Raw genomic sequence first — 102,897 nt, forward strand, 5'->3', positions numbered from 1 at the left:
ACAAAGCTTAAATCAACCCACACATTGTGTACAAAGCTTAAATCAACCCACACATTGTGTACAAAGCTTATATCAACCCACACATTGTGTACAAAGCTTATATCAACCCACACATTGTGTACAAAGCTTAAATCAACCCACACATTGTGTACAAAGCTTAAATCAACCCACACATTGTGTACAAAGCTTATATCAGCCCACACATTGTGTACAAAGCTTAAATCAACCTACACATTGTGTACAAAGCTTATATCAACCCACACATTGTGTACAAAGCTTATATCAACCCACACATTGTGTACAAAGCTTAAATCAACCCACACATTGTGTACAAAGCTTAAATCAACCCACACATTGTGTACAAAGCTTATATCAACTCACACATTGTGTACAAAGCTTATATCAACCCACACATTGTGTACAAAGCTTAAATCAACCCACACATTGTGTACAAAGCTTAAATCAACCCACACATTGTGTACAAAGCTTAAATCAACCCACACAATGTGTACAAAGCTTATATCAACCCACACATTGTGTACAAAGCTTATATCAACCCACACATTGTGTACAAAGCTTATATCAACCCACACATTGTGTACAAAGCTTAAATCAACCCACACATTGTGTACAAAGCTTAAATCAACCCACACATTGTGTACAAAGCTTATATCAACCCACACATTGTGTACAAAGCTTATATCAACCCACACATTGTGTACAAAGCTTAAATCAACCCACACATTGTGTACAAAGCTTAAATCAACCCACACATTGTGTACAAAGCTTATATCAGCCCACACATTGTGTACAAAGCTTAAATCAACCTACACATTGTGTACAAAGCTTATATCAACCCACACATTGTGTACAAAGCTTATATCAACCCACACATTGTGTACAAAGCTTAAATCAACCCACACATTGTGTACAAAGCTTATATCAACTCACACATTGTGTACAAAGCTTATATCAACTCACACATTGTGTACAAAGCTTAAATCAACCCACACATTGTGTACAAAGCTTAAATCAACCCACACATTGTGTACAAAGCTTAAATCAACCCACACATTGTGTACAAAGCTTAAATCAACCCACACATTGTGTACAAAGCTTATATCAGCTCACACATTGTGTACAAAGCTTATATCAACTCACACATTGTGTACAAAGCTTATATCAGCTCACACATTGTGTACAAAGCTTAAATCAACCCACACATTGTGTACAAAGCTTAAATCAACCCACACATTGTGTACAAAGCTTAAATCAACCCACACATTGTGTACAAAGCTTAAATCAACCCACACATTGTGTACAAAGCTTATATCAGCTCACACATTGTGTACAAAGCTTAAACCAACCCACACATTGTGTACAAAGCTTAAATCAACCCACTCATTGTGTACAAAGCTTATATCAGCTCACACATTGTGTACAAAGCTTAAATCAACCCACACATTGTGTACAAAGCTTATATCAGCTCACACATTGTGTACAAAGCTTATATCAGCTCACACATTGTGTACAAAGCTTATATCAGCTCACACATTGTGTACAAAGCTTAAATCAACCTACACATTGTGTACAAAGCTTAAATCAACCCACACATTGTGTACAAAGCTTATATCAGCTCACACATTGTGTACAAAGCTTATATCAGCTCACACATTGTGTACAAAGCTTAAATCAACCCACACATTGTGTACAAAGCTTAAATCAACCTACACATTGTGTACAAAGCTTAAATCAACCCACACATTGTGTACAAAGCTTATATCAACCCACACATTGTGTACAAAGCTTATATCAGCTCACACATTGTGTACAAAGCTTAAATCAACCCACACATTGTGTACAAAGCTTATATCAGCTCACACATTGTGTACAAAGCTTATATCAGCTCACACATTGTGTACAAAGCTTAAATCAACCCACACATTGTGTACAAAGCTTAAATCAACCTACACATTGTGTACAAAGCTTAAATCAACCCACACATTGTGTACAAAGCTTATATCAACCCACACATTGTGTACAAAGCTTAAATCAACCCACACATTGTGTACAAAGCTTAAATCAACCCACACATTGTGTACAAAGCTTATATCAGCCCACACATTGTGTACAAAGCTTAAATCAACCCACACATTGTGTACAAAGCTTATATCAACCCACACATTGTGTACAAAGCTTATATCAACCCACACATTGTGTACAAAGCTTAAATCAACCCACACATTGTGTACAAAGCTTAAATCAACCCACACATTGTGTACAAAGCTTATATCAACTCACACATTGTGTACAAAGCTTATATCAACTCACACATTGTGTACAAAGCTTAAATCAACCCACACATTGTGTACAAAGCTTTTATCAACCCACACATTGTGTACAAAGCTTAAATCAACCCACACATTGTGTACAAAGCTTAAATCAACCCACACATTGTGTACAAAGCTTATATCAGCTCACACATTGTGTACAAAGCTTAAAGCAACTCACACATTGTGTACAAAGCTTATATCAGCTCACACATTGTGTACAAAGCTTATATCAACTCACACATTGTGTACAAAGCTTATATCAGCTCACACATTGTGTACAAAGCTTAAATCAACCCACACATTGTGTACAAAGCTTAAATCAACCCACACATTGTGTACAAAGCTTAAATCAACCCACACATTGTGTACAAAGCTTAAATCAACCCACACATTGTGTACAAAGCTTATATCAGCTCACACATTGTATACAAAGCTTAAACCAACCCACACATTGTGTACAAAGCTTATATCAGCTCACACATTGTGTACAAAGCTTAAATCAACCTACACATTGTGTACAAAGCTTATATCAGCTCACACATTGTGTACAAAGCTTATATCAGCTCACACATTGTGTACAAAGCTTATATCAGCTCACACATTGTGTACAAAGCTTAAATCAACCTACACATTGTGTACAAAGCTTAAATCAACCCACACATTGTGTACAAAGCTTATATCAGCTCACACATTGTGTACAAAGCTTATATCAGCTCACACATTGTGTACAAAGCTTAAATCAACCCACACATTGTGTACAAAGCTTAAATCAACCTACACATTGTGTACAAAGCTTAAATCAACCCACACATTGTGTACAAAGCTTATATCAACCCACACATTGTGTACAAAGCTTATATCAGCTCACACATTGTGTAAAAAGCTTAAATCAACCCACACATTGTGTACAAAGCTTATATCAGCTCACACATTGTGTACAAAGCTTATATCAGCTCACACATTGTGTACAAAGCTTAAAGCAACTCACACATTGTGTACAAAGCTTATATCAGCTCACACATTGTGTACAAAGCTTATATCAACTCACACATTGTGTACAAAGCTTATATCAGCTCACACATTGTGTACAAAGCTTAAATCAACCCACACATTGTGTACAAAGCTTAAATCAACCCACACATTGTGTACAAAGTTTAAATCAACCCACACATTGTGTACAAAGCTTAAATCAACCCACACATTGTGTACAAAGCTTATATCAGCTCACACATTGTATACAAAGCTTAAACCAACCCACACATTGTGTACAAAGCTTATATCAGCTCACACATTGTGTACAAAGCTTAAATCAACCTACACATTGTGTACAAAGCTTATATCAGCTCACACATTGTGTACAAAGCTTATATCAGCTCACACATTGTGTACAAAGCTTATATCAGCTCACACATTGTGTACAAAGCTTAAATCAACCTACACATTGTGTACAAAGCTTAAATCAACCCACACATTGTGTACAAAGCTTATATCAGCTCACACATTGTGTACAAAGCTTATATCAGCTCACACATTGTGTACAAAGCTTAAATCAACCCACACATTGTGTACAAAGCTTAAATCAACCTACACATTGTGTACAAAGCTTAAATCAACCCACACATTGTGTACAAAGCTTATATCAACCCACACATTGTGTACAAAGCTTATATCAGCTCACACATTGTGTAAAAAGCTTAAATCAACCCACACATTGTGTACAAAGCTTATATCAGCTCACACATTGTGTACAAAGCTTATATCAGCTCACACATTGTGTACAAAGCTTAAATCAACCCACACATTGTGTACAAAGCTTAAATCAACCTACACATTGTGTACAAAGCTTAAATCAACCCACACATTGTGTACAAAGCTTATATCAACCCACACATTGTGTACAAAGCTTATATCAGCTCACACATTGTGTACAAAGCTTATATCAGCTCACACATTGTGTACAAAGCTTATATCAGCTCACACATTGTGTACACGCTATTTCCCCTACTTTACATTCTTGGATCAAGTTGAAAATTTAAAAATTTTTTTTAAAAATGATTAAAAAAAAATGATTAAAAATGGATACATCAAAAAATGAACAAATAATTAATTAGAGATTATGTATTCATTTTCTTTTGATACAGACAAAAAGAAATACATTTTATAGTATTGAGATATATAGCTGTAAATGATCTGTTCTTTCCCTTATATAATCTATGTTGTTGTTGTTTTTTTTTAAAGTCTATTTCCCTTGTTTATCTTACAGTGGCTTACATTAATAACATGAAATATTTTCACTGCGTTAATTATATGTATTTATATTAATTTAAATAATTTTATATATTTCGTTACTTAAATATGTCTAGGTGTTTTTAACACCTTAAAACCTAGTTTCTAGGTATTATTCCAAAGCCTTAGCGGCCACGATTCCAGTTTCAGAGCTAGCTTGGCGCACCTGTTTTCTAGAAATCATCGCGGTGTTGTGCTTAGCCCTCCGGTGGGAGGATGAGAAGGCGCGGGGGAGGGCAAGGTGGGAGTTCAACCAAAACTGTCAGAGGAAGTCTATGTTGATGGAACGGATGCGGGGGGGGGGGGAAGAGGGGTTATACGAAAAAAAAAAGTGACTATTGAAGGTTATTTTGTCTACAATTATCTCATTATGTAAATGGAGAACTTTGGAATATTTGGTTCCAATGGATAGTGATATGTAAAAATATATGTAAATATACAACGTGTATCAATGTTGACATCAAGTTTACTGCTTGGCTTGTGAGGTATAAATACTTGATCTCAGCCTCATAACTTATACTACTTACAAGTTACAAATGTTGGACATAGAATCAGATGAAGTTAATTAGATTTGAAGTGTCATATGTGACTTTTTCATTCTTTTTTTTTTTTCTTCACTTTCTTCTTAAATGATGGTTTTGTTTTTATAGTATTTTCTTTTTGTGTTTGTTTTTTAGCGGCCCCCGAAAGGGGAAAAGACGCTATTAGTTTTGTGTGGCCTGTCTGTCCGTCCGTCCCTCCTCCTGTTTAGATCTCGTAAACTAGAAAAGATAGTGAAAATTCGACATCACAATATTTTAGACCATTAAAAGTTCTGATGCAACGGATACTTTTTTTTTCCTGAAAGCGAAAAATCTAATTTTTTAAATCACTTATGCAAGCATTTTTTTCATAAAAATACACCACTTTTACCACTATTCACTATTGATAGTAACCAACACATGAAGCTCTTTATTAGGGGAGCACACAGTGCACCATATTTCGTTTGTTTGTTCAGTGTTAAATATAAACATTGTTATGGATCTCTTCCAGACATAGCGGTTTGATCAATCAGACTTACAAGCCTACAGTTCAAAGAGCCTTCAGTTCAACATTTTTGACAGTAAAACGTGAACCTCAATGATCCTAGTCCAACTGGATCTGATGGTAGTTTCGTGCATCGGAAAATAAAACTCTAAGACTTAAGCACCTGACAAATCGGTAGTTTCATATTAGTGGGAGTTTTAAAGAAAGTAAAGTCAACTGCTTAACAATTTCAAAAGTCAGGAGGTAGTCGGTTGTTTAAGTGTCAGTGTGACATGACAAGACTTCAGTTCGGATACTGGACTGGATGATTCAGGTCTGATCATGTCTTATTACCTCATCGACTGACTCACTTCCGTTTCTAATCGTAAACATCTGGCTTGAAATCTGACACTTAAACCATTCATGTTGGTTGGCATTTTACAATTGGGTCAATTGGACGTGTTTAGTATTAAACACTTTGATCTAGACATGTTTGGTATTGAGAAGAAAAAGAATGGGCTATGTTGCGCCTATGAGTTTCGTTTCTTAGGTTTAAAACTAGAATTAGAAAATTGGGCCGGAAGTACATTTTTTTTTGTTATTTATCTTTTGCATTTTTCAGTTCTCATTTTAAATTAAAACTGACATTATTAGACTGTGAACATAGACATAAATAAATATAGACTGGAAGTAGGTAGTTATTTTTATTTGGGGGAAGTCAAATATGTTTTATGTACTATATCTATGTGAAAAAAAAATGGCGGCAATTGAGCTATAAATTCTAGGACTAACATTTCAGCCAATATATAATTATGATCTTTCGTTTTGAAAAGTACAAAACTGCCATATTCCCAATATTTTGCCTTTGTTTCATAATCATAGACATAGACAAATATATATAGGTTTGTGATGTGGATCTATGTTTGTTGACATGGCCTCTTTATTAATGTATGGCGGTCGTCTTATCGATTCAAATTGTTAGAATTAGTTTTTAGTCAAAAAAGTCAAAGAAAATGAGCATATCGTGCTCTATTGTTCGTAGTACGATAGGCCAAGGATAAATTCTAAAGGTTAAAAAAAATTGAATATTATACACATTAACTTTCAGTTTCGGTAAGTCAGAATAATTCAGTATCACTGTGACTGTGACTGTCACTAATTTAATATTGATAGATCTAAATCTAATAAATAAGACTAATATTTGTAATAACTAGGTCTAATAATTTTCATACTTTTTACTACTAACTATTAAACTAGTCAGTCTATCATCTATGCATGCAGACTATAGACTAGATCTAGTACAGATTATAGATCTAGTGACAATCTAGTCCTAGACTATTTTGATCAATTTAATTTACTCTAAAATTTGATACAGCACACAACACAAATTTAGGTTAAGGAAATAAATGAGATTTATTTAGCAATAAATACGAGAAGTCAAATTTATTTGGTAAACATCGAGAGTTAACGGAGAGGCCATAGTCCTGGAACACCACTGAGTCTTTGATGACATCAGCGCGGACCGCATCACGTGACCCAACGGACGGACATTCGGGGAAATAATTATACGGCATCAGACTGATTGTTGCCTGGGTGCCTACTGTTGGGGTGTTGGGGATGTCCTCGGTGTGGGGGATGTGGTGGAAGCCAGCTGTCACCCAAAACACAAGGTCCTGAAAATAGAACATATTTTGTTTTATTTAAATAATTAAAATGACAATTCTATTTTTTGTATCATCAAAATTCTCTGTGTGCATTCAGAATCTCCTACTTCGTACAGTGGCGTATTTAGAATTGAAAAGGCCCTACGCTTTTTGAGATTTGGGGGGCGATTTGGGGACCTTTCTTAAGTCCAGATATTATATGTCAGTGCTAAATACTTCCTGGGGGCTCTAAGATATAGCTCGTGCTACCTATAGATAAATCCGGCAAGATCTCATAGTTTGAAGCTGCCTCAAGAGGTATGTTCAGTAGGCCAATGTCTTTCTTAGCTTCTCTGTTTTCTACTGAGATTATCAAGCAAGCTGAAAGAGCGGTAGCCATGTCAGTCACGTGAGCCTCAGTCATGTAAAAAGAAAAACACCCTTTCAGGCCTTCGATCTATAGTGAAATTAATGTAAACCTCATCTGTTTCTATGGACTACTGTTTACTAGGGTGTAACCTGGTCAGCACAACGACCAAACGTCCTCTACTTTCTCCAACTAAAGTCAGGTAGCCATTAGAGATGGGTGGACTCAGGGGCTTCATAAAAGTTCAGACGATACAATTTTAAGTAGTGTTCTTATTTTTAAAGGAGCTTATTTAATGTAACGGACTAGTTTCAGTTTAGTTTCTGCATATAAATCACAACGAATCGTACTTACCTGGTCCACTAAACTTTCATCGTCTTGTAAAAAGCGATCAAAGTCCACGTGAGGACTCTGACCATCAAACATTGAGAAGATGGAGCTGCTGGACTCTTCTTCATCTTTACGATGTGTGGCGGCTATCTGGTACTTGCACCACTTTCTACTAGACAGCACTGGCGAATCATCTGGAAATAAGACTTTACTAAAGCCCTCTACAGACAATCTGAAAAGAAATATAGAAATACAGTCCAGAATGGGTTAATTAGAAGAAGACCACGCCAGTATATAAATAAATTAATAAATGCCGGATTATTATAATAATCTTTATTGTCCGTATGGAAATTTGTCTTACAATTACACAAAATTGGTTACATGGTGCAGTGAAGGTGTGAATGTTGTCTACGACAAAATGACGCAGGAAGAGAACACTCAGCAGACATGCTCGCTACTGATACCTTTACTCTTTACTTGAAAGATCACAGTTCTAGTGCTGAACTAAACGAGTTGTCGGATTTATTTCATGGTTTTATAGTCTCGAATGCAATGAGTTTGAATTGAATTACCTCTTACATCTAACATTAACATGTGGCAAGCATCAGACTCTCACTACACACTCTTGTATTAGAATACATTTTTTAAATAGGCAAAAAAAAAAAAGAAAGTTAAAGTCTTGAATTGGAAATGGCAATTAAATGCTGCTTAGTTTTATTTATGTATTTATCTTCTTTGAAGTTCACTTGAATATCTTTTTAAAATAAAATATCTTGTTTTGTATAGTTCTAAAAATTAGATACTTAGTTCATCCTACAAAAAAAAAAGAGATTTTAATGGGCGGCCACTTGCATTTGACGATTCGCTTACTTGCAATCCTTCTTTTTTAAAAAGTCAATTAAAATGCCCTTTGCCCTCACTATTACTTTGGTAATTAATAGGTCATCTTTAACGTGATTAACTCTTCAGTTCTAATGCTGACTCCACAGAGCCACTTGTTAGAACTGTATATACTAAGTCATTATTCTGACTCAACAGAGCCACTTGTTAGAACTGGATATACTAAGTCATTATTCTGACTCAACAGAGCCACTTGTTACAACTGGATATACTAAGTCATCATACTGACTCAACAGAGCCACTTGTTAGAACTGGATATACTAAGTCATTATGCTGACTCAACAGAGCCACTTTTTAGAACTGTACATACTAAGTCACTATTCTGACTCAACAGAGCCACTTGTTAGAACTGCATATACTAAGTCATTATTCTGACTCAACAGAGCCACTTGTTACAACTGGATATACTAAGTCATTATTCTGACTCAGCAGAGCCACTTGTTAGAACTGGATATACTAAGTCACTATTCTGACTCAACAGAGCCACTTGTTAGAACTGTACATACTAAGTCATTATGCTGACTCAACAGAGCCACTTGTTAGAACTGTACATACTAAGTCATTATGCTGACTCAACAGAGCCACTTGTTAGAACTGGATATACTAAGTCATTATGCTGACTCAACAGAGCCACTTGTTAGAACTGGATATACTAAGTCATTATGCTGACTCAACAGAGCCACTTGTTAGAACTGGATATACTAAGTCATTATGCTGTCTCAACAGAGCCACTTTTTAGAACTGTACATTCTAAGTCATTATGCTGACTCAACAGAGCAACTTGTTAGAACTGGATATACTAAGTCATTATGCTGACTCAACAGAGCCACTTGCTAGAACTGGATATACTAAGTCATTATGCTGACTCAACAGAGCCACTTGTTAGAACTGGATATACTAAGTCATTATGCAGACTCAACAGAGCCACTTGTTAGAACTGGATATACTAAGTCATTATGCAGACTCAACAGAGCCACTTGTTAGAACTGGATATACTAAGTCATTATGCTGACTCCACAGAGCCACTTGTTAGAACTGGATATACTAAGTCATTATGCTGACTCCACAGACCCACTTGTTAGAACTGGATATACTAAGTCATTATGCTGACTCCACAGACCCACTTGTTAGAACTGAATATACTAAGTCATTATGCTGACTCCACAGAGCCACTTGTTAGAACTGCATATACTAAGTCATTATGCTGACTCAACAGAGCCACTTGTTAGAACTGGATATACTAAGTCACTATTCTGACTCAAGATAGCCACTTGTTACAACTGGATATACTAAGTTATTATGCTGACTCAACAGAGCCACTTGTTACAACTGTATATACTAAGTCATTATGCTGACTCCACAGAGCCACTTGTTAGAACTGGATATACTAAGTCATTATGCAGACTCAACAGAGCCACTTGTTAGAACTGGATATACTAAGTCATTATGCTGACTCCACAGAGCCACTTGTTAGAACTGGATATACTAAGTCATTATGCTGACTCCACAGACCCACTTGTTAGAACTGGATATACTAAGTCATTATGCTGACTCAACAGAGCCACTTGTTAGAACTGGATATACTAAGTCATTATGCTTACTCCACAGACCCACTTGTTAGAACTGAATATACTAAGTCATTATGCTGACTCCACAGAGCCACTTGTTAGAACTGCATATACTAAGTCATTATGCTGACTCAACAGAGCCACTTGTTAGAACTGGATATACTAAGTCACTATTCTGACTCAAGATAGCCAGTAGTTACAACTGGATATACTAAGTCATTATGCAGACTCAACAGAGCCACTTGTTACAACTGGATATACTAAGTCATTATGCTGACTCCACAGACCCACTTGTTAGAACTGGATATACTAAGTCATTATGCTGACTCAACAGAGCCACTTGTTAGAACTGGATATACTAAGTCATTATGCTGACTCCACAGACCCACTTGTTAGAACTGAATATACTAAGTCATTATGCTGACTCCACAGAGCCACTTGTTAGAACTGCATATACTAAGTCATTATGCTGACTCAACAGAGCCACTTGTTAGAACTGGATATACTAAGTCACTATTCTGACTCAAGATAGCCACTAGTTACAACTGGATATACTAAGTCATTATGCAGACTCAACAGAGCCACTTGTTACAACTGGATATACTAAGTCATTATGCTGACTCCACAGACCCACTTGTTAGAACTGGATATACTAAGTCATTATGCTGACTCAACAGAGCCACTTGTTAGAACTGGATATACTAAGTCATTATGCTGACTCCACAGACCCACTTGTTAGAACTGAATATACTAAGTCATTATGCTGACTCCACAGAGCCACTTGTTAGAACTGCATATACTAAGTCATTATGCTGACTCAACAGAGCCACTTGTTAGAACTGGGTATACTAAGTCATTATGCTGACTCAACAGAGCCACTTGTTAGAACTGCATATACTAAGTCATTATGCTGACTCAACAGAGCCACTTGTTAGAACTGGATATACTAAGTCACTATTCTGACTCAAGATAGCCACTAGTTACAACTGGATATACTAAGTCATTATGCTGACTCAAGATAGCCACTAGTTACAACTGGATATACTAAGTCATTATGCTGACTCAACAGAGCCACTTGTTAGAACTGCATATACTAAGTCACTATTCTGACTCAAGATAGCCACTTGTTACAACTGCATGTACTAAGTCATTATGCTGATCAAGAGGTTCCCAATAATACGTTCATCTATATTCATATTGCCCTCAACTCACTCGCTGTTATATGACGGAATGTAAAAATGTACAAGTATCCTGTATTTCTCCAGTCCCTAAACTGACCTGTAGGCCCTGTGAGCCCCAAATTTGTTCCTCTCCTGGTTGTTGTAGACGATGTGATATTTGGGCGTCGAGAAGTTGTATCTGTACACAGCCTGCAACTCTGTTGCTTTTAACGTGTGACTGAACGACAGCTGCTGGAAAGTTTCTTGCCCCGATTTGTGCCAAGGCCACTTCCTCTCGTCCAAGGTCAGGTCAAGGGTCTCGTAGCGGTTAATTTGACCTTTGATGTCAAGGTCAATTTTAAAGTGAAACAAATGATGATGAATAGAACCAACAATGTTTTCTGCGACTCTGAAATAAATCAATGTAGTAGTAGAGAAGGACAACATTCTCTCTCTCTCTCTCTCTCTCACACACACACACAACACAGACACACACACACATACACACTCGCTCACTCACACAGGCGCACACTGTCTCTCGTTAGACACACACTCGCTCTCACACACACATTCGTTCTCACACACGCCCTTTTTTACACACACTCCCACACACGCTCTCTCACACAATCGCTCTCACACACACTCTCTCACACACGCTCTTTTTCACACACACTCTCACACACGCTCTCTTTTACACACTCTCACACACACTCGCTCTCACACACTCTTTCACACATTCTCTCTCACACACACACACTCTTTCTCACACACACTCTCTCTCACAAACTCTCTCTCACATTCTCTCGCACACACACTCTCTCTCTCACGCTGTCTTTTACACACACACTCTCTCACACACACAATCACATTCACACTCTCTGTCTCTCACACATACACTCTCACCCACACACACATACTCTTTAACACACCATCCTCGCTCACACACACACTTTTTCGCACACACACACTCTCTTTCACACACACACTCTTTCTCCCTCTCATACAAATACATTGCAATATATTTACACTATTGTAGATACTAAATTATGTAATTTATTTATTTTTTTTGGCTGCTGCAACGAAATTATATAAATGAAATTTCCTGATTATATTTATGGTTTACTTACCTAAAACCGAATTTGTCATCGCCATTTTGAAACGAGTGGGACATTAGGAAACCGGAAGCGTAAGTCTTGATCTCCACGGCGCCATTTTGGTGGAAAATGATGTCGAAGATATAATCGTAATTAAACTCCACAATAATCGTTCTGACCACCAGGACACGGTCTACCAGACCACCATAACTCCTGGAGACAATATGAAAGGAAACAAAGTTTATTTTCCTAATATAATATTAGCTAGTTTGAGAGACCATGGTAGAAAAAAAGAGTCTTTTGTTATTGTTTTTTTTTGTGTTGTTGTTTTTTTGTGTTGTTGTTTTTTTGTGTTGTTGTTTTTTTGTGTTGTTGTTTTTTTTGTGTTGTTGTTTTTTTGTGTTGTTGTTTTTTTGTGTTGTTGTTTTTTTGTGTTGTTGTTTTTTTTGTGTTGTTGTTTTTTTGTGTTGTTGTTTTTTTTGTGTTGTTGTTTTTTTGTGTTGTTTTTTTGTGTGGTTGTTTTTTTGTGTTGTTGTTTTTTGTGTTGTTGTTTTTTTGTGTTGTTGTTTTTTTGTGTTGTTGTTTTTTTGTGTTGTTGTTTTTTTGTGTTGTTGTTTTTTTGTGTGGTTGTTTTTTGTGTGGTTGTTTTTTTGTGTTGTTGTTTTTTGTGTTGTTGTTTTTTGTGTTGTTGTTTTTTGTGTTGTTGTTTTTTGCTTCACAGCAGTTAAGGACATATTGAGAGAGTGCGACCCAGACAAATCGTTATAGAGGGGCTGACGGCAGACGGCGCAGATCTGTGACGTGGAAACGAGTCTGTGTAAAAGTGTAAGGCATATTACAACTCTTGAATCAAAAGCAATGTTGTTGTTTTTTTTGTTTTATTTTTGCATGGCTGTTATACACTGAATGAGTAAACAATGTACACATGTTGAGCATGTTGTGAACACATTATTGAGACGAGTTACAAACACGTGTATTTTACTTAAATGAATATTTGTTTACGATTGAACAAGTTCCCGCCTTTGCTTTTTTTTTTTATCGTTTGATCTCTTAAAAAGTAACGAAACCTCTTTAGAAATGTCAACCTATAGGGCGAATGATGTAAAGGTCATCTATTTGTATGAGAGACTCGTATCAAGGGTGTGATGTGGCCAGTACAGTGACAACCGCCTTTACCCGGCAACTTCGACATTGAGGTCACGCTTTACCTGACTAATGTCATGTACCCAAACCCATACTACCACAGCGACAACCGCCTTTACCCGGCAACTTCGACATTGAGGTCACGCTTTACCTGACTGATGTCAGGTGCCCAAACCCATATGGCCACAGCGATCTGTCAACGTCCAGGCGCCGTCCCTCAGGGGTCGCTACATAAATGGCGTGTCCCGCACGGTTAGCCTGGTAGATCAAAGGAAAATGGCGGGGGTGCCGGTGGTGCGCCTGTGGTCTCGTCTCTAGTCTGCGAGTCCGGAGTGTCCGTGTCCACCGGAAGTGAACGCAAAACTAAACTTCGAGTTTAACCCCGAGTCTAACCCCCCGCCAGATGCCAGGTGTGCGCCATTCATTTAGTCCAGTAGAAGGGAGCTCTTGTTTGCTTTTGCTGGCCTTAGGGGTCCAAGTGCGATGCACAACTCTACATGACCATTTCAATTGGTACCCATGAGTTGGGTGAATTCAGGGGCGTCCAACAAAAAAAAAAAAGGAATTAAAACCAAGATTCAATCCCGAGACCACTTGATTCGAAATCTAAGTGCTTTACCACTCAATAATACACTTCATCCCCCGTTAGATTTTTGTTAACACAATATGGACTGCAAAGCTAGTGATTACCATAATAATATCTACGTCTGGTTTCATTATAGTTTTATGTATATTTGTATGAGATAAATGGACTTACACCTTTCCATGTTATCAAAGATTCAATTAATGTGCTTTATAAAATACAAGGCGAATTGAATGGACCTCATTCACCAATTGTAAATAAACACATTTAGCCATGTCATAATATTAATAAATCAATGAAAAATACGTATCACGTGACAATCTTTATGGATTACATAATATGTATAGAAGATATAGAGAATCACGTGGCTAAATGTTATTTGTTTACGATTGGTGAATGAGGTCCATCAACGCCTTCGACTGTCCCTTAGTTCAAGAAGCAGACGTATTATACGCATGAAATGCGCTGCATGAAAGCAATTAATATAAATGTTCAGTTCTGCCCGACATCAACTGATAGAAAAACAAAACATGACGTGTACTCACTTTCCGGATACGTCATCGTTTGAGTTGTGACGTCTTAAAGGCACCCCGGTGTTGTGTTCAAACACACAAAACGCGTGGGTGCGGGTGACGGCCTTGTTTTCAAGCTCATCAAAGACATAGAGTGGCTGAAATGTGGCGTGCTCTGGGCAATCTACTCCCGGCATCAGGCCATACGCCTGTGGAAACATTTTAAAACTATGAGTAGACAACAATTAGAAAATATGTAGGTGTAGATATCCTCTAAACAAAAGGCGCAATCATCGACCAATCTCTAAATGCAAACAAAGCGAGGCAGCAGATTGCCTTAACAAAATATGAGAGAGTCCGGTTCATTCTTTCACGTGTTCCAGCGCAACTTTTCTTTGGATCTTCCCTTCTTCTTGCTCAATGTGCCATGAAGGATGAGTTTTGACAGTGAGCCATGCCTTACAATCTGACCAAACTCAGTTCGGTCTCATCACAGTATTGATAGGTTCTTCCTTTTTGCAAGCTAATGTGTTGACTAGTAAAAAAAAACAAAACAATTTTATATTTCCCTGATATCTTGATACCTAACAGTTTACTGTAGCATTTGCTCTCAAATCTTTGAAATCTTCAATCAGCCTCAGCATCTGGTGCTCAACTATCACAACCATATAGGATTTCAGATTTTATATACTCAATGTTTTAGTTGCATCCTAAAAATAAAGTGGTAAGTTAAAATCAGCACCTCGAAGATCATGCGCAAAGGCTGGCTGTCAGGACATCTGTGCTGGTATCAGTAGTGGACACCATGGACCACCTTTCACTGGACATCTGTGCTGATATCAGTAGTGGACACCATGGACCACCTTTCACAGGACATCTGTGCTGGTATCAGTAGTGGACACCATGGACCACCTTTCACATGACATCTGTGCTGATATCAGTAGTGGACACCATGGACCACCTTTCACATGACATCTGTGCTGATATCAGTAGTAGACACCATGGACCACCTTTCACAGGACATCTGTGCTGATATCAGTAGTAGACACCATGGACCACCTTTCACAGGACATCTGTGCTGATATCAGTAGTGGACACCATGGACCACGTTTCACAGGACATCTGTGCTGATATCAGTAATGGACACCATGGACCACCTTTCACAGGACATCTGTGCTGATATCAGTAGTAGACACCATGGACCACCTTTCACAGGACATCTGTGCTGATATCAGTAGTGGACACCATGGACCACCTTTCACAGGACATCTGTGCTGATATCAGTAGTGGACACCATGGACCACCTTTCACAGGACATCTGTGCTGGTATCAGTAGTGGACACCATGGACCACCTTTCACAGGACATCTGTGCTGATATCAGTAGTGGACACCATGGACCACCTTTCACATGACATCTGTGCTGGTATCAGTAGTGGACACCATGGACCACCTTTCACAGGACATCTGTGCTGATATCAGTAGTAGACACCATGGACCACCTTTCACAGGACATCTGTGCTGATATCAGTAGTGGACACCATGGACCACCTTTCACAGGACATCTGTGCTGATATCAGTAGTGGACACCATGGACCACCTTTCACAGGACATCTGTGCTGATATCAGTAGTAGACACCATGGACCACCTTTCACAGGACATCTGTGCTGATATCAGTAGTGGACACCATGGACCACCTTTCACAGGACATCTGTGCTGATATCAGTAGTGGACACCATGGACCACCTTTCACAGGACATCTGTGCTGATATCAGTAGTAGACACCATGGACCACCTTTCACAGGACATCTGTGCTGATATCAGTAGTGGACACCATGGACCACCTTTCACAGGACATCTGTGCTGATATCAGTAGTGGACACCATGGACCACCTTTCACAGGACATCTGTGCTGGTATCAGTAGTGGACACCATGGACCACCTTTCACAGGACATCTGTGCTGATATCAGTAGTGGACACCATGGACCACCTTTCACATGACATCTGTGCTGGTATCAGTAGTGGACACCATGGACCACCTTTCACAGGACATCTGTGCTGGTATCAGTAGTGGACACCATGGACCACCTTTCACATGACATCTGTGCTGGTATCAGTAGTGGACACCATGGACCACCTTTCACATGACATCTGTGCTGGTATCAGTAGTGGACACCATGGACCACCTTTCACAGGACATCTGTGCTGGTATCAGTAGTGGACACCATGGACCACCTTTCACATGACATCTGTGCTGGTATCAGTAGTGGACACCATGGACCACCTTTCACAGGACATCTGTGCTGATATCAGTAGTGGACACCATGGACCACCTTTCACAGGACATCTGTGCTGATATCAGTAGTGGACACCATGGACCACCTTTCACAGGACATCTGTGCTGATATCAGTAGTGGACACCATGGACCACCTTTCACAGGACATCTGTGCTGATATCAGTAGTGGACACCATGGACCACCTTTCACAGGACATCTGTGCTGATATCAGTAGTGGACACCATGGACCACCTTTCACAGGACATCTGTGCTGATATCAGTAGTGGACACCATGGACCACCTTTCACAGGACATCTGTGCTGATATCAGTAGTGGACACCATGGACCACCTTTCACATGACATCTGTGCTGGTATCAGTAGTGGACACCATGGACCACCTTTCACATGACATCTGTGCTGATATCAGTAGTGGACACCATGGACCACCTTTCACAGGACATCTGTGCTGATATCAGTAGTGGACACCATGGACCACCTTTCACAGGACATCTGTGCTGGTATCAGTAGTGGACACCATGGACCACCTTTCACAGGACATCTGTGCTGATATCAGTAGTGGACACCATGGACCACCTTTCACAGGACATCTGTGCTGGTATCAGTAGTGGACACCATGGACCACCTTTCACAGGACATCTGTGCTGGTATCAGTAGTGGACACCATGGACCACCTTTCACAGGACATCTGTGCTGATATCAGTAGTGGACACCATGGACCACCTTTCACAGGACATGGTGATCTGGTAGAAGAATTGCTGGTCGTCCACTTCTAAGATGCACTGAACTATGTAAGCTTGAAATGAAGCACTTCCTGTCAGACACTAACAGTGGGGGGGGGGGAAGCACAGAATAGGGCCAATGGAGGTATGTGTAAAGGAGGGGTTCTGGATTCTAGATGGTGAACACACCTGGAGCAGGCAACAGACAGAAAGAGCCGCAGCTACTGATGTGGTTAAATAAATGCTTAACTTATGCATATGTGTCAAGGATTGATCTTTGTCACATGTACAGTATGTAATATGTTTCGTAATTCAAATTGGAAGAAACACCAAATATAATTAAAACCTTACTAAACAAAAAATAGTCCGAGTGTTAGTAAATGGCTTCTTAAGAAAATTGCAAATAGAGACTATGATCTGTTATTTTGTTAAATTCTTGAATTCAGAAGTTCATGATATAGGATTTATTTATGTAGATCTTTTAACTCACTTTGTTTCCAATACCGAAAGCACTATCAGAAAGATGAGTGTAGAATGTCGCAGGGTTATCTCCTCCGTAGATAACTCCAAGATCCTGAAGACTTATTTCATAAGCGATTCTCTCCCCTGACCACCTGACATCCCAAACTTGAGGTCCAGAAACAGTTGAGATTCTGTAGTTGAAGCTCCACTCCATGTACTCAATGTGTTCACCTTTCACCCTGGGAAAACAATAAATGAAAGATGAAAGAGGTTTTCACGGTACAGTACATCATACACAAGTTACATTATACAGGGTTAGGTTTGTAAACTCTATATATATATTGACTGTCACTAATTATTCAAGGTTGGGCAACGTGGACTAGCCTTCTTATTGCATTAATTCGGTCACAGCGACGCAGGTTAAGAGTTAGCTAAAGAAAGTGATTTTGGAAAAACTAGACTACCTCATAATGAGTGTCTGATCCCTCTGTTAGGAAATATAACTAGCATTAAAATCTACAGTTTAATCTAAGATTTAGTAAAATATTATAGCGCACAAATCTGAACTGGCACTCAATTCTAAAGTCACTACTATCATTCCAAGTCAACCTGTAACGTTTTCCATCGGGCTCATATTCTTTTGGTCCTGCCTGTGAAGTATTGGGAAATGTTTTCCCTCTGAGGTTGATGGTGGATGGCATTGAAGTCTCGCCTGGAGCAGGACTTGGAAAGTTCATCTTGACCTTCTTGATCTTGCCACGACGATAGCCTGAGATTAAAGACTCAATGGAATCAAAGTATCGACCTCCGTAGAACACCGAGTCACAGTTAAACGAATCACTTCCTGGAAATTAATATTTAAAAATCCATTGTTAACAGTATTAGATTAAACTCAGCATTTAGGTCAGACTCTTTATACGTGGAGAAGTAAACGGATGAAATATTAAGTCGTGTAAGAAGCAAATATAAAACAAATTTTTATAATTAGTCTAAAACTAGTTTTAAATTTTCTGGAGCTGCCAAAATCAAAATCTAAAATGAAAGCAAGATTACGGTAGTCCTTAAGAGTGTCTGCTAAGCAGCTTTGCGGCATTACCGCCTCTTGATGGTAAGTAGAATTTTCTTAGCAATTTTCAAGTTCACTCACCTTCGAGTGATATTCCGATCGGAAATATTGCAATTAGCACGGGAGTTTGGGTGGTTGTGTGATAAAGTATTGGCTTCCAAACCGACGGATCATGGGAATTGAATATAAAAAAAAAAAAAACTGGAATTATGAATTTCGGAATTTTTATGACGCCCTTGAGTCCACCCACTTCTAATGGGAACCTGACATTAGCTGAGGAAAATGAAAGCGGTTGTTAGTTGTGCTGGTCTAAGGATATCCTCGTTCACCTTCGGCCATAGAAACAAATGAGCTTTAAATAATCTGCCCTATAGATTGCAAGGTTTGAAAGGGGTATTTTCTCTTCAGATAACTTCTACAGTCATATAACGTTATGGGTTACCTGAGTCTTTGAAACATACTTACGTTACGTATTTAAAACTATTGCGTTATTCATTTAGCATTCACAAAGAATCATTCCGCGAACAGAAGAACTCAACTATCATCAGAAATACTTACTTCACTTTACATAATCTTTACACTTTTACCAAAGAGCCGTCGGCTTAGGCAAGGTGTATAGCATGAATATCTGCACTTTTTTAATATAATAATGTTGCTCTCTCTCTCTTTCTCTCTCTATCAATCCGTCATATTCTAAGTCTTACTCTCGCCATAGATTCTAAGTCTATGGTTATGTTTGCATTCAGGGTAGGAAGATTGATTGGCATTTCTACGATCTGGCTAAATTAGGTTATTTGATGAATGGCTGCACCATCCTCCTGACGTCATCACCGATGTTTCTTCCTTAGTTCTTCACTTGATAAATAGCCTTCCATATGAGTTGGGTTTTTTAAATTCCTTATACGCTATACTATTATTTATTTATTTCACAAACCTGGTTCTGTTTCCCTCATGAGGAAGATCATACTGAGAGGATTGACCGTTGGGAACTCAATCTTGTACGTCAGATACAAGAGAATCAACGTGCGCTCGGAGTAGGCAGAGCTGGTCTTCTGAGGCACAATGTTCAGACAGTTTGAGCCACAGTCTACCAGAGTGGCATTGAAACTTTCTTTCATTATGTTCAGTAGTTCTGGCGAATTGCCTAAAATTTCTACCAGACTATGGAAGGCATTCTTCAGGCCGTAGGTTGGGTGATATCTGAAAAGGAACATTCAGACATTTAGCAAAGTAATCTATTACTCATTCTTCTTTTGTTCCCCTGGCAATCAAATCATTAAATAAGAACAATCTGATATAAACTTTGTCACATGTAAATTATGAGTGAGTCTGGTGTGAATGTACACTTTTGTTTCTTATAGTTATAATGTTTTTTGTTTGGTGTAATGCACAAATTGTAAGACAAATTTCTTTACGGACAATAAAGATTATTATTATTATTATTAGCTGGTGGAACCTCACACTGGGTGGAACCTGGACACTCGGTGGAACTTGGACACTGGGTGGAACCTGGACACTGGGTGGAACCTGGACACTGAGTGGAACTTGGACACTGAGTGGAACTTGGACACTGGGTGGAACCTGGACACTGGGTGGAACCTGGACACTGGGTGGAACCTGGACACTGGAGTGGAACCTGGACACTGGAGTGGAACTTGGACACTGGGTGGAACTTGGACACTGGGTGGAACTTGGACACTGGGTGGAACCTGGACACTGGGTGGAACCTGGACACTGGGTGGAACTTGGACACTGGGTGGAACTTGGACACTGGGTGGAACCTGGACACTGGGGTGGAACGTGGAAATTAAATTCAAAAACGGCTCTAACTTATTTCCTAGAAATTTGACCGTTTTAATTTTTAAAAATATATAAACGCTAAAATAGTTTGAACAAAATATGGCTATGTATTTTAAATACGCACTCAGCTCAAACTTTTGTTTGTATTTAGTAGGGCATTGAATAAAGAAATGAAGTACTTAAACTGTTTGCTCACAGGCTTAGATAAAAATCAGCTGGACTGGAATAGAAGAATTAGATTTGTAAAAGCTCAATGGAAAGAACTCCCTTTGCAATAATGATAGGATGTGGGCTGAAGGGGCCCCACTACATATTCAACAAACACAGGTGGTATGCGGTTTAAATGTTAAATCAAGACTTAAGCCTCTCTCTCTCTTTGTCTCTCCCTCTTTCTCATTGCCTCTCTGTTAAACCAAATATCTATAAACCTGAATCTCTTATTTTCTCTGTATAAAAAAATTTCCCTTTTACTGTATTTTCTCTCTAACATAATCTCTCTATTTCTCTTACTTTCTCTCTAAAATATTCTCTCTATTTCCCTTAATTTCTCTCTAAAATATTCTCTCTATTTGTCTTATTGCTCTCTAACATATTTCTCCATTTCTCTTACTTTCTCTCAAAAATATTTTCTCCATTTCTCTTACTTTCTCTCTAACATGTTCTCTCCCTTTCTCTCTTTTTAATTTTTTTTCTATTACAGCTAAATTCCGTTCTCTCCCCCACCTCTCTCAACTCTCTCTCTCTCTCTCTCTCTCTCTTTCCATTACTCCATACACATTGACAGACAATATAAAAAAAAAACACACCAAAAAGATGATTGTGTATGAACCTATCCATCAACACAACTCACCTGTATGGGACTAGTGCATAATGTCTAGGGTTACGAAAATGGTAGGATGGGGTTGGTAAGGGCCCCACTACATATTCAACAACCACCGGTGGTGTGCGGTTTATATGTTTGATCAAGACTCTAGCTTCTCTCCGTGGCTTAGGACCCCTGCCCTCCATATAGTCCACGGCGCTGGTTTTATTAGGAACATGAAGTTCTATCCCGTAAACACTGCCCTCCACCTTTTTACTGGAACCCACAATCTGAAAGAAAGAAAGTTCAAGAACTTATGAGGACTGAAAGGGCTGGTTACAAACTGAAATCGGGCACAACAAAATCACGTCTCGTTGCTAGGGGGAAAAGGTCATTTATTTGAATTGTTCAATTATTTCCAATCAATATTAAACTGTTCTTATTACTTGTATTTTAAATGATGAATTTATTCAAAATGGTAAATTATATATTTACGAAACTAAATTAGTGTTTGAATTTAAAAAAAAACAACAACTGTAACTTAGAAAAAGATTGGCATACATTGTAGGGTCTATAAATCTATTCCACAGAATTCATTGTATAATACCATCTGAGTATACATTGTATAAATCTTTTTTATAGCACACATTGTACCAAAACATTGCATAAATACACTAGATTCCCAAAACATTTCACTATTTATGCTATATTTAAAAAATTAACACATACAAATTTGTGTATACGCCCTTTAATAATTCTTGTATTAAAAGTATGATCCCATTTTGAAAAAAAGTGTGTCAGGACTTACTTGCAGGTCAGCCTGTCCTGACAGATACTTATAGACAGCATCGATCTCTTCCAGTGTCAGGTCTGCAAAGACATTGTCGTAAATACTGGCAGTGCCATCCTCAGGAAACTCAGTCAAGCATGACGCCGTCTTCTCTGGCTCAAAATACTTGGTCACGACAGAGTTAAGGTTGCTGTCCTGGCTAGTCTTGGACATGATGGAGCTGATGATGCCGAGACAGTCGGCTGTCGAGTTGTCATCACACACTGTCGGTCGTGCCCCGGAAGTCGAGGTACTCCTGAACAACAAAATATTGACGATCAAGGAGAACACGAGTGACACTGTCAAGACAGGGATGGCGATTCTCTTCACAGAGCGACGATTCTAAAAGAGGCATCCAAATATTCATTTGTTTTATTTCCTTTTAGCTTATACAAAAACGGTATTTTATTTTTTAAGCTACAGATAAAATATAGATAGATAGATAGATAGATAGATAGATAGTAGATAGATAGATAGATAGATAGATAGATAGATAGATAGATAGATAGATAGATAGATAGATAGATAGATAGATAGATAGATAGATAGGCAGACAGACAGACAGACAGACCCAGACAGACAGACAGACAGATAAATAGATAGATAGATAGATGGATGGATGGATGGATAGATAGATAGATAGATAGATCAATTGATTGATTGATTGATAGATAGATATAGATATGGATATATATTGCTTGACTCTCACACCTATGATAATAATGATTTGAAGAATGTTGAACTATGATGTCTTCTTATCTTATCTTATATAATACAGACGTTACTTCAAAAAAGAAGATGATTACGTCCTACGAGGCATGCATTTAGTCATGCATATTAACCAAAGACTTAAATTCAGCCAAGTCACTGGTTTTCCTGGCTAGCTCAGGCAAACCATTCCATGCTCTAATAGCACTAGGGAAGAAGGAGTATTTGTACAAATTTGTCCTAGCATATGGGACGAGGAATGTGCCTTTATCTTTGTGTGTTTCAGAGTATTTTATTAAATTTTGTTTTTGTATTTGAAGATTATGGTTCAGTGTTTTATGTATAATTGCTACTTTACTTTGAGTCTTCTGTCCTGAAGGCTTTCTAAATTTAGTGATTTTACTAAAGGTGTTACTCTAGTCAAATGTGAATATTCGTTTGTTATGAATCTCACTGCTCTATTTTGTGTCTATTCCAGTTTCTTAATGTTTTCTTGAGTTGAGGGGTCCCAAACGGAGGATGCATATTCTATTATTTGCCTAACCAAGGTTAAATAACATTTTAGTTTTATGTTCTTATTTGATTTATAGAAATTTCTTTTAATAAACCTTAATGCTGACCACTAGTGTAGATTTTTGATATTTGGGATTGATAATTTATCCGAAGATTTCGCTTTTATTTAAATCGCTTATTCCTAAATATTTTATTGCTGTAAGAAATACTAGCTAGGGCACACGTTGACATTCACATTGTATTATTACCTACAAACACCAAGTTTACTTACAAGGCAGCAAGGCTCGTCTTTGAGTTTCCTGCCTAATTTTCTTGTATCGTAAAGTTTGGCCTCGTCAGCAGAATCTGAAGACTCGTCATCGCTTAGCAGACGTAGAATATGTTGCTCCTTTGTCACGGCAGAAACTTGCATTCCAGTGAAATGTCGGTAACTAGTGTACACAAATGAGAAAAGTTGACAACTTAGCAAACTTAAAAAATTAAAATATTTCCGCATTAATGGTCTATTGCATCAGTGGATTAAAGATTTTCTGATAGGGAGAGAACAAACTGTAATAATAAATGGCTCTAAATCAAAACCGATAACAGTAAACTCAGGTGTACCTCAAGGAACTGTCTTAGGTCCACTACTATTCTTAATTTACATAAATGATTTACCAAATTGCATTACCTCAGGAACAAAAGTCAAATTATTTGCAGACGATTGCATAATATATAGAACAATAAAAACAACACAAGACACAGATATTTTACAAAGAGAATTAGATGAATTACAGAAATGGGAATCAAATTGGAGCATGTCTTTCCACCCAGAAAAATGTCAGTTGTTAAGAGTAACAAAAAAACTAAAACAAATTAATTCCACTTATCTTATTCATGGCAAACCAATAACACAGACTACAAACGCAAAATACCTAGGTGTTATAATAAATGAAAAACTGTCATGGAATCCACATATTGATGAAACTATAAAAAAAATCAAACAAAGCATTAGGATTTATTAAAAGAAATCTCTATAAATCAAATAAGAACATAAAACTAAAATGTTATTTAACCTTGGTTAGGCCAATAATAGAATATGCATCCTCCGTTTGGGACCCCTCAACTCAAGATAATATTAAGAAACTGGAACAGACACACAATAGAGCAGTGAGATTCATAACAAACGAATATTCACACTTAACCAGAGTAACACCTTTAGTAAAATCACTAAGTTTAGAAAGCCTTCAGGACAGAAGACTCAAAGTAAAGTAGCAACTATACATAAAACACTGAACCATAATCTTCAAATACAAAAACAAAATTTAATAAAATACTCTGAAAGACACAAAGATAAAGGCACATTCCTCATCCCATATGCTAGGACAAATTTGTACAAATGCTCCTTCTTCCCTAGTGCTATTAGAGCATGGAATGGGTTGCCTGAGCCAGCCAGGAAAACCATAGACTTGGCAGAATTTAAGTCATTGGTTAATATGCATGACTAAATGCATGACGCATAGGACGTAATCATCTACTTTTTTGAAGTAACGTCTGTATTATATAAGTTAAGAAGATAAATGTTAGGTTTTAAAAACTTAACTCTTCATAACTATAAGAGCAAGACGTGAAAGGTGGAGGTCAATAAGGAGGGACAAGTAGAAACACAATTCAAGTGTCTCCACCTCCCAAAGATACAACAACAACTAATAAATCCCAGATAGAGATTCATACCGCGACTTACTTCAATCTTCTTTTTTTTTTTTTTTTGATAATCGGGAGCCTAGACTTCGAGAGATTAACTTTAATGATTTTTTAAATGTTTCTTTTATATTTTAGTTCAGGAGCAAAATGACATGGGGAAGTACCTGAGACTTACATGTATTCAAAAAGTCAAAAGTAACAATGGAGAGATGTTTCCCACGTAAGCTTTCAACTCTAGGAGAAAAAAATGCAAGGTTCATAGCAAAACGAAAAAAAAAAAAAACTCAAAAGGTCGCCCCCGCCCCTTTCTACTTTAGGCTTTTACTTCAGGTTAGGCTTAGGTGTACCTCGATCTAGAGTGTTTCTTATGGTGAAAAGAGTTTTGATCAAGATAATTACCCGCTATTCTTGATATGTACTCACAAAGAGTAATTAGACTTTGCCCTCATGTCAACAAGAGTAGTTGCCCAAACCAAATTGAAAATGTCCTGACATTGTTTGTTCTTCACCAGCAAATTAAAAAAAACATTTCTTGCAGACAAAACAAGGCCATAACATTTTATCCATTTTGCAGTGAAAATTCAATTATAACTAAAAAATTTATGTCTATTATTATTATGTCTCTAAAATTTATATTTAAAAATAAGTGTTTTATTGATTTATCATTTTGTTATTTAAAAAAAACAAAAAAAAGTACTACTTTATCAACTTTTTTTCTGACATTGTTGATTTGTTATTTTTCACCATGTAATTTCAGCACTGGAGCCTAGACAGTTGATACATTAGAAAGAAAAGGATATAAAGTGTATAATATGATTATGAAAATCGTCTAATTGTTTTGAGTTTATTATATTATCTTTATAAACTATACAAGTTGGAACTAAATGCTTTCTAACGATCCTAAAAAAAAAGGGGGAGGGGGATGAAATTGAACTATGAACTAGAATGGTTACAATTATTTACACCTCATTCCCCCTCCCAATCATAAAATTGTCTGTAATTCATTATGTCTGATAAAACACCATTTAATCATTTTTTTAATTAGTAAGATAATATTTACTCATGACAAATAACACAACCTTTTTAATTGGCCTTTAAGAAACTTATTTTCAGTTGACGTTAAGAGTATATACATAGATAGATCTTATATCTATACATTCAATATACAATGTACATTTGTCCACTAAACCTGCTAGCTCTGCAATAAGTCTCGAACAATGAATTCCGACAATGTCTCACTTCAGGTATTGAACGTAGTCCCTCTTGCGTGATAGTTGTCTACTTGACCTTATTGGGCAGAGGTTAGGGGTCGTGTTCATGCAGAGGAATTTACTTCTTTTTCTACTCGAACTATAGAACACAACTGAATCATTGAATCCCCGAATCACTGAATCATTGAATCCCCGAATCACTGAATCATTGAATCCCCGAATCACTGAATCAATAAGACAATTTTAAGATCAGTACAAAGAGATAAGATCTAGGTATAGATCTAATTGGTTTTGTAAGACGTACTTTTAATTGCAGTTTATTCCAGACCGATAATCTCTGTATATTTTAAATGAAGTGTCTCTTAGACGAATAGAGTCAAACATTATACTATTGTAGTGGTACAACTTAAAACTTAAGTCTTAAATTCTCCTGAGTTATGTGGAACCTGGGGCTCGGTTCCAGACTGATGTTTGTAGAGTACATCTGAAAGACCTGAATTTATTTTCTTGGGATTTGTAACAGTTGTTCATTCTTATAGACCAGACATGGATCATGGATAAATATATTGTAACCAATATGACGTGTCATGCTATAATCTTGTATCTGTATTCTATTTACACTGGAGCCTCAGCCAGGAGAAACAAAGACTAAGTAGATTTTAAATATCTAATTAACATGCACGACTAAATAGACACGCTAATACGTGTAGGACGAAATTTTCTTCTTCTTCTTTGAAGGGACGTCTGTAATTTAAAGATAAGATAAGATAAAAACTACTTGTATTTGCCCACCGGACATCGCTTCTCAGCCTCAAAGTGGCGCTCTGGTGGAAACGTGTCCTCAGAGGAGATAATTAGGTCAAGATGGAAGCCAACAGAGCCTCCGTTGGGTGCCTAAGAACCAAGCCCATTGCACTTGCTGGATGGAAGAAAGTTCCACTAAACATATCACTATCCACACGCCGTTCTTCAACGTTCGTTTTTGTTTATGGCGAACCCCTGCAAGGCTGATAAGATCTAGAGAAGGAATAAGGGAGTTTCCCCGGTGTGCTTGGCCTCCGGCATCGCATCTAACCCAAAGATCTTGGGACAAGAACCATGGGTAATAGAGATGTTAAAATTCACATCTGTTTGGATGTTTCCCAGACCAAAGTTTGTTCAGACAGGCAGATGGAGGTAAGCTTCCGTGGGCCTAGAGTTCCAAGAGTCTTAGACTCAACTTTTAGGTCGACTACGAAGTATTGTTCAAGTTGTGATCCTGTAATGTGTATCAAGGATTGGCCTGTTGAGTCACACGAGGAATAAATAGAAGTCGAATGAAACAGATAGAGAAGGTATTGCATTAAAACTAAGTTCTGGACTAAATATAGACCAACGTATCACGTAACTTACCTAAACAATATACTTTGAAACGGTATATCCCAGGTCGAGTCCAATGGTAGTCTATAAACACTTAATAATAAACAACCAAACCAGACTTAGAGTAATGCTAAATCTCCGACTTGAGTGTTTCGACACAGTATGTAAATACATGGCTCGGAACACACTTGTGGATCTTTGGGGCTAAGAAAAGATTTCTGTATTCTTACACACTTGTTCTGTTAGCGCGACACTTTCATTCTAAAGCAAATATTTCTCAGCACAGGCCACGGTAAGAAGGGGGGCCTATTCAATAGACCATAACAAACTCGTCGTTAGACACACCTACACATTTGAAGAGAGAAAGAAGGGGAGAAATAGAGAGAGAGAGAGAGAGTCAAACATAAAAGCGAAAGAGAGCTAGATAGACAAATATAGAGAGAAAGGGGGCTTTAGACAGAGTCAAATATAAGAGAAAAAAGGCTATAGACAGAGTCAAATATAGAAAAAGTGGGCTATAGAGAGAATGAAATATAAGATAAGAGAAAAAGAGGGCTATAGAGAAAATGAAATATAAGAGAAAAAGAGGGCTATAGAGAAAATGAAATATAAGATAAGAGAAAAAAGTTATAGAGAGAATCAAATATAAGATAAGAGAAAAAGAGGGCTATAGAGAGAATCAAATATAAGAGAAAAAGAGGGGTATATATAGAGTCAAATATAAGAGAAAAGATGGCTATAGACAGATTCAAACCTATGAGAAAAAGAGATCTAAACAAAAAGTCATTGGTTGTGGTGTAATTTTCCTTAACAAGTTACCTGCCCTGAACTCCAGGTAGGAAAATAAACTTTAACCATTGTTGACCTTTGACACCTGTTCATTAGTTCATCAAGACCACAGCAATTTCCTTTTTTTTTTTCAAAATTTTTTTTCTTTTTTTTGTTTGTTTGTTACAATGACTCTATTTATCTTGCAAATTCATCGGCAAATCCTGGAACCTGGTAACGGTTCTTGAAAACGGCTCTGACAATTTTTCTATAAATTTGACAGTTGATGAATATATTTAGGAAAAGAATTTCTATCTAATTGGCCGTACTCTAGCTTGACCATTATACTTTTCTTTAAATATTATCTTTTAAAAATTTAATTTGGACTTGAACAGACACGTCATCGGGTAATTCGGCGTTACAGATGCAATAAACAAACAGAAGTTCAGGGACGTTTGGCGCACTGTCTTCTAGGTCTAGATTATCCCACTGGCCGTTCATCAGAATTGTATAAACTCTGAGAGGGAAATAGGGGCGGGGTATAAAAATCTATCATTCATTAGTTATTTAGATCAAAATGATCACTAATGCAAAGGTTGGTCAGCTGTTGAAAGTAATTTTCAAAAAATATTTAACTTACTCCTAGAGCACTAAAACTTATTCTCTAGTTGAGCCATGATTTAATTAAAAGGTGGTGATTCAATTGGCAGTCTTAGTTTCTAAATGTGTCTAAATATTTTTATCATTTCATTCATCAGAACATTTTTTTTTGTATTGAATTCAAGTTTCACATAGACCCAAGAAAACGGAGCCTTTCTCCAGAAGTGTCACGTGTTGACCTGAATGGTTCAAATAATTTGCATTCATTAAAATCTTTGCTGAATCACGTTTTTTTTTAAATTCGTTTATTTATGTTAGGATCATTGATTCTCTATGCAATCCCAGAACAAAGTATTCTGTTTGTTTGTTGAACAATAACACTTCAGATAAAACAAAAATAAATCTACAAATAGATGAGGTAAACAATGTATTTTATTTCGAATGTTTCAGAAAATGTTCAAATTAGATGCAACAAGTTTTACATTTCATATCTCTTACAAAAGTTTGTAAAATTGTCAGAACTCAATAATTGTATTAATTCTTTCTTTCAGTGTTGTACAAATTAAAAATGAAATCAATGAACGACTCAGTTTGTCCAACTAGATTGGATGTGTAAGCTCAACCTATCTTCTGTTGTTGAGTTGTCTTGGTGGTGGTGGTGTTTTTCAATACCTTTTAACTATTAGCGTACACACTCTCTCTTGTTTGTTTGTTTGTCAAATGTTTTCCATGTTTCGGATGATGACGACGGGGGAGGGCAGCGGTCAGGGTAGGAACTCGAGTTCATCGACAAGTCCGAACGACAGTCCAGCGGGCATACCGTACCACCAGGCAGCCATCCTTGGGAGGCTCAATCAAAAGTTGGAAGCACAAGTGTGCAGCGTTTTGTAGAATGGTGCGAATCTTATCTTATCTATCTTATCTTATATAATACAGACGTTACTTGATTGTGTATTCGATAAGAAAGGAATTAAAAAAAGAACGGCCTACAGAGATGAGAAGACAACATTAACAGAAATCGATGGGCCTGTCATTGCAAGAGATTCTATTCAAGGTCAAGGAAATAGGAATGGAGAAAAACGGCCGACAGATCATGTGTGATGCCCCGACGGTTAAACAGACTAAAGGGCAGGTGAGTTTAAGTGGTGGGGAGAAGGCTTTGCACATCAAGTCCGATCCAATCAGATTCATTTCGATCCGAACAGATGCGATCCTATTGTGTGTGGATCCGGTTCGATCTGATTTCTAGCTAAAGCTTCATACATAGTAGTCTGGATAGTTAAAGTTGATAGTCCTTCGCTCTAATTAAATGAATATCTTGGGTTTTATTTCTGTACTGACCTTTGCTTTCTAATTTAATCCATGGATGGTTCATATTTAATATTATCTATTTGTGGACAACTTATATTTCATTTTCTGGATGAAAATATGGTATTTATCAATGGTTAAAAACATTCATTGCTTGATATCGCCATTAAACAGTTTTCCTTCAAAAGTTGAAATATGCATAAAAAAAATAAACATTTGCTTCCAATCATTGCCAGACAGCAGATATAGATTTATAATTTATTCAGGAACTCGTAGCCTATCACCGGAATAAAAATAAAATACAACTGTACCGGAGGCAATGAAGAGAGAGAACTCGTGAAGATAAGCAGACATAAACTAAGCACACACCTGGCTTTAGCAAACATCCCCGAATGTGACATATGGCCTACACCTGAGCCATTTTACCCCCTAATTCATCATCTGGTGAAAGAGGGACTATAATCTGTTGCGAAGCATGTTCAAAGAATTCGACCTGGTTCTGTACAGAGTGCAAACAACATTTGACGTTTGAAAAGCAGGTTTAGTTTTTTGAAGCCATACTTATTAAAAGATAATTAATATGATTAAGAAAATGAGCAGTGATTTTTTTTAATTATCGTATTCGAGTAATTTTTTTAAAGAATTTATCTCAAAAGTGTTTACTATAAAACTGTTCAAAATAAAATATAATCAGAGTTCCCTGATCTTCCGAATTTTTTCCTTTATCCATAAATCCACTTCACATTCACACGCCATATTTTAAAAAAGTAATTAATTTAATTTTCTGCCTGGACAACATGAAAGAAAGGACCGCCTCCTCTCTCTTAATAGTAGTCCTCTTGTCTCTTAATAGTTATCTAAGAACAGCTTCTGACCGAGTAGAGTAAAGGGATTTGGTTACGCGAACTGTTAAAGAACCCCCCCCCCCCCCCCCCACGACTAAAGTCAAGGCAAACACGAGTTGATGAGATTTTACAGACAATATGATGAGATGAGATTTTACAGACAAGATGATGAGATGAGATTTTACAGACAAGATGATGAGATGAGATTTTACAGACAATATGATGAGATGAGATTTTACAGACAAGATGATGAGATGAGACTTTACAGACAAGATGATGAGATGAGATTTTACAGACAAGATGATGAGATGAGACTTTACAGACAAGATGATGGGATGAGATTTTACAGACGAGATGATGAGATGAGACTTTACAGACAAGATGATGAGATGAGATTTTACAGACAATATGATGAGATGAGATTTTACAGACAAGATGATGAGATGAGACTTTACAGACAAGATGATGAGATGAGATTTTACAGACAAGATGATGAGATGAGACTTTACAGACAAGATGATGAGATGAGATTTTACAGACAAGATGATGAGATGAGACTTTACAGACAAGATGATGAGATGAGATTTTACAGACAATATGATGAGATGAGACTTTACAGACAAGATGATGAGATGAGACTTTACAGACAAGATGATGAGATGAGACTTTACAGACGAGATGATGAGATGAGACTTTACAGACGAGATGATGAGATGAGACTTTACAGACGAGATGATGAGATGAGACTTTACAGACGAGATGATGAGATGAGACTTTACAGACGAGATGATGAGATGAGACTGTACAGACGAGATGATGAGATGAGATTTTACAGACAATATGATGAGATGGACACTTAACTTGAAGTAATAAATAACTGGAGGAAAAGCTAAACACAAAATGACTGAAGAGAAAAACAAGACTGAAGAGTAATGAGGACTCATAAAAAAATATAGACTATCTAGATATTATATATTTAACTTTTGAGTGTTTTAACTATTTTAGACTTTAACTTTGGTAGTCTTTAACTTTGACAGTATTTGAGACTTTAACTTCAACAGTCTTTAACTTTGACAGTATTTGAGACTTTAACTTTGGTAGTCTTTAACTTTGACAGTATTTCATACTTTAACTTCAACAGCCTTTAACTTTGACAGTATTTGATACTTAAACTTCAACAGTTTTTAACTTTGACAGTATTTGAGACTTTAACTTCAAACATTCTTTAACTTTGACAGTATTTAACTTTAAGTCTGTAACCTTGAGAGTCTTTCACTTTCAAAGGTGACCTACTTTTATCCCACTGTGATACAAGTTTCCAACATGTATATCATGTGACGTACCCAAACCAAAAAAAAAAGTGTTAAGTGGAATCAAACCCTAGCCTCTTGGGAAAGCTGTACTTTTGGGTGACGCAGAGACTTCAAGATTAACAACTAACAATGCAAGGATATAGCAGGATGATGAAATGGATCCAGATGAAGGGAATACTCTACTACAGAGAGCAATGGCGAAGTACTGTTACGGCCCTATGCTCCATTGGAAGTCAAAAGGATTGAATCAAGCAAGTCAAGTCTGCGGCTTAATTATGCACTGTACTCAAAGGTTAATAGGGTCGGATGTCACAGCGTGGAGGGCCTAATATGACACGCAGTTTGGGAATCACTGCTTAATACTTACAGCTGGACATAATTAGCAGTAGATTGAACGGAGCAAAGAAGTAGGTTTTGTAACTTAGTTGACTAAGTGAACTGCTTGCTTTCTTAGTGACTACTGACTACTTGTTTTTTTTTCCCACCTTGTGATGCTACCACTATTATAGTTTATTATAAGGGAGGTAAGACAAATATTTACAAGGTTTATTTCGGAAGAATGAGTTGTCCTCCTTTACCAAAGCTTTAATTTTAGTGCAAAAAAACGCGACTTTAACAATCTGATATGGAGACAAGGGTAGGAGAGGTGAAAGAATTTGTCAAGAAAGATTTTTACCTTTTATTACATTGAAACTGTATAATAATGTGTATAATAATTGAATGAACAAATCTGACCACAGTTTGAGTCCAAGGAAATAGTGAAATATGTTCTTAAAGCCCTATACCTTCACAACCATCGGTTCAGGTTACAGGGGCGGATCATCTGAAGAATCCACCTCAAGCCAGGAGATGACACACTGAGTGTCACTCAATGGCTCGGTGAAAACTTAATTGAAACTGGCGATCAGTCGGAGAGCACTAAGACTAGCAACTATCACGCTATGTAAACCATCCAAGCGTGAGGAACATTGTCTTCCTGACCGATGCCAAACGCTGGGGGAAAAGCCTGATGCTTCCAATGTTTCAAAGACAACTCAAGACAACTCTTGTAAAGCTAAACAAAACAGCAAGAACATGGTTTCCTGTGGATCCCAGCACACATTGAAATAGAAGAAAATGAAAAAATAAACTAAGGGAGAATGAAAAACAAAAGAGTAACTTCTCTAATCCTAAAGAGAAGAGGAAAAGGGTTCGAAAGACGATTTTCTAAGGATCGCGTAAGACCAACGACAAAAAAAAAAAAGATCTTATATCTCAAAAGAGAACTTGAGATTGTACACAATTTTTTATTGAATCTTTAACAACACATTGCGGAACATGATTTTAAAAAATGTGTTCAAATTCAAACGGACGTTATGCGGAAGACGTGATCATTGTGTCATTGTGCTCTTGCAAAGCTTGCCCTGAGAATTGCTGATCTGGTGAGGCAGAAACAAGTTCAACCTTCTCTTAAGTTGGCCTATTATTCACAAACTGACGCAACAATTTTGTAGCAATGTGGGAAATTTTTACCTTATTTAAAAAAGACTATTAAATACTAACATTATGATTAAGATTTTATAACATTATCAAAATACGAAATACTTTTAAGGTTTGGGGTCGCCGCATAGTGGGCAATCATTAAAAAAAGGGGAAATGCAAAAAATAAAAAATTAAGATCCGCTTGAATAGAACAAACCAAAAATGGACAAGCTCTCATCCGAATTTCAAGAAAAAACTCTTACAAGCTGCTACAAGCGATGCCAAAACGCTCAGCGAATAGTGTTTACATCTGAGCCTATCACAACAGAATGAGACAACATATTATTTGTAAGCTGAAAATTGAGACTAGTGAAATTTGACCTTCTGACCTTTCCTCAGAGAATGCCGACCATGACTTTCAATGTTGCATACTCCATCGAGAGGCGCTAATAAGACACTGGCACAAAAAATCTCATAAAGAAACAGATGTACAGTGGTCCCTTGACTTTCGCGGGTCAGGCTTTCCACTAGTTTTCAAAATTATCAATGTAAAAAAAAAATACTCCGTCTTTTGTATTTTAACATCACGGGTTTTCCTGCAGCCGCCCGGTGTATATGTGCAGTATTTGGGGGAAAAACTGAATAAGTCATCGCCAAACTTTAAGGACACTGAATGGTCTAAATAGCCATTTAGCATAGCAACTGGTTGACTGTGTCAGACTATAGTAACAGTTGAATTACTGTACGTACCCATTTTTTTTAATACTGCGACATACAGGACTGTGAGGCACTTTGAAAAAATTATTGAACATTCAAGGACTTTTTAAAAAGAAACAGGCTGTAAAGGTAATTAAGGAAATTGGAAATAGTTATTTAGGGTTTAAAATGTTAGAGAAAGTGTGTGCTTATTCATGGAAATAAATAGGATGAATCGTTTTCCAAATAGGTCAGATTTAAAGTCTTTGGTAAACACTGAGAACTGAGAGAGATATTGTAGTCCTGGAACACTACTGAGTCTTTGATAGCATCAGCGCGGACCGCATCACGTGACCCAACGGACGGACATTCGGGGAAATAATTATACGGCATCAGACTGATTGTTGCCTGGGTGCCTACTGTTGGGGTGTTGGGGATGTCCTCGGTGTGGGGGATGTGGTGAACACCAACAGTCACCCAAAATACAAGGTCCTGAAAAGAAAAAAAAAATAAGACAAATGTAGTAAAAGAGAAATTATCAAAATGTATCGTTTTTATATTTAATAAAAGATTAATTTACTAATAATCAAATAATTATTCAAATATTATTATATATAATTATTGAGCACTATAATTAGCTGTTGTAGAAATATTGTTTTTAGCGATTTGGCTTTTTTTTTCTTATCTTTCAAACCCAAATCCCGGTGCAATGAATAAAGCTGGTCTTCTAGTCCCAAGATTTATATGGGGTGGCAGTACTTCACGTGCCTTCGCAGACCTAGATGTAACCTACTAATTTTGCCACAATCTGCGCAGACACAACCGTTGTCTGCTGGTGATCGATTAGATTTTCTTTTGGTCTCGAATGTGTATCCTGAAGCTACAGTGCTAAAAAAAAAAAGCTTTCTAGCCTCAAATCTAAAACTGTAGTGTTAAAATTTACATTTCTTGAACTTAGTGACACTCGAGCAAGCCAGAAGTTTGTAGTGGTTTAGTTTGAACGTAAATATTGTGCAATGTATTTAGTGACAGTAAAAGTGACGTAGCCAGACAGACTAATGACGTTGCAGGTAAGGAGCACATAAATAAGAGAATAGGTTTGGGTTTGGAAGCATGGAAAATGGACTGCTAGGGAATATCAACAGATTTAGAGACATAGAATGTTCATCCGATTAAGTAAATAAACATAGTTGAAGTGTTCACTAGTCTTATCACAAGTCTTATCACAAGTCTTATCACAAGTCTTATCACTAGTCTTATCACAAGTCTTATCACAAGTCTTATCACAAGTCTTATCACAAGTCTTATCACTAGTCTTATCACAAGTCTTTTCACTAGTCTTATCACAAGTCTTATCACTAGTCTTATCACAAGTTTTATCACTAGTCTTATCACAAGTCTTATCACTAGTCTTATCACAAGTCTTATCACTAGTCTTATCACAAGTCTTATCACTAGTCTTATCACAAGTCTTATCACTAGTCTTATCACAAGTCTTATCAAAAGTCTTATCACTAGTCTTATCACAAGTCTTTTCACTAGTCTTATCACAAGTCTTATCACTAGTCTTATCACAAGTCTTTTCACTAGTCTTATCACAAGTCTTATCACTAGTCTTATCACAAGTTTTATCACTAGTCTTATCACAAGTCTTATCACTAGTCTTATCACAAGTCTTATCACTAGTCTTATCACAAGTCTTATCACTAGTCTTATCACAAGTCTTATCACTAGTCTTATCACAAGTCTTATCATAAGTATTATCACAAGTCTTATCACTAGTCTTATCACAAGTCTTTTCACTAGTCTTATCACTAGTCTTATCACTAGTCTTATCACTAATATTATCACTAGTCTTATCACAAGTCTTATCACTAGTCTTATCATTAGTCTTATCACTAGTCTTATCACTAGTCTTATCACTAGTCTTATCACAAGTCTTATCACTAGTCTTATCACTAGTCTTATCACAAGTCTTATCACAAGTCTTATCACTAGTCTTATCACAAGTCTTTTCACTAGTCTTATCACTAGTCTTATCACTAGTCTTATCACTAATATTATCACTAGTCTTATCACAAGTCTTTTCACTAGTCTTATCACTAGTCTTATCACTAGTCTTATCACTAGTATTATCACTAGTCTTATCACAAGTCTTATCACAAGTCTTATCACAAGTCTTATCACAAGTCTTATCATAAGTCTTATCACAAGTCTTATCATAAGTCTTATCACAAGTCTTATCACAAGTCTTATCACAAGTCTTATCACAAGTCTTATCACAAGTCTTATCACAAGTCTTATCAAGTACCTTATTTGTCCCTTGAATGTGATGACCTCGTGCTTATGTTAATGTAATAATTGTCACGTGACCGAAGTCTGTAATCTTGTGAGTTAATAGTATAGAACAGACAACAAACACACTCAAGTCCGGACACTTTACAAATGAATTAGATCCTACCTAATGAGACATACAAAATCAGATCTACCTGGTCCACTAAACTTTCATTATCTTGTAAAAAGCGATCAAAGTCCACGTGAGGACTCTGACCATCAAACATTGAGAAGATGGAGCTGCTGGACTCTTCTTCATCTTTACGATGTGTGGCGGCTATCTGGTACTTGCACCATTTTCTGCTGGACAACATTGGCGAGTCATCTGGAAATAAGACTTTACTGAACCCGTCGACAGACATTCTGAAATAAAGATTAGTGAAATGAGAAGGTTTTAAATAGAGATTAGGAAGTTTTGCCGCTACTGAATTGAAAATGTTACAATTTGAAAGTCAAGAATTAAAAAATGGTTAAGTTATAGGCATTTAAATTGTAACGCTTTTCTCCTGGGGGGTCTATTGGCTATGTGAAGAAAGAGAGAAAACGAAAAAAGAATGAGGGTGAAAAAGAAAGGGAAAGCAAAAAGAGAGTTTAAAAAAGAGATTTAGAGAAAAAGAATAAAAAGGAGAATAAAAGGATGACAGAAGAGAGAGATAAAGAGAGACAGAAAAGAGAAAAAAGTTCGGTAGAGAGGAAAAAGAAATAAGCAATAGAAAAAAGATTACGTTTTTTATAGACAAAGATTATCTAAGGGAATGAACCGCTAATTACTGCCATTTATCTGAAAATGGTAGGGTTTAGCTCCTTTTTACTATATAAAACAAAATTCATTAATTAGCGCTGATTGCTCAGCTAATTGGTTAAGTTTTGGATTGATGTGGATATTGTCATCGACTATAAATAATTATGCAAAATGTCAAATTCATTCCGAGAATGGGAAGTGGGAAACCACGTGTCAAAACGTAATATGGAGATTTAATCCATAGATACATCCAAATATCTCATTAAGCAGCGGTTATTCCCCTTATTTCGATATTTAAAAAAATAATTAATCACCAATATTTAATTAACTAATTGGTTATTTTTTTTTTATCGTTCAGGTCTTGTCAGGTACAATGAATATGTATGCAGAGTTTCAATTTGATCCAAGAATGGTAAATAGGGGACAATACATGTTCAAACTTTTACCAGACAGACAGACAGACAGAGTGAGTTGATGTAAGCTTTGTAATAATAAAGAAAATCAACATCAAGCTCGAGTTTTTTTTTTAAAATGTCTTCACAATGTATTCTTGTGTCTATCTACATCTATATGTATCTAAATGAAGTACATATCTTAGTGTGTTACAGATCTAAATATATTACAGATCTAAGAGTATCAGAGATCTTAATATATTACGGAATCTAACTGTATACAAATCTAAGCGTATGACAGATCGAACTGTGTTACAGATCTATGAGCATTACAGATCTAAATACTATATTAATAATATAAAGATTTATCCAGTGACCAAACTGACCTGTATGACCTGTGAGCCCCAAATTTGTTCCTCTCCTGGTTGTTGTAGACGATGTGATATTTGGGCGTCGAGAAGTTGTATCTGTACACGGCCTGCAACTCTGATTCTTTTAACGTGTGACTGAACGACAGCTGCTGGAAAGTTTCTTGCCCCGATTTGTACCAAGGCCACTTCCTCTCGTCCAAGGTCAGGTCAAGGGTCTCGTAGCGGTTAGCCTGACCATTAATGTCAAGGTCAATCTTATAGTTAAACAAATGGTGGTGAATTGATCCAACTATATTGTTTGCGATTCTGAAAATAAGTCAAGATTCTCAAACAGACTGTCAAAAGCACCAAATATGAAAGTTTTGTATCCTTATCTTTTTGAGTGTTGTTATGTCATTTTATATGTTAGGAAAAAAGTATATATTCAATATTTTTATATTCTAGTTCTTGTTTCTATGCTCAATGTAACAAGCTATTACATGTTACGACGATTATAGCTTCCATCCTTATGATCACTATTTATAGATTGTTGGTTCCAAGAATTATATATTTAATAGATGGCTACCAGTTTATATAAATAAATATCAAAAGCTTTCAGTTTTTATTGTTAGTTTTCTTATGAAAATAACTCGGAACTTACAAGCTAAAGTTTGCTTGAAGTTTTATCTTATAAAATATAATACAGAGGTTACTTCAAACAAGAAAATAATTACATACGTTATATGTTTTGGGCATGTCTTTAGTAATGAAGATTATTAACCAAGCCTGTGTCCTAGCTCTGCAGGATGTCGGGGAATGGGAATGGCGGCAGGGTTCAAATCCAGAAACATCGTAAGTACAGTCCTGAATTTTTACCATACGCCCAGGCCACCAGGCAATAACATTTAGATTTAGACACGTATCAAACACTAGTTTTCTTTTTTCTGTTTAAACTGATGATCAACTCGTTAACTAATGGAACTATCAATCAGGAAATACGTAACAAAATAAATACCAAGTCTTAGAAGTTTATCTAGGCATACTCTTCTAAGTGTGAATAATTAATGAATAACTCCATCTCACAGGTGAAAAGGTTGCAGCTGTGAGACGAATAGTGCACTCTCTCCAAACTATATGTCTTACTTGAATCCGAATCTGTCATCGCCGTCATGGAAAGCATGTGACATGAGGTAACCAGTTGCATAAGTCTTCACTTCGATAGCGCCGTTTTGGTGGAAAATCATGTCAAAGATATAATCGTAATTGTATTCGACAATGATTGTTCGGACCACCAGGACACGGTCCACCAGACCACCATAATTCCTGTAGGCAGAAAAATGAATAGATTTTTTTTATATCAGGATTGAAAAACAAAAAGTAAAATAAAGATTGATAATTGGGTGCATCGAGCCTTTAATTAACTACTGACAGAAAAAAAATTGCAACTTAATAAACTAGGTGGCCTTATGTCCGAAAATTCAGTTAAGAATTGAACCTAGTTTTGGCATCTAGTCTAGATATAATAACTCTTTCAGACTTAGTGATCAATGAAGAAATATGATGCAAAGGTCATCTGTTTCTATGGTGGACGGTTAGAGAGAATGCCATATAACCAGCACATCGACCAACCACCTTTACCTTTCCACAACTAATGTCAGCTACCCATTAGAATGAACTAGTGAGCATGCTTCAAATACCAAAGCTTATTACCAACCTACCAGCCTGTACTCCAAAAATGTACTGTATGTTGATTTATTTCATAAAAGATATTCTGTTTTATTAAAAATTTACAAAATCTAATCTTATAGATTATTGAAGGTACTTCTAAATTATGGTTTAGTGTTTATGTATTATTGCTACTTTACTTTTTATTCCCTTCTGTCATGAAGTGTCTCAAAATTGGGAAATTTTACTAATGGTGTTACTCTTATCAAATAGGGATATTCGTTTTGTCTTAAATCTCACTGCTCTATCTATTTTGTGTCATGGTGGTGCCACTGACTAAACCTATATAAAAACCATAATCTTGCACATTTCTTAACCAAAACAAATCAGGCCTGCTCTAAGCCATAGTTGTATAAAGGACAGATAGATGGTCAGAGACCTAGATGTTTTGACCAAAAGATTATACAACTGATGAAATCGCGTTGTAGCCACAAATGATCTTGTTTCATCATGTAGTGAAAGGATCGGTTTATTCTAGTGTTACTGATGCTTTACATTCTGTGCACCTACTTGAAGTCCAGGTTGGAGTTGTGTCGTCTTAATGGAACACCGGAGTTGTGTTCAAACACACAGAAAGCGTTGGCGACAGTCACAGATTCGCCTTCATCAAAGAAAGTCACTGGAAGAAAAGTGGCGTGCTCTGGGCAGTCCACTCCAGGCATCAGACCGTAAGCCTGGGGAGCAATGACCAAATTTTTCTGATTACTTGTCAATCAACCTTTACTGTCCGATAAGAAGTATATGACTACAAATGTTATTGAACTAGATTCGGTTAGAATCGGGATGTTCTAGGATATGTTAACTAGTACGTGTGCTGGGATATTTTCCAGACCAAAGTTTGTTCAGACTCTAAAGACAAGCTTCCATTGGCCTAGAGTTTCAAGAGTCTTAGACTCAACTCTAAAGACAAGCTTCCATTGGCCTAGAGTTTCAAGAGTCTTAGACTCAACTCTAAAGACAAGCTTCCATTGGCCTAGAGTTTCAAGAGTCTTAGACTCAACTCTAAAGACAAGCTTCCATAGGCCCAGAGTTTCAAGAGTCTTAGACTCAACTCTAAAGACAAGCTTCCATAGGCCCAGAGTTCCAAGAGTCTTAGACTCAACTCTAAAGACAAGCTTCCATAGGCCCAGAGTTCCAAGAGTCTTAGACTCAACTCTAAAGACAAGCTTCCATAGGCCCAGAGTTCCAAGAGTCTTAGACTCAATTCTAAAGACAAGCTTCCATAGGCCCAGAGTTCCAAGAGTCTTAGACTCAACTCTAAAGACAAGCTTCCTTAGGCCCAGAGTTTCAAGAGTCTTAGACTTAACACTTAGACAATTAGGAAGAAGAAGAATATGATTCAGTAATTATTTCTTTTCTGATTACATATCGACTTTAACATTAGAGAGCATTCAATTAGCTATTTAAAAAACATAGATCTATTAACGAACAGCAATGAATTCTTTATTACTTTCATTTAGGTTTTTGGATAATTTAAACTGTTTTATAAACAATAGCATTTTCTGGTGTAAGCATTAGCAGTTATCTCGGCAGTATCCTAAACAACCATAGAGGAACAAGTGCAGATGTAAAGCTCGAGCAGCCTTCCGTCCGTTGAAGAACACCTGGCGATCTAGGGACATAAATCACCACGTCCAAGATCAGGCTCTTCGACAACATTGTTCAGCCAATACTACTTTATGGAGCAGAGACCATCAACAACAATAAAATTATCCAGGTATTCATCAATACCTGCCTCAGGGAGATTCTTATGATCCGCTGGCCAGAAAAGATCTCGAACTGTGGCAAATAAAAAGCAGCAGCCCATGGAAGTAGATATCCTTCAGAGATATGGATGAAGATGGATAGGTCACACCCTTGGCAAGCCAGCATACAACATATCAAGGCCAGGAAAGAGGAAAAGGGGACGGCCCAGAAATACATGGCGCAGCGATTTGGAAGCAAATGCCTAGCAGATGGGCAAGGCGTGGGAAAAGATGGAGAGAATCGCCCAGAACCGAGACGCCTGCAGAAAGCTTGTAGGTGTCCTTTGCCACAGACGGGACCACAGGCAGAGATGAGACCCTGTCAACTACCCATTCCCAATAAACAGCCCGTCAAAATAAACTACAATCCACACCATCAACGCCTGTTTTATTCCTTTCTTCTACAATATGGCATGCTTTGAGATATAAGTCTGTTTTATTAATAGATGGACTCTATAAAGTTTCAGGAACGATGTAGGGGCCTGAACAAAAATCCTGCCCAGGGCCTCCGCTTACTTAAATCCGGCTCTGATTGTGTGTAAAAAAAATCCGATCATAATCTAGGAGTAAGTATGTTGCAATGTGCTCGTCCATCAAGTTTTGAGTACTCACTCTGTTTCCTATGCCGAAAGCGCTGTCAGAAAGATGTGTGTAAAAGGTGGCAGGGTTGTCCCCTGCGTAGAACACTGCCAACTCCTGGAGACTTATTTCATAAGCGATTCTGTCCCCTGACCACCTAACATCCCAAACTTGAGGTCCAGAAACAGTCGAGATTCTGTAGTTGAAGCTCCACTCCATGTACTCAATGTGTTGACCTTTCACCCTGGAAGAATATAAAAATGGGGTGACCTTTTAACTTGGAAGAAAATAAAAACAATGTGTTATACTTTTCCCCCTGGGAGAAAAAAAAATGGGTTTACCCAAAAGAAAAAACAACAGGTTGATTTTTCCCCCTGGGAGAAAAAAAAATGGGTTTACCCAAAAGAAAAAACAATAGGTTGATTTTTCCCCCCTGGAATAATTTAAAACAAGGTTACGAAGACAGTTTGTGTGGAAACGCAAACTCAAAATCGGCCCCCGAAGCGGTCCGCTCAGGCAGGTTTCAATATTTTCAGAAAGAATATCAGAAACTATCAACAACTATTAAAAGATACGAAAAGACTTGAACTTGGAGAAAGTGTTAGCGATACAGTCGTATTCTTCTACTAACGACTTGATACCTCAAGATACTCAGATTTATGAATGCTATTATTAATGCATTGTCAATTTTCATATGTATTCAATGAACGGATGGTTATGAAGATGTAGTTGAAGCCTAATTGTTACTTTAAAAAAATACCGCATCACGAATGAGAGGATCAGAACTAGCAATTGGACCCACGATGACCTACTAATCACTGTCAACAAAAAAGTAAACTCCAAATCTATGGCCATATCACAAGCTTCTCAGGTCTCGCAAAGGTACCAGGTAGAAGAGGGAGACAGAGCAAGCTGTTGTTATTGAATAATTATCTCACTGATCCAATTATTTTGTTAAGGGCCTATCTATCATTTAAATTTTATGAAGTCTCAACAAATAAAACTTTACCCTATAGTTGCACACGGAAAAACACTAGAGTCCATGTGTATAATATGAAACACTGCTTATTAGCGGCCCCCGAAAGGAGAAAAGACGCTATTAGTTTTGTGTGAAATGTCTGTCCGTCTGTCCGTCTGTCCGTCCGTCCCGTTTAGATCTCGTAAACTAGAAAAGATATTGAAAATCGGACATGTCAATATTTTAGACCATTCAAAGTTCTGATGCAACGGCTACTTTTTTTTTTCTGTAAACTTCATTATTGTGAACTTTTTTTTATTGCGGAATTTTTTTTATTTTTTTTGAGGATTCGAATAAGAGATTGAGCCTTTTCAAAACAATTAGATCAATTAAAAGACACCAGTTAGGCCAGGGGAGGCGCGGTGGCTGAGCGGTAAAGCGCTTGGCTTCCGGGTTCGAATCCTGGTGAAGACTGGGATTTTCAACTTTGGAATCTTTGTGCGCCTCTTAGTCCACTCAGCTCTAATGGGCACCTGACATTAGTTGGGGAAGAGTAACGGCGGTTGGTCTTTGTGCTGGCTATATGACACCCACGTTAACCGTAGGCCACAAAAACAGATGAACTTTACATCATCAGCCCTATAGACCACAAGGTCTGAAAGGGGAACTAGTTAGGCCAGGTTCACATCTAACTTTACATTCACTTTCACCTATCCTTTGATCTGCGGGACCGTTGGGGCACTACACAAGATCTGTTAACCTTCTTTCTCCATTCTTATCTCTCATTTGTCTTTGATATAATTTCATTCGGATGTTCTTTCTGAAAATATTGAAGCCTGCCTGGATGGACCACTTCGTGGACTGTGTAAGTGTCTGTTTTTCCACACAAACTGTCTTTGTAACCTTGTTATTTGTTGTTTTAAATTGGATTCCACTTGAATGCATATGAAGTAGTTTTTTCTCTTTAAAAAAAAGTTATATAACGTAAAAAAAATATGTTGACAAAAAATCTAAAACCATTTGCATAAATGTGTTTCAAATATGGTAAATAGATATCTCCCTTACTAAATAGTCTCCCGTGTTTGTTACTATTAACTAACAGAACCGTAAGTTGCAATAGTGAGAGATTTCTTATTTTGTAATAAATGGGCACTAATTGCAAATTAGCAAAGGGACCTGTTGAACACCCCCCCCCCCCTTTTCCACTTCACCCTGGAATTAGGTCACTGTAACTTGCTTGAGTCTTCCTTGGCCTGTTGCTCGATATCTCCTTGATTTACTTTAGTAATGGAGCACAGCGACAAATTGAAAAACAGGTCAGTGTGTAAAATATTTTTAGGGTGGGTATTTTATTCCGGGAGGGGAAATGAACCTCCCCCCCCCCCCTGGCTACGCCAATGTGTTGAGTACCTGTAACGTTTTCCATCGGGTTCATATTCTTTTGGTCCTGCCTGGTCGTTATGTGGAAACGTTTTCCCTCTGAGGTGCATGGTGGATGGCATTGAAGTCTCGCCTGGAGCAAGACTTGGAAAGTTCATCTTGACCTTTTTGATATCCCCACGACGATAGGCTTTGATGAATAAATCGATGGAGGGAAAATGCTGACCTCCGTAGAACACAGATTCACATATAAATTCTTCATTACCTGTCAATGGATTTAAGACATTTCTGTTTTATTAAATGAGTTTCATTTTTGAAAGGGGTTAAAAAAATATGTCCAAGGGTTGACTAGGCATTGTGTGGACAGCACAAAACTTTATTTACTCTTCACGCTAATAATTTTTTTTTCGCATGAAAATAGTACTCTTAGCTAAAATCTCCATTGTGTCTTCATATCTTATCTTATATATTACAGACGTTACTTTAAAAAAGAAAATAACTACGTCCTACGCATTTCATGTGTACATATACCCAGTCTTAGACCTAGATCTAGGTACTGACTTCAATAGCCCACCTTTTGCTGATTTTTAGACACAAAAAAACAATTCATTTATATTTGAAGACGACGCTTTGTTTGGAGCAAAAGGAACATTTGTTTAACGATTTGTTCTTTTATAATATGATAATATATGGCCCATTGATTGATCAAAAGATCTTTTTTTAAAAAAAATGCAACTTTTTGTAATTTTCAATTTCCATTTGAATGTAAGTAGTTTGAGTATTAATTTTAGTGTGGAAACATTGAGACGAGAAAGTTGGCAAGTTATCTTCAACTATTGGCCGCACCATTCCTTTCGTGATTTCTGTACTACTTACATTCCATAATTTACATTTCTACCATTGAACTCGTTTTTGGTCTAGCTTACCATTTCAAAGCTTACCTTCTACCACAAACCAACACTTAAAACCTTTCCTCCACTTACCTTTCTATCGCCTACATTCCCAACATTCACCAGTCAACAGTTACCATCCTACCGCTTACCCTTCAAATTTAAACAAGCGTTCACTAAAATTAGAAAAACACAATTCGCCTGTTTGTTGAAATATGGAATGTATGGCTGAGAGGTCAAAACCACTTGGCTAAGGCTTGGCCATCTAACAAGGCGTTTCGGGTTTGAATCCCGATTCAGGCAGAGTTGTGTTAACTGAGCACGGAAACATTTTCCCAGGTACCCCCTCCCCCCACTGGTCTACAAAAGAAATTGGACCATAGCGCACTGACCATGCTATAAGGATGAAAGACGCTCTATATGAAAGGAATTTAAAAAAGAAATCGTATATAGAAGTTAAACAACAAAGTCATTGTAGTGTATATTTTAGTCAATGAGTTTCTAATCTCTCACCTACGTGCGTTTCATTCATGAGGAAGACCATGTCCAGGGTATTCACTGTAGGGAAGTCTGTCTTGTAGACTAGATAGATGAGAATTATGGTGTGTTCTGAGTAAGCGGAGTTAGTCCTTTGTAGCATCAAGTCCAGGCATTTCCTGCCACAGTTCTCTAAAGAAGCGCCGAAACTTTCATTGAAAATCATGTGAAGGTCATCATTTAAGCACGTTTTCAAACTATCGCGAGCTTTTCGGTAGCCAAATGTCGGATGAAATCTGGAAATCGGAAAATAATGGGAACAAATAGGAATAACATTAATTTCAATCTCACTCGCCTTTTCTCTCTTTCTCTATATATCATAACTAACAATAGTACGAACAATTGACATAAAAATGTTAAGAGAGATTTGAGAGATTTGAGAGATTTGAGAAATGTACTGAAGAAAAACAATGACTTATAATGGCGAGAGCACTGACCTAAATGAGATAGCCTCATAATGACGAGAGCACTGACCTATATGGGGATACTTCATAATAATAAGAGCACTGGACTATATGAGACTACCTCATAATTAAAGCATTGACATATAAAGGACTTACTCATAATTAGAACACTGACCTATAAGGGCTACCTTTTTAAAAACGAGAGCACTAACCTATATGGGACATGCTCGTGGTGACGAGGGTTGTAATAATGGTAGGTAGGTGTAGGTAGTGGGCCTACAACGTATTCTGCAACCACGGGTGGTATCCAATTGAGATGTGAGATGAACACTCTGGCCTCTCGGGCCGGCTTGGGTCCCCTGCTGTCTAGAAAATCAACAGCGCTCGTTTTATTAGGTATGTGAAGTTCTATTCCGTAGACACTGCCCTCGCTAGAATCAGTGGAGCCTTCGACCTGAAGAAAGATTTGTTATTATGATAGATTTATTTAGCAGTGTGTCTATATGTACAGGTAGACGTAGCCCAAGACCTAGATGGAGAGAAGCGGTGACCAAGAAAGCTATGGACAGTGAAAAAACATGGACCTCAGCTCTGGAAGAAAAGCGTGATATACGAAAAATGGCCGGCTCCTCTACCACCAAAGCGAAATCCACCTTAACCTGCGATTTAAGTGGACGGGAAGTGTCCCACCAATCTAGGGCTCTGGAGTGTCCTATTTAGCCGCCTTTACCTCCTATAATTTAAAAAAAAACCTGGAAGATAGTTGAGCATTAGATATACATTTTTCTGCCATCTAATTCTATGACAACGATTCTATTTCTTATTCCGAATTCTATCCCAAATTCGTACAAGTGCATATTCTTCTCTAGTATCATTACAGCATGGAACGGGTTGCCTGAATACGCCATGAAAACCAATGACGTAGCAGAGTTCAAGCCCTTAATTATCATGCACGACTAGATCAAACACATAAATACACGTGTATGACGAAACGATATTCTCTTTTCAAGGAACGTCTTTAATTTATAAGGTAAGAACTAGGAAGAAGCCCAAGGCATATTTGAGGGCAATTCAGTTTCTGGTGGGTAGAGACGCGAAGCAGTTGTCATAGTACAGCGTAAAGACTATCTACTCAAAATCTACTTTATCAAGTCAATGAAATCTTGGCGTAGATTGAGCGTCAGAGTTACCTTTACCTAACTTGAAGTATTGGTTGGTAGTTCAGATATATGTTCTCCTTCACCAGGTAGATATCTTCTGCCGAGTCAAGTCTATGGAATCTTTTTCACGGTATAATTAATAAAATTTCTTTATTTGCAAGTAAATGACGTTTTAAAACCTTCTTAAAGAGTTCACTTGAATAATTAGATACACGCTAAAAATACAACTTACATAAAGGTCAGACTGGCTTATCACATATTTATAAATAGCATTAATCTCATCAGACGACAGATCTTCAAAAACATTGTCATAAAGGCTTGAACTACTGTCCTCTGGGTAGTTTGTCTGACAGATAACAGTGAAGTTTTCCTGGCTGACCAAGGGTTTCGTCCTTGTCGTAGAAGCAGTACTGACCACCACAATGGTAACGATCAAGGATAGCACCAGAGCAACAGCCAGGACAATAATGGCCAAATTCTTGCCAGTCAGGTCAGTGATGGTCTTGAGAATCTGTCTATTCTGAGTACGAGAAACAGAGTTGTTTTAAAATGGAGATATAGCGTGATACACACATACACTTTAGAATGTGTGTGTGGGGGGGAGAGGTTGTTTCAATTAAAAAGAAACATGTGGCGGCCATTTTATGACTGGATACGTACACAAATATGTTACAGCTTTGTACAAAGCGTATATCAACTCGTTCTGACTGTCTGTCTGAATGTCGGTCAGGTAAAAAGTGTGCACACGTTATTTCTCCCACACCCATTCTCGAATCAAGTTGTAACTTCGCACAATTATTCATTGGCATAGAAGACTAACAAATTAGTTAATTAATTACTAGTAATAATTATATTTTTGGATACCAACAAGGGAAACTAATCCTTCAGTATTCTCAGACATGTGTTAGGTTTAGTCCCCTTAAACAATTGCTGATGATATTTCTCCCTCGCGCATTCTCAATCACGTTGATACTGCATTTCATTATTGTACATAACAAAACACGAATCAGTATAAAGTACCCAATAAGTCAATTAATTTTTTTAATTAATTATTTTGTTTGATATCAAATAGTGGAAATAACTTGTACATTATTGATACTTAGCTTTAAGGGCGGAGTTGCTCCCCTTTCGATAATCTTTGTTAATTTTTTAAAAGGGATGTTTATATTTTGCTTGTTATTTATTATCAAATGATTCAAATAAATATGCACGATGGAACTATGAAAGTAAATATGTTGAAATTAATGATATAGATAGTGCGTGTTGCTATGTTTTAAATAATGATAGATCTAAATGTAAATATGATTCAAATGAAGAAACAGGTGAATATGTTTTTGAAAAACTCTAAACTCCAATAATAAAGTGTGTCTCGTGTAGATACAAATCTAGAGCTACATGGATTGTGAGATCATTAAGAGAGGAAGGAAAAGGTAGAGCTCACACACTCGAGATGAACAAACTCCGTTTTAACATCACACTGGACTCGCTGGAACGCGCTGGAAAAGCATTGACAACCGAAGAGAGGCCCATAAGCTTGTACTACAGATACTCACACACAAGGAGTAGCCCTCGACAATAAAATCAGACACGCTGCCTGGTCACGGCCAAATTCTTATACACATTTGAATCTTGGACGCTGACTGCAGATCTCGAGAATAGAATCCTAGCAATGGAACTAAGACGCTACAGATAGATCTTAGGTGTCACAGAATCACGAATGGCAAGATGAGATACAGGATTAATACAGCAATAGGACCCCACGGTGACCTTCTAGCCACTGTCAAAAACGTAAACTCAAACTCTATGGCCACATTACAAGGGACACAAGAGACCTTCTTTCAGGGAACAGCACCAGTAAGAAGAAAAAGAGAAAGACAGAGAAAGCCATAGGAAGGCAACATCAATGAATGGACAGGCCTGTCAGTGAATGAAATTCTATCCAAGGCAAAGGACAGAGAGGAATGGAGAAAGACGGTTGACAGATCTTGTATGGTGCTCCAACGGTCTAACAGACTAAGGGATAGGTGAAGGGGAATATCTATATGATATTTTATAATTTGTGACTGACTTTATAAACTTCTTAATTCAGCTTACCCAAGATCTGAAGACATGTTCTCTTTGACCATCATCGTATTCTAGATTATACTCTCCCATGCGCTGAAAAGGTTGGGTATCAGACATGATGGCTTGGGCTGCAAGGTGTTCACCTTAACGAAATAAATAGCAATGTTTACTTTTCAAAACGAGGTTAATAATAAACATTCCATGTAATAATAAACATTCCATGTGATAATAAACATTCCATGTGATAATAAATATTCCATGTGATAATAAACATTTCATATTTCATGGGATAATAAACATTGCGAGCTTCGTTTTGTTCGAATGTAACATTATCTATAGCCTTCTAAATAAAAAATCTAAATACTGAATATTGTAACAATTGGATACAATTATAAATTTTTACAATTAGAAAGACAAAAAATAGTGTGTCTTCTATAGGTATAATGTGGTGTGCTTTTTTAGTGAAAAATTGTATTATTATTATTATTATTATCATTATCTGTCCGTCTAATTGCGTCATATGGTAGCCAAAGGCTTTTTTTTTTCATGACCTGAAAGGTGCTCGATGTAACAGAGGTGCTCTTGAAAACGTCATTAAGACCTGCTTAGGGGCCAGCTTGCTTCAAATGACATAGAAGAGAGTACCTGCCTTCCTAGCGAGAAGATCACCGCGGATAATTTAGGACCTACAGGAATTCTACTGTCGAGGACAGACTTTGACGGCAGAAGGAGAACCTAAACTGACCACGTCAAAATATGGAGATCAATGCTAGGTCTGCGTAGCCACACGAAATACAGCACACTTCCTTAACCTTTGGACACGAAGACACGCCTTATTTATTAGGGTATTAGGGTAGCTATAATGGTTCGCATAACTAAATCCATCCACTGTTGCTGGTCAGCAGCTCTCAATTGCAGAATTCACTTCTTTTACGTTGTCCAGACTTTTCTTTGGAAGACTATTTCATCAAGCTTCCTCTCCTGTACTTTCAAGGATGACTTTTGATATTGAGTCATATCTTACAATATAATCAAATCAGCTCAGCTTTCGTCTCTTGACGAGTTCCGTCATTTCACCGGCCAGGGTGTTAACATTCATTTGTCTTCTTTTCCTGGATTCTGATATTCAGATGTTTCTGTAGCATTTATTCTCAAACGATGGAATTCTTTAGCAACAGCGTTCAGTACTCTATATTACAATTCCGGCACTATACACTGTTGTTTTACTGTTTTGATTTTACTTGCAAACTGATGTTACTCTTCCAGTCTCCACAATTTACTCCTAATGTAATGAATATTGATTGTAGAAAACTTGGTCGACCTTCTTTATTTTTTGTATTGTGTTACTTTTCTGACATAATATTTAGACTAATGTCTATTAGATAATAGTTTGAAAGGGCAACCTATTTTCCTTAGGAGTTTGAAAAGGTCACTTCTACTATCAGATCAACTAAAACGATGTAAAGGGGTCTGTCTCACTCTGAATTTCTCCTGCAGTAGTCGTAGAGAGGATATCAAGTCTATAGTGGACCTACCACGCCTGAATCCATGAGGAAACGAAATGTACTGTCAAATTCAATGGAGCCCAATCAGCACCTTTTGAGGTTTGCAGTGGTGCTCACACCTACTCTGTTTGGCATATTATTCTCCTGTCTACTGCATTATGCGTACAACGACATAAACGAAGATGTATTTCTCCATACAAGATCCTCTGGAAAACTATTTAATGTATCAAGGCTGCGAGCAAAAACCAAGGTTAGGAAGATACTTATCAGGGAACTCCTGTATGCTGATTATGTCCTGGTTGACAAACTATCTGCTGCTTGCCAGAAGTTCGGCTTAAATATTAGTCAAAGCAAGACAAAGATACTAGTTCAGAACACAAATACTGCACCTCAAGTAAACATTAATGGCCAATCACTAGAAATTGTTGATCACTTTTGCTATCTAGGCTCCAACATATCCAACAATGCTGTACTGGATAAAGACATAAACAACAGGATAGCCATAGCAATGGGAACCATGTCACGGTTGCAGAAAAGATTGTGGGAAACATATTGCTGACTAACAGTACTAAAGCCTTAGTCTACTGGACCTGTGTGATGCGCACTTTGCTATGCGGAAGTGAAATATGGTCAACCTACTCATGGCAGGAAAAAAAGCTGAAAGTCTTCCACCTCCGATGCCTAAGGCGGATCTTTGAAATAAGGTGGCAAGATAAAATAACCAAATGAGGAAGTGCTACGAAGAACAGGATGCCAGGACATCCGCTCTGTTATCAGAAGAAGGCTTGGCCACGTTCATAGAATCCCAGTAGGTCGACTTCCACAAGACATTCTGTATGGCCATCTAATAAAAGACAGGAGAGCCGCTGGTCGCCCACTTTTACGGTCTACGAATATATGCAAACGTGACATGAAGCTCTTCGAAATCGACGCTAGCAGCTGATAAAAGGTAGCACTGTATAGATCTACATGGAGAGAAAGAGCATAAAGGAAGGGTCACAGATTGCAGATGTCATACACAACAGAAGCAGAAAGAATGGTGAAAATGCAATGGCGCCTGGTGATTACATGTGCCCAACCTGCGACCTGTATCAAGGATTGGCCTCTTGAGTCACACAAGAAGTTGCAAAGGGAAAAAACATTGTCTCTCGAGACGTAAAATGCCACAGATGTGGATAAGTACTTTCCACCACATCTAGAGGCGAATCATTTGGAAGTTAATTTCTTGTGTTTCTTTTTTTTTTAATGTTGACCTTCTTTTAAATTCCTATATGTGGCAAGGAATTACTTTCAATTGGGAGATTTTCTTAAGAGATTGTAAGTTTTTCGTTGTTTCTTGACGACTTTGTTATTGCTACTTCATTTCAGGGGAGGTAATTCGAGGAAAATGTTGAAACTGTCAAAAAAACTCAGTCTATTGCTACTTCCCTTGGTAACGCAATGGTCTTTTTTTATGATTATGTTATAGTATTTATACCAAGTCGGTGCTAATGTAGAGTATACTTAATCCTTGTTTATTTCTTGCTGTTATAATGTAAAACAACAAGAAGAAATAGAAGAAGACATTGTATTAAAAATAATAACAATTATAAAAATATGTTAATTATCCATGAAGATATTCGTTTTAAAACAGTGCATTACTCATAAATAAAGTGTACAATGATGTAAACTTCATTTACATGTGAACAAAAGTCTCGCCTATATAAATAAATAGAAACATTTTTATTACAGGTGTAACTGTCGAATGTCTCACCTCGATATGTTAGTCTCCTAAATACGTTTTATAGACACACACAAAAGAAGCCATAAACATTTGAAATAAATCACAGAATCCCGTAATAAAGATTCCTAAAATAAAGATTCCTAAAATAAAGATTCAAAAAATAAAGATTCAAAAAATAAAGATTCTTAAAATAAAGAATCCTAAAATAGTCTTTTGACTAGAACTGAACGTAATAAGTTTGGAAAAAAAAAAAACTTTGCTTCTATAGGTTCCATTATAACACCAACTCATTTCTTCACGTCATTCTGTCTTCTTTTTCTACCTCAATGTACTTTATTTCTCACAGAGCACAAGCGGAATCTTAATATCCAATGTGTAAACAAAGAGTAAATAACTCTGTATCGAAATCTCTACGAAATACGATGTCAATAATTCTATCATATGTGATTACATTTTTAGCACAATAAAATATTCTATGCACCTACCTATTTACCTTTGCTGTGTGAATAAAATAGTAATAAAGAAAATACCATATATAGGTCTGTGCAGGACATATTCTCCTCAAATAATTTCCCTTGGAATAAGAGCTCTTCCTCGTTGATAAATGTAGGGATAGGAAAAAGGGAGGGAGGGAGGGAGGGAGGGGGGGGCAACATAGTTCTACTAGGAAGTAGGTATACTTTATTCACTTATGTATGTCAAGTGCTTTTAAATGAATTGTCTATTGCCATGGGCGTAGCCGGTGCGTTCAACCTTCCTTGAAATATATTTTTTAAAATACCCTCTCCCCGCCTCGGGAGTATTTGAAATACTTCACTGTATTCCTACCAGTGGCTGGGCGGCATTAATAAAGCATATCCACGAGAATTCAAGAAACGGACTAAAAAAACTAAAGCAAACTACAATGACCAAAGTCCTGGGGAAGGGTGAAGAGGGACTTTGATGTTCATTTCACCAAATAAAACACTTCACACATCGATCTATTTTTCTACAAGTCTCTGGACTCCATTAATAAAGTGCTGTGAAAACCCCAGATTAGACCTTTGGCATGCACCTCAATAAACGTATTTTTAAAAGTTCAGACTACAAAAAAAAAATGCTTGGCGCCCTATTATGTGTCAGTGCTTGCACCTACCCCGTAGGTGGCTAGGAGAGGTGTCTACTATATCTACACTACCTCCAAAAAATAATGTACGAAATGTCTTACCTCTGAAAAAGTAAATTGAACGGGCAGGATATTATAACCATTCATTACGTACAATTTAAAGTACACACGTATAAAATATGACGGTCAAAATCCAGGCTACGTCCATAATTTATTGTATTATAGTTATAAGATTGTATACAATTGAAACGTTTGAAATGTTTCTATGCCATGCACCATAGAAATAGCTCAACTTGAATAGGTGTTTCTTTCTTTTTTACTTAACTAGTTAAATGGGGGGAGGGCTTCTTTGTGACATTAATTGTCAAATATTTTTATTTTTTTTAATTGATACTAACATTTGTACAGCCGTTGGTGTAGTGTACGCAATAAATACTGATCTTATTGGTACTCACAGTCCATCAAAGATTTGCTGACTCAGTCAAATACTTAAGGCTGTCAAGACGGTCAAGATTATTGTCATCATAAAAAGCTTAAGAGTATTACAAAAGATTAAAGACTTAAATCCAGATTCTGACAAGCCACGTACCTATTGAATGTTGAAATTATTAAACAGAGCTATAAATAACATTAATTATTATTCAATTCCACACCTCCATTTCAAAGGCCAACTTTGTCATGTGACATAACAGAAAGACAGACGTCCAAACAAACTTGATGGCATATTTCTGTTGATTGTGTGTCAGTTTCGAGTAGTATGATAATGTAAAAAATATTTCGTTTATAATAATGAAATTGTTTTTATGTTTATGTGATTGTTTTTTTTATGTGTGTTTATGTGTTTTAATTTTGTTTTTAGGTTTATTTGATTGTTTATATATTGGTTGACCGTAAAGTTTGTCTAAAAGTAGTTTTAATAAACCATTCAAATGTCAGAGATACATTCAAAATAACGTGAATCGATGCGAGGTTCGATCTTTACCTTTTCCAGATATGGCTGCAGCATAGTATTTGGCATTTGTTTTAGCATTTGTTTTGGCTATTAGATCTTTCGATGCAGGAGACTTGTATGTATTTCTAAACCAGGAGATATATTTTGAATGTACATGTGAGAAAAAAGATTCTTTTCTTATTGTAAATGACAAAATTTAGGGCCTTAAAATAGCTTATGCTTTATGCTATTTGTTATAGTTTTATAGCCCCCTCCCCCTTTTTTTTTTCAAAACTTGCATTTCAAAAAATGGAAATAAAATCAAAATGATAGTGGTCAATCCCTAGAGAATTCAATTCTACTCTCAGTCAAGTAAATATATATTTGGCTGTTACTGTCCCTACCTCAATTATGCTTACTTTGATACATAGAAAATGACAATTTGTCTCGTTATGGCTGCCAGACTGCAGCACAATCTGAATGTATTCACAAGAGATAGAATCAAAGTAGCTATTATTGTATGTGTCCAATGTTTTAATCATCACTTTTACATCAACAATTGTCATTACGCACTGGAAAAGGAGTGCGCAATGGAAAACCAAGTTTGCACACAAAAGGCTTTTTTTTTTTTTAATTTAGTTGCTTCCCCTTAAGTTTTAATTTCATGCCCTATTCGCACTGGAAGTCATATTTCTATTATTTTGGTTACTTCCCTTGGCATTGAACACCGATGCCCTGTTTGCACTGGAAGTCAAATTTCTTTTATTGTAGTTACTTCCCTTGACATTGAAGACTAATGCCCCATCTGCTCTGAGCGTGATACAATGTGTTTATTTCATATGCTTATCTATATGTAGTAAATGTGGTATTTTGTAATCCAGTACTCCTATGGAGAAATTGGTTTTCAAATTTGCTGCTGTGGATGTTGTCCTCGTGAAATGTTCCAATGACATCTGGAGATTCAACGCCATAAAGCAACTAAGTATTACTGACAGGCATTTACACTAAAATCAAAACGAAATGTACGTACTTCTGAGTCATTAAATCTCTTTGAATGTCACTTGTAAGTAGTTATTACATCTCAATCTGTCTGTCTGAATGTCTGTCTGAATGTCTGTTTGTTTCAAATTTTGAGCAAGCTATTTCTCCTACTCCCTATTCTTGGACAGAGTTGAAACTTTGCACAATTCTTCATTATTTCTAAAAGAAAATGAATCAATGCAAAAAAGTACCCACTTTGTTTATAAAATATTTTTTTATATCAAAAAAGAGAAATGACTCTTACATTATTGAGATATATAGCTTTAAATGTGGAGTTTTTTCCCATTAGATATTTTGCCAATTGATAATTGTCAAACTAGAGTTTTCACTGTATAGCCAATTGGCGAGTAATTTTGTTCCCTTAAGTATATTCAAAAACTGTCAATTTTCTAGGGAAATCGTTAGACTGTCTTCAAATTAACCGTCCACCTAGTTTTGGACCGCTACCCATAAGAGAATGCAAGCTGATATGTGAATTCTTCAAAATAAATCATTGGAATAATTTTTTTTTTTTAAAGTTTGTCTTTAACTCTCCATTGACGACATATCGTATTTCCTGAGCCGTGTCTTCTGCTAAACTGCAAAGAACTGTGGTCTAGAAAAGAATTTCCTCAAAAAGTATCGCAGGAATCCGGGGTCTTAACTAGTTCACTTCTTTCTTGGGAAACTATTTCGTGTAGACATGTCGATTGTTTTTAGTTCACTGGGGTAATGTTTCATTTGTAAAGTTATCACACGAACACAGACACAAGTGCATTTCGTTTGAACTGGTTCAATATATTGATGATATAACATGATTAAAACAAGCTATAGCTTCTTCTTTAACATGGGGTTCTCTGAATGTAGCAAACTATAACAGTTGCTCTCAATTTGGTAGAAAAGAAGGAACACATTTAGTCTCTGACTATGGAAAGCTATAACAGTTGCTCTCAATTTGGTAGAAAAGAAGGAACACATTTAGTCTCTGACTATGGAAAACTATAACAGTTGTTCTCAATTTGGTAGAAAAGAAGGAACACATTTAGTCTCTGACTATGGAAAGCTATATATTAGTTTGTTATCTTTATTTAACCACATGTGGCTACCAATCCAAGAGGCATAGGTAGAGTAACATTGATGAATATAGAACCATCAGGCAATCCTTTTTCATAAGTTCGGCATGAATTCGCCATAAACTGTACATTACTTCGACCTAATTGGACATGTCTTCGCCGCAAATACCACTTGTCTTTGTCCTTCATTCCACTTGTCTTTGTCCTTCATTCCACTTGTCTTTGTCCTTCATTCCACTTGACGTCTTTGTTCTGCTATTTGTTCTGCTATTTAAACGTTCAAGCGGTTCAACTATAATATAAAGCAGAAAGTAAGGCGTATGTATGCATGTATGTATGTATGTATGTATGTATGTATGTATGTATACATGTATCTAAGTATGCAGTCCGCAGGTCATATATATATATATATATATATATATATGTATAGTTCGTCCGTTGTGGTTCAATGATGACCACTTTGTCATCCAGGGGGCTGAGGGCTTTGCACTGGGGTTTTATGCCTCCTCATGTGGCTGGTGAGACCTATGTCAGCCGCGGGTCATATCTGTCTAATGTCAATATAAACGCACTTCATGATCAGACATCATTGTGTCTCAGTTCTACATCTTCCTCTCTTCTAGTGTGTTGTCTGACAAATTTTTTGAGTGAAACTCTACACTATGATTTTCTGTGTCCATCACCGAGATAGCCTAAGTGACTTCTGATCAATCATCATTACGATGAGTACCATGTGTCTTGTTCGTAAGATTGTTTTTCTTAAGTAAATAGGACATAGCTGTTGCTTCTTCCTGTGATGCTGACTTGCTAGCCTAGTTCTGTGCAGTGATGCTGACTTGCTAGTCTAGTTCTGCACAGTGATGCTGACTTGCTAGTCTAGTTCTGTGCAGTGATGCTGACTTGCTAGCCTAGTTCTGTGCAGTGATGCTGACTTGCTAGTCTAGTTCTGTGCAGTGATGCTGACTTGCTAGCCTAGTTCTGCACAGTGATGCTGACTTACTAGTATAGTTCTGTGCAGTGATGCTGACTTGTTAGTCTAGTTCTGTGCAGTGATGCTGACTTGCTAGCCTAGTTCTGTGCAGTGATGCTGACTTACTAGTCTAGTTCTGTGCAGTGATGCTGACTTGCTAGTCTAGTTCTGTGCAGTGATGCTGACTTGCTAGTCTAGTTCTGTGCAGTGATGCTGACTTGCTAGTCTAGTTCTGTGCAGTGATGCTGACTTACTAGTCTAGTTCTGTGCAGTGATGCTGACTTGCTAGCCTAGTTCTGTGCAGTGATGCTGTGTGACAAGTCAAAAACTCGCTGTCAGAGTCACTCTAAATTATCACAGCATTAATTATTATTTTTCATTATTTATTTATTTTATTTAATTATTTCCCCATCCTACCTCCAATTTCTTCACCCGCACCACCTTTTCCGCTCCAGGCTAGACTTAGTTGACCACATTGGAGATAGTTAAGGCGCGTCCTTTCATTTATCTTCCCTGGACCGGGGCAAAGGTACACGCAAACTCTTTGATCTTATCGGCAGGATGTCTGACAGCCGCAGTGGACACCACCTTGTGTGGAATGCAAGTAACTCCTCCCCCCCCCCCCCCACATTTCTCCTATGTCTCTCTTTGATCTAGGAGACCACGAGGACAAACACGCCCATTGACCCCCCAATGTGAGAATCCCATCTCTTGTCGGACTTCACCCACGTGTAAGATAATTCTAAGCCTAGGACATTTCCTGTTTCCGCTCACATTTTCCAGGCCTTTGTATATAAGGTAAATTAAATCAAGTCAGACCCTCTCTTTCTCATTCGAGCTGAGCTATCGAGTCTGGACTACATCATTTATTCTTACTCCTAGAGGAATACCTGGTGGTAAGCCGAACTTAATCACAAGTTCCATCTTAATTACTCTGTGTATATTTCCATTGGATTTTATCATGTGTAGTTTATTATTTCATTTATATTTAATTAGTGCATTGTGTATTTCTCACTGTCGTAAGTAGAAAACATGAACATGGCTAATGTATATTTTATGTATTGCATTAATCTATTAATGCTACGTTGCTCAATTGATCATTGATGCAACCATGTATATATTTGTACACCTTATTTTATTTCCTTTATCTCGGTTGACAGCCTTGATAATTTTACTATCGCACTAATATTGCGCTTAGAAAGGAGATATGAGTTATCTCCCCTGTATTGAATTATCTCCCCTGTGGCTAACGAGAGTTGCGCCGCTTGAACGGACACCCTCTCCATTCAAGCGCGCACCATTGTTCTCGATCGACGGTCATATGTAAACATACCGTCAGGGTCGCTGACCACCGCCCAATTCACCCCCCCCCCTTTTCTTTCTCTATCCACCTGTGTTGTTTATTTGAGATTATTATTTCCCCTTCTATGTACATTCTTATATTATTATTTCCCCTTTTATGTACATTTCTATATTGCTACTATCTGCCATCTATTCTCCAAATCCCATTTGTCATCATCTCCCCATTGTGCTCTAAAGCAATTTTACCAATCTGACGAATGCACCTCAGGCGAGGGCATCGATAAGATGCATAAGAGACATGTCCCAACTTGTCTTTATTTATCCGCAGCCTCCCTCGGGTGTCTGCTTATTTATTGGATCAACTATTTGTTTGATATCAAGAATCACCTACTATCTTTGTGCTTAGTGCTATTCAGCACTGCACTAGCTCACTGACCTGCCTATTTAGTTGCCATCGAGAATCACCTATTGCCTATTTACCTGCCTATTTGTTTGATATCAAGAATCACCTACTATCTTTGTGCTTAGTGCTATTCAGCACTGGACTAGCTCACTGACCTGCCCCTATTTATGTGCTTAGTGCTATTCAGCACTGCACTTGCATACTGAGATCTACTCAACTCTACTACTCGGCGCTATCGGCATTGCCCGCCTATTCGACAGCCCACCTGTCAAGCTATTAGGCGCAACGTCCCTATAGATTCAGATCTGTGTGAGACGTCATAGCTACGCCAACCCTCTGCAACTCACTGGACATATCCTGTCAACTACGCTGCCCACGGCAGATACGCTCTGCCCGCAGTAACCTTGTGCCCACGGTAGCCGGCCACCCGCCCTACTGTGCCCACTACCGATATTAGATTTGGGGATTGAAACTCCACAAGAACTATATCACCGGCGTCCCTCTATCCGCTAGAGCGCCACCTCCAGCTGCAGAACCTCAAGCTAGGACACAGCCAGCTGCGACATCAACAGGGAAAAACAGCTAAGTCAGAGGACAAAGTGACATACTCTCTTATTAGGTGCAAGAGTGATGATTAAATCCATTATTATCTAGAGATAGATGCAAACCCTCCCCCTTTTTATTCTCATATGTATATTTATGTAAATAAATATTCTTTTATTTTAACTTTTGTATCTATCTTTCATTGCTTTGTCTCGTTGCGTGTCTGCTCCCGATTCATATGCTGATAGGTTGGTGTGTGATAGCTTTAAAAATAATCATCCCCTAGACATTAAACGCGCCAAACACACATCACACTTCCCAACTTGTCACATGCTGACTTACTAGTCTAGTTCTGTGCAGTGATGCTGACTTGCTAGTCTAGTTCTGTGCAGTGATGCTGACTTACTAGTATAGTTCTGTGCAGTGATGCTGACTTGCTAGTCTAGTTCTGTGCAGTGATGCTGACTTGCTAGTCTAGTTCTGTGCAGTGATGCTGACTTGCTAGTCTAGTTCTGTGCAGTGATGCTGACTTGCTAGTCTAGTTCTGCGCACTGATGCTGACTTGCTAGTCTAGTTCTGTGCAGTGATGCTGACTTGCTAGTCTAGTTCTGTGCAGTGATGCTGACTTGCTAGTCTAGTTCTGTGCAGTGATGCTGACTTGCTAGTCTAGTTCTGTGCAGTGATGCTGACTTGCTAGTCTAGTTCTGCGCAGTGATGCTGACTTGCTAGTCTAGTTCTGTGCAGTGATGCTGACTTGCTAGTCTAGTTCTGTGCAGTGATGCTGACTTGCTAGTCTAGTTCTGTGCAGTGATGCTGACTTGCTAGTCTAGTTCTGTGCAGTGATGCTGACTTGCTAGTCTAGTTCTGCACAGTGATGCGGACTTGCTAGCCTAGTTCTGTGCAGTGATGCTGACTTGCTAGTCTAGTTCTGTGCAGTGATGCTGACTTGCTAGTCTAGTTCTGTGCAGTGATGCTGACTTGCTAGTCTAGTTCTGTGCAGTGATGCTGACTTGCTAGTCTAGTTCTGTGCAGTGATGCTGACTTGCTAGTCTAGTTCTGCACAGTGATGCGGACTTGCTAGCCTAGTTCTGTGCAGTGATGCTGACTTGCTAGTCTAGTTCTGTGCAGTGATGCTGACTTGCTAGTCTAGTTCTGTGCAGTGATGCTGACTTGCTAGTCTAGTTCTGTGCAGTGATGCTGACTTGCTAGTCTAGTTCTGTGCAGTGATGCTGACTTGCTAGTCTAGTTCTGTGCAGGGATGCTGACTTGCTAGTCTAGTTCTGTGCAGTGAAGTTGAAAAAAGGAAAAACCTTTAGTCAACAGAAAGGGGAGATTTAGATTAAATACTAAATTAGTTTTTACACTTATATAAACTAATTTGTAATTAATAAAATACACTAGTTTGTTTATTAATTTTCATTTTAATTATTGGTTTGTAAAAATTAAATAGTTATAAAACAATGAAGTTTCTCAACACTAATACATTGAGCCAACTCATTATCATGAATTCCATAAGAGCTCAGAATGTCAAATTTAGGGATCCGAAGTATGCTATTGAATTCACCAATATTGTATGTTACAGTGGTTTAACGAAAGGTCAATAGGTTAAGAGTGTGAACTCGTATGGTTTTATTTATCTTAATATAAAGTTAAGTAAATTAAGGATGGCTGCCTGGTCGTGCGCGCTGGACTGTCGTTCAGATTTATCGGTGGTCCAGGGTTCAAACCCTGCCCGCTCCCATCCCCCGTCGTCCTGCGGGAGGTTTAGGCTAGGAAATTATTATCTTCAACTCTGAAGGAACATCCGAAACATGTAAAACATTCTACAAACATTTACAAAAGAAACAAATAATTAATTATCTGAGGAAGAAATATGGAACACGAATGCACCTATTCCCATGAAAGACGCGCTTACCAATGTTTGTAAATATACATTGTTAATCTATTGTTAAATTCTTAATGTATGCGTTTGTATTCAAATTTATTTATCTATATTGAAATATAAACAAGAAGCCCCTACAAATACTTTCAGAGATAAAATGTATTTTATAATTAAATGTAATTGTATCAATTAGTCCGGATCAGTCGAGTAATTGATTTTGTAATAGATTTAGATAATAGTAATAAATCTGTGCGATTACAAATATTTTTATCAATTGTTGTTTTTTTAACTCACTTTCAGGCTTCTAGTTTGCTCAGTGCGCTATGATCCTATCACCTGTCTGGCAAAGGTGGTCAGTGCGCTATGATCCTATCACTTGTCTGGCAAAGGTGGTCAGTGCGCTATGATCCTATCACCTGTCTGGCAAAGGTGCTCAGTGCGCTATGATCCTATCACCTGTCTGGTAAAGGTGGTCAGTGCGCTATGATCCTATCACTTGTCTGGCGAAGGTGGTCAGTGCGCTATGATCCTATCACCTGTCTGGCAAAGGTGGTCAGTGTGCTATGATCCTATCACCTGTCTGGCAAAGGTGGTCAGTGCGCTATGATCCTATCACCTGTCTGGCAAAGGTGGTCAGTGCGCTATGATCCTATCACCTGTCTGGTAAATGTGGTAAAGAGGAAGGGAAGCTAGGGTGTATCTTAGTAAATGTTTTACAAGACACAATGTTACCGTCATCGCTTTTTAAATGCATAAAGAAAGGTTGTACGATTTGAATTCGAACTCAGGGCTCAAGTCTTCTGTAATAATTCCACCACATCTGTCAATTACGATACCAAACAATAAAATAATAATTACCAATAGTTAATTAACTAACTGGCTAATTTTTTCTATTGACTTGTTTTGTCAGGTACTAGAAATAAATGCGCAAAATTTCAGCTTGATCTAAGATTGGTTGTGGGATTAATAACGTGTGCAAACATATTACCTGACAGACAGACGGACATACTGCCTGTTCGTGCGGTACGCGCACTGGTCTGTCGTTCGGTTGTCTCGATGGCCCAATGTTCATACCATGCCGCTGCCATTCCCCATCGTCCTGCGGGAGGCTTGGACTAGGTAGTGAAATACATTTAACTTTGAAAGAACATCCGAAACATGTCAAATATTTAACAAAACATATATATGTGTGTGTAGCCTCCCCTGCTTTGTTTAGAAGTATCTTTTTTTATGATATCAAAAGGTTAATATTGTTCTGTACTGCTGTAACAATGTCAGCTTATACGTAATTATCAAACAAGACACAGCATTCATTAATCTCAATCACTGCAATGAACTATTTCACAACTATTTCATGGCCTGGCGGGTTTTTGCCCAGTGGAATTCTGTACGGCAGTGTTTCTCAAATTTTGATCTATTCGCCCATTTGACAAAAAAAAAACAAAAAAAAAAAACACATCGTCCTTTAGACATCTTGCCCAATACGCAAGCCAAATTAAGGCAAAAAAAGCCAAATTAATCCAGACGGAGAAAGCCTCAAGTCAAGGTACATATAGTGCAAGTATGTCTGCAATCTTTCTCTGTGGCATTTTTACGTCTCGAGAGACGATCTTTTCCATTAGCAACTTCTTGTGTGGCTCTAGCCTGTAGTTGTTTGCTTGTTCTTGAGAAACAAGAAAGAGAAGCATGTTTGCATTCAGTCGGGGAAACTTGATACGGTCATTCTTGATTCGGTCATTTTTATCTTTTTAATACGTCCGTACTTTATTTGATCATACTTGATTCAGTCATACTTGATTCGGTTGTACTGGATTCGGTCATACTTGATTCGGTCATTTTTATCTTTTTAATGCGGTTATTTTGATTCGGTCTTTTCTTTTACTCGGTCCAACCTGTTGGAGGGCGCCGTTGTCCATGTATTGATCAGAGCTAGGTGATGACTCATACAGTTGTATTTTTTTCCTCCACCCGGCTGCTAGAATACGAGGGGTGGGGGGTATGGAAGGTGCAGGGGTACAGAGAGAGACGGGGAGTAGGCTCAATCATGGCAGGAGAGGGGATAGGGAGCCATCTACTCCAGACAGCAAAAAGAAAAAAAGCCTTTAAAAAAAAAAAACTTCTTGTGTGTTATTAAAGAATCTAACCATTGCTTGTTGGTGTGTGTGTGTGTTTATGTGTGTGTGTGTGTGTGTGTGTAAGTACGTTGATGTGTTTAGTGGGTGAGTTTATTAGAACGTGAGTCTGTGTGCCTGTAAGAGATCTTTGTCTATATGATTGCAAACCTTTTTTTTTTCTCTCTTTCCTGCTTCTCTAGCTGCTTGTACTTTTATTTAAAGACACAGTTGAATCTCTTTAGCCAGAGTTAGGATTGCATCTCTCTCTCTCTCTCTCTCTCTCTCTGTCTCTCTCTCTGTCTGTCTTTTCCACGCTTTTTTTTTTCATAGGTCAGCAAGATCGACAACATTTTTTTTTACTGAGCAGTGACGTAACTGACTGAGCAGTGACGTAACTGACTGAGCAGTGACGTAACTGACTGAGCAGTGACGTAACTGACTGAGCAGTGACGTAACTGACTGAGCAGTGAGAATGAGACGACTTAGTGTGTTGAAACAGTAAAGATGTGTTTTTTAGTAGGGAGTTAAATTTTGTTTCAATACCATTTTATATTAGTATAATTAGAATTATTTCCTTTCATCTCAAGTTGAATTTGTCTATATTGTAATCACATTTATATTTGGGTTTGTTTTAAAAAGAAGTTTGTTCAAGTTATTTCACGCTCTACTACTAAAAATGTAACATGCCTACATCGGTTTAATGTATTAGTTGTACTAGTAGTCTTGTGCTACATGTTTACCACTGACAGTCACAATGGGCAATGATGTTTGAGCTAACGTGAGATTTGCTTTAGCTCCAGTCCTCAGATGAAGGAGGGGTGCAGTATTTCACGTTGTTGGGTACTCGGCAGCCAGTCTTGGAGATCTGTTGCACACAGCCGTCTCAGACTTCGTGCCACTGTGAATGAAATTTGGTATAAATAAAGGTATTGACCTGCGTAAGCCAATCATCACTTTAAAAATACTGAGCGCAGGTTGGAGGAGATGGTCTCTGTACTTGACTATGCAGGTGCCTCTTCCTCTAGTTAGCCAGTCTGCTCTTGAGACGTGATCGATGCCTACATCTCATCACGTTTTTTGCTGACGCTCACCACCTGACACAAAGAGAGGTAGTGGAGGTCATTGTTTCCAGCCACCTGACACAAAGGGAGGTAGTGGAGGTCATTGTTTCCAGCCACCTGACACAAAGGGACGTAGTGGAGGTCATTGTTTCCAGCCACCTGACACAAAGGGACGTAGTGGAGGTCACTGCAGTTTGCAGGTATTTTCTCTGCCACTCAGCAGGTATCTGAATTCCAGGTGCAGCCAATACAAACGCCTGTGTGCAGTCATCACGATTCAAGTTTCCATCGTAGGTTCTGGGCGAATAGAGACTTGAAAAGAGATAGATAAAGAAGGGAGAGATATGTGTCTGAAGAGATCAAAGAACTGCTTAACTAATAGAGCATCTAGTGTTTGTTCTTAGTTTATGATAGTGCAGATTATCAGCGAAATTGCCGCTGAGCGGTAACGCGCTTGGCTTCCAAACCGGCGGTCCTGGGTTCGATCCTGATGAAGACCAGGATTTTTTTTTTATTTTGGGATCTTTCGGCGCCTCTGATTCTACCCAACTCTAATGAGTACCTGAAATTAATTGGGGAAAAGTAAAGGCGGTTGGTCGTTGTGCTGGCCACATGACACCCTTGTCAACCGTAGGCTTCGGAAACAGAAGACCTTTACATCATCTGCCATATAGACCACAAGGTCAGAGAGGGCAACTTTACTTTACTTTTACATTTGATTTATGCAGACCAGCGATTGGTTGGGAAACAGATCCAGTGTGAAATGTTTTATTTAAGTAGGAGGTCAATGTGGGTTTGCTTTTAGTTTTTCACTTGTTTGAATTCCCTGTAGAGTATTTAAAATATGAAGGAGGCTATCCTCCCAGCCACTGGTGAGAAAATACGCCCACCATATCTATCTATAGAGGCGCGGTGGCTGAGCGGTAGAGCGCTTGACCTAGACAGGCTCTATAGATAGATAGATAGATAGATAGATGGATAGATAGATAGATAGATGGATAGACGGACAGACAGATAGATAGATAGATAGATAGATAGATAGATAGATAGATAGATAGATAGATAGATAGATAGATAGATAGATAGATAGATAGATAGATAGATAGATAGATAGATAGATAGATAGATAGATGAAGAGTGACCTTTAGTAAAATTACTAAATTTAGAGGCTCTTCAGGACAGAAAACTAAAAGTAGCTATAAAACAAAAAAAAACACTAAACATCATTTACAAATACAAAAACACAACAAAAACAAAATTATCTAGAAAGACATGCTCCTTCTTCCCAAGTGCCAGAATCAGCCAGGAAAACCACTGTATTAGAAGAGTCTTTAATTAACACGACTAGATTAGCACACGTAATTATCTTCTCATTGCAAGGAACGTCTGTAATTTATAAGATAAGTTTCTCTCAGGATTTTTGTAAAGATCCATTCATTACTACTCAAGAAAACTCAAAGTTCATCAAAATTGACTCCAAATTCAAGTTGGCATTTTCTTATTGGCAGACATCAAGCCTGAATTAAGCATTGTCTTATTCGTCATGATACGAAGAAAAAAAAAAGGTATTGAATCCAATTGTTCTCAGTTCATGTTTCTGTTGCTACATTTGTCGAATGTCTATATCCAGCACACATCTTTCAGGGTTTTTTTTAAGACAATTTGGGTGCAATTTGTGTCTTTTTCAGGAAGAGTTTAAGGCCATGCGCACTGGATTGGACTTGACAAATGGAGTTTTTCTGATGTAATGTTAAATTCTCTATGTAACATCTCTATGCTATCTAAGCTTGCTTAAACCATTCTCTTTCTTTGTCCATACTTCCTCCCCTTGTTGCACTGGAAGATGTGATATCAAGTTCTTGTCATCTTAAGAAAAGGTGAAAAAAAAGGCCAAATTGTAATTGTCAGTTGTGTTGTTGTTGTTGTTTTTTTTGAAAATTTGTTTGTGGATGGTCGTTGCTGCTGGATGTCTGGTTGGCGTTTTTTTTTTTTTGTCTTACAGAATAAGACGTCTCTAGAGTCCTATCAGAGTGATTCATACGTGTTGACGTTGTACAGGGCAATGACTCATACATTCTTATAATATACAAGTGTATGAGTCACCCAATGTTGATTGAGTCTGTTCATATTTACTCCTTACAGCTGGGACATTTATTTAGTTATTCCATATTTACGATATAGCGGTGCAAAATTCATTTACTTGTTAATGAGTTTAACGTCGCTGCTTGAATATAATAAATATATATGACTGATTAAGATCTACACAACAGACTTGTGGTGTGTTCAGTTTCTCGTTGAATTTAGATCTACACGACAGACTTGTGGTGTGTTCAGTTTCTCGTTGAATTTAGATCTACACGACAGACTTGTGGTGTGTTCAGTTTCTCGTTGAATTTGGATCTACACGACAGACTTGTGGTGTGTTCAGTTTCTCGTTGAATTTAGATCTACACGACAGACTTGTGGTGTGTTCAGTTTCTCGTTGAATTTAGATCTACACGACAGACTTGTGGTGTGTTCAGTTTCTCGTTGAATTTAGATCTACACGACAGACTTGTGGTGTGTTCAGTTTCTCGTTGAATTTAGATCTACACGACAGACTTGTGGTGTGTTCAGTTTCTCGTTGAATTTAGATCTACACGACAGACTTGTGGTGTGTTCAGTTTCTCGTTGAATTTAGATCTACACGACAGACTTGTGGTGTGTTCAGTTTCTCGTTGAATTTAGATCTACACGACAGACTTGTGGTGTGTTCAGTTTCTCGTTGAATTTAGATCTACACGACAGACTTGTGGTGTGTTCAGTTTCTCTTTGAATTTAGATCTACACGACAGACTTGTGGTGTGTTCAGTTTCTCGTTGAATTTAGATCTACACGACAGATTTGTGGTGTGTTCAGTTTCTCGTTGAATTTAGATCTACACGACAGACTTGTGGTGTGTTTAGTTTCTCGTTGAATTTAGATCTACACGACAGACTTGTGGTGTGTTCAGTTTCTCGTTGAATTTAGATCTACACGACAGACTTGTGGTGTGTTCAGTTTCTCTTTGAATTTAGATCTACACGACAGACTTGTGGTGTGTTCAGTTTTTCGTTGAATTTAGATCTACACGACAGATTTGTGGTGTGTTCAGTTTCTCGTTGAATTTAGATCTACACGACAGACTTGTGGTGTGTTCAGTTTCTCGTTGAATTTAGATCTACACGACAGACTTGTGGTGTGTTCAGTTTCTCGTTGAATTTAGATCTACACGACAGACTTGTGGTGTGTTCAGTTTCTCGTTGAATTTAGATCTACACGACAGACTTGTGGTGTGTTCAGTTTCTCGTTGAATTTAGATCTACACGACAGACTTGTGGTGTGTTCAGTTTCTCGTTGAATTTAGATCTACACGACAGACTTGTGGTGTGTTCAGTTTCTCGTTGAATTTGGATCTACACGACAGACTTGTGGTGTGTTCAGTTTCTCGTTGAATTTAGATCTACACGACAGACTTGTGGTGTGTTCAGTTTCTCGTTGAATTTAGATCTACACGACAGACTTGTGGTGTGTTCAGTTTCTCGTTGAATTTAGATCTACACGACAGACTTGTGGTGTGTTCAGTTTCTCGTTGAATTTAGATCTACACGACAGACTTGTGGTGTGTTCAGTTTCTCGTTGAATTTAGAAAATTTTTTATCAACAGAAACGATAGAAATAAATGGCACTGTATGGAAAAGGTTGCAATTTACAAAAGAGTCACCTAAGTAGGGCGTCACAAAGCGCCCTAAAATTTGGTCCAACATTAAATGGGCTAGGACTTATTGGTATCTTTCATCATTTTCGAAGGACCATGCCATATGGTTTGAGAGACTCTGAGAGGCGTGAGGCGCCCTGGCCTGTACACCAAGTAATGGAGTAAAAAATACGTACATACGCCAAACTGCAGATATTTATTTATTTATTTATTTTTGCCCATCGAAGATTTAAGCCTCCCAAGCAATTTGACAAATCTTCTTAGCAATATAATGTCTTAGCAAGTGTAAGACCTAAAATAAATGCAACACAAGCTGGAAAGAGGATACGCAAGTCGCTTTTGACCAACCTCTGTAATGTTTAAGTAAATGGAATGTTTTAGTAAAGATTTAAATAAATGGAATGTTTTAGTAAAAGATTTAAATAAATGGAATGTTTTAGTAAAAGATTTAAATAAATGGAATGTTTTAGTAAAAGATTTAAATAAATGGAATGTTTTAGTAAAAGATTTAAATAAATGGAATGTTTTAGTAAAAGATTTAAATAAATGGAATGTTTTAGTAAAAGATTTAAATAAATGGAATGTTTTAGTAAAAGATTTAAATAAATGGAATGTTTTAGTAAAAGATGTAATAAATGTAGTGTTTTAGTGAAAGATTTAAGTGAATGGAATGTTTTCGTAAAAGATTTAAATAAATGGAATGTTTTCGTTAAAGAAATGTTAAAGTAAATGGAATATTTGAATGATTTGTTCAAAAGAAATGAAAAATATTCTTCCTATTTGCTTTTTCCAAATTAATTAGGGCGCTTTTTTTTCCTTCGTCATAGTTGACCAGAGCTGACCTTCACATCTGACTCATTGTTTCAACCAATGCCCAGTACCTCCACTATTTTAATACTCTCCAGAGCCTGGTTTATTCTCTCCCTCTGTCCCTCTCGCTGGTTACTTTTAGTGTCCACTATTTGATTTCCAAGCGTCTGGAGGTCCAGAAGTACGGACTAGCATCATCTGTCTGTCTTTCGAGTCACGGCTGAGACTACATCTGGTAAATCAGTGACATGTTACAGAACACAGTATAGTCATATTTAGAACATGGATTTCTATAATTGGAAACACAGATCATTTTCAGATCTGTACAGGCCCATAATTCGTATGTATTTGATATTGTTATAGAGTATTTCTCGAGGTAATTTGTTATAATATAGTTATAGAGCGTCCTAAAAGCTAAATCTGGACCAAACTACAGCACTGACATGTAAATCTAAGAATAAAATCTGACCAAAACAACAAGCCGGCATTCCTTCACGTTGGAAGAGTTGGTTATGTCAAAGTTTCTATCTAAAAATAGATCCTCGTCAGAAATATCCCTAAACCTAATCCGTTAAAGAAAATCATGTGTATGTATCTAATGTTGTATGGACACACTCTCCATGACTATGTCACTTTACAAAGTATTTTTAGACAATATTTCTTTTAACGTGATGCTTTCAAGATAAACAATTAGCGCTCGTATGATGACTACTTGGTAGACAAGGCGGCACAGAAAATCTAATAAATAAAATCAAGATTTAATTAGTGTAGGTGATCATAATCTTTATTAATAAACTAGGCAGTAATTGCCTCAGTATTTATGTGTATGTTTCTGTTGTGTTGTCTTTATATGAGAAAAGAGTAGTTGTAATCACAACAAATTTCCATAAGGATCAATAAAGCAGACTTGGTCCAGCTACCTGGTCGTGTGGTATAGATTGTCCTTACGATGGTTCTGAGTCTTCAATCCTTCTTGAAGGAGGAATGGGCTCGGCAGCGTACGCTCAAAGAAATGGTTGAGTAGAAATAAAATTTAAAAAATGATTTAAAACCAAAAGGTAGGCGACCCAAAGGCAGACCATGAAAACGACGGATAGAGGATGTAGAGGCAGACCATGAAAACGAAGGATAGAGGATGTAGAGGCAGACCATGAAAATGACGGATAGAGGATGTAGAGGCAGACCATGAAAACGAAGGATAGAGGATGTAGAGGCAGACCATGAAAATGACGGATAGAGAATGTAGAGGCAGACCATGAAAACGACGGATAGAGGATGTAGAGGCAGACCATGAAAACGACGGATAGAGGATGTAGAGGCAGACCATGAAAATGACGGATAGAGAATGTAGAGGCAGACCATGAAAACGAAGGATAGAGGATGTAGAGGCAGACCATGAAAATGACGGATAGAGAATGTAGAGGCAGACCATGAAAACGAAGGATAGAGGATGTAGAGGCAGACCATGAAAACGAAGGATAGAGGATGTAGAGGCAGACCATGAAAACGAAGGATAGAGGATGTAGAGGCAGACCATGAAAACGAAGGATAGAGGATGTAGAGGCAGACCATGAAAACGACGGATAGAGGATGTAGAGGCAGACCATGAAAATGACGGATAGAGAATGTAGAGGCAGACCATGAAAACGAAGGATAGAGGATGTAGAGGCAGACCATGAAAACGACGGATAGAGGATGTAGAGGCAGACCATGAAAACGAAGGATAGAGGATGTAGAGGCAGACCATGAAAACGAAGGATAGAGGATGTAGAGGCAGACCTGCAACTTCTTCATTTTCTGGTTTGGAGATGTCTGAAAAGATGGAAGTGTTTAAGCAGAGCAAGAGCCCTCTGTAGCGCCACTATGAATGGATGGACTGAAGCTACGAGGAGTTAATGATTACCTAATCAAATAGACACTTCCAAATTGTGTGTGGAATGGAGTCCTTGAGAAGTCAATAAATTAGTGGCTAGTTTTTTGGTGTTTTTTAAATACATGAAATCAGAGAAGGTCAAGGTCTGTGACGTTAAAGGGCAAAATTTTTCCTAGTTTCTTCTCTCACTGTCTCTCTCTCACTGTCTCTCTCTCACTCTGTCTCTCTCTCTCTCACTCTCTCTCTCTTATTCTCTCTCACTCACTCTCTGTCTCTCTCTCACTCTCTCTCACTCTCTCTCACTCTCACTCTGTCTTTCTGTTTTTCTCTATTCCAAGCATTCTCTCTCACTCTCTCTCTCTCTCTCTTATTCGTTTTTCTTGCTTCTTTTTAATTCTTTTTTTCTTTTCACTATAGCGGTTTTTTTGTCTTACTCATTTTCTCTTTTCTTTCTCTTTCTTTCTCTTTCAAATGATGTATCTCTTTTTTCTGTTTCTTTATATGTTTTTTTTTTGTTCTTTTATTTAATCTCTTTCTCTCTTTTTCTCTATTAATGTCTCTTTTCTTTCTTTCCCACTTTTTTTCTCTGTATATCTTTCTTTTTCGCTTTCTTTCAATCCCCAATTCTCTTTCACTCTCTCTTTTCCTTTCACTTTCACTCTCTCTTTTCCTTTTACTTTCACTCTCTCTTTTCCTTTCACTTTCACTCTCTCTTTTCCTTTCACTTTCATTCTCTCTTTTCTTTTCACTTTCACTCTCTCTTTTCCTTTCACTTTCACACTCTCTTTTCCTTTTACTTTCACTCTCTCTTTTCCTTTCACTTTCACTCTCTCTTTTCCTTTCACTTTCACTCTCTCTTTTCCTTTCACTTTCATTCTCTCTTTTCCTTTCAATTTCATTCTCTCTTTTCCTTTCACTTTCATTCTCTTTTTTCTTTTCACTTTCACTCTCTCTTTTCCTTTCACTTTCATTCTCTCTTTTCCTTTCACTTTCACTCTCTCTTTTCTTTTCACTTTCACTCTCTCTTTTCTTTTCACTTTTATTCTCTCTTTTCTTTTCACTTTCACTCTCTCTTTTCTTTTCACTTTCATTCTCTCTTTTCTTTTCACTTTCACTCTCTCTTTTCTTTTCACTTTCACTCTCTCTTTTCTTTTCACTTTCACTCTCTTATTTCTTTTCACTTTCACTCTCTCTTTTCTTTTCACTTTCACTCTCTCTTTTCTTTTCACTTTCACTCTCTCTTTTCTTTTCACTTTCATTCTCTCTTTTCTTTTCACTTTCACTCTCTCTTTTCTTTTCACTTTCACTCTCTGTTTTCTTTTCACTTTCATTCTCTCTTTTCTTTTCACTTTCACTCTCTCTTTTCTTTTCACTTTCGCTCTCTCTTTTCTTTTCACTTGCATTCTCTCTTTTCTTTTCACTTTCACTCTCTTTTCTTTTCACTTTCATTCTCTCTTTTCTTTTCACTTTCACTCTCTCTTTTCTTTTCACTTTCATTCTCTCTTTTCTTTTCACTTTCACTCTCTCTTTTCTTTTCACTTTCATTCTCTGTTTTCTTTTCACGTGCACTCTCTCTTTTCTTTTCGATTTCACTCTCTCTTTTCCTTTCACTTTCATTCTCTCTTTTCTTTTCACTTTCACTCTCTCTTACACTCCATCAGAAATTATTCAGTGGAGGAGGGGGTGGGGGTAAAATGTCACTGCCCTCCCCCCACCCAGCGTATACTCGCCTCGTACGTTATCAGCGGCTCTGACTGATTGGCCAAGATTGTAGAACTGTCTTTCATCCGTAGACATTTGGTAGTCAAATAAGCCTGAAGCCTTACACTTGTACGGTTAAGACTGCCACCCACGCGTTAGTCATACTAAATGACCTGAGACCAACTCAACGGATTACACTTGTCCTTAGAGAAATTGTGCAGAGTCCCTCCAATGGTGGACGAGATTGATGTCCAAATAGATTCGATACCAGCTATTTTAAGATGCTATCTAACAACGATTTCAATGTTAATTCCTTTTTGTTTTCTAAACAAAAAAACAACTCAAAACGTGATTCCCATTTTAGCAAAGTCATAACAATCTACTTTATAAAGAAAAGAAACAAAGAACTATTCCTGACATTCTGTGCATTTTTTTTATTGCGATCACGTGATAGCTTACAATTTCATTGTTTATTCTGACATGTAAAACAATGTAAATACAACTGAATGTTCCCTAGTAGCATTACAGCATGGAAAGGGTTGCCTGAATCAGCCAGGAAAACCAATGACGTGGCAGAGTTTAATCAGTAATTAACATGCACGACTAATTAAACACTCGAATATGCCTAGGACGTAGTCTGTTAATAAAGAAAGTCAGTAATTTAAGAAAACAAAATTTAAAACAAGGTTATAAACATAGTTAAATACAAACTCAGAATCGGCCCCCCGAAGTGGTTCACTTAGGCAGGTCAAATGTCAGGGTTCAATATTTCTAGCACGAATATCAGAAGCTTGGTACTACAAACCATAACAATCCCTTGTCCGTCTATAAACAAAAAAAAAAGGGACATGTATCTATAGTGTTACTAATGTTATTGTATTGTTCGGCCTACTAACGACATGATACCACAGGGTACGGAGATATATTAATGCTGTTATTATTACTATTATTATTACATTATTAAATGAGTCGAGTACAATTTCTTTCCCTTGTTCAATACCAAACAAAAAAAATTACCAATACTTTATTAAATTACTAGACATATGTTACCCGCGACCCGCGGGTCTTTATTTGCGCATTACTTTCGATATAGTCATGCACTGAGAGTGTTTTGTAAACAATTAAACGAAATAATAATGTAATAAGTAAAGCGAATGTGTCAATGTAAAAATAGTGTGAATGAAGCTATCAAATCAAAATAGCTAATAGGCTTAATTTAAATCCATTTTTTTTTTCAAATTAAAACATTTGCTTGTAGGCCTACATATATTTGATTAAAATTTGAGATGAATAGACTAAATTTTGTATGTTCATGTGTATAAAGTATAAAGTAGATCTTGAGGTAGACATAGATCTAAATCTACATTAATCTAGAGTTAAAAATTGGCTTTAATAGACTATTGAGTTCATTCTGTGCTGCGCATGCGTGAACTTTTTTTCATGAATGAATATAGGCCTATCTCAACACGGCTACGCAGCTTTAGCGAACAGCGAACGAATATATTAAAAATGCTTTAGAAAAACAAATTTGAATGTTAATTTGATTAAAATATGAAATGAATGGACAATAATTAATATGTTTATGTGTTAAAGCATAAAACTATCTTTGCGAAAAGAAGTTTTATCATCTTAGAGTTCAATAAGAGTTTTAGACCTAGGCCTAGGAATAGACTCAGTAGAGAGATGTGTTAATGTGTAACCATTTGGTAATGTCTAATGAAATAATGTTCGCCATGAAATCTGTAGTCACAGATATCAGGAACTAATTTATGTAAAAAATGCTTTTGGATAATCTAGTGGATTAGATTTAGATGTATGTTAAACGTAGCTAATGATCCTTTCACGTTATTTCTCTTTCGCTAAGAAAATAAAATTAGTTTTGCGAAAATGGGTTTACCCGAAGTCGACACATTCTTATCTATTAAAAACGAAAAGAGCGATATCAAGATTGGTCAAGCGGTTTTGATGTCTATAAGTAACATACATACATACATACATACATACATACATACATACATACATATATACATACACCTCACATTCTACTTTATAAAATAGATTGTTGTTGTTTTTTTTTATTGATTCTTGTGTTGTCAGGTAAAAAAATTAATTGTGCAAAATTTCAGCTTGATCTGAAATTGGGTGTGGGAGAAATAACGTGCATAAACCTTTTACTAGACAGACAGACAGACAGACAGACAGTGCTGATATAATCTTAGTAATAAAGATAATGTAGAGAATTTTCAATAATTAACAAAAAGTTATTTCATAGCTATGTCGGAAACTTTTGACCCCCCCCCCCCCGTATTTATTTGGAATTTGACAAGAAAAAAACAAGCAAAATATTTAATAATTCTATTTTAAGAAACAAAGCTTATCTAAGAGAAAGAACTCCGCAATCAATAATGTAGAAACGATTTCCTTTTTTTTTAATAACAAACAAAATAATTAATTACCAATAATAAATTGACTAATTGTTTTGTTTTTTTTTACTGATTCCTGTTTTGTTAGGTACAATAAATCATTTTTTGAAAAGTTTCAACTTGATCCGAGAATGGGAAAAACAACGTGTTCAATTATTTAATGGACAAAACCCTGCATATGTAGCTGCATCTTTGAATAACTAACGATTAGTTTCCTTTGTTGCTATTAAATATGACAATGAATAACCAGCAATTCTAGAACTATCGTTCTGAATTGGTTCCCTTTTTTATTATTGATTCACGTCATATTTATGCCAATTAATAATTGTGCAAAGTTTCAACTTGATCCGAGAATATATGTGGGAGAAATAACGTGTTCAGACAGACGGACAGACAACAGTGCGAGTTGATATAAACTATGAGAAAAGAAATACTCTTCAAAGAAGAATATGTTTTCTTCTTAACCCCATCTATCAAGATCTCCTTTAAATGACGTACTTGATGAAGTCTGGACACAGTAAATCTTGGAGAAGTCTGGACACAGTAAATCTTGGAGAAGTCTGGATACAGTAAATCTTGGAGAAGTCTGGACACAGTAAATCTTGGAGAAGTCTGGACACAGTAAATCTTGGAGAAGTCTGGACACAGTAAATCTTGGAGAAGTCTGGACACAGTAAATCTTGGAGAAGTCTGGACACAGTAAATCTTGGAGTCTGGACACGGTAAATCTTGGAGAAGTCTGGACACTGTAAATCTTGAAGTCTGGACACTGTAAATCTTGAAGTCTGGACACAGTAAATCTTGGAGAAGTCTGGACACAGTAAATCTTGGAGAAGTCTGCAATTCATTAGGAAGACTCGAGTTTTAATAATAATAATAATAATAATCTTTATTATCCATAAGGAAATGTCTTTTACAATTTGTGCTTTACATCAAACAAAACATTATAATTATAGAAAACCAAAATGTACATTCACTCCAGACTCACTCATGATTTACATTCGAAAAGTTTATATCTGATCAATGTTAATATTTTGTACTAACATTACTCATTCTGGGATTGGAGTTGCAGCTATGGTGACCAGATAGCTTTTCTTTTTTTTTTTAATCTAGCTATTATTCAAATGCCAGAGAGTTAAAACAAATGAGGAAATGAGAGAGAAACACACACACACAATGTGTAGAAGAGTGTGTGTGTATGAGAGTGAGAGAGAAAGAGAGAGAGAGAGAGGGAGAGAGGCAGAAAGGGAGGTATGGAACTAGGAGTCTGAAAAGAAAGAAAAACAAATCCACACGCACGTGCCCTACTAATGCCCTACTTTCTCACTGATCCGAACACTCATGTAGGTCAGTGAAGAGACTTCTTGGTTTTGAAGGTCTAAAGTGTTACTTCATTCATTGTGAGGTGTCTAGGGAAAGTGTCTTAGCTAATATGTTCAAGAAACCAGCAGACGTCAGACATTGCGGTTATCATGTACGCCATGATGTCACATCTACGATGTACAGTAACGTCAATGATACATAACTTTTATAATTCCTCTTTAATGTACATTCTTTATTCACGAGGTCTTTCATCTATTCACTTAGTCTATCATCTATACACATTGTCTTTCATCTATTCACAAGATCTATCATCTATTGACATTGTCTATCATCTATTGACAAGGTCTATCATCTATTCACAAGGTCTATCATCTATTGATAAGTTCTACCTTCTATTGACAAGGTCTATCATCTATTCTCAAGGTCTATCATATTTTCTCAAGGTCTATCATCTATGCACAAGGTCTATCATCTATTCACAGGGTCTATCATCTATGCACAAGGTCTATCATAAATTAACATAGTCATCATCTATTCACAAGGTCTTTCATCTATTCACAAGGTCTATCATCTTTTCACAAGGTCAATTGTCTATTCACAAGGTCTATCATCTATTCACATTGTCAATCATCTATTCTTATTTTTTATAATCTATTGACATTGTCAATTATCTATTCAATCATCAATTCACATCCTTTATTAAGATATATATTTTTTTTTAATGTGGAGATATACACGCTTCCCGGCGAGTGATGTCATTCTACAAAAACATGCTTGCCTGTGTGACAGAAACTTGTGACACATTAGATGGCTCTAATGTTATGTTCATTAGTCCTGGTTCAGTCCTGACCTAAATATTCACATAATTGTTCAATACGAGTCAGTGGGAGGGTATGATGATGTAGCCACCACAAGATGAAAGAGCACGGAGCCGTGATGTGTGCCGAGGTTAACGCTGACTACAAAAGTCTGACCAGAAAGTTCTTGAGAATGATTCTACGTTTCAGCATCTTCACTTCCACTCAAAGAATGGACCGGAAGTAAGAAGACTAATAAACTATATATAGCCACTTTAGATTTATAACTCTCAAAAGCCGCGGGACACACATCTGAGACCAAAAGAAAAACCGCTTCCAAGGACAGACGCAGACGGCGAAAAGAAAATCTAAATCGACCACCTGTGGACAATGGTTCAAGCTTATTATTATTATTATTATTATTATTATTATTATTATTATTATTATTATGTTAGAAATGAACGAGTAGTCATTCTCTGGCGCTGCCAGGGTCGAGTTTCGCTAAAGAGAAACAAAATTCATCGTAGTCCCTTTAACAGTTTCCACTGAGGAATTTTCTGGTGATGTGGCAGGTCTGTAGCAGTACCGCCCTCTGACAGGCAACGAAGATGTTCCTAGGAATGTTAAGGGCCTTGAAGGTGTCTGTGAGGTCAGTTGTTATTATCCCCTCGGTTGATATAACAATGGGGTATATTGTTATTTTGGACAATTTCCATAGACGCTTAATCTCCAAGCCTAGGTTCCCATATTTTCTTTGTTTTTCTATCTCAGTTTTTCTTAAATTATGTGACAGTGGTACGGCGATATCGATAATGGTAGCGGTTTTTTTCTTTTTTATCGATGAACAGCAGATCCGGGCTATTGAAATCTACCGTTTTGTCGGTCAGAATAGGCCTATCCCAGTACAGCAGATGATCAGTAGACTCGAGAACCTCTTGCGGAGAGTATTTATAATAAGGGGGAGTGTCCTTACCGATCAATTTGTACGTCAAAGCCAAGTGTTGGTGTATTAACTTTGCAACTTGGTTATTGCGACCTAGGTAGGCTGATTCTGATAGGGCTGGACATCCTGCCATAATGTGTTCAATCGACTCGCCCACATTTCCACATTTTCGGCATTTGTCGACAATATTGAGTTTCAGGATATGCTTCTCGTAATTTTTTGTCCTGATTACTCTGTCCTGTATTGCTGTAACAAAGCCTTCAGTTTCAGGGTAGAGATGACCTGCTTTGAGCCATGTTAAGGACGCAGCCTTGTCGATGTTGTCCCTAGGTAATGAAGCCGGAAATTTTCCGTGGAGTGTTTTTTCTTCCCATTTGCGAATCTCATGCCCTACGTCGTCCAAACCGACATTGACATCAGCATTGTGTAGGTTCAGAGGGGTTGCATCGGAGTCGTATTTCCGTAGGAAGGAAACTAATTTGTTGCTGGAGGCGAGCAGTTTTGATCGTATTTTTAAAACTTGCATCTTACACAATTTGAAGATGTTCTGCAATCCACGACCCCCATCCTTCCTGGGCAGGTATAACCTTATGGTGGAGGACTTGGGGTGTAGGCATCGAAACTTGGTTAGTAATTTTCTAGTGAGTCTGTCAATGTCATGTAGGTCGGTGTCAGTCCATTTGATCACACCGAAAGTGTAAAGGAGCACAGGGACGGCCCAGCTGTTTATTGCAGTGATGAGATTACTGCCAGACAGTTTGGTGTTGAGGATTTTATTAACTCTTTGCCTATATTTGCCAAGAAAGTCCTCTTTTAATTTCTTATGGTTTATCTTGGCATTCTGGTTTATTCCAAGATATTTATAAATAGAGGCGGAGTTCAATTCCTCGATGCCTTCAAATTCAATGTTTGCATTCATTGCCTTGCCCTTTTTAATGCTTATGATGCCACACTTATCCAGGCCAAAAGAGATACAGATATCGTCACTTAAGCATTTTACCGTTTTGATTAAGGTGTGTAATTTTTGCTCGGTTTCTGCATATTATTATTATTATTATTATTATTATTATTATTATTATATTTTTAATGAGTAATGTCAGCCCCCCCCCGCCCCCCCCCCCCTTTTTTTTATTAATTGGCCAAGTGTATAGAAAGGCTGTGTAAATCATCTTTTCCCCCTTGCTTGGCCTAAATCCTCCAAGGGATGCAATCGTGGCTTTACTTTATGAAAAAGCTCCCGAGTTTTGTTACGCTTTATACTACTTGTGAAACAAAGGGACGCAAACAAATTTTTGATTCATTTTGAATTTTGACACCTCATGATAAAAAATAAATTATCGCTCTTTTCCTTTTTTAAGTGCCGATCTAGATTATCTCTTCCTATTAGTCTCTTCCAGGATAGTCGCGGTCTGGCATAATCATTCTCTGCCTTTAGCATTTATCCACGATTTGAAAAGCGTTGTCAGTGATGTGTAGTCTCAATGATCACTACAAATTGTACGGCATTACATGTTTTAAAGGCATGACTCTCTGCACAGATCGCAACTACAACCATACAGATATACATAAGTTAAATATTGTTACAATTTTTCAGCGACACAAGAATGTATGCAATTGCTGTTGTTGATTTTTCATACCTCTGGTTTGTATTCTTATATAAACTTGATGCAACAACTACTTTAAAAATTTCAGTAGAGTTTCAAGTTTGGTGATGAAACTATGTTTATGTATAATATTTGCTTAACAGTTTATGTCAACATCATAAAATGATCAAATTGTAATATAGCTGTACGTGAAGCCTTAAAAGTCATGGATTCTAAACTCGGCGAGGGACATTTGAGGGCAACACAGATTGTTGTGGTCACTGACTCAGAACCTGTACTACAGGCTTTGCAAAGCCCCGGACCATGGCCTCCCAATAACGACACTGTCTTCAAGGCTTCACAGAACATAAAGCAGAGCTATGGCACCCCTGTAATAATGCAGTGGGTACCGAGTCACATAGGTGTGACTGGCAACACTGTTGCAGACTGCTTGGCCCACCAGGGAGGGCAAATTCCACCCACTGAACAGGCTGTAAGTTTTCATCATGCTCTGGCTATAATTAAAAGAACAGAAATGGAAAAGTGGCTTAGAGTTATCCTACGTAATTTAAGAGGGAAAAAAAAGAGGGGGGGGAGGGAAACAAGTAGTATTTACCCGTCACTAAATAGCAGGGCCGGACTTAACCATTGTGGGGCCCAATGTGAAACGGATTTCGCGGGACCCAGTTTGTGTAGGGATATGGATAATAAGGGAAAATTAAGAGTTAATATTAGAAATATATATATATATAATTATCTTCATGGCTCAAGAGTTTGGACGCCGAGTAATGGAAAGACGGACTAGAGTTACCCCACGTAATTTTAGAGGCGAAAAAAAGAAAGAAAAAGAGGGGGGGGAGAACAAGTAGCATTCACCCGTCACTAAATAGCAGTGCCGGACTTAACCATTGTGACCAAGAAGTCATGGAAAGAGAAAAAGTAATCTACCCTATATTCACCCGTCACTAAATAGCAGGGCCGGACTTAACCATTGTGGGCCCCAATGCGAAACGGATTTCGCGGGACCCAGTTTGGGTAGGGATACGGATAAGTGAAAATTAAGAATTTATATTAGAAAATATATTCGTCTATGCATTTTGTTTATTCTTTACTACGTACAGAATTATTTCCTATATAGATCACGCTCAATAGCAAGAATTACCAAATGTTTCAATCTATCTACGAATTATTGACCTTAAGTATTTCTTCATTAGTTTGAGGCGCGAGAAGCTTCTTTCACTAGATTCCACAATTGTTTTTAAAATGTTTTACATGTTTCGGATGTGCCTTCAGAGTTGAAGTTAATTACTTCCTAGTCCAAACCTCCCGCAGGGCAATACCAGTAATTGGCTGCCTGGTCATACGGTTTGCGCGCTGGACTGTCGTTCGATTTATCGATGGTCCCGGGTTCAAACCCTGCCCGCTCCCGTTCTGCGGGAAGTTTGGACTAGGAAGTAAATTATCTTCAACCCTGAAGGAACATCCGAACCATGTAAAATTTTTTCCAAACAATTATTTTTAAGTAGAGGCTAATTAGTGATCTGAGCCTTTATTAATGTTAGTACAGCTCACCATTCACGTTTGACTGCTAAATCGTCTGGCACGTTGTCTCGATGGTCCAGGATTCGAACTATGCCCTTCCCCTTCTCCGCCGTCTTACGGGAAGTTCGTGCCTGGAGGAACTTTAATTCTGAAACATATCAAGCAAAATAATATCTTAAACTTGTTCAATATGTTGTTGTTATCTATTAGAATGACAATCTAGTGTCATACAATTAGATGTAGCGTAGATTGTTTCTTAAAAACAGTTTAAGGAAAAAAAGTTCATAAAGTTGAAGTCGTCCGAGAAAGAGGACATAGAATAACCTTAATATCTAGAAGTAAACATCTCCTGGGCTCCGATCCAGCCGTCTAGTCAGTACACAAATATTTCCGATCTTGTTAAGATAGATGTCTAGAATTTCCTTTCCGTAGAACGAATTTATAGGACAATGTCATTTCATCTCGCTCCACATTGATGTAATCTCAGTGTTTTACAGTAAGTAATTCTTGAGATTTCTGTGTCAAGGCTACACTAGTAGTCAGGGGTAGACCAGGAGTGAGGGCAGACCAGGCGTGAGGGCAGACCTGGAGTGAAGCTAGACGGCAAAAAGACAAACAAATGAATAAGTAATAGGAAGTGACTCGGATTACCAAGCACATCAACGCTGGACAATAATTGGTCACGTACTGCCCAAAGAGACAACTGTAAGCGAACATTACGCGATATACGTTAAAACAGTGATAATATTAAAATGTCAATGACCAGGCGCACGTTCGCAGCACTAATAAGATTGTGTAAGAAACACCACGTAGACAAGTCTAAGATTGTGCTTGTCTGTATTATTAACATTGCTAAAATATTTCAATTACTAAGTCATATTTCAACATTTTAACTGTGTCCAAAACACCAGTGATGAGTCTAGAGCAGCAAATGTGTCTAGAACAGTAAATGTGAGTCTAGAACAGTAAATGTGAGTCTAGAACAGCAAATGTGAGTCTAGAACAGCAAATGTGTGTCTAGAACAGCAAATGGGAGTCTAGAACAGCAAATGGGAGTCTAGAACAGCCAATGTGAGTCTAGAACAGCAAATGTGTGTCTAGAACAGCAGACGTGAGTCTAGAACAGCCAATGTGAGTCTAGAACAGCAAATGTGAGTCTAGAACAGCAGACGTAAGATCTTTGAACATGGTTAGAATACAAACTAAACAGCATTCACTTATTACAAGTATTACGAAGTCAGTAATAGTCGAGAATATATATACAAAAAATAATATATTGTTCACGTAGTCTATCTCTTTCTTTCTCTCCCTTTCGATGTCTCTCTCTCTCTCTCTCTCTCTCCTTTACTTTCTTTCTTTCTGTCTATCTCCTTCTCTATCAGCCTCTCTTTTCCTATATCTCTTCCTCTCCCACTCCACATCCTCTCTCTCTCTCTCTCTCTCTCTCTCTTTCTCTCTGTCTCTCCCGATAATAGTCAAGAATTTACACACACAAACAAACACACTAAAACAATGATTTTTATTTCTTTTCAAACTAAAACGATTTGGTTATAAAGATAATGGCCATTGTCTGTACAAATATTTATCTAGATCTCTGCAGTTTTAAAAGCAAATCAATACTTGATATCTCCTAGCTTCGTAAACCAATAGAATTAAATTGCAGACCAAATTGTTTAGTTTTTTAATATAACGCGATCTCAAACATCGAACAAAACTAAAGATTTTTTACTAGCCTCTACTTCACAGGAACAGTGCTTTCAAGCCGTTCCCTTCAGATCCTTGGTATTTGTTACTGCTGCTGCTATTTTTGGTACTTCGGGCGGCTCTGTTCAATCAGATATTTGACCCAATTATGGTTTTGACCTATTTATTGATTATTCCCCTTTTGATGACGCGCGGCAAATAGCGCGAGGTCAAGAAAAAGGACCATATGTTCTCATCTCTCTGGTGATAAATTTAAAAATAACAATCGCACACATCTCCACACACACGCAATCTAAGTGTAACACATACACACAAATCACACACACACACACACAAGCACGCAAGTATGCCCTTATCATGAAAAACTTCACACACAAAAAACAAATCCATACTAGACAACTAATGTTTTGAAATAGTAGGCACAAAATGCCTAAGTTGGCATCTAGAGTCGTGGAAATAAAGGTCACGTGTCCAAACAAATGATGATGACAGGCGTAGAATGTGTAGATTCTGAGACAATCAAAAGTAGACACACACACATAACAAAGAAACAAAACATTTCAATGATCTTCATATTTGTCAGATCTCTTAGGCTCTTAGGGATATTTGTAACAAAGAAACGAAACATTTCAATGATCTTCATATTTGTCAGATCTCTTAGGCTCTTAGGGATATTTGTAACAAAGAAACGAAACATTTCAATGATCTTCATATTTGTCAGATCTCTTAGGCTCTTAGGGATATTTGTAACAAAGAAACAAAACATTTCAATGATCTTCATATTTGTCAGATCTCTTAGGCTCTTAGGGATATTTGTAACAAAGAAACAAAACATTTCAATGATCTTCATATTTGCCAGATCTCTTAGGCTCTTAGGGATATTTGTAACAAAGAAACGAAACATTTCAATGATCTTCATATTTGTCAGATCTCTTAGGCTCTTAGGGATATTTGGTAATGACATTCTTCCATTTAAGTCAACTATGGTAACCATTCTCTCTGTATCTGGTCTAGCTGAAAAGGGGAGGGGGGTTCAAATTTCAAAATTACCCCGTACCCCAACTTGGGGGGGGGGGGGTTTCCAAATGAGCGTCCGAATTTTTGTTTACCTTAAATATTACGCTAATGCCATGTTATCTTGTTGTTGTGTAATTAGTGACCATGTTGCATGTATTCCACACGTTAGACTTATATATTTGATTTATTATCTCATGTCATGATGTCGAATGTCAAAATGCAGGGGCTCCTAAAGATGCCAAGCCCCTCGGGTCCCCAAATCCTTGCTACGCCACTCTCTCTCTCTCTCTCTCTCTCCTCTCTCTCTCTCTCTCTCTCTCTCTCTCTGTGTGTGTGTGTGTGTGTCAGTGTATGTATGTGTGTGTGCATTCTTCAGATTTGTTTACTTTCAAAAGGCAATCTTGAAGCAATAAAATAATTAAAAGAGAAAAAAAGGAAAATTGGTTTGAACACAATGTTAACAATAAAGACCAGATGTCAGATTGAATTCGGAACTTAACTTTGTCCGGGACACTGTGCTAGTAAGATCTTCGTTGCCAACTAAATTTTAAGCATTAACTAAGCATTAAGCTTAGTATATTTTTTTTTATAATTGTGTTAATCTATTATTATCTCCTTCAGCTTCACCTATCCCTTAGTCTGTTGAACCGTTGGGGCGCCAGATAAGATTTGTTGACCCTCTTTCTTCATTCCGCTCTGTCTTTTGCCTTGGATAGAACCTCTTTCAATGGCAGGCCTGTTTATTCTTTTATGTTGTCTTCCCATCGCTTTCTCTGCTTCTTATTCTTTTCCTGGTACTGGTTCCCTGAAGGAAGGTCTCTATGAGCTGTGTTGACCTTGCGATATGGCCTAGCCTATTATTATACACGCACAATTATATCCCTGTGTGTGGTACACGGCACCGCCCATAAATGCTTCTAGATTCAATTCTCTTTTACTAAAATGAACACAGAAAAACTTACTTTCGTTATTATTTGCACTGGGCACACAAACTAGCTATTTGTTAGTCCCCCTATATCCACTAAAGGAAAAGTAAAGTACTCCTAAACATTCCGGAATTTCTAATCCCAGTCTTCACCGAGATTTGAACTTGGGAACTCTCTGTTCAGAAACCAAGAGCTTTACCACTCAGCCACCAAGCTCCATTCCTTCACCGAGATTTGAACTTGGGAACTCTCTGTTCAGAAGACAAGCGCTTTACCACTCAGCCACCAAGCTCCATTCCCTCACCGAGATTTGAACTGGGAACTATCTGTTCAGAAGACAAGCGCTATACCACTCAGCCACCAAGCTCCATTCCTTCACCGAGATTTGAACTGGGAACTATCTGTTCAGAAACCAAGCGCTTTACCACTCAGCCACCAAGCTCCATTCCTTCACCGAGATTTGAACTGGGAACTATCTGTTCAGAAGACAAGCGCTATACCACTCAGCCACCAAGCTCCATTCCTTCACCGAGATTTGAACTGGGAACTATCTGTTCAGAAACCAAGCGCTTTACCACTCAGCCACCAAGCTCCATTCCTTCACCGAGATTTGAACTGGGAACTATCTGTTCAGAAGACAAGCGCTATACCACTCAGCCACCAAGCTCCATTCCTTCACCGAGATTTGAACTGGGAACTCTCTGTTCAGAAGACAAGCGCTGTGTTCAATATCGTTCAATCGCCCAACAAAATAATTGTATCGCACTTTGTCCCTATACAAATGTATTCATGACTTCTGATTTTGGGTGGTTATAGTGAAATTATGAAATTTAAATTTTGAAATGGACTAAACAATAGTGAAACGAAATTGTCGGTGTGAGTCTGCCAATAATGCAACATTCCCACTACCTCTAGATCTAGAATCTAGATGTAATCGATATTAGATTTACGTACAAATATAAGCAACGCTTATTAAATTCAATAAAATTGATTTGTTATCGCATAATACGGTAATACGGCTGACTAAGCCGACTTGGTTCTAGACCTAGCATAGTCTGAAGCCAAATTTTCATTTATTTATTTTTAGTTTGAAAAATTATAACGGTCAAACTAAAGTTTTCCCCGTTTGGCCAACGAGCTAGTAATTCTTTTCTCAATCTGTACCATGTACCATAAGTCTAAATACATATGTAACTCAAAGAATCTGTACCATGTACCATAAGTCTAAATACACATGTAACTCAAAGAATCTGTACCATGTACCATAAGTCTAAATATACATGTAACTCAAAGAATCTGTACCATGTACCATAAGTCTAAATATACTTGTAACTCAAAGAATCTGTACCATGTACCATAAGTCTAAATACATATGTAACTCAAAGAATCTGTACCATGTACCATAAGTCTAAATATACATGTAACTCAAAGAATCTGTACCATGTACCATAAGTCTAAATATACATGTAACTCAAAGAATCTGTACCATGTACCATAAGTCTAAATACATATGTAACTCAAAGAATCTGTACCATGTACCATAAGTCTAAATATACATGTAACTCAAAGAATCTGTACCATGTACCATAAGTCTAAATACACATGTAACTCAAAGAATCTGTACCATGTACCATAAGTCTAAATATACATGTAACTCAAAGAATCTGTACCATGTAGCATAAGTCTAAATATACTTGTAACTCAAAGAATCTGTACCATGTACCATAAGTCTAAATACATATGTAACTCAAAGAATCTGTACCATGTACCATAAGTCTAAATATACATGTAACTCAAAGAATCTGTACCATGTACCATAAGTCTAAATACATATGTAACTCAAAGAATCTGTACCATGTACCATAAGTCTAAATATACATGTAACTCAAAGAATCTGTACCATGTACCATAAGTCTAAATACATATGTAACTCAAAGAATCTGTACCATGTACCATAAGTCTAAATATACATGTAACTCAAAGAATCTGTACCATGTACCATAAGTCTAAATACATATGTAACTCAAAGAATCTGTACCATGTACCATAAGTCTAAATATACATGTAACTCAAAGAATCTGTACCATGTACCATAAGTCTAAATATACATGTAACTCAAAGAATCTGTACCATGTACCATAAGTCTAAATACATATGTAACTCAAAGAATCTGTACCATGTACCATAAGTCTAAATATACATGTAACTCAAAGAATCTGTACCATGTACCATAAGTCTAAATACACATGTAACTCAAAGAATCTGTACCATGTACCATAAGTCTAAATATACATGTAACTCAAAGAATCTGTACCATGTACCATAAGTCTAAATATACATGTAACTCAAAGAATCTGTACCATGTACCATAAGTCTAAATACATATGTAACTCAAAGAATCTGTACCATGTACCATAAGTCTAAATACATATGTAACTCAAAGAATCTGTACCATGTACCATAAGTCTAAATATACATGTAACTCAAAGAATCTGTACCATGTACCATAAGTCTAAATATACATGTAACTCAAAGAATCTGTACCATGTACCATAAGTCTAAATACATATGTAACTCAAAGAATCTGTACCATGTACCATAAGTCTAAATATACATGTAACTCAAAGAATCTGTACCATGTACCATAAGTCTAAATATACATGTAACTCAAAGAATCTGTACCATGTACCATAAGTCTAAATACATATGTAACTCAAAGAATCTGTACCATGTACCATAAGTCTAAATATACATGTAACTCAAAGAATCTGTACCATGTACCATAAGTCTAAATACACATGTAACTCAAAGAATCTGTACCATGTACCATAAGTCTAAATATACATGTAACTCAAAGAATCTGTACCATGTACCATAAGTCTAAATATACATGTAACTCAAAGAATCTGTACCATGTACCATAAGTCTAAATACATATGTAACTCAAAGAATCTGTACCATGTACCATAAGTCTAAATATACATGTAACTCAAACAATCTGTACCATGTACCATAAGTCTAAATACATATGTAACTCAATGTGCGTTTCAGTTACATCCGTGCTCCTCAAGACATTGTATGTGTGTGTGTGTGTGTACAACTTCTCAAGTCGAACTTCTAAATTGGTATCTACTTATCTGCCATCAATTCTTTCCATTAAGATAGTAAATCCAAGCTACTTTAAAGGACTTGACTTTGTCCTGACTTATCATACAATGACCTAGGACCTAATGAGATATCCCACTGTGCGCGCTTCAACGTCCTTGACCTAGCTCTATTCACGTTATGCCATCAAGCAATAATATCGTCATTATAATTTGCAAATCCTATTTAGATCACTGTCTAGGCAAGTGCGGTCAGTCACACCGTGACACCAATCTATATAACGGTCACTTTTTTACACCCATGATCAGCCTCGGACATTCAGACGTTGCTATAATCTATACTCCTCGAGTGAGTAACATTGGACTGCTTTCCGACAGCTGAAATATTTTTGACATTGAATGTGTGTTTTTTGTTCTAAATATGTTGTCGTTTAGCTATATTTGGAGTCCCTAGCTGGGTGATAAAGTGCTTGACTTCCGAACCGATGGGTCCCGGGTTCGAATCCTGGTATTTTAATTTCGGGATCTTTAGAGCACCCCTAAGTCCGCCCAGCTCTAATGGGTACCTGACATTAGTTGAGGAAAAGTAAAGGCAGTTGTAGCCACATGACACTCTCGTTAACCGTCGGTCACAGTAAAAGTTTTATGAAATTAATGGAGCGCAAGGTCTGAAAGGGGAACTTTATTAATATTTAAAAATCAAACTTTTAAATGCCGTCTCCCAAATATGAATTAATGCAAAGCTGACTGTCGATATACATGTATTTGCAAAGAGTCTGTAAGTAATAACTCTACTACAAATATTAGGTCCTGGCAATGTATGTACATCAATAGGACTGGATTTATACTTGATAAAGCCCTAAGCTATTTCAGACATCTGACTTCTGATATAATTTTGTCTGCTATCGGTTTTAGCGGGCTTAGTATAATTTTTAACTGGACTTTGCTGGGATGACTTATGAAGCTGATGGTGCGGTAGTTTTGACAGAGTTGTAAATTGACTTTCTTTGGAAGGGTGATAATAAGTGATTGGGTCCAGAGCTTGACTGCCAGATCTTGTTGCAAATCTTAAAAAATGCGTTTATCATGGCTTCTTCTCCAGCCTGTAGAAGTTCACATGGAATGTTGTCAACTCCGGCTGATTTTCCCTTTTTAGGGGAAGTCACTGCTAAAGCTACTTCTGAGCGAAGAATAGGATATTCGTCAATGTTGGATACTGCCGGGACATTTAGTAACTCTTGAGATTTCAAAGTTCTACAACTCTGAACAGTATTCCGTCCATCTTCTTATCACATCTTTTTCCTCAGTTAAGCATCTATTGTTTTTGTCTTGTATTGTGTTGGTTCTTCCATGCTTTGAGGTAGTGAGGTCCTTTACTAGTTGTTAAGCCTTTTCACTGTCATTCCTGTTCAGTCCCTGTTCAATGTCTTGACACTTATTCTCTATCATTCTTCGCTTCTTTCATTCCCTTTTTAATCCGTGTCTTTGACACTTTTGATTTCGGAGACATACAATTACTGTAATGTTATATATACACCTCAGCGGTTACAGAATGCCACAAGTGTAATGACCAGTACTAAATGTCTTAAATATTGCATAGAATAACGGTCTAAGGCCTATTTATTTCATGTCTAAGATAAGACAAGATAATTTTATTTGTCCAAACAAATGGACATTCAGTTTGACTACACTCGTCCATCTCAGCATTCCTACTCAAACAATAACAAGTACCTGGTGACCGAGCCTCGCTCGGAGGAGTCATTCGTTAGGGAAAAATATTTACCCGAAACTTTTTAAATGACGAAAATGAGGGATCTGATAAAGGTTACTAATCCGAAGTATTGTCAAGAAGCGTTTCCCTTCGAGCACCCCTGTTATGCTGATCAGCCTTAAGTTCACTAAAAAGACTTTGGAAGATATCAGAGCCCCACACGGGATACGTGCCCTGCCCAGCGTGACTGTCGGACTATAATAAGTTCATACCAGCGTTCGCTAGAACAACGCTGTTTGTCGTGCGGTCTTGCCACCATATGTCCATGATGGTGTGAAAACATCTTTGGTGAAAGTGTTCAAGAAGTCTTAGTTGCTTTCTGTCAAGTACCCATGTATCAGATCCACATAGAGAGGTAAAGAAAACCACTGCTTGGTAGACACTGATTTTGTAGGCTGGCGGAACGATTTATTTCGCCACACTCTTGCTTGGAGGCGTCCAAATGTATTACTGGCCCTGATCAGACGCTTATCAACCTCCCTTAAAAGCAATGCGTAATTTGATTCTCTGCTTTCCAGATGTGTGAAGGTGTCTACCATGTATATCCATTCACGATGATCTTTGGGGCTGAGTTGATTTTATTGGGTGAATTCCGGAACATGACTTTGGTTTTTCCGAGGTTATAGTTAAACTAAAAGAGGCGGCAACGTTCGCTTATTCGGGAACCGCGAGCTGGAGATCAGGTCAGTGTGAACAAGTAAGGCGTAGAGAAGCTGTGCCATGACCATTTCCTTGGTTTGGGTATGGAACAGTAGACTTTGAAGATTGAACACATTCTAATAATTTACCAGCAAAAAAAAAAATATTAACCTGCATAGTTTATTATTCTAAGCTTTCTAAACTATCAATATTTAGTCATTTGCTTTGAAAAGAATATCTATAAATAACATCTATTTATTTACCAAATAAATTGTTTACACTTAAATTGCGGAGAGCCGTGTAAGTGACTTTTACTTTGTTGACAAGTCTAATAGGACCTACAATAAGATGGTGAGTAAATGTTTCATTAGGTCTATTGATTCACTAAAACTTGTTCATGTTTGTGGAGAACTGTTTTAGTGCACTGCAATAAGCCGGTGACGTAAGCGTGTCAAGTTTTTTTTTTCTTAGACGTGATAGACAAATGTTCATTCATAAAAGAATTTTGCTAAAATTATCTGACAATGAAACATTTTCAAATCGATATAACGGTCGACCTCGAGTTGTCCCCTTTGTGGCCAATGAGTTGAGAATTGTTTTCTCATTTTTATACATATACGTTGAAATTTTAAAGAAAATCGTTTGAACCGTTTTTGAAATAAAATGTATATATATATATATATATATTATATATATATATATATATATATATAAATATACATATACAATACATACATACATACATACAAGAACTTCTCGCTTAAGAGTATAGGATATATAGATGCAAACAGAAGTAGAAAGTAGGCTTTAAGTGCCCAGATATATTCCCAGTCTAGTTCTAGAATACTAGATGTCTACAATGTATCTTCCCATTCTAATATATTTCCAGTTTCATTGCCGGTTACTAGATGTCTATAATGTATCTTACCATTCTAATATATTTCCAGTTAAATTGCCGGTTACTATATGTCTATAATGTATCTTCCCATTCGAAGATATTTCCAGTTTACTTGCCGGTTACTAGATGTCTACAATGTATCTTCCCATTCGAATATATTTCCAGTTTACTTGCCGGTTACTATATGTCTATAATGTATCTTCCCATTCGAAGATATTTCCAGTTTACTTGCCGGTTACTAGATGTCTACAATGTATCTTCCCATTCGAATATATTTCCAGTTAAATTGCCGGTTACTAGATGTCTATAATGTATCTTACCATTCTAATATATTTCCAGTTTAATTGCCGGTTACTAGATGTCTACAATGTATCTTCCCATTCGAATATATTTCCAGTTAAATTGCCGGTTACTAGATGTCTATAATGTATCTTACCATTCTAATATATTTCCAGTTTAATTGCCGGTTACTATATGTCTATAATGTATCTTCCCATTCGAAGATATTTCCAGTTTACTTGCCGGTTACTAGATGTCTACAATGTATCTTCCCATTCGAATATATTTCCAGTTTACTTGCCGGTTACTATATGTCTATAATGTATCTTCCCATTCGAAGATATTTCCAGTTTACTTGCCGGTTACTATATGTCTATAATGTATCTTCCCATTCGAAGATATTTCCAGTTTACTTGCCGGTTACTAGATGTCTACAATGTATCTTCCCATTCGAATATATTTCCAGTTAAATTGCCGGTTACTAGATGTCTATAATGTATCTTACCATTCTAATATATTTCCAGTTTAATTGCCGGTTACTAGATGTCTATAATGTATCTTACCATTCTAATATATTTCCAGTTTAATTGCCGGTTACTATATGTCTATAATGTATCTTCCCATTCGAAGATATTTCCAGTTTACTTGCCGGTTACTAGATGTCTACAATGTATCTTCCCATTCGAATATATTTCCAGTTAAATTGCCGGTTACTAGATGTCTATAATGTATCTTCCCATTCGAATATATTTCCAGTTTAATTGCCGGTTACTATATGTCTATAATGTATCTTCCCATTCGAATATATTTCCAGTTTAATTGCCGGTTACTAGATGTCTGTACTGCCGTCCAACGTTGTATAAGCAAAGATCTAGATCTATGTTGAATTCAGTAAATCAACTACAGACTTAAGAAAGTGAAATGTCATGTCGAGAGCTGACTTTAGGACGGCCAGTGTAGCAACTGGGGCACGTGACACGCTGACCTCGCCGTCTGGACCAGAGCCAACGTCTTAGTCATACGCTTGCCCCTCACACCCGGAGAAGCTGACCGCACAGGGCACTCACACCGGACCGCGGCAGCACACAGCAACACCCTTTCCCCCAGCTCCCCCCCCCCCATCATCTCAGACAGGCTGACACCCCTCCCAACCTCTCCGGTTCTATAAGTGAGATATATCTACTCTCCCCAAGCGGCTGTAGCGTGGGAAAGAATATTAGAACTCAGCCTTTGTGCTTGTTAAATCTTCACTTATAGCTGAACATAATAATACAGGTGAGAACTAATAAGAACTAATGTTAAAGACGCTCGATGGAACGGAACGCAGTGATACAATTGTACATATGATCTTTGCCCCAGGCTATAATTTATATATATATATATATATATATATATATATATATATATATATATAGATAGATATATAGATATATATAGATATATATATGCACAGATAGATAGATAGATAGATTATGTTTCATTAAAATAAATTAAATACACTGAAAAGAGTACAATTACAAGTGAAATCTTGCATTTTAAGAAATTGAACCTTATAAAATTAAAAAACAAACAATAGATGCCCATTCTTGTGACAAAAGCTCCAACTACTACAAGTTAATTTATAGCTATTTCCCCGTCTTACTGTGTAGTTCATAAAGCCAAACTCTTTTTTTTTAGGCTGTTGTTTCAAAGTTGTTTGTGCTGTTGGAATATTCTCCCTGCGTTCTTTATGATCTGAGTAAAAACAGAATTTAAAATTTATTTTTATTTGAAAACGGTATAGAGTCTGACGTAATGAAGTTTGGTGTTTTTTTTTACTACTCTGATGAATAAGTGTTGATTCAAGGGGCACCATGTCCAATAGAAACATGTCGGACATACATCACTTAGCCCTTTTACGGACCCCTAGGGTAAAGTGCAGATTGCACAATGATATATAAAATCGGCCAAATTACGTCATTTAAAAAAAAAGTCTGCGACATCTGCTTCAGACTAGACGCCGCCCCTCTAAACTTCAATTCTTATCAATCTGTAATTATAGACGCAAGTCCGACAACTTGATTTTCTGGTCTGATTTATAGATTCCCCTGGAAAACTTTTTTAAAGAAACAAAAAAAACACATGATGTCAGGGCGACCCTAGACTTGTTGCCAGGTCCCCCGATGAAGATGACAGTACTTGTTATTTATTTCTAGTTTCCAAGTCTTGTCTTTAGTGCTTGCTTCACCCATCATTAGGGATAGGACCTCCAGGTTTTCTCCCTTGATTTAGTATTGAGGTCAACTGGAGATTTAACATTCTAATAAAACACATTAATGACACAATTACCCCTCAAGTCCACGCGAGCATTTAGTCCAAGCGATGTATTCAAATCATTTCGTTAAACACACACGATGGGTAGTTAAAAATATAGTGACAATGGTATGTAACAATAAGAACATGTATACAGACAACAGTGAAAGTCAATAAGCATCCTATCTGAAAGTGGGACAATACCTACAAAAGTGTATTTCAACGTAATTCTAACTTGGCAACGCTTATCAGGGCCGGTCCTACAGGTTGCGGGGCCCTATGCGAAACGGATTGCGCGGGGCCTAATTTGGGTTGTGATAAGGATAATAAGTGAAAATTACGATTTTTATTACAAAATAAATTCGTCTTTGCATTTTATTCATACTTTACTAAGTACAAAATCACGGTCTAATTAACTTTACGAGCCTTCTACAGTAGATAGTAGTTTTCCAACAAAAAGCCGATAAACATTCAGATCTGCCTTTTAGATTTACTATCGACTCTCAAAATATCGCTTTTTTAAAATAAGAGGTCGAGATAGATGTATATTTGTATGCTAATAACTATTGAAGTAAATTAAATATTTGAATTCTTGTTTGGTTAAAATTCAGCTTATTTTTACATTTTTATGAAATGAAAGCTTACAATGTCTTTTTTTTAAAGCGCGAGTAGTATTGGCTTTTTTCCATATTGAATGACACAAAAAATGACAATTTTGTCTGTTTTAAGATTTGCATCAGTTTTCAGAAGATTTTATTAATTTATGGACATTTTCATGACTTTTTCTTATATTTTATACTTTCAGGAGAATTCCAGGAACCATTTAATAATAAGTTAAAATGGTTTAATTTAATAATTTACACATAGAATTCGCATCGCGCGGGGCCTATGAAAGTGCGGGGCCCACTGCGGTCGCATAGGTTGCAGTGGCCTAAGACCGGCCCTGACGCTTATGAGAGACTGTCTTATAATAGCAAGGTTGACTAGAGAGTAAAATGCGGTAATTGAAGCTGTAGCCGTGTGACGTCATGTGTCAAAAATCTTTTTTTTTTCTTACGGCATTCGGAACAAATTTTTTTTATTTTAAGATGATAAATACTTTTGAAACATTGTAGCTGTCAAACACGAATTCTCACCCGTTTAATTAGCTAGTGACTTTTTCTCCAAAGATCAAATATTACATTTCTGGATGAATCCTTAGAATGTCAAGAACCTTGTTTGTTTAACTTCCAAGTTTCTCCACCATCCAATACGAGAGTGCCAGCTTGTTGAATGAAGGGACAAAAACATGAAGACCATATACAAATGGACAACGGTAAGAATATTTATTTGAACAAAACCTTAGTGTCGTTGTTGGCGCTCATATAATTGTTCATGTTACTGCTCTTGTTGTAGATGTTGTAAAGGATGTTGTTATTGTTGCAAATGTAGCTGTTGTTGTAAATGTAGCTGTTGTTGTAAATGTAGTTGTTGTTGTAAATGTAGCTGTTGTTGTAAATGTAGCTGTTGTTGTAGATGTAGCTGTTGTTGTAAATGTAGCTGTTGTTGTAAATGTAGCTGTTGTTGTAAATGTAGATGTAGTTGTAAATGTAGATGTTGTTGTAAATGTAGATGTAGTTGTAAATGTAGCTGTTGTTGTAAATGTAGATGTAGTTGTAAATGTAGCTGTTGTTGTAAATGTAGATGTAGTTGTAAATGTAGATGTAGTTGTAAATGTAGCTGTTGTTGTAAATGTAGCTGTTGTTGTAAATGTAGCTGTTGTTGTAAATGTAGATGCAGTTGTAAATGTAGCTGTTGTTGTAAATGTAGATGTAGTTGTAAATGTAGCTGTTGTTGTAAATGTAGATGTAGTTGTAAATGTAGCTGTTGTTGTAAATGTAGATGCAGTTGTAAATGTAGCTGTTGTTGTAAATGTAGATGCAGTTGTAAATGTAGCTGTTGTTGTAAATGTAGATGCAGTTGTAAATGTAGCTGTTGTTGTAAATGTAGATGTAGTTGTAAATGTAGCTGTTGTTGTAAATGTAGCTGTTGTTGTAAATGTAGCTGTTGTTGTAAATGTAGCTGTTGTTGTAGATGTAGCTGTTGTTGTAAATGTAGCTGTTGTTGTAAATGTATCTGTAGTTGTAAATGTATCTGTAGTTGTAAATGTATCTGTAGTTGTAAATGTAGCTGTTGTTGTAAATGTAGCTGTTGTTGTAAATGTAGCTGTTGTTGTAAATGTAGCTGTTGTAAATGTAGCTGTTGTTATAAATGTAGCTGTTGTAAATGTAGCCGTTGTTGTAAATGTAGCTGTTGTTGTAAATGTAGCTGTTGTTGTAAATGTAGCTGTTGTTGTAAATGTAGCTGTTGTTGTAAATGTAGCTGTTGTTGTAAATGTAGCTGTTGTTGTAAATGTAGCTGTTGTTGTAAATGTAGCTGTTTTTGTAAATGTAGCTGTTGTTGTAAATGTAGCTGTTGTTGCTGCTGTTGTAAATGTAGCTGTTGTTGCTGCTGTTGTAAATGTAGCTGCTGTTGTTGTAGTTGTTGTAAAGGATGCTGTTATTGTTGTAAAGGTTATTCTACTAAATGGTGTTGTTCTTAACGTTATTGTTGTTAAATAGTTGTTGCAATAGTTGTTAATGCTGCTGTTGTTGTAAAAAGTGTCATTGTTGTAAATGTTTTTGTTCATGATAATATCCTTGTGGCTTTTATATTTTAGATCAAACATTATTATATTAGCAATACACTTTATATAGCAATATTTTTTTGTCTAAGAAAATGTAAATTTTATGTACTTTGTTTATAATTTAACCCCTGCCCTACTCCTGTTGTAACTTTTGTTTTAGGCTAGGTACAGAAACGTAAAGAACGTGACGAGACGATAGAGTTAATTCAAAACAAGAGATAATGTGAGCCAACACTCAGCAGCTAATCACTCAAATTAACTTATAAGTAACTATATGTTACACACACACATAGAAGCACACATATAGACACTTCTAAAGACATAGAAACACACACATAGACACACATAGACACACATAGACACACAGGTTACTGGGATATCACGCTCTCTTCCGCAGGCACAAAGACGTCCTCCTTTAAAGTGCAAGTTCCAGGGGCCGCTGGTCCATTGACCTATTTCGCGCCAAGACATCTTCTATGATTCTCTGTCATAATCCTAAGCTGGGGGTCTCAATGTAGTTTTACACGCAAGAGAGCGGGACTACAACTAAAAGCGGGGAGAGAGGGGAAGACTACCGAGTGACATTGAAGTTCCCACTCATGGTTTGTGTGTGGGGTGCACTTTAAGATCATTACTTTGCAGTAGAAGAGCGCCTTTCGGGCGACTTCTAAATCCCTAACGCCCCAACCATCACTTCCCTTTTACTTCCTCTCCTCCTAATTTAAAACTATCCCCTCCCACTCCCACGGGTCACCCAAAAAAAAAATGGGTTACGAAGAAACGGAAACCTCCTGTCGACCAATGCCGTTGAAAGACCATAATAATAACAAATAGTATTTTAATAAATAATTTAAAATGCGGTGAATCACCATCGGACTGTCACTGTCAGTGCATCTGGTGTACACTAACACTGAATCAAATTTGTTAAGCTCTTGTAGCTCAATTTCTTCTTTCATTATGTTAGCGTCGTTGTTAATTCAATTCAGTGTCCTTGACATTGTTTAGTTTATCGTGAAACTCTGCAATATTGCAAAGATGATTTAAAATTTTAACAGTAAGACTGACCCACGAGTTTATCTGGAAGACAAATTCCTTTATTGTAGTTTTGCTACGACTCTCTGTCTGGCTCTCTACAAAACTAGAAGGATAAGACATAACTAACTTGACAACTCTTGTTTCATAGAGCGTGATTCTGTAATGAGTCTACGAAACAGCCAATACTGCACAACTACAACACAAAAATGTCTGACTATAACTGCTTTACTAAAAAAATAATCGTACTGCTACACTGACCTTTACGGGGCTCACTGTCTCGTCCTGAACTACACTGTACCTGACCGACTTCACTGTAGACTTCACTGTACCTGACCGACTTCACTGTAGACTTCACTGTACCTGACCGACTTCACTGTAGACTTCACTGTAGACTTCACTGTACCTGACCGACTTCACTGTAGACTTCACTGTAGACATCACTGTAGACTTCACTGTACCTGACCGACTTCACTGTAGACTTCACTGTACCTGACCGACTTCACTGTAGACTTCACTGTAGACTTCACTGTACCTGACCGACTTCACTGTAGACTTCACTGTACCTGACCGACTTCACTGTAGACTTCACTGTACCTGACCGACTTCACTGTAGACTTCACTGTACCTGACCGACTTCACTGTAGACTTCACTGTACCTGACCGACTTCACTGTAGACTACACTGTACCTGACCGACTTCACTGTAGACTTCACTGTACCTGACCGACTTCACTGTAGACTTCACTGTACCTGACCGACTTCACTGTAGACTTCACTGTACCTGACCGACTTCACTGTAGACTTCACTGTAGACTTCACTGTACCTGACCGACTTCACTGTAGACTTCACTGTACCTGACCGACTTCACTGTAGACTTCACTGTACCTGACCGACTTCACTGTAGACTTCACTGTACCTGACCGACCTCACTGTAGACTTCACTGTACCTGACCGACTTCACTGTAGACTTCACTGTACCTGACCGACTTCACTGTAGACTTCACTGTACCTGACCGACTTCACTGTAGACTTCACTGTAGACTTCACTGTAGACTTCACTGTACCTGACCGACTTCACTGTAGACTTCACTGTACCTGACCGACTTCACTGTAGACTTCACTGTACCTGACCGACTTCACTGTACCTGACCGACTTCACTGTAGACTTCACTGTAGACTTCACTGTAGACTTCACTGTAGACTTCACTGTAGACTTCACTGTACCTGACCGACTTCACTGTACCTGACCGACTTCACTGTAGACTTCACTGTAGACTTCACTGTAGACTTCACTGTAGACTTCACTGTAGACTTCACTGTACCTGACCGACTTCACTGTACCTGACCGACTTCACTGTACCTGACCGACTTCACTGTAGACTTCACTGTAGACTTCACTGTAGACTTCACTGTAGACTTCACTGTAGACTTCACTGTACCTGACCGACTTCACTGTACCTGACCGACTTCACTGTAGACTTCACTGTAGACTTCACTGTAGACTTCACTGTAGACTTCACTGTACCTGACCGACTTCACTGTAGACTTCACTGTACCTGACCGACTTCACTGTAGACTTCACTGTACCTGACCGACTTCACTGTAGACTTCACTGTACCTGACCGACTTCACTGTAGACTTCACTGTAGACTTCACTGTACCTGACCGACTTCACTGTAGACTTCACTGTAGACTTCACTGTACCTGACCGACTTCACTGTAGACTTCACTGTAGACTTCACTGTACCTGACCGACTTCACTGTACCTGACCGACTTCACTGTAGACTTCACTGTAGACTTCACTGTAGACTTCACTGTAGACTTCACTGTACCTGACCGACTTCACTGTACCTGACCGACTTCACTGTAGACTTCACTGTAGACTTCACTGTAGACTTCACTGTAGACTTCACTGTAGACTTCACTGTACCTGACCGACTTCACTGTACCTGACCGACTTCACTGTACCTGACCGACTTCACTGTAGACTTCACTGTAGACTTCACTGTAGACTTCACTGTAGACTTCACTGTAGACTTCACTGTACCTGACCGACTTCACTGTACCTGACCGACTTCACTGTAGACTTCACTGTAGACTTCACTGTAGACTTCACTGTAGACTTCACTGTACCTGACCGACTTCACTGTAGACTTCACTGTACCTGACCGACTTCACTGTAGACTTCACTGTACCTGACCGACTTCACTGTACCTGACCGACTTCACTGTAGACTTCACTGTACCTGACCGACTTCACTATAGACTTCACTGTACCTGACCGACTTCACTGTAGACTACACTGTACCTGACCGACTTCACTGTATACTTCACTGTACCTGACCGACTTCACTGTATACTTCACTGTACCTGACCGACTTCACTGTAGACTTCACTGTACCTGACCGACTTCACTGTAGACTACACTGTACCTGACCGACTTCACTGTAGACTACACTGTACCTGACCGACTTCACTGTAGACTACACTGTACCTGACCGACTTCACTGTACCTGACCGACTTCACTGTACCTGACCGACTTCACTGTACCTGACCGACTTCACTGTACCTGACCGACTTCACTGTAGACTTCACTGTACCTGACCGACTTCACTGTAGACTACACTGTACCTGACCGACTTCACTGTACCTGACCGACTTCACTGTACCTGACCGACTTCACTGTACCTGACCGACTTCACTGTACCTGACCGACTTCACTGTACCTGACCGACTTCACTGTACCTGACCGACTTCACTGTAGATTTACTGTACCGGACTGTCTTGCTGTACTGAACCGTACTGAAGTACTGAACCGTTTTGACTCTGACACTCTCTCTTTATATTATATAGAGTCCAAGAAGGTCCTCTAGAAAAAAGCGATTAAAACACCTCGGACATGTCTTTCTGAATTTGCTGGAGTTTGTCAGCACAAAACTCTGATGCTCTGCTTGTTGATGCTGATATTCCTGAATGCTTGCGAATCTTGGACTGCAGAATTAGAGACGAAGACCCTAGCCGTGGCATTGGGGTGTCACGTGATTCTAGGCAGCACATACAAAGTTCGCATTACAAATCTGGGAAATCGGAAACAATAAAAATGAGAATCTGTCCCCATGATGACCGCCTGACCACTGTCACCACAGGATGGCAGTAGGAAATTCGGGGGAGTACTAATAATCCAACTATAGAGACCAGTGCCCTTGAAAAGAGGCTGGCCGTCAGAAGACAGTGACATTACGAAGTAAAATGTGTGTGTGTAGCTGCCTATTCATGTGGCATATGCTCTGGACTGTCCTTTCGATGGTCCCGGGTTTGAAGGTATCTTCCGTGGTCTTGTGAAAGGGAAGTAACTCATCTGATACTCTCGAGTAGCGAAACAAACTGTTTGGCGCCACTCTGTATTTAGTTATCTCAATGTTGCTTTAGTAGAGGTGTATATGGGTATGAATGGTGGTAGCTGGAAGGAATCCATCCCTTTAAGGAAACGTACATTTGTCTTTTATACTTTACTTTAAACTTTAACTACGTAAGACTTAAGACGGGGGGGGGGGAAGTGACAATAATTATCCCCCTT

The 102,897-nt window shown here is 37.5% G+C and overlaps 3 protein-coding genes and 1 long non-coding RNA gene across 5 annotated transcripts; 1 reads left to right on the forward strand and 3 right to left on the reverse strand.

Annotated features, from left to right (window-relative positions):
- Positions 1 to 5,467: 5,467 nt before the first annotated feature.
- Positions 5,468 to 28,675, reverse strand: LOC106052032 (putative amine oxidase [copper-containing]). 2 transcript variants are annotated; one of them, XM_056022244.1, is made up of 13 exons: positions 28,409 to 28,675; positions 25,981 to 26,039; positions 24,394 to 24,553; positions 22,881 to 23,243; positions 22,121 to 22,362; positions 20,405 to 20,670; positions 19,014 to 19,248; positions 18,433 to 18,643; positions 14,958 to 15,133; positions 12,720 to 12,899; positions 11,711 to 12,001; positions 7,989 to 8,196; positions 5,468 to 7,297 (listed from the first exon to the last, which is right to left on the reverse strand). In XM_056022244.1, the coding sequence occupies exons 3-13, from the start codon at positions 24,532 to 24,534 to the stop codon at positions 7,019 to 7,021; spliced, it is 2,592 nt and encodes an 863-aa protein (XP_055878219.1). In that variant the 5' UTR covers positions 24,535 to 24,553; positions 25,981 to 26,039; positions 28,409 to 28,675; the 3' UTR covers positions 5,468 to 7,018. The 2 variants fall into 2 exon arrangements, with proteins under 2 accessions (XP_055878219.1, XP_055878211.1); XM_056022236.1 differs by lacking the exon at positions 25,981 to 26,039 and having other exon boundaries at positions 28,409 to 28,674.
- A 3,367-nt stretch (positions 28,676 to 32,042) lies between these two features.
- LOC129924290 (FMRFamide-related peptides type HF-4-like) lies at positions 32,043 to 32,756 on the forward strand. The gene has a single exon (XM_056018545.1). It carries the CDS (start codon positions 32,043 to 32,045, stop codon positions 32,754 to 32,756), a length of 714 nt encoding a protein of 237 aa, XP_055874520.1.
- A 2,490-nt stretch (positions 32,757 to 35,246) lies between these two features.
- On the reverse strand, positions 35,247 to 54,407 carry LOC106072430 (putative amine oxidase [copper-containing]). Its single transcript, XM_056022249.1, has 12 exons — positions 54,385 to 54,407; positions 50,657 to 50,769; positions 48,795 to 49,082; positions 47,615 to 47,856; positions 46,975 to 47,234; positions 45,602 to 45,836; positions 43,267 to 43,477; positions 41,420 to 41,583; positions 40,328 to 40,507; positions 39,221 to 39,511; positions 37,856 to 38,063; positions 35,247 to 35,858 (listed from the first exon to the last, which is right to left on the reverse strand). The coding sequence occupies exons 2-12, from the start codon at positions 50,741 to 50,743 to the stop codon at positions 35,580 to 35,582; spliced, it is 2,445 nt and encodes an 814-aa protein (XP_055878224.1). The 5' UTR covers positions 50,744 to 50,769; positions 54,385 to 54,407; the 3' UTR covers positions 35,247 to 35,579.
- A 23,181-nt stretch (positions 54,408 to 77,588) lies between these two features.
- Positions 77,589 to 99,012, reverse strand: LOC106074951 (uncharacterized). The gene is made up of 3 exons (XR_008776303.1): positions 98,657 to 99,012; positions 83,020 to 83,137; positions 77,589 to 77,638 (listed from the first exon to the last, which is right to left on the reverse strand). It is a non-coding gene; the product is annotated as an uncharacterized LOC106074951 (long non-coding RNA).
- Positions 99,013 to 102,897: the final 3,885 nt, after the last annotated feature.

The sequence above is a fragment of the Biomphalaria glabrata genome, chromosome 1 (genome assembly GCF_947242115.1).
Source record: "Biomphalaria glabrata chromosome 1, xgBioGlab47.1, whole genome shotgun sequence".
Classification (NCBI taxonomy): Eukaryota; Metazoa; Mollusca; class Gastropoda; family Planorbidae; genus Biomphalaria; species Biomphalaria glabrata.

Bases quoted from the DNA above. Each gene is read 5' to 3' on its own strand.
- LOC106072430 (XM_056022249.1), bottom strand. From the start codon at position 50,743: ATGTCTGATACCCAACCTTTTCAGCGCATGGGAGAGTATAATCTAGAA. The intron at 45,837-46,974 runs GTGAGAGATTAG...ATCCATTGACAG, and splicing joins CATGAATGAAACGCACGTAG to GTAATGAAGAATTTATATGT. The intron at 39,512-40,327 runs GTAAGACATATA...ACTTATTTTCAG, and splicing joins GATGACAGATTCGGATTCAA to AATCGCAAACAATATAGTTG.
- LOC106052032 (XM_056022244.1), bottom strand. From the start codon at position 24,534: ATGCAAGTTTCTGCCGTGACAAAGGAGCAACATATTCTACGTCTGCTA. The intron at 22,363-22,880 runs GTAAGTCCTGAC...TCTTTCTTTCAG, and splicing joins CAGGACAGGCTGACCTGCAA to ATTGTGGGTTCCAGTAAAAA. The intron at 20,671-22,120 runs GTGAGTTGTGTT...GTTCCTTTTCAG, and splicing joins TATGCACTAGTCCCATACAG to ATATCACCCAACCTACGGCC.
- LOC129924290 (XM_056018545.1), top strand. From the start codon at position 32,043: ATGAGATTTTACAGACAAGATGATGAGATGAGATTTTACAGACAAGAT.